We start from the raw sequence: 113,465 nt of genomic DNA, 5'->3' as shown, positions 1-113,465 counted from the left end.
GGTTTGTCAGATGTTTCTAAAAAGATTAGACTAATTTGTTACAGCAAATCCAGAGCCTCTCAATAGACCCTTCAGAAAAGACTTGTTTGAGATTGGAGTTAGGAAAGAGGCGTTACGCGTCAGTATACTGTAATCATGCCATGGTTAAAATCAACATTTCATTTTGACTGTACAATTTAAAAGGATTGCAAGGATATCAAGCACAAACATACATCTCCCACATTTCAGTCCCAAATGCAAGTATAACTTAAAGAGGTGGTGCCATAGTTTTGTACTTTCTCTGTTTTGTATGTGTCTATGGAGTTAACATTGCTCTAATAGACCTCCAGGTGGGGTTATAATGTGCAAATTTGTCTTCCCTGTGTATTTTTGGTTACTTCCTGAAAGCTGAAAGCCTCTAAGTCAAAAGTTCGAAAAACACTGATTCAATGACATCATAAACTCATCCCCTCCCCTTTTACCATACACCCAACACTGTGGGTGTGGTTAATTTCAGCTGGGTCACCACCCACCTGACAACCAGGCATACTTACTGAACTGGTGGGTGTGGCCAAATAAAAACATAATTTGAACACTTTCTTACACTTTTTTGGAAAAGATCTTCCTCCTAGTATAATCATGATAACTGATCATCATGTTTTGGGGGGGAATGGCACCCCATCTTTAAAGGACGACTTCGCCCATCTTCATATAATTGGACATCACTCCTCACTAATGCTCATTATAATATGGTACTATTTCTGTCTATTCGGTCTGTGTCTCAGAGAAGGGCTGTGGACAGTTCAGAAACCCGCCTACCAGTGACATCATTGATCAGAAGTCCAAGCTAATAGAAACTTCAGGCTTTCTATTCCTGTAAAGTTAGCATGCCATAATGGAAGCCATTGTTCTCGTGTTAATACAGGAAAAAAATGATGTCACTGGTAGGCGGGTTCCTGAAGTGTCCACAACCGTCCTGAGACATATCTTTTTCTTTTTATCCCATGATTTTGTAACCCATTTGTCACCCGGTGTCAATTATCTAATGTAATCCTGGGCGCTACACTCCCTCTTCTAACCAGGGGAGACAACAGACTGACCTCATGCTTCTTTCTATATGCGTGAGGAGTCCAAGCCGCTTCTTTTCACCTGACAGGGGGAGCTTCCCCGCTTGGACGTAGCGCGTGGAAGGAACTCGTTACTGCCAGTTCCTTTCCCCTCCATCAGGTGGCCAAGGGGAGGGTTAGGTTTTTGTGAGGGTACCTACCCTAGGAGACACAGGGAGAACATGCAAACTCCACACAGAAAGGCCCCTTTGCCAACCCCACCTAGGGTATGGGCACCGATGACGTGGAGGAGAGAACACGCCCACAGCGTCCCCGGCGGGAATCGAGCCCAGGACCTTCGAGCTGTGAGGCGACAGCACTACCGACTGCACCACCGTGCCCCCTTTAATACCATTTTATAATGAGCATTAGTGATCAGAGGACCAATTATATGAAGATACGTTGACAATGGGTGAAGTCGTCCTTTAACTACATGCAAAACTGAATGCTAAGACTCTGTTCTCTCCAAGCAGGGTCTTGATTTGGGGAAATGAGAAACATGACGGGAGCTTAGACTCGAGTGAGGGGAGCATCAGCATGAACAAAAGAACCCTGTGGGAGGGAAAGTGATAAGAGGCTTAATGTTGGCTAGGAGGCAGCACACACTTTACAGATAATTGCTGCCATATGAGAACTGGCAAAGAAAGATGTGGTGTTGTTTGATCTAGTTGAGTTGGGAATGGGAGGTCTAATTGTTTCCGTTAAAAGAAGGATCATGTATACTGTATAAAAACAAACGATCAGTACAATAAGGATTTCTGATATGTCTGATATTTATTAAAATGTTGATTTTTGCAAATGAGAAGAAAAAAAAATCCAGATGAGGAATGGATGAGGAAAGCAATAATAATCATTCTTAGAGACACAGCTGGCAAAAAGTTACACAAAAACATTCACCATCTTATTTTCAATCATTTGTGAATGACGACAGAAAAGAAGCACTTAGTTGGTTCATGATGAACCATGAACCAACCATGAACCAACTGATGAGCTCATGATGAGCTGCGACCATTTAAGTTTGGACAGACAGACTGACAGCCCGCCAACAGAGCTTACACCGTACTAAATTAGCTGGTTGCAGCTAATAATCCTGATATGAATATGAACAGTATCATAGTTTGAAGTAGTTTAGAGCTGAATATTGAAACATATTTCCTCCCCTGTCTGGATACCTATTAAGCCTAGGAAAAAAGGGTTCCCTTTGTAGAAGCTCAAATGAGAGCTGATACTTCAGAGAATGAAAAGCTTGAATGAAAAGAAAAGAAAATTGTTGATTTTCCAATCATTTCAAAGAGCGTGATTCCAATCAATCAAATCAAAATGATATATTTGCAGTTTTTATATCTTAAGTAAAGAGAGGGCTTCGTTTGAACTTATATCACAAACATTTGGAACAAATTACCACCAATAGTTAAATCAAAATGGGTGTTCTTTTCCAAACACAATACTGGCATGGATTTTAAAGAAACTTGTAAATCAGGTCAGATGCCCTGTTACCAAATGCACCAGATGGACTAGGGTATTGTGACTTTAATTTATTTTGATTTATAGCGCAAAGGGCGAAGGGGCATAACCCCCGCCCCCTAGGAGTTTTACTTGCATAGGGAGTCTTGTGTCTGCTTCTCGTACCAAACCGCATCATCACTCTGCCTGATTTTGAAGCAGGGAAGCAAACTAACCTTTTCTTCACCCAGTCACAATGACTAATGGATTTGAAAAGTAAGCAGCCACTTAAGCTGCAAACATATAGGCTTGTGAGAACTATGTGGTTATGTTACCTGCTGAAGTAGACAATATTCTGTGCCCATCCCCCATAAAATACAAAATACATTTTCAACAATAATACTATGTGTCTACAACTACATTATGAACAATGCTACTGTGTGTCTGCTGTGGTCAAGTCATATGACCTGAATTGTTTCTAACTAGGCCATGCAACCCCTAGAAATATTGCACTACCATTACGCTACCTGACTGGGAATAGTCTTTGTATTTGTATTATTTAGAATCATAGGCCTTTGTTTGCAGTAGAAATGAGCAAAAGGGGATTAAAGGCAACCTGGTGCCTGGGCCCTGCATGGGGTGAGAGACCCCAGAAATGAGAGATGAGGAAGCAGACACCATACCCAATTATTTTTCTCTTATCTTTGACTTACACAGCTTTGCAGATGGTCCACATGGAGCACATTAAGAATCAATGTAACATGGGCAGAGCCCATGACATGAGCCAGAAAGATATGGACTCATTCTGTAAAAGGTTGGTCCTGATTGCCATTGAAATTGAGACAGATTGACAACCCCTCGTCAGCCGGAACGCTCACCCTAAAACACACAGACTTTTGTCTGGCCTCTACTCTGAAACCTGCCCGGCATGGTAGGACCTGCCAGGGGTTGAACCCCCACCGCTATAGCTTTCAAGAGTCATTGAGACACACAAGCCTCTCCACCACGGCAAGGTACCAGCACAGGGAGAAGCATTTTAGTTTAGGCATAGTTTTACTGAGGTTACGTACACCAGGAATACCTGGTGACGAACATTCTGAGGTTGCTGGATTTGGCCTTGGGTGAGCGTGTTTTTGGGGCGAGTATTAATCCCGAGGTAACAACCTATGTCCTATGTCCTAAAATGGCCTGCTCCATTATCCATTATCCAACCTCATCATTCTTTGCGGTTAATGAAATGAACCCAGTGGGTTTATGGAGAGCCCTTTATGGGATGGATGTCTGTGGTTCTGCTGATATTACTGTATGCCATGCTGTTTCCATGAGAAGGCTAGGTGAGTCTAGCTTCATTAAATGGACTGCATTTATATAACACCTTTTATCCAAAGCACTTTATCCATGTCTTTTTACATCTGGAGGTCATGTTTTTGGTAATTAAATGGAAGAGAGATTCAGTATTAGGTTTTGTAACTACTAACACTGCTGTATCTTTATAGTAAAATGTTTTAATGCTGAGTGCACCAAATCTATTTTGCTCTTCTATCAAAGATACTTGATCCACCTTTTTTTCAGCCCACTGCTTTTGCTGACTTTCCCTGACAGACAATGGGAGAACATAGAGCTTTGGGGACCTCGGCCTGTCACTATCCTAATCCTTCATTCCCAAACAAGACCAAAGACAGATTTCACAGGCTTGTGCCTCACAATACCCAGACTGCAGAGGACACGGCTTTTTGTGTGGCCAATTTGTGGCACATTTTGTGTGTCTGACTCTGGATATGGATGTACCGTGTGGGTGTATCAGTCTACCCGAGAGTTCAAGGTCAAAATGGTACAGAGAATGAAAAAGAAATCTGCCCACCACACACACACACACACACACACACACACACACACACACACACACACACACACACACACACACACACACACACACAAACAGAGAGCGAGAGAGAGAGAGAGAGAGTTCCCATTCACCCCACAGCTGCTGAAATTCATGCTCTGTCAGACAGAGGCAGAGGTGAAAGAGCAATCATCACCTTGACAATGAGTCTTTCACACAGGCTGAACCATGGAATGCCATCACATGAACACTGTCAGCCATCCATGCCTAAACACTGCTGCACGGAATCGCACAGTACTCAGTAGCTTATTAGAGGCCTATTTGAATCTTTGACTAAAGTGCAGATAAAATATAATGCTTTTAACAAAGTACATAGTAACAGAATACTGCCAAAACTGGCAGTCAACAAACTTGTCTTTGCCTAAAGCATTCGTCACTCAATAACAATGTTTCAGACCAGAATATAACAAACATGGCAAAATGGGATAAGATTGCCACACAGCACAATTTAAGATAAAATCACAGGATGTTTAAACAGTGAGGGCACACAGAAAAATCCAGCGATAAGTCTCCAGGTTTATTGCTTCCCCACACCAAAGGAAAACAGGAGTAGCTTACACTTTCTGGCTAGCCTTGTACTCCACCTCCCTCATCTCCCCGTGCAGGTGGCCCCGTTTGCGACTTTAAGCGAGGCTGCAGGGACGCGAGATGAATTCACATGTAAATAGGCCACTTGCTCTCACTGCAGGAAGAAAAATGAATCCTGCAATGATAACCCTGCATATTAATCAGGCTGGGAGGGAGTATGCATATATTGCTACTTCTATCTTTATACACAACAGGGAAAATCTCAAAACAGCAGAATCACAGAGGCAGAGCTTCATGTAGCCTGACACAGATACTAACGCACCCTAGTCACACACATTTTACAGGCTCTAAATAGTTCTGTAAATAGGGTTGCTTGAGTTAAATTTATTTTGTATGCATAGGCTGTACAAGAATGATTCCAAATGTGTTTTATGATATCAAAGTTACACCTTCATGTTAATCCATATTGACAGAGAACATTCCCTTTCTGTCTGTTTCTGCTTTTCCTGGTCTTTCTATTATTCATATTATTTTATGATTCCATGATTCATGGGCAAGCATTGGCCTGGCTTGCCCATGGAGTCTATATGGCCCCCATTACATAAACATGATTTATATCTAGTGGCCTTACTGGCCTAAAACCAGAAACCACAAAGTAAGGGTTGTGGTTTTCACATTTTCACTGGCGGTAAACCTTTCAGGCCAAGCTGCGTTTCAGAGACAAAAAGACAGTTCAGTTTCATGGATTCTAATTCCAATTTAGCCCTACAACAAACATACAGAACTAATCTTAAAAATTGTGATAGTGTCCCTTTAAGAGCTACAGCCCTGGACCACAATGGATCAAGTACACAGCAGTAACTATAGCTAAAGTCAATGGGTTATACTATAGGAATGCTGTTGAACAGGGAATTTGTTTAACCTTATCCAACCTCCCCATTTCCCTGAGGGAAGTCAACAGCAGAAAGGGTTTTTTTTTTAAATCAGAACATAAAAGCTAAATTGTCTGTATGAGAGATGGTTTTATTATAGTGTAAATGTATGTGAAAAGGCAGAAGCAATGGCCAACAGTAATTCACATAAAGGGGTAGACCATGGGTCTTCAACAGGGGGTCCGGGACCCCTAGGGGGTCCTCAGAGTTACTACAGGGGGTCCTCCAAATCTTTGAGTGATAGAAAGTTTTTTTTTTCTCTTTTTTTATATTAACCACTTGAATCCTAGTGTCCATATTCTGAGAACTGCACAGTTCTGTGTAGATCACACACTGTACAAGAGCTAGGCTCACCCAAAAAACTGATTCAACCCCCCTATAAATGTGACACATATAAATTATGTTTGCTTTATTTAATTACTTCACTTCAAGGCATAAGCATATACATTTAATTGATATAACTCAAATATTATTAATAGTGCCAGATGTGATACATTTACATTATGTTGGCTTTATTTAAATGTATTTAATTATAATATATGCAAATGTATTGAATTGATGTAACTGAACAAATATTAATCGTGCTTACCTTAAATATATACATTTACAATATATGCATTTTTATTAAATTGTTCCAACTCAAATGTAATTAATAGTGCTTATACAAAATCTATTCATTTAACATTATGCATTTATATTACATTCATGTAACTCAAATCTTAGTAATGGAATTTAAAAACACATTGAAAATGAGTTCCAATGAAAACTCCCAGAGTCCCATAAACCACGCCTCTCACCAATTTTATTGAGTAGTTTTTAAGGCTGAAATCATTCTGAGAATATTGTTTGAATCCAACTCAATTTTATTAAGTACATTTTACAGATCTGAGAAGTGACTCCAGCCCTTTCCCTTGATTGGTCAAATAAGTTGGTCACATGTTATGCAAAGCATGCTGGGAACAGCATTTTTCTAGGTTTTCAGGGAAATGTTTAAGCTTTCGGGAGCTAAAAATGCTAAATGTATCATATCAATGTGTCTGCCTTGGCAAGATGACTGTCATATGTCAGAATTTGATTTGTCAGTATTTGAGCCTAAACCCTAACCCCAACTGCTAGGCTGCTAGTTTAAGCTTGAGCTCCCTCCCCATGCTAGGCTAAAAGAGAAGAACTCATGGTAACTTTGAGGTTATTGCGTTGGTTTTCTCTTAAATGTTCTGATTATTCAATAATCACTGCTATTGCATATATCCATTATGCATCTGTATGTTGATATTGTAAAACTTGAAACAAATCATCCAGAAGAAAACCTGAAACCGAACTCTTCTTATGTAAATGTAAAAGTATTTTATTTATCTTAGCTTAATTCCATAAAAATGAGTTGAACCAACACATTTACGTTAACATTTGTTTGAGTTGGACAAACGTAAATTAATTAAGTTCATATAATTAACTTGGCTTAAGTTAATGAAAATGAGTTGGAATAATTGAACAACATGCATTGCATTGAATGTAGATTTGACTTGGGACTACATATATCCCATATATAAATTTACTCATATAAAATGGGTGGAAAAGTTTCACACATTTAAAATGTGTTCAACTGAGAGATTATTTTTTTGGGTGCTGTTTTAATAGGTCAACAGCTGCTCTGTTGGTCTTACAGCTTCCAATTGTTTCAAAGGAATGGAAGAGCAACTGGCATCAACTCCCTGTCACAATAATGACAGTTGCGTTGGCTCACTTGTGAGCTTGTAGATCTGCTATTTTTGGCGCGTGACTCCATCATATACAACACAGTATAAGCAGTCCATTATCCCAAAATACCCAGGACACCCCAGCTCTAATCTCCTGCCTCAGCCTGTTGTACTAGGTCTACTCTGTTTGCCTCTCCTCTGACTGCCCTGACCACATTTCAATGCCACAAGGCAGACCTAGACCTGCCTGCTGTGACGATGGTTTTCTTCTTCCCTTTTTATAAAGGTGTTTAACCTGTCTCTTTAAAGACATTGTGCCGTGATTTTTTCTCCCTTACAAGATAATCCTCGGGTATTATTATACTCGGAGGAAGTGTTTTCAAAAAGTCTACAGAAAGTGTTAAAATTGTTTTTATGTGGCCACACGCACCTGTATGCCTGGTTTTCAGGTGGGTGGTGACCCAGCTAGCCACAGTGTTGTTGTATGGTAAAATGGGGAGGGAATGATTTTTATGTTGTTAAATCAGTGTATTTCAATTTAGAGGCTTTCAGCTTTCAGGAAGTAACCAAAAATACACAGGGAAGTCAAATGTGCATATTTATAACCAACCCTGGGGGTCTATTGGAGATATGTTAACTCCATAGACACATACAAAACAGGAAAAGTACAAAACTATGGCACCTCTTTAAGAATAAAGAGTAATTTTGATGTCTGTTCCTCTATATGCACGAATATATTAATTTATCCATGTACAAGGATAGAACAACTGTTTCGCCCCCTGTATGACCTGATTTAAGTACTTCCCAAGGCACTATATAACTGTCATGTTGTCTAAACACTTAATGAAGCGGAGAAAAGTAGTTAAATAATAATCATTCATAACCATCATCCAACACCCCACACTGTATATGTGTTTCCATACAAATGCATTTCAAACCATAATAGTCATTGTCCAAATTGATGTAAATAAAGCTTTATTTAGGAAAAGATTATGCATAATCCTCTAATAAGTGCCACCAAGGTTGGCCACCTACAGTATGTTGTTTTATTCAGGCTAGGCATAAACATTGAGTCCAACACAATAAACTCTATTGGAATACTGTAAACCCCATAAGAAAAGGTCAATCTTATTTTTTGTATTCTAAAGTGCTTTTAACAAACAGATGTCAAAGACAGTAGACTTAAATTCATGACAGCAATGAATGTGAACACTTTCACAATGAAAGTACAGTGTAAAAACAAACTACGGTACATAACAAACGCACAGGACGTTGTTTTGATAATAGATCTCCAAGATAAAGAGACAAAATGGTTGCTGTCTTTCACCAACACATCCCAACTCTGTATGGTATCAGAATACTCACTCATTGACAAGCTCATCCCCAAACTTTCAAATGCATCTTCATTAGTGTCAATCCTTTTTGGCAATATTTTGGAATAGCCATTGACTATTCAAGAAATATAATCAATCTCATCATACACAACGTATTTCTCCTCTCTGACCCCAACCTCCCCTCAGCCCTTTTTTTTTAAACCATAAGCTTTCCATTTAACTTCCAAACATTTCAAAATTCCTTCTTTGCATCATACTGGATTCCTTATATAGCACATCCTGATCAACAGTCTCACCAAAACACTATCTGAATCTGAACTCAAAGCTCAACATTTGGACTGATAAAACTCAGTATATTGAAGTTGGAGCCTTGCATTGGTATCAAAACACCTGTGTTCACTCAGGAAAACATCCTCCATAAATCCTTCACGTAAAAAAAACAATAAACGGCTCAAAATGACTCATTCATCTCTTTTTCTTCTGTTGCCGGAGCATCTTTCTCCTTTTCAGGATCATGTCGTGCAGTCTCCCTATGCCCTCCCTGAGCCCATCTCCTATGATGGCACAGGTAGGCTGCAGGTGCCAGGGTGTTGCCGGGCCCAGTTCTTTTAACGCGAGCGACTTCTCGATCTCACTCAGTCCCAAAGAGTGTCGCAGGTCCTGCTTATTGGCCACCACCAGCAAGGGCACCCCCTGATTCTCCGAGGTCTTGGCAATTTTGTGGAGCTCCGTCTTAGCTTCCTCCATGCGTTCTGCGTCCACAGAGTCCACCACAAATATGATACCGTCCGTGCAGCGCGTGTACGACTTCCACAGTGGACGCAGCTTCTCCTGGCCACCAACATCCCAGAAGTGGTAGGTTACAGTCCTGTGTCCGCCCAGCGACACTTTTACCTTTTCTGCATTGAACCCCTTGGTGGGCACGGTGTTGACAAACTCATTGAACTGCAGTCTGTACAAGACTGTGGTTTTCCCTGCAGAGTCCAGGCCGAGGATGGCAATGTGATAAGACTTGAAGAATGGGATCCTTGAGACCAAATTACGTTTTTCTGATAATCCATTCCCCATGTTTTCTCATGAGCAAGCATAGATGGTAGACATGTGATCCAACTGTAATTGTTTCTGCCCGGCTTATATTCCAGAAAGACAGCAGCATCCACCTGAAACCACACAGTTCAAAGGTTATTTTTTGTGGAGCACATTAGAGCAGTATCTGTGGCAGATATATGCTGATGTAGTATGTTATTGTTGCAATAAAACTACATTTTATAACAGAGTAGCTACTAAAATCTGGTTATTTTCTCAGACAGTACCGTGAGCTTTGTCTAGAATAGATGTTTTTAAAATAGTACACACACACACACACACACACACACACACACACACACACAGGGGAGGCCTTAGCTATGTTTCACCAGTTTCAATTGAAACGGGCCTCAGCCACCAGGGGGCCTCCAAGAGCTAGCCAGCAAGCCTTGTTCAACTTGCAACACACTTATAACTCGTTTTAATAATCATATATCCTTGTTAATATAACACCATTTAGGTCAATGCTATAACATTATGTAGTGATATAATAATAATATATAAATAGCAGGCAGTCATTGACTATAAGTCAACTTCTGTGTGCGATTGTTGAGCGGCTACTGTGGCCTCGGTGCGCTGGCAGCGGCGCGGGGGGGGGCCTCATCAATAGCTCTTGAAACGGGCCTCCAGATTACTAAGGCCGCCCCTGCACACACACACACACCAAAGCGGGGAGTTGGGGACTGCATGATGACATCTAAAATCAACATATCTGAGGGATTTCATTTGTGTACACACACACACACACACACACACACACACACACACACACACACACACACACACACACACAAACTGTTAAGACAGCTATTGCCTCTCGGAGTCTAACTCCAAGCAGATAGACTATGGAACATCGGCTCTAATCAGTATAGCCTACAATCCATTATCATTATCCCCGAGTCTGTAAGCTGGTGCATGCATATGCTATCAATATCATTTCATTAAAATGCCTACCAGTTGGAGCCGTCTGTGCGAATTTACAACCCCCTCTATTCAGCCTGAAGAACCAGTGCATGAATTCTAACCCGATTCTAACGTCGCTCTCTATCCAGTGCTGTTCATATTCCTCACAACCATGGTGGTGTATGTGCTCCTTCTTCCTCAAACGATTGGTTCAAATGGTTCATCATCACACGCGAATCGCGGTCACCTGTTGTTGCTCACGTCTCATTATATCGTTGTTTTGATTTTAACTTCCCGTCAGTAGGCTAACGATGTGTAGTGTGTAGGCATCAAGCCATGCTCTGCAAAAACTAAAGTGAATGCAAAGCAGCCCCGTCAAACACTGTATTATAACACTATACTTTCTACTTTTGGTACTTAGTAGCCTACATTTTGATAGCGATACTTTTGTACTTTTACTCAAGTAAATTTGAATTCCAGACTTTTCTGAGCTATTGCAGACAGATACATAGACTATAGGTTATTGATACTTTTACTTAATAGTAAAACATTTGAGTAGCCTACTTTTTCCACCACTGCCTAATATATATTATAGGCATATAGGCCTATTAATCGTCTTTAGTAGAGGTTAATAAATAGTAACTTACTTACTGTTAATTCAACACGGGTGGTCAGCTTGCTTTCCCTTTCAGAGTGTGCTTGTGACTGCGGCTTTCTCTCCCTAGGCTGTGACTGTCTGTTCAGCTGACACAGCACCGCCCCACACACACACACACACACACCCTTGTGTTTACGTTTGAAATGATTGGTCAACGGCCAGAGAAAAGCGGCATATGAAAGCTTGGTGACGCGAGTTTAGCGCCAAACACATTCTTCTGACATTGTTTGTCTCCACACCATTTAGGCCTAGGCTAGGCTGGTGGCACTGGTTATCAAACTTTTTCTTGTCAAGGACCCCCAAACAAATTGACAATTATTAGCCCGCGGACCACCATTTGAAAAGATAGGCCTATGCCAGGGACCCCTATAAATCAGTGATTCCCCCCCATTTTTTTTCAAGGACCCCCTTGACATGCATTAGGCTACAGACCCCCATTTAATGGCAGTCTATTTCTATCTGAGACCACTTTATATTGTAAAATCAATGTTGATTTAACACATGAGATAGGCCTACTAAAAATGGAACCAAATGGACACAGGTCCATTTGGTTCCATGACTGACTATCATTTAGCTGGGGACCCCCTAGAACTCCTTCAAGGTAAGGACCCCTGGGGGTCCACGGACCCCACTTTGAGAACCAATGTCCATAGGCTACTGATGTTGTGGAGATTAGGCTACATAGTCTGTTTAATTTAATAAGAGCATTCATTGATTGTATTTGTAGCCCAATGTGGATTCATTTTAATAGATGCAGATGGTGACAAACATGGCAGATTATGTTCAAGTTATATAGGCCTATATTTCTTTTAACGAGATTGAAACTGAGACAACCTTGGAAATTATAACAGGGACCAAAAAGGCGTTTAAGTCACAAATAATAAGAAACCACTCAACCAGGCTATGTATGACACAAGTAACAATCAAACAATTATTAATAATATAGGCTACGCTACGGTGTAACTAATAACGTATGCCTACATATAGGGCCACACAGTTTATATTTAGCCTATATCCAGTTGCAGTGTCAGTCAGGGCAGATGAATCACAAAACTGTACATGGGACTATGTCAGTTATGCTTAGAACATTTGTTGGCATCACATGGTTGAAATTCTCAGGGTAGGCTAATATGTGCAGCTGTCTGACTGTGGACCACTGGGAAAGTGGGGATCGCCAGAGCATATTCTATTTCCATAATCTACAAAGCTTCTCCTCCACCCTGTCCATGAATGCACTGTATGCTGCTCTCCTTCGCCTGTGTCTCTGTAAAATTAATTTATAATTATCAGGAATGTATCCAAGACAGCTGGGGTGACAAAATTAATATGTGATAAAGACAGGGGTCTTCAACGTTTTCAGGCCAAGGACCCCTTAGTTGAGAGAGAGATGAAGCAGGGACCGCGACCACCACAATCTGTTCATAGATTCCGTATAGTTTCATTGTTTGACAGCACAATCATCAGTGTATTTTGGATTCATGTCAATTTGTGTTTTGAGATATTTAACCACTTGAACCGTCAATACTTAATAAACTTGACCTTTCACTCAGTAGCCCACTTTGTCTGCCCCTCTACACCAAAGCTCTTTGCCGAAGATAGCCAATCTACAAGCTCACAAGGCCTCACAGCACGAGGCGTTGTGAGCTTGTAGATCTGCTATTTTTTGGCTAAAGTTATCAGAATATGGACAGTAGGGTTCAAGTAGTTATTATAAAAAAGGAGAAAGAAAAACGTTTCATCACTCAAAGATTTGGAGTAAAGTAACTCTGAGGACCCCTAGGGGTCCCGGACCCCCTGTTGAAGACCCCTGTATTAGACAACTATATATATAAGGGAACCAGCATCATTCACTCACTGTATAAGAAGCTGACTTTGGAGGCCAGGGTAGCTTTGGGAGTATGAGCCTAGCCTCCCATCTGGGTTCTGCTAGTTTGTAGGTGTCCATCCCCAACATGGTGTTTCTGGAAGTGAAGTCTATCTCAGATGCAGAAGTATGTACTGGAATAAAAAACGACAAGAATCACTGTGTCATGTGTCATTGTCAGCATGATTATTGATTAGCCAAAAGTTGGATGACTCTGGCACATAAAGCCCACAGAAAAGTTATCAATAATGACCCTGTTAGATCTCATGCCCCAACATTAATACCGGTAGGTTATTCACATTTCGGGACAAAGATGATGCATAAAGATGAAATAAATTTCTCCAGGTGCCATTTGGAGCATCCCTCATGGCTTATATGAGAAGACAAAATCAACAAATTACTTACTGATACTCAGGTGCTGTGATTTGAAGTAAAGGTTTCCGGCATCTTTGTCAGGTGTAGTTATTATCTTTGGTAGGCCTTCCTCCAGCTAATTGGTCAGAAAAGGTCAGAAATATTGTGATATTTTTATCACCATCTTTTACAAACTGTACACAGAAATAGAACAGAAGGATACAAAAAGCTATACTGTAATTATTGCATGCCTTCTTATGCAATCTTTGTATTTAGCATCCATCTTGTGTCCTACCTTGCCAAGAGTAGGCTAAATGCTAAAGTAAAATATTTACAGAATAATATTTAGTTCCTTACCGGTCTGAAGTTGTGCGGTTTGGGATTCTTGAAGGGCCCAGAAGGATATTTCCCAGTTTTTACAAATATCAGCTTGGACTCTAAAGTATCAGGTGGTCTGTATGGTGTAATGAATGTAGGAGGTTCTATCTTTTTGTTAGCAATTTCAGTTATTAAACCCTCTTCAATAACTTTTCCAATTTTCCTGTGTGTTTCACTGGGCTGAGCAACAGCCTGATGTGTAGTTCTGCTCTTCCTTTGAGGTATTTTCGCAGACTGGTACAGTTTATAAGAGAAATCTGGTGCCTTGATGCTCCACACATCCGCCTTGTCATTGCTTTCAGGAAGCAGAAAACATTTGCTTCTTGTGGTGGCCAAATCCTGGCTTGCAGAGAACAGCATTTTTCTGTCAAAACTGACTGATGATATCAGCTGACGCCTTGAAATCATCTTTATTTAAAACATTTTTTAGGGTAAGGAACAATGGTTTGGCCTAAATAAAAATTGTTCTAGAAACTGATTAGCTAATCTTCCTGTGGAGTAGCCTACACTGGTGGACAAACAATAATATGTGCTTACCTTGAATTTCAAGGTAATCCTTCACTGCTTAGCCAATCTTTTCCAGGCACTTTCCAAATCTCAGGAAGTTCAGTTTAACAAACGAGTCCTCTTTCAGTGGCACAGCAGTAGCATGGAGAGAAAAGGCCAATGCAATAAAATGGTTGCTTAGTGACCAGTATCACTTTACACTTTATAAAGAATAAGCAAGTGCACAATAGGCTTCTCCACAGGACCTAGCAACAGAGGAACAATGTTCCCCTCTGAATGCCAGTATTACACTGGGCTATTTACCAAGCTTGTTGAGAACATGACATTAAATACATTCATTCGTGATTGTATGTGTGTTTGTGTGATTAGCCTACTCTGCAGGGACAAAAAACGAAACAAACCAGCCAACAAACAAACAACCATGTGTGAAGGTAATTGTTTATAAATATATATTTTCTCTTGGGAAAGAGGTTACAGCAATTGATTTTGAACACAAACCATGGCCACTTGATAGCATGTTGCCAAACAGGGAATTAACTATTCTTTTTACTATAGTGAGTGGGTACGTTTATCTTAATCTTTCTTTTTTATGATGGGAGAACGTTGTACGATAACCTTCGTGTTTTCTTTATGTGAAAACTTTAAACTAGGTTAAATAAAATATAAATAGACACTGATAAATGCTCACAGGAGTATTATGTAGTATAATATACTAGTCTGTACTAGGCTGGGGGTGATATATTCACATTGGAGTGGCAGGTTGGCCGTGACTTAGTGAGGCTAGCTGATGTTGCTGGTTAGAGCTGTGGAGGGTGTATTCCAGATGTAAACTGGGGACTGGAGGGTGGCTTTTACTACAGTACATTTACAGTGCATACAGTACATTAACTCTAGTGCAGTGATGGGGTTGGGGTCCTCATCTACAAAGTTGTTTATACATTTACTTATTGTCATAAATTGCACAAATCTTTAAATAAACAAGCAATAGCATTCCACACTTAATATGCATCAGTCAGATAAGCATCGACTGCCTGCACAAAGCCACTTACATTTATAAGAGGATTTGTTCCTGGAGGCCGGAGACGTACATTGCTCTATTTAGAGATTTTTTATTTTGTCCAGGCAATATGTATGGATGACTATGTTAATACAATACTTATACAATTGGGTGATTGTTTTTGGTCTCCCTGCTCTTCTATTGAGACATTTCGATCCTGCGTCTATAGTTAGACACAAACTTTAACATTATGATGTTTTTGGTTTGACACAAATTTTGACCTGAAGGTCAAAATAAACTTTCTCCCCAGAGAAAGCAGGTACAGTATAGGCTCTATTAGGTCAGTGGTAAAGACGTCAACACTCGTGCTGGAGTAGTCAACAAGGTAGAACATGAACGTGTAGGAAAGGTGCAGATATAAGGTTATAGTGCAGCTAGCAGGGGCAGGGAACAGCATGTCATCTAGCAGTAGTAGTAGCCTGCCCTACAACAATGACACAGACACGTGGAGAATTGTGGGGAAGACCTCTGCTGCATGGCGACTCATTGTCTCCACCAGCCGAAGGCATGGGGGAGAGTATGTTTTCCCCTCCGTCCGTCCGTGCGTGCGTCCGTCCGTCCGTGCGTCCTCGCAGTTTGTGAGCACCTAATCTCAGTCGCCGTTGGCACGGTCGCTGCCAAAGTGAGCACACACATTCCCTGGATGCTAATCTAGAACCTCTGCCCTAAATTTTTCAAATGGGCCTTTTCTAGCGCCACCTAGTGGCCGATGTTCGCAAAACACATTTCTGTGCACTATTACAGATTTTGTCCAAAAATCCTACAAATCGGTAGGCAGTATCTCGACAGTCATGTGATCGACATAGATCTGTCCGATTTTGCATATTCCATCCTGATTGGCTAAGATTGGCTTCCAAAGTTTGTAGGATTGAGCCGTTTTGAACAAAATGCCTCAAATCACAAACGCAAAGTGCAATTATCATGAAATCGCGCACACACGTTCCCACTAGGCCGAGGAAGAAATGCCACTTATTTTTTTTTTAATCAGCCTCATGGTGGCGCTATAACAGGCCGATTCGTGGTTTTACCTATAACTCCACCGATCAGTTTCAAACTTTGTAAGCGCACTCCCTAGAGGCTAAGGATAAACCTTTGCCCTGCATTTTTCACATCAGCCTTTTATAGCGCCACCTTTGGGCCGACATATGTAAAACACATTTTTGGATATTACTCCTTGAGATTTTATGCAAAAATCACGCAAATCGGTACACAGTATCTCTATAGTCATGTGATCAAGTCCGATCAGTCTGATATTTCATATTCCATCCTGATTGGCTAATTAGCTTCCAAAGTTTGCAGGATTGCTCCGCTTTTGAACAAAATGCCTCAAGTCATCAACGCAGCTTGCGATTACCGTGAAATTTGCCACACATATTCCCACTAGGTCAAGGAACAAATGCTACCTTTTTCACATTGGCCTGTTATAGCTCCACCATTAGGTAGACTTTAGCAAAACACATTTTTGGAACACAATGCTTCAAATCATGCATGCAGCGTCCGATTGCCATGAAAGATCTAAGGTGAAGAACATATGCCACCCTTTTTACATTGGCCTATTATACAGTAGCACCACCAGGACGCACGGCCTGGTGGAGACCTGTGCTCGGAAGAGCACTGCTTCTAGTTTAGCTGTGTGTCTCTCAGGCTGAGGATGGATGAACATCTACAGTCTATGATGAACATGCACAGGAGGAGTGGAAAGAGCACAGAGGACAGAAGGCAGCATCAGCAGCCACAGAGTCCCCCTGCACAAACTGTAACAGAAACTGTCACTTGGACTGTTCAGCTGCAACAGTACGCTGCCTGCAACACAAGAACACACTAATCTCTGGTGCATACTCAGTGGGGGACACAAAGAACTCAACTCAAGGCCTACTTGAGTCAAAGTAACTAGCCTGAAAAACTCCACAAGGCAATTTCCCATAGAAAGGTGGTGTCATTCACTGCCAACGTTTTTCCCTTTTGTACATTTAGTGTTTTGTATTTGTTGATGACATGTATTATTGTGTTATTCTTTTATGCTATGTTGATGGATTGAATACATACCCGTAGGACCACAATGGAAAGTCCCTGGGATGTTTTTGTGTTATCCTTGGCTTTTATCCTTTACATTTCTGAGGTATAGTCAATCAAAAGCTTTAACTCAAATTAACTGTTGTCCTTCTTGATTATACCTTATCACATAGTTTGTAGCCTAATATTACTAAGTACAAAGAGCACTGTACAAAGACTGATAAGATAAGAATTATGATACATAATTCACTGTTTGTGTATGAGGCTCATATGACCATATAATGATTTAAAGATTATTATATTCCATATGAATAGACAGTTTCCCCCAAAATGATTGAATTCACTCCCACACAATAAATGAGACCACACAGTGTAAGTCTGGTTTTTCTCTTACTGTATTCTGTGCCAATGACTGCTTATGACGGTTTTTGGAGCTGTGTGAAACACAGGCTCCCTATACGTGGCTGTGTGGGTCTGTGTGTGTGTGTGTCTGTCTGTCTGTCTGTGTGTATGTAGCCTGAACTTCCTAAACTTCGGCACGCCACTAGTCCCACAGTTTTGCCACCACACACTCGCGCCATATGTCAAATCGACCGGCTTACTCGGGAATCGTGGGCTATTACTTTTCTAAGAGAAAGGTTCTATAGTTTAATTGATATTAATTTATTAGTGAATTAATTTTCCCCATTGACTTATAATGGGAATCGCAAAAACTCACATTCAATTATTTGTCTCTCGCAAACCATAGGGGCTAGAGTTTCAAGACTTGGAGAGGAGGTTCATAATGATTTCAAGGATTAAATAAAAAATAATTGTGTCATTTGGCCGCATGGTGGCGCCATAACACCCCACTTTACGTTTTGGCCTGTAACTCTTGAACCGTAGGTCGGAAAATTAAAAATATTTTTTCCCTGGATTCCTTGGGCCATGACGCATCTCCCCATATAGGCCACGCCCATTTGCGCCATGATAGATTTTCCGCCATCTTGAATTTTCTCCAAAACACACTTTTTGCTCCTTTTCCTACATATTTTCTTCAAATGTCACAAAAAACGGTACACATGATCCACACACACACACACACACACACACACACACACACACACACACACACACACACACACACACACACACAGCTCCACTTCACATGGGTGTGATTTTTTTCCAATAGCCCTGTGTGCCAATGACGGCTTATGACGGTTTTTGTGTTTTTTACATAGAAAAAAAAAAAAAAAAAAAAAAATCATTTTTTTTTTTTTTTTTTTTTAAAGATGTCAAAATGACCTGAGATCAGAGAGATGCTTTTCTCTGTTTGTGTGTTCGCTCCCTCGTTTAGCTGATTGAGAAAATGTGTGTTCATGTGTGTCCATTCTAGTGGATGGACACTTTTTGGAGCTGTGTGCAGCTCCCTATACGTGGCTGTGTGGGTCTGTCTGTGTGTCTGTCTGTGTGTCTGTCTGTCTGTGTGTGTGTATGTAGCCTGACTTCCTAAACTTCGGCACGCCACTAGTCCCACAGTTTTGCCACCACACACTCGCGCCATATGTCAAATCGACCGGCTTACTCGGGAATCGTGGGCTATTACTTTTATAAGAGAAAGGTTCTATAGTTTAATTGATATTAATTTATTAGTGAATTAATTTTCCCCATTGACTTATAATGGGAATTGCAAAAACTCACATTCAATTATTTGTCTCTCGCAAACCATAGGGGCTAGAGTTTCAAGACTTGGAGAGGAGGTTCATAATGATTTCAAGGATTAAATAAAAAATAATTGTGTCATTTGGCCGCATGGTGGCGCCATAACACCCCACTTTACGTTTTGGCCTGTAACTCTTGAACCGTAGGTCGGAAAATTAAAATTATTTTTTCCCTGGATTCCTTGGGTCATGACGCATCTCCCCATATAGGCCACGCCCATTTGCGCCATGATAGATTTTCCGCCATCTTGAATTTTCTCCAAAACACACTTTTTGCTCCTTTTCCTACATATTCTCTTCAAATGTCACAAAAATCGGTACACATGATCCACACACACACACACACACACACACACACACACACACACACACACACACAGCTCCACTTCACACGGGTGTGATTTTTTTCATTGCATAGTAAAGAAAAACATACAAAATCTCGGCACAGCTATACCTTGGAGCCATTTTGGCATCTGGCACAGAAGGAGTTAAATCAATGAGCATACAAAACAGATGTCCAGTACAGTACAATAAACATGTGTCTCTTTTCTTTCTCAATCTGAATCTGAATACAATGTAACATCAGTTCACAAATATACTTCAGTAGGTACAGGGAAAATAGATTTGTCAAGCATTCATTGGACAGTTAAACATAACAAGATATCAGATGTTTTCCTTGTAGCAGAAGGACAAGGCCAGATTGGCATTATCCAATTCGTTATCCTGTCCTGGGCATTATGACCTGATTGACATCCTGCAGTGGAGACATTCTCATCTCGTGCATTATTATCAGATCACAACAAAATAACCTTGTCACTTGTAACACTGAAGTTGGTGTTTTAAATATAATAGATGTTAAAATGTTTTAACCCAACAATTCCGCCCTAAAACAACAGCTGAAGGAGTTAAAGTGTCGACCCTAGAACCCCAAACAAATGCTGCCAAAGGGACAGAGAACTTATGGTTCACTATCAGCCAAATATTTAATTAAACTCTTTTCGATAGCAGAGTCAAAGAACTGTATATTTCCAAAGGTATTTAAATCAGAACATCTAATAATTGAATCACAATAGGTACAAATATTTTGATAACTTTTAAAAGTAGCGCTAAAAGAAAAATATAGCATAAGATACAGGACTGTATTTTCTTAATTATATCTTAATTATTAATTATTATTATTATATATTATTATTATTATTTTTATATAATTTTCTTTACAAAGGTTCAATGTCCCAAGGTTTGTTGAAAAATTCCCCATGCCATCAGGCGAGTCAAAACACATCAACACGTTCCCAAGTCATAATTATAATTTAGGGCCGATTACAGTCAAAACAAGACGAACTTGACTCTTCATCATTTGTTTACTTTAGCAAGACAAAATAATTTGGGTTAAAGGAGACAGCACCCTGTTTCACCCAGGGCCAGCTGTGGGGGCCATAATTCCCATCCATCCCCGATTACCTTATGTAAGGTGTACGTACCGGTAGGTTGTCCCTCTAGACATTTTGGGGTGTCAGAAACCGGAACCCTCCTTAAGCCAACCGTCCCTTCCTTTTTACCCTCAAGGTTAGTTATTGTCTGCTTTTGTCCGAGTCAATTTCTGTAAGAAAACACTTTACAGCGGGAAAAACGTGTGTAATGTCTTTTGATACTCACGAAATACCATATAGAATTTCAACTTCCTTTTGACATTTCTCCTTTGGACAGACAATGAGGGTGTCTGTCAAATCATTCTCAATTATCATCGAAATATCTTATCTGTAAGACAAAGGAAAAGAAAAGACAGGAAACAATCAATCAATACTGTAAGTAGTAGGTTGTGGGTAATGAGTCAAAATACTTTACGAAATACTTTAGACCGTATCAAACATTAAATAAGGGAATGTTGTTATTAACTGAAAGAGAGCAGGTCTAAATAATCTCTCACACACAGACCATCTGTCCTTGAAGGCTACAAATGTCTTCTAGCCACACATACGCACACGTACGCACACACCTGGCAGCCCTTTTGTGAAACCCGAGTGGCGGTCAAACTGAGTGGTGAACTGATGGACGAAATCAGAGATGTCCTCCCCCTGCCTCATCTTAATGTTAGTGATTAAGGAAAAGTCCACGTTACCCCTAACTAGGGCCTTAGCCTGATTAATCATAACTTGTACTGCGGCTTCATGTGGGGCGTTCCTGACCTCACCTGCAGGGTTATTACCTTGGGCCGGCACGGGCCGCATACACTGGTATGGGTGACCGTCTGCCTGTAGCCAATCTAATCCCACAGAAATCTGATAAGGAAAAGTTTTAGGTGTGCAACACATAGTAAAACTTCCCGGGTGTCTAGTCTTAGCTCCACAATTTCTGCCTTTACAGATTTTTCCCACTCATCAGGGTTGCTGTGGATATCGGGTAAACGTTCAGCCGTGTCTCGAGCATCCACTGGGTACCAATTACGGTACACAAATGTAATTTTGCCATCCTCTGGGTACGCCAAAAGAGAATCGTTAATTTGACTGGGTGTGGGTGTGTGAACCTGTTCCCGACGCTCACCTGTGTAAACCTTTTCCTTAGTGAGTGTATGGCCATTCTTAGTGGGTGTTGGTTTTGGTGGTTTGCGTGGAACGCCGGGGAGGGGCGGATTCGTGTGGTCAGCGGGATCTCCCAGCTCGACCTGATTACAAGGAGGAGAAAAAACAACTGAGTTATTTAAATCATTGTCACATCTTTCTCCTTCATGTTGCCTCCCCCCTCTCTCTACCCCCTTCCTATCAGATAGAAGTGTATTTTGTTTTCATTTCATGCCATTTAAATATATTTCATTTTGTGAAGTTGATTCCAATCCTCAACAGGGTTAATCTGTTTCCCCTAACAGAACAAACTGACACAACTTGTGTCCTCTTTTGGTGATGTATCTAAACATTTCAATTTAATTTCTATATATAAATACCTTATTGCCTTACAGTATGGATTGATTTGTCCCTGTCTTTTCCCTTGTCTTACAGATAAAGATATTTTGAGATGATAATTGAGAATGAGTTGACAGACACATACTTCACTGCATGTCTGTCCAAAGTGGAAATGTCAAAAAGGATGATTGAAAAGTCCATATGTATTTCGTGAGTATGAAACTGCATCACACACGTTTTCCCGCTGTAAAGTGTTTTCTTTCAGACCTTGACTCGGACAAAAGCCAGTAAAAGAAAAAATCAGTTGTAAGGAGGAATAGACAGTTGGCTTTAAGGGGGCTCCGGTTTGACACCTCCCTAATCCCTATAATGACAATTAAGACCACTCATTACCTAAAGGTAACCTCGGAGGTGTACGAATTATGACCGCCAAACGGCTGATCTTCGGATGCTGTCTAAATACATTTTGAATGCTTTTGTCTTTAACCTAAATTATGGTAAAGAGTCAAGTTCGTCTTGTTTTGACTAAAATCGGCCCCAAATTGTAATAACCACCCGGGAGCGTGATGTTGATGTGTTTTTATCTTGCTTGACATGGAGTATTTCAAATCAATCTTGGACACATTGAACCTTTGTAAAATACATATACAGGTATATAATAATTAATAATTAAGACAATAAAAATCTTTTACCTCTACTTAAAAAAAAACAAAAGTTCAATTATGATATTCTGATTTAAATACCTTTGGAAATATACAGTTCTTTTGACTCTCCTCTTTAAAACTTAAAGCTATCGAAATGTTTTTGACTTAAATTGTTCAATTATTATGTTCTGTTTCAAATACCTTTAAAAAGTTTAACCCATGTTTTCTTCCCTTGTTTATGTTCCTTTGACCCTTTAACACTTCAAATGCTATCTCACGGGGGATTGATAAGATTAAAATGTTTAATATGGTATAGATATCATTTTCAGTGTTAAAAGTCAATGCCATGATGTTTTGAACAAATATCTAACGGCCGTGACGAGTTGTTGTTACTACAGGAGAATGACGCTGAGAGATGCCAATCAGGTCATAATGGTCAGGACACTGGATAACAAAATGATATTACCAAGCCATGATATCTGGCCTTGCTACTGGGACCAACAACACGAAAACATCTGATGCCCACTGTTATGCTTAATTGTCCAATCATAATGTGACTAATGTATTTTATGCTGTACACTCACTTATATATGTAAAATCATTATGCCTTGTACTCAGAGATACTATGGGTGAAAAAATGCTCTACTGTACTTGCTGTACAGTACTTTGAACTCTGACTATATTTTCAATATAACTTATCAAAAAACGCATATTCCCCGGTGTGGTCTCCCTTTATTGTGTCTTCAAATCAATATGGGATATTCATTGACTCTGACAAACTGTGGTTTTACTCTGTGGGTGGAAACGTCTTCTGGAGAAGGAATATACAAATATGGGAATTAAACCTAAATCCCATCAAACCTTACAGTATAGAGACCACATTTTGGTCGGATACTGTAGGTTCAGGCTAAATAGATTGCAGGTCATAGTAACTTTGGTTGCCCCGACTGTAATCATGATATACTGTATAAGTCACTAGTGGAAAACTTTCTTCCTGTTACTTCCTTGTTATGATATGGGAACGAATCAATATGTCCCACGATTCTTACTGTCATAAACTGTAGTCTTTATATACTGTTCTCCTCCATCTTGGAGAGAGAGAGATTTAGAAAGCTGCCACTAGGATGGTATGCTCACTGTCTGTCTTCCTTGTCTGCTCTCTTAAAATACAGCAATCTAAGAATATAGTCCTTTGGTCTCTGTGTTTTATTTCAAATGGATTTATAGATCCATATTTATCTTTAATAATTTATCTAATAAAGACATCATGTCAGTGGTTCTCAACCTTTAAACCATATTTGAACAGGGGTTGAACACTGAGTTGGGGCATTACATTTTGTCTAACACGGTTCTATATAGCAGATCTACATGCTCACAACGCCTCGCGTTTGCGAGGCGTTGTGAGCAAGCATGTAGATTGGCTATTTTCACAATTTCTGCCTCTAATATTTGACAGCTTTGGCCAATGTTTAATTTGTCATTTTAGATGTATTAAAAAGTCCTTAAATTGTCACTTTAGAAATGTGCATAAACCCTCTATAAACTTAAACTTTATGTTGGTTTTGAGAAAACAATATTGCACATTAAGCTAATCATCTGGGGACCCCCCAAAATAAGTTGGGAACCACCCTGGGGGTAGTATAGGTCACATACAATACACAGGGGTCTAGAAAGATGTTTGAGAACATCCAAACCTCTGCACCTGTCAGTCAAATCATATCTCTTGTGTTTCTATGTTTATCTTGTAGACCTATATTCATCCCTTAAGCCTACCCTTATTATAATCATACTAAAGCTAATGTTAATGTTTCGTGACCTAGGGGGGAATAGTATAGGCTAGTATAAAGGGTCAAAATCTAAACGTGTATTAGTAGCCAGATACAGTATAGCAGGATAGCATGGAGGCCAGTGTCAAGATGGGAACTGCACCGCCACCTTCTGTTCACATAATGCCATGGATGATGGGTCAGGGTACTAAAGTATCGTTAGATTTTCAATAGGAATTCAATTTTAAAAAATCATTTTTCTCTCAATTTTCTAATTTTCTAGCTCCCCATAAAATCAAATATTGGTTCATTTTTCCAATTTTCTAGCTTGCAAAAAAATCAGGAAAATGCTTCAATTTTTTAAATGTGTGATTCATATTTGTCATTATTTGATTTGGAACCGACAAAGGAAAAACATCTTTAAAAAAGTTATTTTTCATTTTTTTACCACATTACAACAATCAAAAAATGGGCCCATTTTTCCAATTTTCTAGCCCACAAAAAAATCAGGAAAATGCTTAAAATTTGCTCAATTTTTTGAATGTGTGATTCATATTTTGGCATTATTTGATTTGGAACCGACAAACAAAAAATAGGCCCATTATTCAATTTTCAAGTCCAGGAAAGAAATCGTCATCATGAATGTCACGTGACCACGTGTCAAGTCACATGGTACACAACTTCAAAATAAAAGCTGTAGGCTAGTCTAACATCCAACAAGTAATAGGATCAACATGCAGGCAGGCAGGGGGTCCATGAGGGGTTTACAAGGGGGTCCATGGCTGGTTCCCAAAGTGTGGTTTGGGGACCCCCAGGGTTTCTATGGCTGGTTCACAACAGCCTGGTACACGTACAGCCATGGCTGGTTCCCAAAGTGTGGTTCGGGGACCTCTGGAGGTCCATGACGGATTTCCAAGGGGGTCCATGGCTGGTTCTCAAAGTGTGGTTCGGGGACCTCTGGGGGTCCCTGAGGGGTTTCCAAGGGGGTCCATGGCTGGTTAGCAATAAGTGTGTTTAATTGCGACCGTAGTAGGTCGCAGTTACTTTTACACTCTCTACTATCCAAACCTCCACCAGCCGTCAGCCTGTCCTTCCCTCCGTCACGTCACTCGTCACACGTCACACTTTCCCCCTACTCATATCTCCGCCACCATTGCCCCGATCCATGCCAAAATTTCCATACAAACTCCTTGCCTGCCAAACTACAACCTCGAAGGACCCCCGGAGCTCCAGGGACCCCCAGGTCCCTGGGGGACCCCCAGGTGTAAAAAATGACCAAATGTGCAAAAAAGACCACCCCAACGGGGCTGCTCACGGGGAATTCCCGGGGACCACCGACTCCTGGTGCTCCAGAACGGATGCAAAAGTGGTGGCGCCCCCAGTGGAGGACCCCCTCCACTGCAGCTCACATAAAATGCCTTAACTCGGGCTAGGAGCGACCGGGAGAGCCGGGGCCAGTACCTATTCGTCCGCCTCGGCGGCGCGGAGACCCCACCTCTCATTTCTCATATGGCCCTCTTCTAGCGCCACCATGAGGCCGATTCTGCAAAACACATTTTTGGACACTGCTCCTAAAATTTTTGCCCTAAAATCACACAAATCGGTACACAGTATGTCTACACTCATGTCATCAACTTGGATCTGTCCCATATAGCGCCACCTTCAGGCCGATTTTTTAAAACACATTTTTGGACACTGCTCCTACAATCTTTGCCCTAAAATCACGCAAATCGCTACACAGTATGTCTACACTCATCTCATCAACATGGATCTGTCCCATATAGCGCCACCTTCAGGCCGATTTTTTAAAACACATTTTTGGACACTGCTCCTACAGATTTTGCCCTAAAATCACGCAAATCGCTACACAGAGACACTGCTCCTACATATTTTGCCCTAAAATCACGCAAATCGGTACACAGTATGTCTACACTCATCTCATCAACATGGATCTGTCCCATTTAGCGCCACCTTCAGGCCGATTTTTTTAAACACATTTTTGGACACTGCTCCTACAGATTTTGCCCTAAAATCACACAAATCGCACAGTCATGTAATCAAAACGCATCTGTCCCATCCAGCGCCACCATCAGGACAATTTTGGTAAAACAAACTTTTGGCCTTTTTGTGGAGATAAGCGACCAACGGTCGCTTATCTCCCGATTAGGGAGTCTTACTGGTAGTGTAATAGGTGAAATAGTGTAATAGTGCATTCTTATCAAAACCTCCACCAGCTGTCAGTCTGTCAGTCAGTCTGTCAGTCAGACTTTCAGTCACACTTTTGCCCTTCTCATAGTGGTTTTGGCTGCCAAACCACTACCCCATTTCTCCCTCTTCTAGCGCCACCATGAGGCCGCTTCTTGCAAAACACAATTTTTTGGACACTGCTCCTACAAATTCTGCCCTAAAATCACGTAAAGCGGTACACATTATGTCTACACTCATGTCATCAGCATGGATCTGTCCGAGATAGCGCCACCATCAGGGCATCCTAAAATCACGCTTTGCAGAGTCCAAAAATGTGTTTGAAAAATCGCCCTGATGGTGGCGCTATCTTGGACAGTGTAGACATACTGTGTACCGCTTTGCGTGATTTTAGGGCAAAATTTGTAGGAGCAGTATCCAAAAATTTGTTTTGCAAGAAGCGGCCTCATGGTGGCGCTAGAAGAGGGAGAAATGGGGGTAGTGGTTTGGCAGCCAAAATCACTATGAGAAGAGAAAAAGTGTGACTGAAAGTCTGACTGACAGACTGACTGACAGACTGACAGCTGGTGGAGGTTTTGATAGTAACTGCGACCTGACGGTCGCAATTACACTATTACACTATTATATTATTACACTTATTACAATATTACACTATTACCCTTATTGCGCTATTACACTACCAGTAAGACTCCCTAATAGGGTGATTTTAGGGCAGTGTCCAAAAATGTGTTTTCAAAAATCGGCCTGAAGGTGGCGCTATATGGGACAGATCCATGTTGATGACATGAGTGTAGACATACTGTGTACCGATTTGCGTGATTTTAGGACAAAAAATTTAGGAGCTGTGTCCAAAAATTTGTTTTGCAAGAATCGGCCTCATGGTGGCGCTAGAAGAGGGTCATGTGTGAATTGATGGGTGGAGGTTGTGGTTTGGCAGGCAAGGAGTATGTGTGCAAAATTTGGCATGGATCTGGGCAACGGTTGCGGAGATATGAGCAGGGCAAAAGTGTGACGTGAGACAGACAGACAGACAGACAGACTGACTGACTGACGGACGGACAGACGGACGGACGGACGGACGGACGGACGGACGGACGGACTCACAGCTGGTCGAGGTTTTGATAGTAACTGCGACCTAACGGTCGCAATAACATTTATGCTATTTCAATATTACAAGTAATGCACTATTACACTATTTCACCTATTACACTACCAGTAAGACTCCCTAATCGGGAGATAAGCGACCGTAGGTCACATGTATACACAAAGAGGGCTGTAACTGCCATTGGTTCCTAGTTGTGTGGGCAATGTGTAGACATACTGTGTACCGATGTGCGTGATTTTAGGGCAAAATCTGTAGGAGCAGTGTCCAAAAATGTGTTTTGCAAGAATCAGCCTCATGGTGGCGCTAGAAGAGGGCCATGTGAGAAATGAGGGGTGGGGTCTCCGCGTTGCCTTGGCGGACGAATAGGTACCGGCCCCGGCTCTCCCGGACGCTCCTAGCCCGAGTTACGGCATTTTATGTGAGCTGCAGTGGAGGGGGTCCTCCACTGGGGGCGCCACCACTTTGGCATCCGTTCTGGAGCAGCAGGAGTCGGTGGTCCCCGGGAATTCCCCGTGAGCAGCCCCGTTGGGGTGGTCATTTGGTCATTTTTGCATATTTGGTCATTTTTTACATCTGGGGGTCCCCCAGGGACCCGGAGATATGAGCAGGGCAATAGTGTGACGTGTGAGGTGTGACAGACAGAGGGACAGACAGACAGACAGACGGACAGTTTGTGCAGGCTGTGATAGTAAGTAGCGACCTACGGTCGCAATTACACTTATTGCTAACCAGCCATGGACCCCTTTGGAAACCCCTCAGGGACCCCCAGAGGTCCCCGAACCACATTTATTGCTAACCAGCCATGGACCCCCTTGGAAATCCGTCATGGACCTCAAGAGGTCCCCGAACCACACTTTGGGAACCAGCCATGGCTGTACGTGTACCAGGCTGTTGTGAACCAGCCATAGAAACCCTGGGGGTCCGCAAACCACACTTTGGGAACCAGCCATGGACCCCCTTGTAAACCCCTCATGGACCCCCTGCCTGCCTGCATGTTGATCCTATTACTTGGATGTTAGACTAGCCTACAGCTTTTATTTTGAAGTTGTGTACCATGTGACTTGACACGTGGTCACGTGACATTCATGATGACGATTTCTTTCCTGGACTTGAAAATTGAATAATGGGCCTATTTTTTGTTTGTCGGTTCCAAATCAAATAATGTCAAAATATGAATCACACATTCAAAAAATTGAGCAAATTTTAAGCATTTTCCTGATTTTTTTGTGGGCTAGAAAATTGGAAAAATGGGCCCATTTTTTGATTGTTGTAATGGGGTAAGAAATTAAGAAATACCTTTTTCAAGATGTTTTTCCTTTGTCGGTTCCAAATCAAATAATGACAAAGACGAATCACACATTTAAAAAATTTAAGCATTTTCCTGATTTTTTTGCAAGCTAGAAAATTGGAAAAATTGGTCCATTTTTTGATATTCGTAATGCGGTAAAAAAATGAAAAATACCTTTTTTAAAGATGTTTTTCCTTTGTCGGTTCCAAATCAAATAATGACAAATATGAATCACACATTTAAAAAATTGAAGCATTTTCCTGATTTTTTTGCAAGCTAGAAAATTGGAAAAATGAACCAATATTTGATTTTATGGGGAGCTAGAAAATTTGAAAATTGAGAGAAAAATGATTTTTTTAAATTGAATTCCTATTGAAAATCTAACGATACTTTAGTACCCTGACCATGATGGCTCTGTCTGGACTCGGAAGTCTGAAGCATCGCTGCCTGTGCTTGTTGTCATGGAGACGCGTGTTGTTTACATTCCCCAAAGTGCAGGTTTGCTCGATCGCTGACTTTTATCTTCACATTTCCAACCGGTCCGGCATTCAAGTAAGAATTCTTCTACACTATTCATTATTTGAATATTGATGTCATAATACAAAATAGGCGAAAGCGACTCGTTGTTAGCCTACAATTACAGGCCTAAATATCAGCAATCGTGATCGTGCCTGCCTGGTTAAACTAGCGTTAACCTAGGCGACTGTGCAGTCAGCATAGTGTAGATTATCTAATACAGTGGTTCTCAAAGTGGGGTCCGGGGACCCCCAGGGGTCCTTTAGGAAGTTCCAGGGGCTCCCCACAGTCCCCATGCAGCTAAATGATAGTGATAGGAACCGGATGCGATGGGCTCTTATGGGTCTGTAACTCAGAGTCTCAGAGAGTAACAGATCCATTTGGTTCCATTTGTACACTCTCAAGAGTTAAATTACCACTGATTTTACATCGGGGTCCCAGAGATAGAAATGCCATTAAATGGGGTCTGTATAGCCTAATGCATGTCAAACGTGGGGGTCCTTGAAATTAAAATGGTTGAGAATCACTACTAGAGCTGTCTTCTCTTATGGGGGTCCATGGTGTATCTTTTCAAATGGGGGTCCGCAACTCGCGGGCTATTCAATTTGGGGGTCCTTGACATGAAAAAGTTGTTTGAGAACCACAGATCTAATATGACACAGCGACTCAAATGCAGAGCCAAAATAATGTCATCCTTGATTAGTTTATGATTGTATTCTGTTCATTCTGTACACCTACACAACATCAGTAGGCTCCTACCCAATCTGCCTATGGAGAGGTTAGAGGGCGATGTGATTGACTTCTCGGCGCTGGAGAGAGAGCTGTCCTCGGCGGTGGAGGCTGACCGGAGATATCGCAGAGAGAACGATGCCAAACTCCGAGCCGTGGGCCAGAAAGTGGGATCCTATGAAGAGTTCAGGTGAATAAATACAAAATAAGCACTATAGCCTAGTGCTTAAAGTGAATGGCAAATCGAGCGGCAAAGTTAGTGTCAATGTGAGTTTAACGTTGTTTAACATCGTTTAATGCAATCAGATAGGACTTTTCTTTTTGGATGTATGGGCTGTCAAGGCCAGAAAGTAGTTTTTTCCCCACTCAGTAAGCGTTCCTGCATAATTTCCGGGTATGATGATGATGTCACGCGCATACCCTCTATTTCAACATTTTCAAAAGTAGGCCTACTAGCCTAACAACACATAACATAAGGCTAATAACGACAATGAAAGAAGTCAAGAAGACGTCAAATAATGCAATATATGCAAAATAACAGAAAGCTGACTTAAGTTGTAAAAGTTCCTGTAAGGCTGGATAAATGATCATATATCAAATATGTGGCCTAAACATTTTTCTTTCTTAAAAAGGTATTTTTATATGACACATTTTCATATGCCTACCATCATTACCTCATTATCATACTGGCTTGAGTACTTCAGTGACTTTTGTCATAGTCTAGTTCTTTCTCTAAAATGAATTATAGTTTTGTTCAGGCTCAGGGACATGGTTATTTTCTGTCCTCTCTTTATAATGCAGGCTACATCTATTCCCTGTCTGTCTGTCTGTCTGTCTGTCTGTCTGTCTGTCTGTCTGTCTGTCTGTCTGTCTGTCTGTCTGTCTGTCTGTCTAACAGGGACATCGTTTTGGCCTGCCACTTGAAGCCTCTGGCAAAGTCGGATAAGAATGGAACTTCTCGCAAACAGCCCTGGAACCCCCTGGTCTCCTCCAGCAACACACACAAACCAGTGGTCTCCCCTAATGTCACACATGATCCAGCCTTCTCCAACAACCCATGCTAGCAGCAGAGCAAGGTTAGTTGATGGACTGTGATAAACTTGAGATAACCAGACCCTAACCCACAGCCACACACACAGCCACAGCCACACACACACACAGACTCATGTGAGACTCATTTTGTTTGTTTTCCCATCTCCAGTGGCACAAGGAAGATTCAACTGCTCTGATGGGATTCACCCAGGAAATGACAAGAAGTGTGTGATATACTGTTAACTGTGTATGTGTGCGTGTGCGTGTGTGTATTTGTGTTTCACATGTAAAGGGAAATCAAATGCAAAAGAAAAACAGTAAAAATTATGTAACAATTCGATCTGATGCACCTGTTTTATTCTCCAAATGGTCCTAAACCTCAACCATCGTTTGACCTAAACAGGTTAACATAGTCATTCATTTGTTTTCCTATAAATGCACATATTGAAGAGGCAACAGTTAGATACAAGCAAGGACTACTAGTTGTGTTGTGTACTGAGTGAGGTGAAAGTATTGCCTCGTAGGATAGTAGGATTTAAATTCTCCAAATTTGGTCACTGTTTCAGCATGCGGGTATATCAGATTTTGGCATTGTTTATTATCAGTGATGTCAGTCATGAAGTCATCTCCAAATGTGGGCACTGTTTAGTATCAGTCATCTCCAAATGTGGGCTGACTGATGTCAGTCATCTCCACAACCACTGAATGACTACAAATGCTATACTATCCTCAACAGCCTGCAGGGAGCTTGGGTGAGGAAAGGAATTACATACAGTTTGACATCTGATAGTTTGACATCCTATATAATAATACAAAGAGAGACTATGTATGTATATTATGATTTATTTGCAGTCTGTAGTGTGTGCAAGGCTCTTTTACCTTTCAGTGTGAACAACACATGCACATGTACACCATAGCTACACAAGAGCAGAACAAAGATAATGCCACTAGATGGCAGCAAATATCTGAACAGTGAATGACTATCAGCCTATATTTGGTTCTTATAGTCTACAGGTAAAACTGCACATGTTGTACATGAAGTAGAATTCAACACTTCGGACCACATCTCTGTCACAAAAAGGAGAAAAATAGAAGCAGGATATGCACATTCAGCCTTTATCTATTCAAGATTATTACTTGTGATTTATTTAAATATTGCTTGTTTTCAGCCCATACTCTGCTGCTTCACATTCAGACAAATGCATTAACACATACTTGTAGGAACCCTCAAGAGACAGACCACGGCTTGGCATGCAGAGATGATACATCTTCCAGATTTCGAGCTGCAGTCATGCTTGACCTGACAGCTGCTCAATGTCTACTGTAGCTAGTATAAGGACGCTTTTACAGACTAAACCTCCCAGATAACCCTTACAGATGGTCTGGACAGGAACACCATAAAGAGTAGATCTCTTTTTACCAACACCCCAGGCAATATTATGGATTAAAATGGGCTCAGTATAAATTATGATAGTTTATTGTTATAATTAATGAATACTTAACTTAAGTAAAAAATTGTTCATTTTTGGGGGGATTGAACCTTAATTTATACTAAGTTGTACACAGTGTCACTCGCCAAAAACAACTGATTTTAAATAAAAAGAGGTATTGCTGCATGCCTGCTTTCGTACAGTATGTCAAATGTGCGTGTGGTGTCAGGTTGGCCGCAGACAGTGGAGTCAGCGATCACAGCTGTGATTTACAAGGGCCCGCTGCTAAACAGAGGGGATCCAGCTTTATACAAACATGCAAGAGAGATTATCCAAATAGTTGTCACAGTGGGCATTTAGTTTGTGCTTGCCAGGACAGCTGACACATGCTGTCACAAACAAACAAGGGAGGATAAGACAACAAGAAACCTGAGCTGAGGCCAAAGACTCTCAGTGAAGGAGATGACCTCTTTGCCCCTATAAAGTTGAGAGCCTCCATAGAGGTTAACCTTTGGCCTCTCAGCTGTGTGTTTGAAAATGGCTCACCATTGTATCAAGTGACATTTATAGCTGCCATGCAATCAGCATGCCCTAACCAATTATGGGGACATTTTGTCAAACCTGAAAACCTGAAATGCTACTTTTGACCCAGTCTCGCGTGACCAGACTGTTGACTCCTGCGATTTGCAAATGCTCCCGTCATACAGTCTGGGGTAATGTAAGAAGAATGATGAGTACCCGGTTAAAGTGGAAGTGAAGTCTCCTCACTTCCGTTTCCGTTTAACATCGCGCACATTTATCCTAATATAAATAAAAATCATCTAAGCATGTTTAGCTTGCTGCTTAGCAGAAATGACATTTTAAAATATATTATCATGAACGGAAATGCCAGCTTCCATGACTCGCCGTTCAGGAGCTGTAGTTCCAGTCTCTAAATAGCATTCGGAGATTGTGGAATAGTTGTCAGCTACGCAAGACTACTTTTGACCCAATGTTGGCTACTTAAGGAATCACCACCCCTGGGCAATGGTAGAAGGTCAATAAAAACGGCACCTAATTGAGTTTTACCTGAACACAGAGAAATCGTGTTGTGACAGAATTTAAACACAAAGCAGAAAGAGGCGGTTTCTGGAGAAGCAAGGCTGCTGCTGTACTGTTGCCCTTGTGTTTCCCCCCAGGTCATTTTGCACCCCCCACCCTCCATGCCCTCTTTCTGTCTGTCTGCGAGGCCACAGGCCACGTCTGACAGTGTTCCAAGACCCGACATCTGCTTTTACCATTGTTTGAGCAAATCCAAAGCCACATGAGTGAGTGATAGTGTGTGTGTGTGTGTGTGTGTGTGTGTGTGTGTGTGTATGTGTGTGTGTGTGTGTGTGTGTGTGTGTGTGTGTGTGTGTGTGTGTGTGTGTGTGTGTGTGTGTGTGTGTGTGTGTGTGTGTGTGTGTGTTTGTGTGTGTTCTTTTTTGCCACCCATGTCCTAAAATCAAGACAACCTTCTCTTTTCAATACACCTTCGTCATGGTCGCCCATGGCTGAAGACATGGTGTAAATCAAAGCAAATATAGACATAATATTTCTATACTTGTATACTCCACACCTTTCTGTTTGGAGTTTGCATGTTCTCCCCGTGTCTCCTACTGTAGGGTAGTTACCCTGATAAAAACATGCAGTAATCCTCTATGCCTCCCCCTGACCAGCCGGGGTGCCTGATGGAGGGGAAAGGAACTGGTTGGAATAACGTGTTCCTCCCCAGGTTGGCAGAGGAAGCGCAGTGCACAGGATTACAGCTTAGCAATTGGCAATGGGTGAAATGGGTTACAAAATCCAGCTGTCTCTCACAAAATCTTTAAAAATATATATAATGAAGATGTTGATGATGCTGACAATGATTAAGAACATCCTTATGCAAATATAATTCTCCATATGGACCAAGGAAGGTCAACAGCGTGTACAGATTATGCACTTTGACCCTTCGTTTATAGAGTGCAGCCTCAGGTGGCTTGTAAATCAGGGTGTTGTCTATTGAGAATGGCACCTGAATGACAGGGCATGATGCAGGCTCTGCAAAAGACTCATACAGGTGCTGAACACTGGAAAGTTATGCTTGATTTATATTTGGCTGCATGCCGTGTCTCGCACAGAAAATAGCTGATCTACAAGCTTACAATGCACCGCGCTAATTTGGAACCGGCGCATACACAAATCACCCTTTAGGTTTACCCAAATGGTCATGTAAGCCTGATAGCGAAAATAACCAGTCTACAAGCTTAGAACATGTTGTATCGATCAGTTATTTTCGCTATTTTATAAAAATGTAAAAACATTTAAAGAATGTTTGATATTTCTTTATGCTTTGAAATGTTTTAGCCTACGTTTTTATATGACATGCCCAAAATAGAGACACCTTGTTGAAAGTCATTAAATGTCAAATCTCTGAATCAGAAGAGGAAGGGAGTGTGGCGAATGGAGCCAAACTGCAGCCGTGAACAATTAAAAGTGGGATTTTGATGAAACTGTAAATTGATTGATTGCTGTCATGTACCTTTACAAAGCTACATCTGTAGTGTTAATTTAACCTCATGGGCCAATTACGATTACTGTGTAGATTCTGTGTTCATATGGACATGTAGCATCAAGTATAAAAATATGACACTTATCTATATAATGTGTATAATGGTGCTTTTTGTGTGTGTGACCTGTTTATGTTTTCCACGTTTTAACAATCTAGTATTTCCTTGATGTATTCTGAAAACCTTCATTTGTGTAATCTGGCATCCATGGTGAAGATTCATTCAGTTTACTTTGCCTGCTTAATTTACCTGATGTCAAATTTCCCTGGGGATAAATGTGCCGCTATTTTCTCATTGTGCCATGTGTTCATACTGATTGTAATGGGAGAAAATTACACAAAATGAGGAACTCTGCTGAGATTAAACTACTGGGGCAATTATACCTCTGTCTGTTAAGTTTATTTAACTTGGAAAAAGTAATGGGTTATTATGTATAAATGACTATACATAGATGATAATTGTGTTCACTGATTAGAGTGTTTTTGATCTATAGCAGTGGTTCTCAACCTGTGGGTCGGGACCCAAATTATTTTCGGGGGTCCCCAGATGATTAACTTAAATGTGCAACATTGTTTTCTCTCTCAACAGTAAACAAACTGACATATCATTTCTAAAGTGACAATTGAAGGACTTTTTAATACGTCTTAAATGATTAATTAAACATTGGACAAATTGTCAAATATTAGAGGCAGAAATTGTGAAAATAGCCGATCTACATGCTCACAGCGCCTCGCATTGTTGTGAGGCGTTGTGAGCATAGATCTGCATGTAGATATGTAGATGTGCATGTAGATCTGCTATTTTCACAATAGAACCTTAGTGCTCGTCAGAATGGGGTGGGTCCCCAGTTCAATATGATTAGTTTGGGGGTCGCAACGTGAAAAGGTTGAGAACCACTGATCTATATAGGACTAATTACAGGTTGTGTGGAACAGAAAGCACGAGGAGGGAGGGGTAAAGAAAGTGGGTTAGATTGTTGTACCTGATAGCTATTCCAGGCTCTCATCAGGTTGATGGTTCAGGAGATTTATGAGGGAGGTGTTGTTCTCTTTTCTGCCTGGGAGTCAAACCCAGGCCTGAAGAAGACAGTCGGGCACCGTCCAGCTAGTAGCTACACAGAGAGACAAGCCCTATAGTTCTCCCAAGGTGCTCCAGTCCTAAATGGAACATTATATGACCTGAACAGCTTTCAACCTCCCATACACTGCATTTGTTGACATTGGCGGCATATTTAGGTGACTGGAACTTTGTATGGCCTGAGAAAATGGTTTGATTGAGTACAACTAGAACATTGTGCATGCTGAAATAGTTAAAACTCATAACATAAACACTGGAATTAATAATTATTAATAAATTGTATTATATGATGATGATTATATTGCTACCTTTTTTACTGCCTTTTTTCCCTTCACCTTCATACTATAAGTATGAATTGTAATGAAATGTCACATTGGTAGAAGGAGGTCAATTTCAAGTACTGACAAATCAATTGTCACACTATACCTACTATTGTATAATGTCTCCAATTCCAACAATGAAATTATATCTCAGGGCTGTACTGGGCACTTAAAGCGTGAGAATGGAAACGTGTTTCACAGAGACCTCAATGTGATATCTGGTTTATCCAAAATCCCACTCTTTGGCTAAGTCAATTTCCCTGAAAAATGTGGTGTCACATCTGTTTTAGTGGTTTATAGTAGGCCTAGGCCTAGGCCCGGTGACTAATGAAATATTGCATGCATGGCAGTGAACAGACATCATTATCATCTGTCTTTTCCCACCGCTAGTAACAGAGAAAAGTGATATTTGCCTTGAACCTGTGTTGAACTTAGCTGCATTCAGTTCACAATGTGAAATTCAATTGTAGCTTATTAAAATTGTTTGAATTAACAACACCAAATATTATCTAATATTACTTTAGCAGGGGAAAAAAATAATATTTAAAAGTAGTTAAAAGTTGTTTGGTTCCCCCTGATGATGATGATGATGAGAGATGTGTTAGACCATGTGTGTGTGTGTGTGTGTGTGTGTGTGTGTGTGTGTGTGTGTGTGTGTGTGTGTGTGTGTGTGTGTGCGCTTGCAAAGCTATCTTTGTGGGGACCTCATGTCCCCACAAAGATAGTACAATCCAGGGAAAAAACCATGTGGGGACAAATTAATACGTCCCAACAAGGTCTTTAGGGGTTAGGTTAAGGGTTGAGTTTAGGGTTAGGGTTAAAATGAATGGAATGTCCCCACAAAGATAGTAGACTATGTTTAATGTCCCCACAAAGTAGCAATTGCAAACCTGTGTGTGTGTGTGTGTGTGTGTGTGTGTGTGTGTGTGTGTGTGTGTGTGTGTGTGTGTGTGTGTGTGTGTGTGTGTGTGTGTGTGTGTGTGTGTGTGTGTGTGTGTGTCGTGTGTTACACGTTTAGGCTACTCACTGTGTTTTTACGTAATTAGTAAATCATACTAGATGAATTGTTTTCGAAGTAATGTGACAGGAGTTGCAGGATTGGGTCCAGAAGGTGTACAATACAGCTGATCTGGACTGCATGGTCGCTCCTCCTAATGTGTGATGCTGTTGTTGCCTCGCATGCGGAGTTGGAAGCAGCGCCGCTGTAGTCCGGCGTCCCGGACAACTCCACCACCAAACCCATGTGGCAACGAACGATCAAGAGCTTCTTTGGACCAATCTGGAATATATAGACCTGTTTGAGTCAGGACTGGAAACGATCCGATTGTAGCCTATCATAAAAACTGTTTTAGTGGCCATTGTTCTCGCTGGTTGCCAGACAATGAGATTTACACTTGTTTTGAAACTTCTTCCGTACGCTGTGTTTTTACTTTCCAATGCAACGCATCCTCAAACAGGTAAGTGGCAGTGGGCTAGAAGCCTACAGTGAATGGTGCATTTGGATTTGGAACCCAATTTACAGTTATTTTAATTTGGACAGTTTTCCATTTTCATTTTGGAAGACTTTTATAGCTAAAACGAAACGAAGTTGGAATAACTTGTTGAAAATGATAGATCAGGATTGATTGAATACTTTATTTGAAGTTTGCATAGGAAAAGGTACAGGGAACAGGACAGTAGGCAAGTGGATATTCTCTTGTGTGTGTGTGTGTGTGTGTGTGTGTGTGTGTGTGTGTGTGTGTGTGTAGCCTAGCCTATATGCATGTGTAGTCTAGATTTACATCTTGATTTTCTACAAATCTACAAAATGTAATGTACAAAATATCTTGTGTGTGTGTGTGTGTGTGTGTGTGTGTGTGTGTGTGTGGCATTCTTAAGAAGTCAATAGCCAATAGCTTCCCATTCATCATAGTGCTGTCATCCAAGGGCACATACCTCCTTGTCCAGTGGTTCTCAACCAGTGGTCCGGGGACCACCAGTGGTGTACCAGGTGGTCCCCAGCAATATGAGAGTTGGTAACCAAATGGACTCTTATAGGTCTTCAACTCATGATAGTGTAAAAATCTTACACTTTCAAGAGTTAAATCATTGTAAAACATCTACATTACAGGTACTTAAGTTAATATATTCTAAGTTTTGGGTCTTGAGAGGCTAAAACAAAGGTGGTCCGTGGCTCAAATGCCGAATAAATAATGGACATAATGGATATGAAAAAGGTTGAAAACCACTGTCCTAGTCTCACGGTCACTGTAATCTATTGTGCTGTCAGGGGAAGCATGTATTCTCACTCACCCACATGGGCCTTTTGACTCCTGGGGCCCGGGGCCAAGCCACGGTGCCGGTGAGAAGAGCTGCCCTAAACAGGAGAGACGGCGGCATTGAGGGCTGTTTGAGGGCTGTTTCCCTCGGGACGTTGTCTTGTCTGTGAAAGTCCCCGTCCATTTACCAGTGAGAAGAAGGAGTGAAGTGACCAGGTGCTGCTGCTGAGAATGGATGTCTGGACAGCTCTGACAACTCCTGTCATCTCCTGCAGCAGCATGTCTGCTTGACGCCAATATGTCATAGTTAGCCGGGCTATCACTTTTCAATTGGCTGCTCTGGTCTATGGCCCAAACTCCGTCTTTAGTGGCACACTAGCAGAAGCCATGTTATGCACCCCAATTGAATTACTTTGGTATGGTCCTAACAAACAAATGGTCCTAACAAATAGTTGTTTAAAATGTACATTTCACTTAAGTACTCTTGGCTATCTTTGATGCTAATCATATAACAAAAAAGAAAAGAAAAAAGATGATGTCTCCAACTGTGATTTTTAAAGCCCTTTGAATTGCAAGTGCCTCACATTTACTTCTTCTTTTAGAATACCTCTTATGTTAACCCACATCTTAACATGGACCATATGGACATTTGGAGTCATGTCCTGCCAGCACTGAAATGATTCTGTTCAACTTTGAACCACTTTAATCATAATGATGTTTGGTTTGGATACAGCATGGTTTTTTTAATCATTATTAAGGAAGCCATATTCTGAAACTGATACTTTCACGCTGGGCACTTCCAGTTTCCAGACAAGGTCCAGCTGGGGTCATTTCATTATAAGGATCCATTCATAACTAGTATAAAGGAATACTTGTCAGTTGCAATAAACACCTGCACACTATTCTCTCCGCTAGAGAAGGCGTACCATACATAAAATACCATAAAACCTTTCATCTTTCAATGTGTTTAAAATATAATGGTCATCCTCTGTAAACATGTTGTCATCAAAGGCATAAGTTACCTACCCTGTTGAGATGCAAACGGAGACTTGTAACTAATTTTGTCTTCAAAGACGATGGGGTTTTCATACAGAGACTAGCTTTGTTTTTCAGAGGCTCCGATGACCTCCGGGGATTATAATGCTTATTCTGACAGTTATATGAACTATGTCAAAGTTAATTTTACTCTGAGGGTTAACCATATGTTTGCACATTTAGCCCAGTTCTGAACAAAATGCGTTTGATATTCTTCACTCTCCTGTTTGTGTGTGAGAAGTGTCAATACATACAAAAGAAAAATAGCATTAAACCCCATACGTTGTCGAGCAGAGTCCCTCGGGGCTCTGTACTAGTGCCTTTTCAGATTTTCGCTCTACATCAGGGGTAGGCAACTTTAGGCACGGGTGCCAACATTGGCACAGAGGAGGGTGATCACTGGCACACTGGTAGACGTTTTTTAAATGTGCTCAATTAAATGAAGTCACCTAATTTACTGCAAATTAAATCCTGCACATAATTATACATTCATTAAAACTCAGAGCTCTGACTGGGGAGGGCGTCTGAGAGATAGCAGGTAGATTATTTCTCTGAGTCCAATGATTGTTATAACAATGTCCTGCCAATCAAAGTAATTACGTCAGAATGTTTGATGGTGTGTCATTAAAATGTATGTTGACATGGCACAATGACTATCTAGAAATTAATAAAAACATGGCACTCCATTTCAAAAAGTTTGCTGTTGCGATAAGCTCACACGCTGTGAGCCTGTGGTTTCCCAGAATACCAGTGCTGGGGTTTAAGTGGTTAAGACTGTGTTCATCCACATTGCTCATTTGATATTGACACCACTCTTTGGTGTTTATCCAGTACTACTGTTCTAGGGATGGGACCATTTGAACATTTCATGTCACGATTATAGTGACCAAAGAAATTGCGATTTACGATATTGCGATAATCAAAATATCCCCAACGTCCATTATCCTGTGGCGAAACCAGGGACGTGCTGGCCATTGGGAAAGCAGGACAACTCCCGAACGGCCAGTTCATTCCCGGCAGGTCCAGGCCGGCCATTAGGAAAAAAAAAAAAAATTGGGGGCTGGGCGGCCAACAAAGTAAATCACCACTGTCGGGCAGAAACCTTGTATCTCCAAGTTTCAAATGTATACATTTTTTTCGCAAAGCAAAGCCCTGCTTCATCATACAAGGCCGTTGCACAAAAGTAGTGAAAACGGCAGATCTACAAGCACACAACGCCTCACGGTGCGAGGCGCTTGTAGATCAGCTAGCTGTTTTCACTAGTTTAAATGATTTTTAAAATGATAAATACAAAACAAACGGTTTTGGACATACAAGGTTTCCACCCGACAACGACGAAATATAACTCACATACAGTAATTGGCCCACTGGCTTGTCACTTGTCATGATCTGAAATGCAAATCTTTGAGTATCAGCAGCGCTGTAGAGAGATCTCTCTCTATAGTGCGCAATGAGGGCCTCTACAACTCTTTTTCCCGGGCTAAATCAGGGGCCCAGCATGTCCCTGGGCGAAACATTTGCCAAAGAATAGCCGTTGCGACATGTTGTGAGCTTGTAGATCGGCTATTTTTTTGGGAAGATAGTGAAAAAAAGACTGTATCAAGTACAATTTCCGGGTCCGTTATACCCATTATAGAGGGTTTAAATGGTACCAGATATGCAGCTCGGCAAATAAAAGGTGAATTCATCCCATCAGTGCATGACGGAGGCTAATTTCACGATAAATAACAAATTCCACAATACGATTATTGTGAGTAATGTTTATCACGATAAACGATAATAAGGATTATCGTCCCGTCCAGTACTTATACTGACCCTCTCACTGCTTCTCTCCAGTGCGCCCCCCTGAATGTGTTCCAGGAGGCCACGCTCTGCTCCAGAACCCCTACCGCAGCACCACCTTCAGCTCCAGCTGGCTGCAGCAGTCAGCCCTGCAGGACTTCATCTGTGACCACACTCTAACACCAGGATGGTACCAGTTTCAGATATTTGACAAGCCTGCCAGCATGCCCACTCAGTGTGTTGAGGTAAATAACGTCTTCTTGTCGATAGCTAACATTGTGACAAAGGCACAGGACCCATGATGACATGGCTGGAAGGAAGGCAGTATACAGTATGTCTTAAGAGTAGACGCACACATGCACGCACGCACGCACGCACGCACACACACATGCACACACACACACACACACACACACACACACACACACACACACACACACACACACACACACACACACACACACACACACACACACACACACAGCTTCAGAGTGGCTGTAATTCGGACACATTAGAGCAGTATAGGCTAGTTCAGTGCCTTGCTTATGGGCACCTCAGTAACTGCAGTAGTAACACAGTAGAAGCCACACTCGCTAGTAGATTTGGGCGGTATCTGTTTCTTCTTCTGAGACCACATGAGACTGTCACAATATGTGCATATATGGGCATTCCCAGATATGGGCTTAATATTGATGACATCCATATATGGTCATAAAAGGGACAACAAGGACAGCCATATATGGAGCATGACATGGGCTTAATTGATGACATCAGAGATCTCCATATATGGGTATAAAAGGGACAAATATGGAGCGGGCGTGATGACTGACTGACTGACATGAGGCGGAGAAGGGGTTTTGATACTAACTGCTCCCTACGGTCGCAATTACAGTATTTTGAGGGGGTCCTTATACAAATGAACAAAGCATACAATACACAAACAAATTCACCCCCAAAACCATATATGGAGACATACTGTACAAAACTATATGAACACAAAAATAACCATAAAAAAGTATGAACCAGTACAAATACCGGTATGCACATGCAGCGCATATGCAGTGAAAATAGATTCTTTAAACACATAAAGGGAGGTGATAGCGATAATTGAACTTGGTAGATTATTCCAATCAGATGGGGCTTTAAATTTGAATGCACGTCGACCAATTTCTTTTGAAATTCTGGGGGCAATAAAGATGCTCAGTATGCCAGGTTATATGTTAGATGTGTAGGGATTTAGAAATTGTTTCAAGTAATGAGGGTTGAAAACAAATTGCAGCCAGTGAAAATGTCTTCTTTGTATATTTAGGCGTAACCAAAGAGACTCATACATACAGTAGAGCAGTGGTGGGCTCTATAAGGGCACCTCAGGATAAATCTACAGGGACTAATATCTGCATAATCTATATTGATATAATATCTGCATAATCTAGTATTGGTAGTAATAACTGTGAAATGGACTGACAATACACTACTGTGTGAACTGTGACAGACATCATTTTATGAAATGAGTGTGCAAGACATCAGGTGGCCTTAGTTGAACTTGAAGTATAGAGTTTCCCCTTCATGGTTCTTATCTTACACAGTGAATTAGTTATGGTGATGCGGGTTGCATTCCTGCCATTTGAATTTTTTGGGACATATGTTGTGTTTTAGCAGGTCAACTATGAGATGTACAAAGGCGTAGGTGTGTTTGATTGATGTGCGTGATGCATGCGATGCAGTATGTGCCTGCGATTTGTGTGTGCAGATGGTGTCTGTCTGGTCATTTGTACTACTGTATGTACGTCTTATGTTTATGAAGACAGAGCGTGTGGGCTGGAATGTTGCTCATTTCCTCTGGGGAGCCTGCTGTCAGCAGCGTCTCTCTGGATTCCTCCCTCCCTGGTAGATGATTGTCCACAGGAGTGTGTTCAAGAAGGCAGTTGCTCATGATGATCATGTGTTATGTCAGGTTCTCAACCTTTTCAGGCCACAACCCACACAATAATCATTATTTTAACTGGGGACCCCCCCCCCCCCCCCCCCACCCTGACGAGCACTAAGAGTTAAAGGGATATTCCACTTTCAAAAAACTCTGCCTTGCATGGGTCTGCCTCCCCAGGCTCAGGGCCTCTCCACATACACACCCATTGTAACTTCAAACTCCATTTTAACCATGATAGATTCATTAAAAACACACATTATTTTTTCTTGACTCATAAAACCCTCCTAATACGTGAGCAAGCCATGTTTTTTAGATAACATTTTTCATTTATTTTTAATAATTTTGTTTTGTATTAATTTTTTCTCATTTTCCCAAAGATTTATTAAAAATAAATGAAAAAGGTTATTGAGAAAACACAGCCTGCTCACGTATTAGGAGGGTAATATGAGTCACCAGAAAAAAATAATGGGTGCTTTTAATGAATCTATCATGGTTAAAATGCAGTTTGAAGTTACAATGGGTGTGTATGTGGAGAGCCCTGAGCCTGGGGGGGAAGTTAACATTTACACAAATATCTAAATATTGAATGAAGTAAATTAAAAACTGTTCAGGGTGGCGGGCGGCATAGCTTAGGGGTAGAGAAACTGGTATTAGAGCACGAAGGGTATAAATCCCGTAGGGTTCCCAGTTCGAATCCGGGCTCCCCCTGAGTTAATGTCGAAGGGTCCTTGGGCAAGACTCTGAACCCCTAATTGCCTCCGGTGAGTAGGTTGGTGCCTTGCATGGTTTCCTCCGCCACCGGTGTATGAATGTGTGTGTGAATGGGTGAATGTAATGCACAATCTATGTAAAGCGCTTTGGATTAAAAGCGCTATATAAATGCACCATTTACCATTTACCAGGGTGTTCATAAAAGCCTGATTAGATGATAAAGTGACCAAAAGCTTTTTTGAAAGTGGAATATCCCTTTAATGAATTACATTTTGTGAAACACGGTTCTGTTGTGAAAATAGCAGATCTACATGCTCATACTGGGAGCATGTAGATCGACTATTTTCACAATTTCTTCCTCTAATATTTAACAATTTGGCGGCCAATGTTTAATTTGTCATTTTAGAGTCCTAAAAAGTCCTTAATTGTCACTTTAGAAATGTGCAGATATCCTCTATACACTTAAACGCTATGTTGGTTTGTTTGCTGTTGAGTGAGAAAACAATGTTGCACATTAAGTTAATCATCTGGGGGCCCCCCCAAACTATTTGGAGACCCCCCTGGGGGTCCCGACCCACAGGTTGAGAACCACTTTGTTATGTTATCATAAGCCTTTGTCTTTGGGATGATTAGGTGAAAGTCTATTCAACATATTAATACTTTGTTTCATCGGGGACTGCCCATAAATCCGACATCTCATTAGTCCTACATTGGTTATAGGGTTAGGGTTAGGGTTAGGGTGTATATTATGTATATGCCGGTCTGAATACATATTCTTGAACAGTTTGACTTGTGAATATAAAATAACTGTGTTGGAACACAACAATTATGTTTTATTCAAATACCGTATAATATGTTATATATGATTTTTATCACACACCCAGCCTTTATTTTCCCTTGGTGAAGGGAGTGATTAACAGGCCGAGAGAGTGAGGATCTTGCGCTAAGTGGTCAGCTATCTTCCCTACGGTTGTGCGTCAGCTGTCCAATTATTGAAGCTAAAGTTCCACCACACAGAAATCAGGACTCAGGAGGCATACTTCCTTTTTGTGCCCTCAGTCTTGCAAGAACCACCTTAGACCCACGCTACCTGCCTCTGATTGCATGGCTTTCTGGCAGAAAGGGCCCTGCCCCCTTCCCACCAGAAAGGGGGCAGTGCCAGATTCAAAACATCCAAAACCATGATGGAACAGTGAGTTGATAGATCAGTGAGTGTCTGATGGTTCATGTTCCCAAGACTAAGGATTCAACACCTACCACAGGTGTACTTTTTTCCCCCACTCCAAAGCATTTAGGCACAGTTTTAGTGAGGTTAATGTTAGGGTGAAGGTTAGGTTTAGGCATTGTTTTTGTGATGTTGAGGTTAGGGTTATGCATAGTAGTTAGCCACTCTTGGCTGGGTCTTGCCAGATCGAGGGCACAAAAAAGACACTGCTGAAAAGGTTGCGTTTTTGAGCCGGCCCTCTCGAAAGGTTAATCTACTAAATTTATGCTTTGATCAAAATGCTCTTTTCTTGTTTTTGTCTTTTTCAATAAATAAGACTATGGGAATGTGATAAACAAATGATCACACAGCGCTCATCGTCGCCCACCGTTGGATAAGCTTGGTAATGACTAATACCTCTTCTTACCTCTTCCTCCACTCTCTCCCTGTTTTCTGCTTGTCTGTCCATTTCCCTCTGTCTCTCTCCATAATCACCTAGGTAAACCACTGTGGTACTCAAGCCCCAGTCTGGCTCTCCCTGGGTGAGGGGGAGTCCCTGCCTGGGCCCCTGGAGGTCAGACAGCTCACAGCCTGTGCTGCCTGGCAGTTCTTCCCAAGCGGCAGCAAAGACTGTTGCCTGTTCCGCATCCCTGTTACTGTTCGCAACTGTGGGGATTTCTATGTCTACCTGCTCCAGCCCACCCAGGGATGCATGGGCTACTGTGCCCAAGGTACCGACCGTACTGTGTGTAGGTTCAGTCAAACACACAGTCCCATAATGATGACTCCCACAGAGCAGGACTTTCCTTAACTGTGCAAAAGACTGTGTGCATAAATATACAGTGTGTTCAATATAAAGTGAAGACGGAAACTATTATTTGATGTCCTTGAGGCCAAGCATTCATATTGTCCTATTGTATACATTCACGTGCAATTAGATAAGCATTGACTGAACTATGCATCCAATTAAATACAGCTGGCCACCATATTGCTTGTTAAGTGAAAGTTCACCCCCAAAATGACTCTTTTCTATCGATTACAGTCCTCACCCCATGGAGACTTGAATTCATGGATATTTTTTAGTTTTTGTTGCATTCCTAAGCCAATCATTTGAGGAGACTCTTTGTGTCTCCATTAGGGAACAAAGCAGTCTCTCTGTGTCTCCATAGGGAACCACTGCTGGACATTATTAAGTATTGGCTTAGGAATGCGAAAAAAAGGAAAAAAGAGAAGAAGAAAAACATGAATTCAAGTCTCCATGGAGTGAGTAATCGATTAAAAAAAGTAATTTGGGGGGGTGAATTATCTCTTTAACAGCTAAGCCACAACCCTGTTGTATACTGTATACGTTTTTAAGTTAATGAAACCTCAACTCTAGACTTGTCATTGATTTGTGTATAACTGTCCAGTGCTGTGTATTGATCTCCTGCCTTATCTACAGCATCAGAGACATCAGATGTCTCCTCTCCTACGGCGGCGGCTCCCTGTGGTGCTGATGAGGCAGACGGGGGCGGATCATGTAAAAGTGAGGATGCCGCTGCTGTACACATATGGTTGGCTAGCCGCTACCCCGTCTCTCTTGTTAGGATCCCACTGCTGTACATATGGCCCTCCGCCCGTCTCCTCGTGTTAGGGCGAATACCAAACAATCACAGGTCAGACAGTTGCCATGTGGCAAGGAATGCACCGCTGGCCCCCTCCCTGCTGCTCTTAATGAGCTGAGCATGTGTACTGTCGTCCACAGAGCTTTGTTTCCATAGTAACAGGCCTCAGCCAGGTCATGAATTATCCCACATTAGATTTCTTTTTTTATTTTGGGGGGGTGGAATTAGGGGTGGGCGATATGGTGATAATTATCGTTGAGACGATACAATGTCTCCACAATATGCCTTTTCAGAGGTAGTATATATCGTGATACAATTGAGGGAGCCTTGTAAGAAATCCTGTTTAATCGTTAATACAGAGATTTGTTGCAGAATTCAATTTAAACCTGCATTTTGGTCTAAATCAGTAGTTCTCAAACTTTAAAATGTCAAGGTCTCCACTTAAAACCAAATGGACCCTTACGGGTCCATTTGGTTTCATTTGTATACTGTCAGAGTTACATACTTGTAAAGTTCATTTTAGACCTCCCAAAAGGAACCCAGAGAGTCTAGTTTTTGTCAAGTAACTTGAAAAATAACCATAAAAACCAATGTGAAAAAGAATCGTGATAAAATCGTGTATCGTGATACAGCTTGGGAAAATATCGTGATATTGTATTTTTCCATATCGCCCACCCCTAGTAGTCCAGGCGTTTCGGGCAGTATTTTGATGTAATCGTGCACTTCATGAAAGAAGCATGAAATTTGGCACACAGTTAGAACATGCCATATGGAACATTTTTGGCTATAGGGGCATCGCAGATTTGTCTTGGGAAACTTGTGGGAGCCAATTAAAGTTGGGCTCTCATAGACTTTACTTTAGAGTAAAATAATACAAAAAATACATATGCTTTAAGTAGCATGTATGTAAGGGGTCAAACTAGGTGTTTTTGGGGATTCTGAATCCAATGCAAACATTTGTTTTGCAGGAAAAACATTCCTTGGGCTAAAAACGGACCCCATAAAACTATGGTATAGTGATGAGTCATCACTTTTCAAAGTTTTGTGGCGGTTTCTTGGAAAGGAATGTTTATCGTGATAAACAAATGCTTGCATTGGATTCAGAATCCCGAATAACACCTAGTTTGACCCCTCACATGCTACTTAAAGCATATTTATTTTTTGTATTATTTGACTCTATAGTAAAGTCTATGAGAGCAACTTTGATTGGCTCCCACAAGTTTCCCAAGACAAATCTGCGATGCCCCTATAGCCAAAAATGTTCCATATGGCATGTTCTAACTGTGTGTCAAATTTCATGCTTCTTTCATAAAGTGCACAATGTTTGCCTGAAACGCTCGGACTATAGGTGGAATGAAGGTGATTAATTAGGGATAGATGGCACATCGCTATACTTAGTCAATTTGTATATTTTAACCACTTACGGTAGACCTTCTATACTCAGTAAAACAGACCTGAGTTGCACTGTACTTGGTGCGCTCTTTTCCCTCTACTACACTGAATCTCTTTGCCAAAAATAGCCGACCTAACAAGCGCACAATGTGACGCAGCGTGACGCGCTGTGAGCCTGTAGATCTGCTATTTTCTCTGAACGTTTACCTCCAGAATAGGAATACTGGGGACCATTCAAGTGGTTGTAAGGATGTTGCTGTGGGTATGTACCTGTGTTTATTGAGCTATTGTCTCTTTACTTACTTTACTTACACTACGATGAAGTAAGTATGTTAGGGTTTCATTTAAGACTTTGAAAGCCGGTACTCGCCATTGTGAAGAATAAATTAGGTTTTTCTCCAGATCACCCCAGATGTTACAACACACAAAACACAATGTGAAAACGTTCCCACATTGACTGGAACAGAAGACATCAGTCTAATGCAGGGGTCTTCAACAGGGGGTCCGGGACCCCTTGGGGGTCCTCAGAGTTACTACAGGGGGTCCTCCAAATCTTTGTGTGATAGGATCATGTTCTGTACATTAACCACTTGACCAATAGCATCCCTATTCTGAGTGGAACATTAGACAAAAATAGCAGATCTACAAGCTTACAACGCCTCGCGCTGCGAGGGGTTGTAAGCTTGTAGATCGGCTATTTTTGGCAAAGAGGTTTGTAGAGGGAAAGGAAGAGCAGACTAAGTTAAGGTTAAATGGTTAAATGTGGTTAAATGTTTGAAAATACACAGTGCTGTCAAACAAAGTCTAAGCTGTCTAAGAAATCTGTGAACATTTTTAATCTGCAACACAATTTTATACAATATGTAGTGGGGGTCCCTGCTTCATCTCTCTCTCAGCTAAGGGGTCCTTAGCCTGAAAACGTTGAAGACCCCTGGTCTAATGCCCTGCAGAAACACCAGCACCATGCAGAGAGAAATACAAACAAGTCCTTCCATGTTATCCCAGCCCTCATCTCTCCTTCCCCCATCCAGCTGAGCAGCCGCGCGCTCCGTCCGTCCCGGTGATCACGTCGGAGCTCTCCGGCAGCACCACCCTCCTCAAGTGCACTTTTGAGGGTCCCACCAGCAACAGTTCCCTGGGTTATGTGGTGGCCTGGTCCCGCCTGTCCCCTGAAGGCAGGAAGGAGGAACTCAAACAGGAGACCACCATGCAGACCTTCGCATTCATTGAGTTGGATGGCTTCAACCTCCGCCTGGGGGACAAGGTCTGATGAGATGTGGATTGTTTTATATAAGACGTTTGGAATTACGGGTGTTTACCAGTAGGGGTGTAACGATTCATTTAATAGCGATACGATACGCATCACGATACGTCTTTAAGGGAAAAATGTATTATTATGGAAATAAATAAGTAAAGTAAGTAAACACTGTGACTCTCTAGCAAATACATGGACATTATATTTCAACCTTGACATGAAGACAGAGATTACACACATTTATCGATAGACCAAGCGTAGCTATATGGGATGGAAAAGTAATTAGACCCCTCTTTTAACATTTTCTTCTTAAAATGACTAAATACAAGGCGCAAGTACTTCATATTCGTATCCATAGAGACGATATTTGCATTGCAAAACGATTCCATACCGATTATTTGCATTGTAAAACGATACGATACAAATGCAAACAGTACGATATTTTGCTGTTTGCTTATCGATATAGTAGACTGTTGCAAATTAAAATACATTTTTCGATTCAGTTACTATATCATTACACCCCTATTTATCAGTCATTCCATGCATATTATGTTGACAGGTGTGGGCTACTTTCAAACGTGTAACATTGTAAGCCTACCAGAGCAGAGGTATATCGATAAGCTCCATAAGTTTTGGTACAACAGCAGTATATTGTGTTTAGTTTGGCTGATTACTATGCAGTTGTTTCAAAAATATCGTCGTCTGAAAGCCATACATACTGTATCTTTGTTCTCTTTTCAGACTTCCCACCGTTTCGATATTTTATTATTTCTCTCAGGCAAAGGACCAATGGCTTTTGACTACAGACCATTGTTGACAATGAACATAAAATGTGGTTTTAAATATTTAAATAAAACAGAATACCTTAACTTAACCCATTTAGGACTCAGGACGATTCTAGGAACGCCATCTAAATCCTGACCTAAGTTTTCTGAAAAACTTCAAATATACTACAAAATAATTGTGTTGCCATATACTGTAGGCCTACATAACAACAAGAACCCCAAAAGGGGTTCCCATCTTAAATGCCAAACTTCAGCTTCAGACTGTTGCCTTTTTCAAACTGTGCTCTCTCTTTATCTTACCCTTTCCCCCACTCTGTCTCTCTCTCTCTCTCTCTCTCTCTCCCTGTGTCTCTCTCCGTTCTCCCTGTTAGATATACTGCATCACTTCCAGTTTCTTTTTGGACTCTCCAGACGTACAGGGAGCTCCAGTAGAGAGCCAGGAGTTCTTTGCTGGGATCAGGGTATATCAAATGGATGTAAAATATTTAAGGGATGTGTTTGTGTGTGCGTGTGCGTGTGCACGTACATTTGAATGGGTCAAATGTACGTATGCGCGTGTGTGTGCAATGCATGCCTGTGTGTAACAGTGACTGCATAAAGTAAACAGTATATATAGTATACTGTATAAATACAGTAAAAAAAAACTATATATATATATATATATATATATATATATATATATATATATATACACAGTATAGTATAGGGTTTTCATAGCTATAACTGCATGTTGAGGAATTACAGGATTTATTGTTCTGAGCTATATTTGTCTAGCCTGAGTGCCAGCCTGCTCGCTACGTTCCGTGGATTGGTTTTGTCACTCCACTTCTCAGTCTGGCTAAGAGCCCATCTCCAAGGGAGGCGGGACATAGAACACAGTGGAAACCAACCGTGGCTTCTTACAAGTAAGGTGCCTCCACACTGAAAATACTACAGGAGACTCATTCTAACTGTTCACAGACTGCAAAGAACTGCAAAAAACTAAGCAAAACTTTTTCCAGACGACTGCACCCCGACTGTAGTTACTGTACGCAGTTGTGCGCAGTTGTTGCCAGGTCTGCTCGTTATAAGCGACTTTGATCCTGTTTTCTTATAATGTTGCTAGTTGTGGGTTACTTTTGTTTGGGCTTGTTTCTGAAGTGTAGTTGCTTATTTGGCCTTGCTTTCAACATTCTTTTTGAAAATAGCTAATGTAATAGAGCCCAATAGGTGAAACTGGTTGTTTTCTTTTGGGCTTGTTTTCATAGACCTGGTCGCTTGTTTCACTCACAGAATCTGGCAACCGGACGGGGGAAGTGGAGATTTTACTCTGTGTGGTGTTTTTTCCTGCTCTTACCAACACAACACACATCACTATTACTAGCGTTGCTTTGGAGTTGATTAGTATAGGAAATTGAGAGTTGAGATTGTGAATATGCATATGCTATTTAGTAAAAATGTGCGACGGGAAAATGTCTCTGGCTTATTTTGGCTTGGTTTTGCAGCAGTAGCAAACTAATGGTCCATTCTACAACTCCCTCAATACCGACGGCCAGGGGCGACTCAACAAAACTGAACAAGTCCAGTATTCCAGTTTTCCGTCGATACTAGTCGATAGCGTTCCCGACCCGCTGCCGAAAACCTGCCGATGAGCTCCCTGTCGGCAACCGGCGCTTTCCGCCTTCTTCCGCCTTCTTCGTGGCCGAATTGGTTTGGTTAAAAGTGCACTTTATTCGTCTGTGGTGCACGGCAGGACAAATACATCAGTGTGTATTGGCTGGTAGAGGACGTAGCTACCCTAACCCTACTCTGATTCGTTGGAACAACATCCAATCAGCAACGCTTGGAAATACGAGTCAACTGAATCATGGCCAGACTGAGACAAAACAAATCCACGGAATGTAGCGTAGCAGGCTGGCACGCAGGCTAATATTTGTCATGACATGTGATGTTTATCATATACTGTACCTTTAAATATGTGTTGCAGTTGAGGCCCACAGTGAGCACAGTGGCTGAGGATGGGAGGCAGTATGAGCTGGTTGTGGAGAGCACCGTTGCTATCCCCTGTCTGGGAGATACCTCCACCTCTACAGAGCAGTGCACTCTCACTTTACAGCTTAGCACAAGCAATCAAGGTAAATGCTTCATATGTAACTCATTTGAGTACACTACTTTTCGTTATTAGCTGACGGTAGGCAAACCTGAATGGAGAACTACTCAGGTTGACGCTTGTTTATCCGTATGTCATCTGGAAGGTGACTTTTTATGGTGATCTGAAAACTGGAGAAAGCCTCCGATTCACAGCTGTGTCGCATCACTGAAAAGATTACACCTTCCATATTTCATGACATATATATATATCAGGGGTCTTCAACGTTTTCAGGCCAAGGACCCCTTAGTTGAGAGAGAGATGAAGCAGGGACCCCCACAACCTTTGTAGATCTGCTATTTTTGGCTACAGTTCTCAGAATATGGACGCTAGGGTTCAAGTGGTTAACATAAAAAGGATTGGAACATTTGGAGGACCCCCTATAGCAACTCTGAGGACCCCCTGTTGAAGACCCCTGACATACTGTATATCATCAAAGCAGTTAAAGCTGGACCTGCACACAAATATCATTTAAGTATTGCATGTTTGCTCCTCTGTACAGTAAGTGAAGGGAGGCTGGGTCCAGACCTGTCTTTGTCCTCCTGTGTGGTGGACCTGGCCAGCGCCCCCTGCAGGAACGGGGTGTGCAGTACAGCTCTGATCCACTTCAGCCCTGTGGTTGACTTTGTCAAGGATAGGGACAGGACCGCCCAGATCTCTGTCCAACCTATTGTCACAGACAACTTCCTCTGGAATGGATACTCACCAGAGCCTGTTCAGGTATGGATACTCACCAGAGCCTGTTCAGGTACAAATACTCACCAGAGCCTGTTCAGGTACGGATACTCACCAGAGCCTGTTCAGGTACAGGCAGACAGGGAGAATGACTTAATTTCCTTGTTAAAGGAGTAATTCACCCCCAAAATGGCTTTTTTTAATTGTTTACTCACGCCATGGAGACTTGAGTTCAACATTTTTAAATGTATTTGTCGCATTCCTAAGACAAAAATGTCATTATAGTGAATGTCCCCGCATTGATTCCGGATGGCATTTGGGTCGCCATCCGGAATCAATGGGGGTAAATCTATTGTAATCAAATTATTGTCTTAAGAATGTGACAAAAACCTGGTCTCTAAACTCCTCTCTAAACTGCCTCCCCCTGGCCAGCCGGGGCGCCTGATGGAGGGGAAAGGAACTGGTTGGAATAATGTGTTCCTTCAACGCGCTACGTCCAGCCAGGGAATCTCTCCCCTGTCAGGTGAAAAGAAGCGGCTTGGATTACTCAAGCATAGAAGGAAGCATGAGGTCTGTCCGTTGCTCCTCAGGGAGTGTAGTGCCCAGGATTACATTAGGATTAGATCATTGGCAAATGTATTTATTTTAAGAATGCAACAACAAACAAAAAAATATTATTGAACTCAAGTCTCCATGGCGTGAGTAATCAATAGAAAAAAGCCACTTAACTCCCTAGGCCACACAATGCACAAGCCAAGGCTATACCTTGTTTCACACTCATATTCATTAACCCACAACTTAGAGTAAGCCCTGGGTTAAAGATTCACACTTCAATTTGTCTTTAGAATGCTCACAGTAGACAGTACACAACTGAACTATTCAACTCGAATATATATATTTGATTGGACCGCATTTCACTGTAGTGAATTTAACCTCAGAGTTTTGCGGGCCAACCTCAGAACACAGGATAATAGGATATTAGGAAGGCCTGGGCTAGGTTTTGGGGATATATGGGATAAGTGTGAAACAAGTATTAGCCAAGGGCCAACAGAGTTGTCAGCTCTGGGTTAACAGGACTTAGACTTTTCCTTTTAGCCGTAATGTCTGACTGTACCACATGCTGCCAGCTGGTAAAGTATTCCAAAAAGAAAAGAAAAGAAAAAAAAGAAAGAGGGCTAAGCATTGTGTGAAAAGGCATAGTAGTTTCAGAATTTAAATCTGAGCACATTATTGATGATGAATTAAACAAATGTTGAGTTTTCTCTTCTTTTTCTTTCTTGTATTCAGATAGTTGTGAAGGATGTACCCTCTGCGTATTGCTACGCTTTCACTGACCCTCACCTCATCACATTTGATGGCAGGTACTTAAGTCTCCTGTTGAGCATGGCAGGATATTCCTTTTTAGGGGTCATCAATATATCTGTACACGGACAAATGTGTCCGTGGCAAAGATTTGTCCATTATCATTTTATTTTGATCATAACACCCAATTACTGAATGGGTCTCCGGGTTTTCTTCAGAATATGACACTGATAACTGACAATATTATCACGACACTATGGTGTATTAGGAGTCCGACTTAGCCTGGCTCCAGCCCATAGACCCGCCCACTCTCTGAGCGGGCTGCTTCTCTGGTCTGGAGTTATGTTCAGAATCTGCAGTTTATACCGTCCGAAATGGCAGTTCCTCCAATGAGCGCAGGGGGTGTGGGTGGGACTAACGAATAACCAATCCGCGCCAAGCAGTTGAGCACACACATGCACACACACACACACACACACACACACACACACACACACACACACACACTGATTTCACCGAGCAGATTACATGTTTCTGATTGCAGTTCTGTGTGGAAGCAGTCGCTCACACAGACAGACAGACTGACACGCGTGCGATCATCGTGATGCTCGCACACACACACACACACACACATGTTGCCATTGTGTGTTCTAATGGCCAGCGGATGAAGGAGATGTGACAAGCACCGTGTGGGATGAAAAAGTAGGCGGATCCGTGCTGATCTAATGATTGGTTATGGGGAAGTTAAAGTCCCTCCCCCCATAAATCGCTCAGACAGGGGCCAATGTCTGACTCAAGCTTCAGCTGAGTCTGAAATCAGGCTAAGTCTGAATAGTACTAGTGGTTCTCAAATGTTTTATTATGGACCCCCTTAACTCTGAGAGTGTACAAATGGAACCAAAAGCAAATGTTGGTTCCATTTGAACACTCTCAGAATCTCTCTCTTGTGTTTCTGGTAATAGTATTGTCTGTCCACAAATGTTGTATGTCCGTAGCAAAAAATATAATTTTGACAAAAATGTCCACCACATGGCGATGACTGCTGGGGGAAATGCATATTATATTTCAAACATACAGTATAAACTAATAATCCCTTGTTTTTTGCTTATTCCAGGCACTATGATAACTACCAAATAGGCACTTTTGTTCTGTACAAGAGCAATGTGTGGCCATTTGAGGTCCACGTCCGGCAGTGGGAGTGTGGCAGTGTGGTGCACGCCGCCTCATGTGTGTGTGGCTTTGTGGCGAGGGATGGGGGCGATGTCATTTCCTTTGACATGTGCAACGGGGAAATGGGTGAGACAAAACCACACTTGTCCGTCAAGAACAGAGACCTGGGCAAGAGCGGCATTCGAATCACTGAGTCTTACCGGGGACGTAAAGTCACTGTGAGTGGGTACATCCACAATGTGCATAAATACAAGTAGCTAGTCATGTTTATGTAACACTATTACTTTTACATAGCATAGAACTAGGTAATGTGACCAAACATATTTTAATTTATACAAACAAAACATGAACTGAAACAAGGTTGCATTTTCAGTCCCCAAATATAATGGATTATCAAAATGTTGACAAAATAATTAAGCGAAAATTAAAACAAATTCTACTTTCAGCTGAAAGAGTATGACAAAAACAGATCCCTGCTTGTTGTGCAACTCTGCAATACTGTGCCTACATTATGATCTGACATGTTTGTGAAATCTGCAGGTGACTCTCTCGTCTGGAGCATTCATACGTGCTGATGTGTCTGACTGGGGGATGAGTCTCACACTGCGAGCTCCCGGTTCAGACTGGGACCACACTGAAGGGCTTTGTGGGACGTATGATGGACAGCCGGACAATGACTTCCACTCAGCAGGTGGCAACACGTTGGAGGATGTACATGGTTTCCTTGCTGAATGGAGGTTAGAATAACTAGTAGCCTAATTCAGGTCAACAATTTAAAGTCCTCAGAGGGAGATTCAGAAGTACCATATGTACTTGGTCATTACCATACTTTTTTTTTTACGTGCAAATGTAATCTACTGAAAGTAATGTTACTATTTTAGGTAAAGAAGAGAAAGAAAAGAAAGTTCCAGTTCCATGGAAGTGTCTACATATTGTTCTGTGCAGATGGATAGAATGCATACTGTAGTTAGTTAGAGCTTGGCATCAAGTCATTCCTGTCATTCCTGTTTCCCCCTGCCAGGCTTTCCCCAGGTACCAGTCTGTTTGACACAATTCCGTCCTATCAGAGCGCCCCAGCCTCCCGCAAGTACTGTAGCTGTCATTCAGAACCGCACCTCTCGACCCCCAGGACCCCATCTCAGCCCCTCTCCTCCTCTGACTCCACCTGCTCTCAGCGTAGTAACGTAAGACTCCCTAGCATCATCCCCACATTAGATGTCACGGCTGAATACATTAAATCAGTGGAACTGTTCAGAGGGCAAGAAACGCCGGGATTCTCTGACGGCCACAAGGATGGAAGGCCTGCCGCACGGCCACGTGGAAGAGCCTCCAGGACTGGAGCATCGACCGCAGTCCGGCCAGGGCATCAGGCCAGGGCCAGACGACAGTCCTACCAGTACATCTCCCACCCAGCACACCAGAGCCTCAGCCAGTCTGACCTAGAGGGCTTTTCCTACTTCTTCCCAGAGGACCATGAACCAGTGGGACTCCCCGAGGCCTTCTCTCCCCCAACGTGGCCCACTCCCTCTGGGCTAACCCACCGGGAAGCCAGGTCCCACTGCCAGCGAGCGGTCGCCAACTCCAGCATAACGATAGCGTGCGGACGCCTACTAGGAAAGGCTTTGGTCGGCCGCGTCGTGGCCATGTGTGTCAGTGACCTGCAGCTGAAGGATGACGAGGCGTGGGCCAACGCAACGTTACCACTGCTGGAGAATGAATGTGAGAGGAGGCTGTTGGAGGAGAGGAGGGGAGAGGGGGAGTACCAGGACGTGCTGTCCGTCCTCAAGTGTCCTAATCTGTGTAGCGGGAACGGCCAGTGTTCTGAGTGGGGCTGTGTGTGCTTCCCAGGGTTTGGATCCTATGACTGCAGCCTGCTGTCTGGTAAGAAGTGTTACCGTACTGTAGGGATGGGAACAATATGAAAATGTCATGTCACGGTTATTGTGACCAAATAATTGCAATTTCCGATAATATTGCGATAATAGAAATATCCCCAACATCCGTTATTCTGGGGTGGAATGTTTGCCAAAATAGCAGATCTACAAGCTCACAACGTGTCGCGTTGTGAGCTTGCAGATCTGCTATTTTTGGCAAAAAGATTTGCTAGAGACTGAAAAAAATTCAATGACAGCGGAGTTGTACAATACGCCAGTACATTTTTTTCATTCGGTGTCAATAAACAGTGAAACAAACATGCACGCATGCCATGCACGCATGCACACGCATACACACATACCATTTGTGATGTATACAGTGTGTAAAATAATTATGAGTGTGTTATCAGTGTGGTGCCTCGACCCTGCAGCCTGTCACATCTGTCTTATCATCTTCTCTGTTGCTGCCTGCAGTTCCGATATCGTCATCTACACAAAAAGGACAACATAGCATGCACATGTGTTACTTTGTGGCTGTAATATGATGCTGACGCAATGTCTATGCTATTGCTGTAACGTCTTGTATGAGCCACATTGGTCGTAGCTGTAACTGGTAGGCACAGCAATTGTCATATCAATTCATGTGGGCTACAGATAAGACTTTGTTCAGGATTCGGGATAATATGGGTCTGTACCGAATTTGTCAGGATGTCTGGGCACCCTAGTTAGGCTACTTCTCTAATATTATGTTATGTTTGTTAGTCTATAGTCTGACTTTACATGTAGTTCAGATTTGTCCCCTTTGACTCAAAGCTTCTTTAGCTTGCGGTGGCAGTATTGTATTTTTCTAGGCATTGAGTGACTAAACTATATAGTGTATCTTGACAACATTGTCTGTGTTTTTGTTGTTGTTGATGTGGTGAAGACCAGATCCCAGAAATCACTGAGTTGGAGAAGGATGGTCTGTGTGACATTCGACAGGGAGACTGTTCCACCATCCACATCTATGGCCAGGGTTTTAAGGATTCCTATGAGCTCAAGTGTGAGTTTGTTAAAGAAAAGGTACTTTGGTTTTATAAGCTTCTGTGATGAGTTTTGTACTATTTAATGATGATGCCAATGCGCCTCATACTTTACTCTATGTTAAAGCTGCATAGTATCAGGTGGGTAACCAATTTCATCCAATCAGGAGAGAGAACCCATTTATCAGCTTCAAATTTATAGTGTTCCAATTCCAGTTATTTATTTGGGTCTTTTTATGCCTTTATTGATAAGTATACAGTAGGTTGACAGGAAATGAGGAGATAGATGGGGGGGGGGTCACACGTAGCAAAATTCATTGGAACAGGGCTCAAACCCACAACACGCTGCTAGGCCGTATTACCAGCCTAGGTGCCTGGACCACTACACCAGTGGCCTAGGCCTCTAACTCTAATTATGTCTGACATCTCTCTTGATTGGATGAGATTGGTAACCAGACCTGAAATACAGTATAGCCTATCTTCTGTATTTAGTTAAGAGCTGGAGAGGCGGTTAGACCCTTTAACACTTTTTTTTTTTCTTTTAAAGCCAGTTTTTGCATTTGTATTTGTTTTAATAATTTTTGTATATGATAGAGCCAGATGAAGTTGATGAATTGTGTCAAATGAAAGCGTAAGTGTTCCATTTATATTTAGGTTGTTCAACACTTTTTATTTTCTACCTTCTTTCTTTGTATTCATGGGTTGCATTTGTAGTCCTACACCAGCCATGTTGAGGACCAACCCAGGTGTTCTGATTGGCATAGAACATTAGTTCTGTGCCAATCAGACAAATAGAAACACCTGTGTTGTCCTCAACATGGCCATTTAGGACTTCAAATGCAACCCATGAATAGCTTGGACATGAATGGCTCACAGTGGTGACAATATTCATTACAATTAATAATTCAATACATGTATAAAAGGTATACATTTAATCTCTCTCTCAATCCTCAATCTCTCTTTCTCCTCCCTGGTCATCTCTACTGTCCTTCCTTCCACCCTCTTCCCCCATGTGTTTGCCAGTTTGTGGAAGGGGAATGGGTGCTGGATGATCCCCAGTTTGCCCTGGCCACTTTCCTGGATGTGACTGCTCTGGAATGCCAGCTCCCCCTGGAGGACAGACAAGCTCCTGCAGGCCAGGACCAGCAGATGGCCCCAGACAGACCTCTGGCCCGCTGGCAGATCAAAGTCAGTCACAAACTGTAGCAGCATCTCTCTTCACTGATTCATGCTTCTTTGTTTACACAGCCGTGTCGCTCAACAAAAATATCATAACATCATCGTTGTTGAGCACAAAATGTATGAATTAGCTGTTAAGCCTCGCAACGTTTTCGACGTTTTTCACTTGACCTCCTTTCTCCTCCAGTTCTCCTCCTCCCTTGGTCTCTCCCACTTCCTCTGTGACTATACTAATTTTCTTTTCCTTCCCCCACTTTCTCTCCATCTCAAAACAACTGCTGGCAGCTGGCAAGTTTAAGATCAAGTATAGCTCTTAATAGAGATCTGTGCTGAAAATGTTAGTCAGAGATGATTATATTACTTACTTATAGTATTACTTACTGTACTTATTAGCTAGCTGCTACTATGGAACAGAGGCTTTCTTCAGTGTTCAGAATTGTATTCAACAGTGAGAAACAATTGGAGAAAGGTCAGTGTACCCAAGTGCCATGTGGCTGCAAGATGGCAACCAACCTCTGTGCATGCTTTCTCACAGCAATCAGCTCATGTGAACGGAGAACATTTAATACCAATTCAGCCGTCACACCTTCACAGCAATAGCATTCTCAGAGCATATACTGAATAGGCATGCATCCTGGGCATGTCATAATAACAAGTGATAATAGACAAACATGAAACATTAATTAAGTGAACATTCTGCAAATAACACTCAATAAAAATAGACAAACTAAATAGATAGAAACTCTACTGAATAGTTGAACAGAAGATCTATCGTACATGCATATGGGTTATTTTCACTATTTGACATATAAAACAAAGTATTTAAAGGGTAGCTGGTCTCAAAAAGTCAAGTAAAGAAAAAGTCAAATGCAAACTCACAGAAGAAACCATTTGACTATTTGAATGGTGGCCATTATTACTTTCCCGTGGTACGTTTTTAAAGTGAACTTATATTTATTATGAAGTATTTAGGAGTCCCCTTTCCCACCATATGACATTACTCAATCCTTACTGTTGGCAGGTGTCCAATGATGGCTATGGCTACAGCAATGCCAAGATTCTCACACTGTATGACGGAGCCTGTCAGATCTGTAGTCTCAACACTGAAGTACTCTGTACACTGAGGGTGAGTATAGTAGTGGGAACTAATTCCAGATATGCTGTTGAATTGTAACACATGGCATTAGGACTATTTGTCAAACACTATGTGGGAATGTGATCTTCTGCACCAAAGGTTGTTTGTGAGAATGTCATGTGTGAAACAATTTTGAGCTGTTTAATTACGTAGAGCAGCACATGTCGGCCTATGTCGCACGATATACAACAGACATGTAGTCTAGTAAAACTGTGTGTGGAAACAGGTCAATTTGCATCTATGCAACCACAGACCATGACTTTTGGTCAGCAATGGTCTTCAGTATTCAAATTTTTACTCTGCAATACAATTTAAAGAGTTTCAATTTCGCAAAATTAATACATATCTTTTTTAACAATCCACAGAGAGTTTAATGTCATGCCTGCAAGCTTGTATTGTCCGTATTACAGTATGTACAGTTGTTGCATAATTCCTTTTGGAATGAAACTGATTAAAAGAAGCTACATTGTTTTCTGCAAGAGCTAGAGCATTTAACATGCAACTAAAATGGGGTTCTGTTGATCAGAAAAGATCTGTTAGTAATTTCGCGTAGGAAGTAAATACTACCCACCTGGGTTGAACGTTTAGAGGGTGAATGTTTGGCATTCACCCTGTTAGGTTTTTCTTACTACTGGATCTCTGTCACAATTTAGTTGTTTGCATGGAAAACAGAAACAGCTTTGTTCTCCTTCTGGCTGAGAGCAGTGTTGTGTTCTTACTTCAATGTGTACTTTCACTGCTCGGACTAGGAGTTCCATTCCTACAGGAGTCAATTATTATTGAGATTAGTATTGATTAAGGCACTTCAGATTAAAGTGTTCAAGAAATGGCAAGTATTAGCCAGTTTGTTTAAAATAAACACTCAATTTGATTTAATTTCAGACTCATTTAAATGTGCTGCCTTTATTTCCTAGGAGAAAACTTGCAACATTGATGGTCTGTGCTATGCTGACGGGGACCACAATCCCAGCAGCCCTTGCCTGATATGCCGACCAGAATCCTCCAAACGCACTTGGTCTATTGTAGACAGTATGTATAACAAGATATCAATCTTTTTACATTTAAAAAAAGTAATATATTATATGGCTGTATAATGCTCATATCTTTATGGAATTATACATGATTATGCTGCTTTCTCTTTAGACACCTAGGGTAGAATTAAATATCTCATTCCATTTACATCTACATTGCTAGTAGTTGCTACAGTACATGTCTTCAGTTACGCGAGTGTACCTGAAATTATGAGAAGAAATTGACAGTTGTAATTATACCATCTTTTTTTATTTTATTATATTTTAGTATTCTTCAAAATGTAGGATGTACACAAAATAGATGACAGTTGATATATTATTTCATTGTGTTCCCCTTACTTATAAAGTAATATGATCATATTGATGCGATCCACCAAATAAGCCACAACATACTTTGTAAACAGTGTGTGGAGTACATACAGTATGTGCTTTCTCTTCTAATAAGGTCTTCAATCAATTCTTTAACTCATTATTTACTAATTATTTACGAATACATTTATCCACTTAATTGTTCACTGCACCAGAGAATGCTCCACCAGAGCTTCAGCCTCTCCCGTCTGGCATCCAGGCCTTCCAGGGGGAAAACTTTGTCTACCAGCTACAGTCCCGGGACCCCGAGGGCTCATCGGTGTTCTTCACCATGGAGTCCGGTCCCGTAGACGCATCCCTGTCTCCTGCTGGTCTCCTGACATGGAAGGCCTCCACCCAAACCTCTGGTACACACACCTTCCAGTTCATCCTGACAGATGACTGTAATGCTGAGACCAGGGCCTCTGTGCAGGTATTGGTGGGAGTTGATGTGCATGTGATTTCTTTGTAACAATTGAGTATATCAGTGGTTCTCAAAGTAGATTCCAGGGACTTTATGGGGACAGAGTACAAACAAGGGACAGAGTACAAACGAATACAAACGACAGAGTACAAACGGAACCAAATGAAGTTCGTACACTGTCAGAGTTAAGGGGAGACCTTGAAATTTGAACCACTGATCTATATCAATATAGGCATAGGAAATCACTGAGAACCATTTTGAAACACTGGCAATCTCGAATTCAAAAGGTTTGTCTGGTCCTTTATGTCACAGACAGTAGTTAGTTACCCACTAGGGGGAGCTCAGTGTGTGCAGTCTGAATGTAAAGACTACTAATGTAAGAAGTGCGTCACAAACGTTTAAATGACCAAGACAACGTTCACTTGCGGAGTCTAGCTGGACAATCTGATAAACCACATCTGCAAAGAACGTTTTGCCTCTTGTTAGGAGCCGGCTGTGAACATGTCAGACTGGATTCTAAAATATGAATGAGTCTAAAGCTGCACAAACAACTAAGGCTCCGTTTTTGTACTCCATTCCTCCCAGGTGTCCGTGCTCTCCTGTGACTGCCTGAACGGAGGTTCTTGCGTGACCAACATCAACTTTCCCACCGGCAGCGGGGAGTACCTATGTGTTTGTCTGGAAGGATTTAAAGGGGACAGGTGTGAGGTGAACATTGATGACTGTAAACCCAACCCCTGCAGACTGGGTCGCTGTATAGACGGCCCAAACTCCTTCTCCTGTATCTGTCCCCCTGGAATGACAGGTAGCCATTTGCATAAAAGATTAATCTGAATCGCTTTGACTGTCAAGATAAATGAAGTTACTGGATTCTATCTTCCTGGCATTGGCTCAAGACAAAACGAATAAAGTAAAATAAACAAGCTGACACAGAACAAATAGGAACTCAGAGATGATGCAAGGCGACAAAGCAAGCCAATAGACAATACAATAGCAGACAAATTAATACAACATCACAAAACTTTTGCTGTAAGTTAATTAAATGTTGTAATGTTTTGCCACGTGATGTTTTGCATGTTTTCAGGTCATACGTGTAGAGAGGACATTGACGAGTGTGTTTCCCAGCCATGCTTCCCTGGAGTGGGCTGTAACAACACGCAGGGCTCTTTTGTCTGTGGTGCCTGTCCACAGGGCTACAGCGGTGATGGAAAGAGCTGTGCACGTAAGTCCAGACCCCCCTCCCTGTTTCATCTCATATACTATAATACAGGGATCTTCAACGATTTCAGGCCAAGGATCCCTTAGTTGATTCCATATACACTAGGTAGTTTAATCACGTCAATTTGTGTTTTCAGATATTTAACCACTTGAACCGTCAACACTTAATTAACTTGACCTTTCACCCTGTATTTAGTCTGCTTCTTCCCCTCTACACCAAACCTCTTTGCCAAAAATAGCTTGTGTGCGTTGTGAGCTTGTAGATCTGCTATCTTTGGCTAAAATTCTCAGATTATGGACGCTAGGGTTCAAGTGGTTCATATAAAAAAGGAGAAAAAAAGGTTTCTATCACACAAAGATTTGGAGGACCCCCTGTAGTAACTCTGAGGACCCCCTAGGGATCCCGGACCACCTGTTGAAGACCCTTGGCTTTCTATAATACATTTTAGACATTTTAGATTGACTTGAATCTGGATGACGGCAGTGGCAGTCTACATCCCCGGACCAAACAGTAGCGGTTGGCCGTGTTACAAACATGGGTTGAATTGGCAAACTAATTGGAGAGAGAAGAAAAGAAAAGAAAAACCCCAGGCCTAGCCTCTTTCTGTTTTCTCAAGGTAACACAGAGTCCCTTGGCAAGGCTGTGGTCACACCAGCGAGAGTCCCCCAGGCTTCAGGCAAAACCAAATCCTCTGGACAGTCTCCCTGCTCTAGAAGGCCATGTCACCCTGGTGTTCAGTGCTTTGAGAGCACCCATGTCTCAACAGGGTTCATCTGTGGACCCTGTCCACTTGGCCTACAAGGGAACGGACAGACATGCAAGAGCTCCACTATAGGTGAGAATGACACAATTATTGTAGCGTATCATTGATAATAATAATACTACAACAACGGCAGGTCTGCACTGTCAGAGATGACATTCCCATAAGCTTGACCCTCCTGTGATTTTAAATGGATAGAAAGATATTTGAAGAAATAAATTGATAGATTGAAGTTTTATAATATATATACATATTTGCTTAGCTCAATGGACCTGGTAGGAATAAGTAGTTGTGCAGGAGTGGCTCAGGAGGTAGAGTGTTCGTCTTGGAATAGGAAGGTTCCTGGTTCGATCCCCGGCTCCTCCTGGCTGCGCTGCTCAGCAGGTTGGTGCCATTCATGGTTTCCTCTGCTGTGAATGTGAAATACATTGTAAAGCGCTTTGGATGAAGGCGCTATATGCAGTCCATTGGCCAACTCATGCTAATTCCCCAGGAAATAGTTTTACGTCTTCTTTTGTTTTTGTCTCGTTCTTGCTCAAGGTGATGTTTCTGTAAATGTTCAAGCCCTATCCTCTAACTTCCAGTGTTTTTCAGGGCAGAGAATAGTCACCAGCAGAGCAAATGGAAGATTTCAAGTCACAGAACCAGATTCCAGCAAAGAGATCCCTGCCATCTCATCTTCATCCTCACCCGCTCTACCCAGAAGACCCCTTGACAGAAGGACAAAAACAGAAACATACATTGTTCCTACAAAGAGGGTGTCATCTGTAGACAGGAAGACGAAAACCAGCCCAGTGAACCAAACGGTCACTGTTGTGTCCTCCCCCACTGTCCACAGTGTGGAGGAACATAGAGTTACCTGTGCTGACTCTCCTTGTTTCTCCGGTGTGCAGTGTGAGCCCACGACCACAGGATCCTTCAGGTGTGGCCACTGCCCCTCTGGTTACACTGGGGATGGAATCACATGTAAAGGTATAGCTTTCAGTATCTTCTTGAGCGTGCTCACTGAACTGCAATAGATTCACAAGAATTACTTTGACGACAGTGATTCAGAACCATAATTGATCGAAACATTCAATGATAGTGTATTGCGACCGTAGGTCGCAGTTAACTATGAAAACCGGAATATCTTGTTCGTATCTGAGTCAGTGAGTAAGTAAACGCCTCAATGTCTACTGTATAGTCTATAGATAGACACCCTATAGAGCTACGAAGTCTGACGTCATTTACACATCCTACATGGTTCCTGTCTTTTTTCCCCCCATTCTGAATTCCCATAGACTTTTTTCATATCACGTCATATAAGAACTGTGTTCCAAACATAAACAAATGATCTCAGTGGTTTGACTCATATGGATATGAAGAATCAGCTGATGGTGAGAAAACGCTAATGTTACTGTCGCCGAATTAGTTACATTTTCACCAGAAACAGACTGTATCAAATATTAGTGACTGACTATCATAAACCATACAGAGCCACCTCCCCGACAATATCGCGAAGACCGTTTGTTTATTTTTGGACCTCAATGCTTATATGAGACGATTTTAAGATGACCCAATGTTATTCTCCATAGAGAAATTACTTCCGCGAACCTGGGGATGAGTGAGTGACGTCATGACGTTCTCTATATTATTGACAGTCTATTGTGACATCAAATTGTTGTTACTACACATTGTTGAGATTGTGACATCACATTGTTGTGACATCACCTCATCAAAGTTCAAACCCTGGATATTCAAACATGGAGATGACAGGATCATCACCTAGATCTCCATATATGGAGCTGACCTCTACATCTGATTCCCAGATGATGCCCTGTTAGGGCAACCACACAACCTTGATTTTCGCCCTTAGGCATCTTACTGGTTATATCCTCTGATTGTTTATCTATAACAGTATGTATTCATTCATTATCGTGTTAAGGAGAAGTAATGCCATAATGGATCGACGCCTATAGAAACAGTTTGCTTTTGTTTTTCAGCTGTTTGCCGGTATCAATGTGGAAAGAAGATGGAATGTACTCTTCCCAACACATGCACTTGCAAGGAAGGTTACACTGGATACAACTGCCATATAGGTGAGAAAGAGAAAGAGAGAGGGAGGGGGGGGACTGAGAAAGAGAGAGAAAGAGAGAGAGAGAGAGAGAGAGAGAGAGAGAGAGAGAGCATACGCTGGTGAAACAATCTACGTACATGTACTACCTCTGACATATTCCTTTTCTTCCCAGCGGTCTGCCGGCCAGACTGTAAGAATCAAGGGAAGTGTGTGAGACCTAACGTCTGTGATTGTCCTGTGGGCTACAGTGGGAACACCTGTGATGAAGGTAAATAGCTTTATCCTCTAACTTCCAGTATAAATAATAATAATACTGAAGATAGTGTTTATCACTGCCCTGCTGTGTAACAAAAACATACCACTAGGGTGTCATTGCCTAATGACAGCTTTGTCATTTTAGAACGGCCCTGTTTCTGGAACTAGTCTACTAAAACTAGACCAGGTCAACCTGGTTGTGCCAGACCCCCTGTCTGTCATCATCATTTATGCCTTTTGTAGGCATGTCATCATCATGTCATCATCATATATACCCTTTATATAGAAAACCCGGACCGACATTTGCTTATGTAGGCCTACCCATTTCATGGGTCTGGCAAACATAGTTGTAGGACATGCATGCTTCACAACACAAATATTTAAATGCTTAATATATTGAATACAAGTAGGACTTCTTCCTGTGTGTTTCTTGCTTTGTAGCTAGCTGTGAGCCACCCTGTCAACACAGCGGGACCTGTCTGGCCAGAAATCACTGCTCCTGCCCCTACGGTTATGTAGGGCCCAGATGTGAAATCAGTGAGAAATCATTCAATTACTCTGATTTGATATAGCAATGTTGTCTTATCTTTTATAAAGATTGTAGCAATACGAGATTGGTGGGTTTTACTGCAGTAGGACAGGTCACAGAAAAATGTACTACATTATAACTGACCTTAAAATGATTACCTGGCCATTATTTTTGGCCCTCGATGCATTGCACCCTGCAGCAAACTCCACCCATCTTGAACATTATAAGAAGTCTAAAATAATGTAGAAAATGTAGATCACCCAGGTTTGTTTATCTCTGACTATGAGATAAAAGTGTGGATACTAATAGTTTTTCTCCCTACTTAGTGGTGTGTAATCGACACTGTGAAAATGGTGGTGAGTGTATTTCCCCTGATGTCTGCAAATGCAAGCCCGGCTGGTATGGACCTACATGTAATTCAGGTAATTCAGATGACACAGAAAGGGGCTCAGAACACATCGGTTATATCTTTAACAAGTTTAGGTGTTTGATTTGAGTGTACTTCTCTTCCATAGCTGTCTGCAGTCCTGTCTGTTTGAATGGAGGAACATGCATTAAGCCTAATATCTGTGCCTGTCCCAGTGGCTTCTATGGCTCCCAGTGTCAGATTGGTAAGTTATTGTGCCCAGAGATGGTATAGTAGTTAAGGCCCCTGAATCCATATCCACATGTATACTTGCTGGCCTTGGATCAAATCCTTCTATTATCCCTCCTTCTCTTCATTCCTCATGTTGATTCCATCTGATCCTTCCTTCTGTTAGTCTCAAAAAATAATTATAATAGCAGACAGCAGTCTAGTCCCTTAATAAATATGTAAATATGATTAATAGAGGAAGTTTTTTCAGATGCTGGATTTGAGAGTCACTCAGTTGTACAATATTAAATTAAATATGGATAAGACCCCTTTAAATTCATATTCAAGTCTACAGTAAAACAAAAGTTCCAAACTGTAAATGATGAGAAAAGAAAAAGTTATGTTCTGTACACTTTACAATTATTATACCAGCAAGTAACAAATTGCAGAATGTTTAAAATATTATATCTACTGATTCATTATGCATGTTATGTCTTTCAGCGGTGTGCAGTCCCCCTTGTAAGAACGGTGGTCAGTGTATGAGAAACAATGTGTGTTCTTGTCCTGACGGCTACACGGGAAAGAGATGCCAAAAAAGTATGTCTTGTTTAGCTTTATCTGAATGAAAGTTTGCTGCTATAGGACATCTCATAATAACATATTATAAATACTGTATATACGTGTTCCAGGTGTCTGTGAGCCCATGTGTATGAACAAGGGGAAGTGTGTGGGTGCCAACACATGTTCCTGTACATCTGGGTGGAAGGGAAAGCGCTGTAACATACGTGAGTGACACCCTATATTATCTAAACAAATCATGCCTGTTTCAGCTCAAATTTAAGCCCCAAACTATTCTCTGGGACTCATATTTAAAAATACTATATCCATCGTTTTATAGCTGAACCTGGTTTTGAAATCATGCCTGTATTGTAGGCTATCTCATCCAAACTGATGAGCAAGGAATCCGAAGGAAGCCTCTTGTTAGCTAAAATTATACAAACATATTGATTGAATAGCAGTGTCCAACTCAGCCTAACCACAGACAATGTAGATCTGGTGTTAAAAGGATGCTGTATGTATTTCACGTTTTCATACATTAATCTGTTTACTATGTAGCTACGTGTCTGCAAAAGTGCAAGAATGGTGGCGAATGTGTGGGACCAAACACCTGCCATTGTCCAGTTGGTTGGGAGGGCCTTCAGTGTCACACCCGTGAGTCTTTTGATCCCTTGGGGATACTGTTGAATGGAGGGAAAAACACCAATTTATTTTGCATTAATTGTGTATCTACGGTATTAGTGGGAGAAATATGTGAAAAAGGTGTTCACTTCCGGCAGAAAGCGTGAAAGTTTGCACCTAGGGGTATTTTTGTGCGCTGAATTCAAAAATTGACGGTCCCAAGCACTTTTCTCAAATTCACTTTTCTCTCATTCACTTACCATAGGGTTAGGGTTAGGAAAAAAAGACCCCCCAAAAATCTTCTTTAAGTAGCATGTGAGGGGTCTATCTATGGGGTTTTCATGATTCTGAATCCATTCCAAGCATTTGTTTTGCACAAAAAACATTCCTTGGGGAAGAAATGGACCCCACAAACTATGGTTTAGTGATGAGTCATCACTTTTCAAAGTTTTGTTTTGTCCATTTCTCGGAAAGGAATGTTTTCTGTGCAAAACAAATGCTTGCAATGGATTCAGAATCCCAAAAAACACCTAGTTTGACCCCTCACATGCTACTTGAAGAAGATTTTTTGGGGGGTCTTTTTTCCTTAGTATGGTAAGTGAATGAGAGCCACCAGATCCCATGGGAAAAGTGCTTGGGACCTTCAATTTTTGAATTCAGCGCACAAAAATACCCCTAGGTGCAAATTTTCACGCTTTCTGCCGGAAGTGAACACATTTGCCTTTTTTTGTTACATATTTCTTCCACTATATAGGGAAAAACATGACCCTATTTATGTTATTACATGAGTCTGTGTCTGTATCTATAGTAAGAAATGTTTCCCCCTTTTATTTTTATCTTCAACTAAAATCTTAATTCACAAGCTCTGATATTTTCTCTGAATGTTTGCCCCAGGATAGTGATGCTACGGTTCATGTGGTTAATATCGGATACGTTGTCCAATATTTATTTCACATTTAGCGATCTGTAAACAGCGATGTTTGAACGGTGGGAGGTGTGTCCTTCCGGATTTCTGCCACTGTCGTAAAGGCTACAAGGGACTCACCTGTGGAGTAAAGGTCAGCGCCTTCTCATGATTATACTGTTGCCATGTAGTATTTATTGTTCAATACAAACATCTTTTTGTATTATGTTCATCTTTGTATATTTACAGGCACCACATGCATGATGGAAATGAAACGCTGCAATGAAAGTAAAGTGCCTACGAAATGCACAAAGCAAGAAAAGCACCACAGCGTTGTATGTGTGACACTGTGTGTGCATGTGTGTGTGCGTGCGCGCGCGTGTCTGTGTGAAAAGGCCTGTGTGCTTGTGTTTGTGTGCATATTTAAACAATAGCAGTGGGACTTGATATATTGCACTTGTGGTATGGTCCCTGTATATCACTACCTCATGACTCGGAGTCGCACATCTGTTGCCTGCATAAGGCTACGAAGCAGTTCTTATGCAGATATGTTATACAGAAGCTAAGTGTTACTGCACAATAGTATGTAAAAGAAGCAAAAGACTAATGAATGAGATGGCAATGTGCGATGATTCATTGATAAATGCGAGATTGTTTCTAGATGATTATGCTTTTAGTTCCTACATGTTGTATTGTGTAGTTTGCTGTGTAATAGTCAAGTATTGCTTGATCTGTCAACAATGTGCACTGTTTCTCTGAAATCCTCTAGCTTTGTTTCGCTGATAATGATTAATGTCCATTTCACACATTCTATTGTTTTATTATGAACATATCAATATATAACGAGACTGCATTGTTTTTTTTGTGATTTAATATTGTTTGGTTAGATCTGTCTACATTTTGATGTAGACAGATCTACTGTTATTCCACTGAAGACGTATTTATCAAAATGATGACCTGTTGGTGTTCTACAGGATGCAGTTGTTTGTATTGTTTATTGTTAAAAAATGACATCTTAACAAACTTATTTTGTGTTGTACATTAAAATAAAAAATATATCTATACTATTTCTCTTATGCCTTCTTTGACAGAGGTATTTTGCTCAAATCGACTGCATATACCTAGTCACAATGACATACACATTTCACAAACATTCATTTAATGTCACAAAATACAGTACAGTACATAGTGTGTTCATTCAAAGATCATTTTAAAACAGGTTCAATGGTTTACATTAACATTACACATGGTAAAACAATAAAACTACCATAGCACCAGTTCAACACATGTAGTAATATTCCACATGAGTTTAAAGGCATTAATTGGTCCTCATTGACCCCTTAAGCCTGAGTTATACTTAGTGTATAAGTTGCGTGTGGGTGTGGTGTGCTGAAAATAGCAGATCTACAAGCTCACAAGGCACTGCAACGTGTTGTGGCCAGACTGTTGACTCCCACAAATTTCAAATGCTTCCATCATACAGTCTGGAGAATGGATGCTCTGATCACAAGCAAGCGATAAAGCCTCTTCTTGTGAAGCCTCTTCCACACTTCTGTTTCGCCTTTACAGTCGCACAGATTTATCCTAATATAAATCAAAATAATCTAAGCATAGCTTGCTGCTTAGCAGAAATGGAAATAAAAATAATAACGTAAAGATATTTTAAAACATATTTTCGAGAACAGAAATTCCAGCTTCCTCTTGGATTTTCGGGAGGTGTACAAGTATTTCCAGACTCTATAGCATACAGAGATTGTGGAATAGTTGTCTGGCTACCCGAGACTATAAGCTTGTAGATCTGCTATTATTGCACAAGTATAAAACAGGCATACCGGCAGTAAGTATAGGCATACAGGGCAAACTAGTGAAACTTTTTCCTTTCCCCACAGCGAGGGCCAGAGTAAGGAGGGCGACAGCGGCAAGTCTCGGGAGAAATACACTTCCCTCCGTTTAGGCAGGGCCGACTGCATACAGCTACAACAGAGAGAGACAGGGAAAACAATCAGGAAAGAATTTAGTCGATGGTGCACTGTAAAATCGTCTGTGTTAAACCTGGGTCCCCTGCACAAGTGCTGATGTTTTTACCAATGACCTAATGGAGCACACTTGACAACCACTAGTGGTCCTACATCTAAATGTCTCAATACAAGAGCAGGGAGACCAACTACAACCACCGCAGTTGTGTTAGATGTTTCAACATACTCTACGATACAGATCAGTCCAAATAACATTTTATTCACTATTAAAAGGTTACATAGTGGAAATGTAATTGAACTCTGAGACTGTAAAGAATGGGATTAGGATTAAATTAAGTGAGATTTTAAGGATGACAGTTTTCACTGAGGAAAGAAGCATAAGAAACAAGGAGATAACAAAACAGTTAAGAACCTTTAAACCTAATCGTACAAAGCCCAGTGCACTCTACAGAGATGAGGACAGTTTGCCTTATGGTAGGTGGCAGATTTATAATTCAGTGCAAAAGCATTAACCATTCTGCCTCATCTTAACTTGTTGACAGGCTGATTACTGCAGTTATTAATTATTTAGCACAATTTAAACAAAAGCGTGTGTGTGTGTGTGTGTGTGTGTGTGTGTGTGTGTGTGTGTGTGTGTGTGTGTGTGTGTGTGTGTGTGTGTGTGTGTGTGTGTGAGAGAGAGAGAGAGAGAGAGAGAGAGAGAGAGAGAGAGAGACAGACAGACAGACAGACAGACAGACAGACAGACAGACAGACAGACAGACAGAAAAGGCTAAAAAGACAGACAGAGACAGAGACTGACCAGTATGGCAGGCTCCACCAAGCCACCCTTCTGGACAGCTGCAGATTCCTGGGGCAACACAGGTTCCTCCATTCCTACACCCTTGGGGACAGATAGCTGGGGAACAGACCACAGTAACACATTCTCAACATACCAGCTAATACCTCACCAAATAATTCACAAGAATAAAGTCTATAGGAGTATAGCCATTAACCAATAAAAAGTGATATCCCATTTATGATAACTGGATTGACTGTGGCAGACGATACTCTGCATGGTAGTAACTTTAGAAAAGGAATTGGAAAGGCAATAGTCTTCAGCTCTGTTAGATAAGGGAAAGCCTTTAAAGACTTGAGCTTGAATGATACTTTGTTGTACGATGGTGTCACAAGGGGAAGATAGCCACTCTACAAGCTCACAATGCATCACATCACATTGTGAGGTTTAAGATCTGCTATATAATGACATGCCCAAAATAGGGAAGCCCAGTTGAAAGTGGTCAAAGTCAGCAAGCCAACTTTTGATGCATAGCTCCAGCTGATACATCAGCCAGTCACATTTGGGGACTTTGACCTTTGGTGCTAATAGGGTACTTAAGGCTATTAACAGACCTTCTTGACACTTGGAGCCAGACCAGCTTGATAGACAGATGCACTTGGCCACTCCGTTGACAGCAATGCATTCCCCTCCATTCCAGCATCCACCAGCACACGTCACTGACAAGTACAAATGATTTGATTGATCAAACGAACGAACGATTGATCATTGATTGTGTCAACATTGGAAATTGGGGAAAATAATCTATGTACTTGTCTTGAACAAAAAAACAGAAACACAATAGCATACACGCTTTGCACTTTTAGACTATTGTCTTTTAAAAAATGACTACAATACATACGCCATTATAAAGTGCATTTCTTAACTCCTATTGGTTGGTGGTCAGTTTATTCAAACACTCCATACCAGTTGCAAACACAACACCTACCTTTATGGCAATATTTCCCCCCAAATCCATGGTGACATCTGCATTTCCCTGGACGAAGACACTCTCCTCCATTCTTACATTTGGGATAACAATTAGCTGCATTCAACACAAGAAGAACATTCAATTCCATTCAACACATACATATAATTTTGGGTCTGTGTATCAATTATCACTTCTAAAGCTGCCATAAAAATAAAATAAAAAATCACACTGACAGATATCTGCATGCATGGCTATTAGCTTATTCTATAAAAGTTTTTCTCAATGTGGGGCCCCAGCAACCTGGGGTCCTTGAGGGGATTTTAGGGCTTATCCAGTTGAATGATTGATAGAATCTTCATCTTTACTACATGTACGAGAAAACACAATTTAACAATAATTTATTTGAGTTTCTACTTTGTAGAGTTGATCATTATTACAAAACATAAGCCCATGCACATTAACTCACTTCAGTCCTATTCGAAAATAGCTGATCTACAAGCTCACAATGCATCAAGATGCGCCACACTGTGAGCTTGTAGATCTGCTATTTTCAAAAGTTTTTTTTTTAATAGGCCTACATTTTATACATTTGAAAACTTGTGAAATGGGATATCAATAGGCCTACTTTGTACTTTTCTCAAGTAAATTAAAACGGGGGTCCTAGTAATGAAAAAGCTTGTAACATCACCATACTGGCAGGTATCTCCTTCATAACCCCTGGTGCAGAAGCAGGTGTTGTTGCGGATGCACACTCCTGCGTGTTTGCACGGTGGATCGCACTTTGCCGCGGGATCGAACACGAAACCCACCGCCACTCCTCGAGGTGCGTCGGAGCCGCGCGCTGCGCACAAGCCCACCAACACCACCGCCAGCAGGAGCAGCAGCTGCGAGAGCCGCCTCGTCCAAGAAGGAAATGAAAGAGCCATTATTAAAGTACTAATTAAATCAGGCTTTTCGCGACTTTTTTTCCAACTCTGGATTCTGGAAGAAGATGGAAGTAGAAGAAGAAGAAGCGACGTGCAGAAAGTCTCCAAACAAGCACCTCTCCTCCCCCTCGCCCCTGTCTGTCTGTGTCTGGCTGCTACTAGAACAGATAGAATCTACAAACAAGGTTAGTGGAGGCGATGTCAGCTCAGCAGGGGATGGACTGGCCTCACTGGGTGGGGTGGGGTGGTCTGCTTACTTCTGGGGGCTGGCCTGAAGATACCCTACTGTTGTTACTGCTGCTTTGCTTACCAAAAAGAACATATCCAAGCCTTGTTAAAGTGTTTTTATGTAGTGATGCTAGCAGCAGTGTATACTGTATAGCTGTGCTAATAGTGCAAAATCTGTAAGTTTATGCAGTGATCAAGCTTTTTAATTTCAACTATGCAATATGGCCATCATGCCATGGCCATTTATGGATGCCCATTTGATTCAATTTGTAGTTTGTCTGGGAACCCAATCTATAGACCCATTTAACAGAACGACCAAATTGAGGTCCATTTGGTTTCTTAAGGACCCATAATTTGGTTCCTAACTAATCATTTAGCTGGGGACCCCCTGGAACCTCCCAGGACCATAGGCTTCCCCGGACCCTATGCCTACATTTGAATTCCAATTCCAAACTGCTTATTCTGAAAGGGATGTCCATTCATTGTTTATAGTCTAGGATAGGGTTACCCCGGGTTACCCAACCCTTCTATTTCCAGTATGACCTGGAAACCAAGAGACAGAGCCTGTGGTGTGTGTGGGCGCGTTATGGAGGTGGAATAGCCACAATTTGTCTCTCCACAGAGAGAGCCTGCATGCTGCGGACCACGCGGTCATGGAGGGGATTGAGGACCGGCTGGTCCTTGCTGCCTACCTGACCTTGAGAATGGACCACTCCCTTCTGGCGAGCAAAGAATGCATCAGCATGACCATGATCTTTGATTTGGACATGCGTGCCTTCTTGGGTGAAGTTGTGGTCTTCCACTGCAGGCTCTGTCTCCTGGTTTCCGGGTCCTACTGGAAGGCTTAGTGTTGACCCTAGCCCTAACCCTATCCCAACTTGACCAGACATTTCAAATTGATTCTTTGCTCCATGTTTGTGCCAGCTCCATGGCGTGACCGTAACAGCAGTGTAGCACTACTGCATAGTGGTGAGATGATGTGTGACATACTGACATACTCAAGTGGTTACTCAATTAGTTGTCATGAGCATGACTGCTACAGTTCTGTTACTTTTCTTACACACCTCATATTTACTTCCAAGAGGAATCAGTAATGCAATAATATCTACCTACGTTCATGTAAGTAATAAGTATTGGCTAAAGTATGGTGAGCCAATCTCTGGAGTTGACATGATTCCCTTTATGATGGAGGTCCATATAGAGTAGTAGGCTACATCTGGAAAAGCCATTTCCTTATGCCTGGAGAGAGGAAACTGACAGAGTCTATATGATCTATGGGCTAAAGGGAAGGTCCTCTGTAACAATCTAGGATGCTGCTCTCATCTTGACCTCTTGTCAACAATTGAAATAATAGTTAGCTAATTGTTTGCCTTTTGTACAGTAGATACGTTTAGATATTTTCATTAGACCAAGATTATTTATGGTCATATCAAGTACATTACACACTATTTTTTGTCCTTTGGAAATTACCCAGTGTGAAGTGGGCCAATTGGCTACTTATGAAGGCACAGTCAATTGCCAAACAAGAACTAAGGATAAATGCAGAATCCTGTCTTTGGCTGGCTACCGGCTCAGAAACCACTTCCTCACTCAGCTCTTTTCGAGGACACACGGGGCGTGGGATGTGGGAGAAATAAATGCATCCACACGCTACACACTAACATTAACCCTCCTCTGTACCAAAACAGTGACATTCTATCTACCATAGAAATTGAGAATTGAATTAGTGCAGTATTTGTGGTCCTCCTGCATTTTGTCTGCAGTGCACCTGGTAAATCGGACTGGATAGGCTCCAAAGCCCCTGACCTGAATCCTACAAAGGAAGTGAAGTTGTGTTCTTAATGAGTACAACAGATGTGAACATACCGGTACTCACTGGAGACCTGTGTTTCTAGCAGTAGACTAGAGTGCCTGGTCTGACTGGAAGCCAACAGAGTACAGTGTCAGTGACATACATCCAGCACTGTCTAGCTATCTAGCAGACTGATGAGCTCATGAAGGACAAAGTAAATTATATTTTTTCAAACAAATATAAATAGATATGCCTATACATTTAAGTTGTACAAAGAACAATATACACTATGTACTGTTAGAACTTAGGCTACACTTAAGAGGTGTTCGTGTTGAATGATTGCATTGATAGTGGTAATGCTATCTTGTGTAAAAGCTTTGTTAAAAAGTTAAAGCTCTATATTCTAATACCGTAGAAAGCTTTGATATGATCATAGACATGTATCTGCCTTTCCCTAAAGCTCTTTAGTAAACAGAAAATGCAATTGTAGTTCCATTTCATCACTTTCCATTATCACTTGTTTATCCTACTGTATGTCCTGTATAAGCCATCTCTTCTGATTGGTTAAAATTGTTATCCCAACCTGAAAATGTATTGTTTACTAAAGAGCTGGAGAGACCTGTTACTGAACAATATAGAGCTCGGATTATATAGAGCTTTGCATCTCTTTAAGGGTCAACATTTGATGGAAATGCTTTGATTATGGCTTTAGCTTAACCACACATACTGTATAAGCCAACATTTGTGTGTGTGTGTGTGTGTGTGTGTGTGTGTGTGTGTGTGTGTGTGTCACACACACACACACACACACACACACACACACACACACACACACACACTATACAAACTGGTGTAAAGTAATTTCTTGACAACCCAGCACCACCCAGTGTGTGCAACCTGTAGTGCAGCCTGTCATGCAATTAACTCAACAAGACACAAATGTCAAAATCAGATGTGATTTTATTTGTAGCTTTTTGCATGAAAACCACACCACTGTGTAGATGATTGGCAGTGATGTACAGTATTCACATTTACATGAACAAAATAATGTCACGGATTTGATAAGAGGAAAGCAGGCTTCTGCATGGTTACTGTGGAGAAATGGTCTTTGCCGTTACAAATACAAGCAGAAGGGCACTTTGTAATTTTCAGTGTCATGTTTCAGTCTTTACTCATTCCCATTTATGCTGCAGTATTGGTCGCTGCCAAACTGTGAAGGGGAACTTTGCACCTCCTCCAATACATATGAAGTCACCACTTCTATTCTTACAGTGAGGAGTTTCACCACAGGACAGACAGGTTCACATTATCTCCCCAAGATCTTCTCCTTCTGAACTGACATCCTTTCCTGACCATCCTGCAGGGATCCCTAATGCAGTCAGTGACAACTTAGGATATGATTGCTCAGCCTTTCTTTTTATGAAGTCATACAAACTGTCCATGGGCAATGGTTTATCGTCACACATTTGATGTACAGATCTGTATAGCACTGGTTCTCAAGCATGTCAAGGACCCCCCTTTGAGAAAGACTGCTGTACAGAACATACATGTAAAAATTATATAGTGCATGAATACTTATCACACTGCATTATAGTCAAGAAACAAAAGTAATCGTTTTTTAAAGATTAGAGGGTACCCATCTATACCGGTACATGATACAGTAAAGGTTATTTTGAATTAAAACAATATTACAATGACACAACATCCCACAAAAAACTAAATTAAAAAAAATCTCAAGAACTGTTGCAACAAAGATCTGTGTTGCAACATGAGCTACTGCAAGATACTTTGCTGTAAGCTAGGAAGACAATGCAAGACACACTATTAGTAATATGGATTTACATACAGCAACCACACTCCCATGTTTTCAACACAAGAAATTAACTCCCTTTTATACTTAACCTTGTTTTTCCTAAAATTATGAAAGCAGAAAATCTATTAAACATCAAAAAGGTGCTCATGTGGGTCACCCTGGTAGCGCACAGACCTTGTGAAGGCTAGTCTCTGACAGACTGAAAGCACGTAGGGATGTATGATTAATTCATTGTTCATCATATCGATATCGGACGATATATACTATGCAATATCGGTAAAATTGGTATCGATAAAATAATCCAGATATTTTTAGACAGTATTTTAAGTGAAGTTTAAAAGGCCTTCGTTCGTAGAACAAATGAAGCAAAGAATTAGAAAAAAGTATAAATACGTTGTTTGAACTAATATGTGCATCAATAGGACTAATAAATGAGGTAATAAGAATAAGACATCTGCATTCAGTATAACAGATGCTGTATGGTAAACCCTACTGGTAACTTATATTGCAATTTTCTGACCATGCATTTAATTGGTATTCAATATCGGTCAAAATCGTGCATCCCTAGTCAAAACCTGTTGACGCGTCTTTCCAAGCTTGGTTCTATTTTGAAACATTGATGCACAGCACAACCCAAAGCAGAAAACATAAAACAAATAAGAACATCTTTTTAAAAAAGTGCACATGTAATTCTAGCATTCACAGTAGTCTTCTGTATGATATGGAAACCCAAAATAGGTTGAATATAGATTACAGAACTCTGAACTAATTAAATACATAAAACTAGATTTCCCTAGACACAATGAAGAAATGTCTTTCTAGGAAACAGTGTAAAGCAGAGTTTGGGTAGGAAGGATTGGGAAAAGGTAATAAAGTGATTAGGAACTCATCAGTGTTTTTATTAATTTGGTCAAAGGGGTTCTGTGCATCTAGGATGGCATGTTCCCTTAAAAGGGATAAAAGTGGTCTATGGTCAGTGGCATAAAGTACATGCCACCTACAGTACCGGGTACGTACTGAATCAACATTCTTTCCTTTTTGATAATCACATTTACATTCCCAAGATAAAGTGCATCACTGAAAATTGTGTTTATAATAACAATTAAGGAGTGTAATTTTATTAATGGCTATTAGTAAAAGAATTCGTCTTAATTATTATTGATGCCAGGATACTGGTACTAATCTCCGACCTAACAAATGCTGAACCAATCAAAAAACAACAACAACAATTTGGCTATTCAATTCTTGAAACGTCCTGAAATCCACAAGCAGCTGTACTTCATGGAAGAAAGTACATTTTCTACACTGGTTGGCACTTTATTACACTGCAGTAGGTCCCTACAAAACTCTCACTCAAAGCCTTTAAGCATTAGGCTGCAACTAGCCTTTTTAGTACACCTTCACATGGCCATGCAGTGACGTTGTGTTTCCCCCACAATCCACATACTGGTACATCTCCTGTGAAACCTGCTCAGCATGGCCGAAGTAAGATGTCGTCACCGTCACCCTGTGAAACAATAAACATCTCAGCACTGTAACAAGGCTGAAGACATCTTTTTGTAGGCCAACCCCGAAGGTACCCCTGTGAAGAGTTCCCACCGCAGATTTCCCATACATCTTTTGCATGATAGGGTTTAACTTTGGCACAAGTTGTTGAAAATAGGCTCTGCTGCAAACAAAGGCTTACACAGTATATAATTCACACGTTTTGTTCAACAAGATAATCTTCACAAATAACTCCACAATTTAATTTAGTCATTGCCAATTACCCCCATGTGTACAATCTTCCTTTCACCTGATAGTGAGGAGTTTCGCCTGGAGAACACGTGCGGAGGGGAGCACACACCGGCCGCAGACATTTTTCACCGCACGACAACGCCTGGGAATAGAACAGTGGGGTATCGGAGTGGCGGGCGGGGTGTGAACGCGCGCCTGCAGGTGATGGGTATGTTCATTGAAAATAATGGGGGCGGCTGTTTTGCCGCACTCCGTCCGCAACTGGTGTGTGTCTCCCTTAACACACTCCCTCCCAGTTATGCTCAGGCACTCAGACCAACCTGTATGAGTTGCTAGTGCACCAACATAGATCACTCTCCCATGCTGACTTCCCAGTAACCACCCACAAACAAAGCCAATTGAGTTCACTTGAGCGCCCGGCCTGGTGAGCAGGAACTACACCTCTGTGCCACCCTGATGCCCCTATAAATAAATATCTGCCTAACATAAATATGAAGCCATACTTACTGCATCATGACCACAATGTTGTGCACTTTAATGGACTGCAGGGTACAGTAGTCACTGCAAGGCAAGAAGAGGTAGTTTAAGATTTCCAACACTATGATTAAGGCATAATGCCAGTTTTATTGTGTTGTTGTATTAATACAATTGACCTGTTTTTATTATGCATCTTATTATGAGATACAGTACTTACAACATGTAGCTCATCTCATCAGCAATTGTAGTTGGAACCATGTAATCAACCTGGAAAATAGATATGACAAGGCATACATGACTAGGTCAACAACAGTATTTTTCTGTAATGCTGTGTTGATTCATTTGTTGAACATTGATGCTCCCGTAAGTGCTTGTCTTGACTCAACTCAAAGGGCAACACAGCTGAAGTTATTAACATTAAGTGTGTGAGTGTGTTTCATTTACGTTGTACTTTGCCAGCATGGATAACCAGATTAACCACTGTACAGTTCAAACACACACACAATTAATGTCATTATGTTCAGATGTGTTGATCAGTCAAAATGGCAGCCGTGCCTGAAAAGGGTACATTAGGGTGGTGTTTTATGATTGACTCTAGGACAATAGGCCTTATCAGTGACTTCTTTGATTTTCAATTAAATATGTTTTGTTGGTCACATGGAAATTCTGAGTACTTGTTTCCTACCCACTATTTTCTGTTTGGAAGAAACCATGTACTTGGAACTTTAAACAGTTATTTTAGTGTAACTCATCTAACATACATGTGTCTGTACAAAGAAGTCTGTCAGGACTCAGGAGGACCCACCTGTTGTTTATCCAGAGGTACAATCAACGTAACATTGTTATTCTTGGCCTTGCCAATCACCGTCTTGGAGAACTGGACTTGCGCAGTGACGTTGGTCACCGATATGGCATAGTAGTTGTTATTGGTGATGTTCAGGGTGTTCTACCGGAAAGAAGAAAGACTGTTAGACACTAGACGCTAGAATCCTGGGTTGACACACTGTGGGGGGATGACCATGAAGTCTCACCGTAATGTTAAGGTAGACAATCCGCCTGCTTTGGTCGTAGGAGACGAAGGCCGACTTCACCCCCACATAGGAGACGTCAATAGAACGAGGGAAAAGGAAGAAAACAGCCAGGCCAGACAGCAGCAGGCAGAGGCCAACTGATATCGAGACATACAGCTTTCTGTGGTATGAAGAAAAACAGAAGTGTGAGACACGCAAACCACTTTAGTTTAGGGAAGTACTATGGGCTAATTTCGACTCAATATCGGGGAGTATCGTCCTCTAGGAAAAACAGTGCCACATCCACTTATAGAACCATTTTCAGCACAAAATAATAAATCATACAAATTTGATTATGTTTTATTATGCTATTATGCTGAGACTTACGTTCTACTTGGCCTAAGCCTCTGGTCACTGTATGGAATGAGAGCAACAAGCTGGTTCTCTTGACCTGTTGGAACAACAACAAACACAGAACGAGGCTTATTGACATGTACACACCAAAAAGGAAATAGTGTGTTCCAATGTGCATTATTGTGCAGATCGCATTTTGAACAGAATTTTAGAAAGGTTGTTTTTTGGAATGTTGCACTTAGTAATCAGTAGCTACGTGGCAAAATTAATGTGTCATTAAACTCAGGATTTTGCAGTGTTGATAGTGGTAGTAGTAGTAGTAGTCACAGGTGAAGTAATTAGGTATTATTATTAGCACCTCTTGGGATTCTGCCTGTGCCTTGGCATGTAGGACATGTTACGCTGTCCCTTCCGGTGAACTCCACATAGGGGAACTGAGAGACGTCTCCGTGCTTATCTTCCTCGCTCTGTGCATCCGTTCCATCCTCAGCAGTTGTCAGACCGTCCTGGTCCTTCTGCTTGGCCAGCAGGGAGTGTGACTTGCCCATAGCGAGAGCTGTCTGCTGGACAAACAGTAACGATAGCTTAACGCAGTGGTTCTCAACCTTTTCAGCCCGCGACCCCCAGAATAATCATAATTTATATGATTACCGGTATATGATATTTCCTTGCAACAAAACTGTTGCATGCAACTACTTGCATTGTCCCCAATGGCTTTTGCAAGGAGTTGCATTGGGTGTGACATGGCCTTAAAACTGTTTTGTTGCAAGAGTTGGGACTATTTGCAAGGCATTGTGTTGGTGTGGTGACAGTCTAGGACTAGGTGCAATAACTGCAATACAGCGGTTGAGTAATGCATAATATGTTTTGGGGGAGATACCGCCATACCTTCGGTAAACAGTGACTTATTAACGTCCATACCGTCCCAGCCCTACTGGGGACCCCCCAAAAGAACACCCTGGACACCCTGGGGGTCCCGACCCACAGGTTGAGAACCACTGGCTTAATGGGTGCAGTCCAACATGCTGATCTGGACAGCAATTTAGTCATTTGAATGTGAAATTAATTGCAATAGTATAGATGCCTGCTGGAATACTCGGCCTTAAAGGACAACTTTAGTTTTTTACAACAAGGGTTCATATTTTAGATTGTAATTAAAGAATATAAAAGATTAGTGTTAAAATTATTTCATTTACTTCTATTTACTTTCTATTGTTTTAGAGATTCTTATTTCAGTGGTTGGGGGCATGCGTACAAGTGGCTAAATATGTAATTTTACACAGAATAAGCCCATTCCCAAGATACAACGCAAACTTTCATGGTTGGATGTGATTTATAGGGGCTAGAAGTGTTACTGTAAATAGCAATAAAGAAACTGCTGGCCTACTGTGTCTAATAAGACATATTTAGCCACTTGTACGCATGCCCCCATGCGTACACATGCCCCACATTTTAACACGGTAAACGCGATAAAACAATAGAACGAAGCACTTTTTCTTTTCTCTAATTACAATCTAAAATATGAACCCTTGTTGTAAAAAAACAAAGTTGTCCTTTAAAGAATATGCTGCTGTTTGTGTATGAATTCATTTATGTGAGCCTCCAATCCAAAGTTGGACGGTTTCATTAAAAAATATAACAAACATATTCACTAAATTCAGAAATGTCATGATGCCTCAACAATATGGACACAGAAGGAAAATGTATGTTGTTGTTACATTTTAAAACTATAGTTTGATGACAATTTGACAATTTAGCAAAAACAGGAAGATATAATTCAAGCTTGATGGCCTATTTAAAGATCGTTGTGATTATACAACTTAGAAGAACCTGACCACAGCATTGTTCTTTAAACCCCTGCTCTGTCAGCATAAATAATGTTTACGTTTTCGCTCAGTCTATACTATACTAGACATGACATGACATGGATCAATCCGCTTAGCAGGTTGCAGATCCGGTCTACAGCGGATATGGAAACGGTTACGTGTGGATGCATTTCATTTGAGAGTACAACATTGCCGGATACAGTAGGTGGCCTGTAGGCCGGATCAGAGCACTGAGAGGTAAATAGGAACCACGCCTGGTGATGGCGAGGTTAATTTATTACCCAGACGTTTTAGCTCCTCAAGAGCAAGACCCAATCGAGAAATTAAACGTTTGCCCGAGTCCCAAACTAGTGAAAACAGTGGCTATTTTTCACTACTTCTTAAACATTTGTTTTATTATTTATGGAATTTCTTAGATTTTCCTTTTATTTATTCATGAAATTTACTCTAGAAAAATCATTGCATTTTATTGTAATGTTTTTTGAAAATATTTTGAAATAATAATAAAAAAATAATAAAAAAAGGAAACAAGAAATTAAGGGACGCATAAAAATGTGTCCGCGACCAACAAATGGGTCCCTACCCAGTGTTTGGGAGACAGTGATGTATACATTGAACTTGTGGCTGTCTGCCTTGCTGGCCGCCATACTCAGACAAGTACACCGTGTACCTCGCGAAAAGAAAACCCTCAATCGGTCTAGATTTCGCTGCTAACCGCAATATTACGCACATATTACGCGTTGTACAACGTGTACCGACATTGCTTTGCTTTAACGTCGTCACAATATTCTGCTAGTAAGCAAGCAAACAAGTACTGTGCGTGATAGCATTGCATTTAATAGTACAATGATGCTCGACCACGATGAACTCACTCTGCATTGTGCACAGTCTCACGCGTGTGCCACTGCCACCGCCCTCTGCAAATGAACAAAATATTTTAATCTGTTGCTTACCCTCTTGGATGTTTATTCACGATCGCTTGTCATTCGCGTCTAGATGTTGTTTACTATTTGAGAGGACACACAACAGTAGCAGCTGTTAACTTAAAGCAGGACGCCCCTCCGATCTCCTCATTGGACAGACCAACACCATGCCGACCGGCTGGAGACTGTCTGGATCCTAGAGCCCGTAGGGACGCTCGGTTCGCACTGTGATTGGCTACTAGTTGGTTGTCAGGCAACTGTCACAACCCAGACAGCACCATAGCTCGTCGCGAGGTCGCTTATATGAAGCTTCGTAGCGTTAGGGTTGCTGCCTTGGCAGGTTCATAGCTTTTGGGTCGTTTTGAGCTGTTTCAGAGCGCGCCATTGTCCTTCCGTGAAGTTCCGTCGCCCCTCAGTTGCCGCTATGTAGCTAGAGCTACTGTAATCTGGGTTCCCAGAAGCTTTTCATTTCTTTCGCCACTAGGGGGTGCGGGAGAGCTACTGCCACCGCATGAGACCATGGCATACAGCTGTGCCTGCGTCACATTACCACGCATCTCAGCTGAGCTAAAGACAACAACCCCGGCTAGCAGCACTGACTCTCTTCATTTCATGTTTCAAACAGGTTTGTATATGTAAAACATCAGTTATGCACTAGAACTAGTTAGGCTATTTTCTAAACTTCATAATGTCATTGATGACATGTCAAATATGTTTTTATATTTAATGTTATATTGAGCTGAAAAAACACCCGTCCCTAACTGCTAGTTTACGGACATGCTAGCTAGCTAGTAGCTATTGTTTACATGTCATTTACTTATGCTGCTAGCCATGCCATGCTAAGTTACGTCAACATGTCAGCTTTAGCAACGTTGGCAAGGGAGGATTTATTACTCCAAAAGGACAAATGAGTTGAAACCCTAGTTTTTGCTGTTTGCTGTCCCCGACATGTTGACGTAACTTAGCATGGCATGTCTAGCACAGGGGTTCCCAAACTTTTTTGTCTCAGGGCACCCCAGGGCAACCCATGTATTTATTGAAGACTTTATTAGAAGTTTACTTCGGAAAAGGTACAGTTTCATGACGGTACTGCACTGGTACAAGGTCTACTAAAAGGAGATCAATTTTATCTATAAAATGTACTAAACTAGTGAAAAAAGCAGATCTACAAGCACACAACGCCTCGCTTGTAGATCGGCTGTTTTCACTAGTTTTGTGGACAGTCTTGTATATGAATTATGATGATTATGTTGCGAGGAAAATGTTGATATAATAGCCATTTTGGTTAGAACAAAAATAACTTTGTACTTCAAGTTTAAAATGATACTAAATCTTTTTTCAAGTGTCCAAATAAATTCCAAATATTATCAAATCATCTCGCGGCACCCCTTGACTGCCGTCGCGGGTGCCCCTGGTCTAGCAGCATCAGTAAATGACAACATGTAAACAGAGAGGTAACTGCTTTTTCACCCTTTAGTTAATGAGAGAGTGTACTGTACACATAATATTTTCCTGTTAACTGAACAGAGGTGTGGGTTAGGGTTAGGGTTACCCTAACCCTAACATGATATATTGGAGATTGTTGAACAAATTGGATGATAAACAAATGGTTATTAAAAGATGGATTGGTAAAGGTACAGATAAGAAACACAGAAAAGATATACTGTAGTACTCCCTGTTCATTTAATCTGTTAAAACTGTTATTGGGTGTCATGCATTGTGCCTTAGATTTTTGGCTGATGGCTGTGGAGTGTGGACTGATTCTGTGACCCATGAACTACAAACAAGAGTCATGACCAGACCAGACAAGACCACGGTCAGCAACAGGTGACTTCAGGGCATGAGGGATCCAGGTTGAAAAAGTATGCTGTAAAGGTGTTATATTCAAAGTGACTGCATTTCTCTTGCCAACCCTCTTGGGACCTCCAGACCCCCGCTTAGGTGGTGTGGTCAGTGCATGCAATCATACAGAGATATTCACTTATAATTGTAATACAAGTAATGGATGGTTATTATTAAATATAGATGGGTCTGACATTGCGCCTACTTTTAGCATTTTAATGGCTGAAATTGTACTGTATCATTCCAATGCTATTAAAGCAAGCTTGATAAAGAGAAGAGGAGGGTGATATTTTGGCTTGTACCTTCCCAGGAAGCAGGCTTATGCCCCTACGGGTAAAGAGACCGTTGGATAGGTTCTGTCTTTATTCGTGTAGTGTCTGTGTCATACAAGTGGTCGGTGAAGCCGTTTAAAGATAACAATTCTCCAGTAATATGTGCAGTCTATATTGATATAAATCCTTCTCAGGTGTTTGACTGTAAACCATAAATTCTGTCCACAAGCTAGGTCTACAAGGGCTGACAACAACGTGAAGCTTGTATATCTGCTATTTTTGGTGAAGATCCTGTAGGCTGAAAATGAATGCACCAAGTACAATGCAACGCAGGTTCATTTTACTTCAGTAACTATAAGTGGTTAAACTGAAGCGATATTGATAAATTCCAAATATTGTAAAAGTATTCAGGTGGCAACCCTATACTTGCGTCGGGACCGTACCTATGTTCCCCAGCTTCTATGTTCCCCACTTTCTTACCACCTAACCTACCCCTAACGCTAACCTCACTAAAACTAATGCTGTGAGGAGGGGAACATAGAACCTGGGGAACATAGAGAGGACCCCCTTGCGTCACGTCACCCTAAGTTGCCATGGCACACACTTTGAGAAAACCTGCCCTAAATTTACTGTATTTTCTGCATAACGATTTGTCGTCTATTCAGATCGTGGACTTGGATCCAATCTTCAACCTGGACAGTCCTCTACCAGGCAACTGTACCGGTGAGGACAACCGGCCATACTACTACCTGTATGTCAACATGGCTGTGCCGAATCACCTGTGGAGGTATATATTCACCCACTATTATTAATACCATTCAGGCGTTGACACTGAGGTCTCGGAAGCACTTGCCCGTTGGGCAAGTCCAGGTCATGTTCTACTTGCCCAAAGGTCATGCCCACCTGCCCGGAAAGTAAAACGTCCTTTATAAAATGATAGGTAAGATTTGAATTACTGTTCAATTTAACACTTCTTTTGTTTTTACTATTTGGGGCTAATGTGAAGAAGAAGAAAAAAATACAGTACCTACATTTTTATCCAAATACCTACATAGCAACAGTAAAAAGTGCTTTTATTTTACATTCCACGGGCCAGAAAACATAGTGCTCTGGCCACGTTCAGGTGTTTAGACAGATAGCTCCTCTTTTGTTTATAGACAGTTGCGTCCCCTCTAAAACGAGCACTTGCCCGGTTGGGCAACCTGAAAGCAAACTTCACCTGCCCGAAAGTTTTATTTACCTGCCGGGGGCAGATGGGCATTGGGCAAGCCTTATACCATGGCTACATGGAGCTGGATATTTCATATATCCCGGTTTTTCAGATATCCACATAGAAAAATATCTAGGTCCACAGCACAGAGCTGGATATTTCATATATCCCGGTTTTTCAGTTATCCACATAGAAAGATATCTAGGTCCACATGACAAAGATATCTAGGACTAACAAGCACACACACAGTAAAGTCTTCAGAGATATCCGGGTTCCCTGTCTACACAGATCCAGTGAATCGGATATTTTTCAATCTCTCCACTTATTTTTCCGGTTTAAAAAATATCCAGCTTCGCGTCCGAAATATCCAGCTTCATGTGGCTACAAGCCCCAACAGCACAAAAAAATTCTAGATTCAGAAATATCCAGCTCCGTGTAGCCATGGCCATAGTGTCAATGCCTGCCATTATTATTTTATAGATATCTTAGGTGGATATGATAAGCATTTACTTTGTAAAACAGCAATTTGTGTGTAAGAAAATCATTAGCAAGTGTGGAATAGAATCCGGCTCGGCTGAGCATAATTGGCCTGTGTTCAGGGAAGGAAAACTGGGTGTGGAGGGTGATCTTTGTCACTGCAAATACTCTTACGGGCTACAGTGACACCTGTCAGTGGGGGGTTGTTGAATTGGAAGAATACCACAGAGGCAGTTACAATACGTCCTTCTGATTTGGGCTCACTGGCAGGTGAGCCAGTAGAGTACAACGGCAGTGCCAACCGTGGGAAGGAATGAATTGGTATGACTAAATTAACAAAGGCTTGTCACAGAATGTTTAGAGATCGGTCACTAGTGGTTATGACAAATGCAGCACATGCTGATACGTGAACATTTGCTCTTTGTGTTTTTTTTTTGAGGAGGACTTCAGAACCCATGGTATGCAACAAAAAACAATTATATTATCATTATCATTATACACAAAGACATGTTCCACTCAAGGCGCTCTTGTTTTATTTCACTGCTGTCTCTCACAGTGTCTGATAAGAAATGGACGGAGCTGGATGCAGCGCAGCACAGAGCCCATGCCATGCGGCTGGAGGTGATCGCCAGGGAGAGGAGGCTAAAGGTGGCCAGGGCCATCCTCTACATGGCTCAGGGTAAAGCCAAATCTCCCACTCACTAAGGCTTGATTTATCCTTAAAGCGTTGAGTTTTAAGGATTTGAGTTCCCTATTGACCAATATCCTGTCATTAAATTATTGCGCCAAACATCTCTATGAATTCAAGGCTTCATGGGGTTGTAATTGATAAAAAACAAGTCATGTTTTGGGGTGAACGGCTCTGTTAATTTGTGCACCTGCCTCGCATGCTTTGATGACATGTCGTCAGGCTGTTTTCAGTGCTCATCGCCACCTTGTCCTCTGGAATTACAGTCCCTGATAAAGCAAGACAACCTGGACGCGTTCAACGAGAAAGACCCTTACAAGGCCGACGACCCCCCGCGAGGATGAAGATGACAACAATGACAACTCCATAGAGGCAGAGCCATTCCCCCTGGAGAGGGACGAGGTCTGTCAGAGAGGGTGTCCTTCCCCAAGGGGCTGCCCTGGGCTCCTAAAGTCAGGTGATTAAAACGGAAATTCACAGACAGCTGGCGTAGCCGTCTGGGCACCTAGGCTGTTTCAGCAGAGAGCTCCTTGCAATTTAATAATTAAAGCAATAATAATATATAAGAGGCCATGGCATTCAAGACATAGTTTTGGGTGTGATTGAAACGACACGAGCAAAGTACTCCTTAGTATTAATTCAACAAATTATTGTTATAACTTAAATCCTTCATTGCTCAAAGATCTGAATATGTAAACACAAACTTGGCTGGACCTTTCTTTTAATTTCTTCTAAATGCCTATTGTAGTTTTAACCTTTTCATGTCAAGGATCCCCACAATTATATGTATTTTGCCGCTGACCCCCATCTCAAAATATGTTGTGCAGGGACCCCCAGATATGAGCTTGTAGATCTGCTATTTTTGAATACCAGTAGCCAAAAAATAATGGTTAAAGTGGTGACACAGTCTTTTATGGATTTAACCTATTATGGATGGCAACACATTGTTGTGTAGTACATGTACTGTCCAGTATGTAGCAACATTTGTTTTTGTAATTTTTAATACTATTTGAAGTTTCAGAAAACTTAGGTCAGGCTTTAGAAGGTGTTTTAGAATCAGCCTCAAGCCTAAATGGTTGTTAATGTGTCTGTTGATAATGTGATGCACTCACAATCCCAGTGAAACTGTAGAACTTATGGGAACATGTATTTGTGGCTGCAGAACCACAATGTGCAGAGCATGAAACTCTGTGTTGATGTCAATCGCCACAAAGAGATCATCGTGAAGGCCATCTCTGCCATCCTGCTGCAGCTGCTGCTTCTCAAATACTTCAAACTCAACCACATCTATCAGGTACACACACACACACACACACACACACACACACACACAAACACACACACATGCTGCTAAGTCCATCAATGCTCTCTGTATTAATGCCTATCACTATCACAATATAGAGCCATTTAACTCTTTATTTTATCCAGATAATTAAATATCGCTGTTCTCTCTGTGTGTGTGCATCTGTGGGTGAGTGTGTGTGCGTGTGTGGCGTTTGCGTTCCCCCAGACATTCATCAGCCTGCACACGGTCTGCACCCGTGTGCAGCTGGCCCTCAGCCCCTGGTTCTGTGACGGCTCGCGTTCTCGGTAAGATCCAGCTTGTGCGCCCCATCAACACATGGACGACTACCGCAGCATGCAGTGCTGCAAGCCCCCCTGCAGTCTTCCAGGGCCGAGCTCTGGCCCGCCATGGCTAACAAGCTGTGTATGACCGGAGACACAGACTGTGCTGGCTTTGTGTATACCGTATAGTTGTATATGATTTAGCAGGAACATTATTTAAATCCACAAATGACAGTCAAGAATTTACCCTCATAATGATGGGCTCACAGAAGGCTATATGTTGTAATTAACCAGCAACTGAACCCAGGCAGTGCTTGGGTAAATAAATAATTTAAATAAGGGAGGACATAGAATACTCAAGGTAATTTGTGTGTCTATTATAGACATTATAGATATTTGATCATTTCATTTAGAACAGGCTGTATTCTTTGTGTGAATATCGTAAGGTGACATGCAGTGGTCCTGGAGGGGTTGCCAAGCGGCCCACAGCAAAATGAGGAACTGTTTAAACAAACATTTTAAACACCTAATGAGCTACTGCTAGTACACAATATATGCATAATTTTTCAGTTAATTTAATAATGTTACGACTACTAGGCCTGTTATAATAATAATAATAATAATAACTTGCATTTATATAGCGCCTTTCATAAACCCAAGGTGCATGTTATGTCTTACTGACTGATGTTCTATTCTGCTCTGTGGGTTTTTTGGGGGATCGATTAGTCAGTCATATCGTTCTCATGTTGCTGCTGCTTGCTAAGTAAATTCATTGGGAAACTGTGATGGCCTGATCATTTCACCAACATAAGGCCTACTTTTTCAGTGAATGTTTTTACTCTCAGTGAAGAGTTCTTGGTCCATTCAAATTTGGTTGTAAATGGTCAAGTGCATTATATATAATTATGGTATATAGCCTACATTTGTTCTGGTACATAAATGTTTGAATACTGAGTTTTTGCCAGACCCATGAAATGGGTAGGCCTACATAAGCAAATGTCGGTCTGTCCGGGTTTTCTATATAAAGGGTATATATGATGATGACATGATGATGACATGCCTACAAATTTAATGGTGGCTGTTGCCACCATTAAATTTATAGGCCCAGAGGGTTGGCAGAACCGGGGTCTGGCACAACCAGGTTGACCTGGTCTAGTTAACTTATATCAGGGGTCTTCAACAGGGGGTCCTCAGATTTACTACCGGGGGTCCTTCAAATTTTTGTGAACTTATATCAGGGGTCTTCAACAGGGGGTCCTCAGATTTACTACCGGGGGTCCTTCAATTTTTTGTGTGATAGGAACTTTAATAGGGCAATTTTAAATGTAGGCCTATCTGTTTTCTATTAATTGCTTGAAGGTTTATTGCTGCATATACAATAACAGTTAAATAAATATGAAATATTTAATACTGCATCATGTCTCACTGTTATGTTTAGATCCTCAGTTTGATGTGTGCTTCTGTTGACTAGCTTTGCCTGCCCTGTTGTGATGCTCTGGGATTGATTGATGTACGTTTTCACACTGCTGTTGTTGGTGCTGCTCTGCACTTGGAGTTAAGTAAAGTTTATTAGGAAGTACGTGATGGTCTGATTTTTCACAGACACAACAATGCCCCTTTTTATTAGGGTTTTTATGGTTGCGTTTTAACTGAACATAGGAAAGTCTTCCATTACCAGGTGCAGCAGCCAGTAAGGACAGCAGTTAGCAGGTAAGAATACAAACCATAGTAACATCATTTGCAAGTGTAGAATGGATGGGGTGAGAAGGGAGCGTGAGGGGAGGGGAGAAGGGGTGACGGGAGGGAGAAGAGAGGGGGGAGGGAGAATAAGCGTCCAACCGTAGGCATTAATATCGCGCAGAGAGCGTAGATATGTCGTTGCCGCATCGCCAGCGACGTAGCAAATGCATCTTCCCAATGAGCATCACACAGCGCTGCTGTACAGCGCGGACGTAGCGGACGTAGCGAGGTCCAATGAGGCCAATGCGTCCAAGTCGCGCTGTCCGCCGAAGCTAAATAGGCGCGACGCCGCTGTGCTGTCTGGGAAGTGTCTAGTATGATTACTACGCGACTAGAGCAGGGGTCTTCAACCTTTTCAGGTCAAGGACCCCTGTTTGCATAGGAAAAGGTACAGTTTCATGACAGTACAGTTCACTGGTGCCATGTCAACTAAAAGGAAACTCAGGTAAGCCGAGGCTTGTTTCCATTAAGATCCTTCTATTTAACAACTCATATAACATTGAATGACAGACAGACGGATAGAACACAGTACTATGCAGTTAGATATCATCAGAAAAACAGTTGTAAACAAAAACAAAGACTGAGATGAAGCAGGGACCTATAGCCTGGCTCCAGTCCTGCCCATAGACCCGTCCACTCTCTGAGTGGACTGCTAAGCTTCAGCTGAGTGAGTCTGACTCTGAAATCAGGCTAGCAGGGACCCCCACTCTGAAATCAGGCTAGCAGGGACCCCCACTATACATACTGTCTGTGTAGCTTTGTGTTACCGATTAAACCTTTTCATAGATTTCATAGATAGCTCTAGCCGCAAATTGCAACACTAGATTTTTTTATAATCGGTTGAATCTAGGGTTGCAATACCTCCCATGGGCAGCCAATGCATCAAAACGTTATTTTGCTATCTGATTGTGTTAAACGACATCAAACTCACCAATATTGCGGCTCTATGGAAAGCTTGGAATTTACTCTTTCTATCTGCAAAGTGTTTGTTTCAGAAAAGTCCACAGTAGACATGTTATGAGTTACTTTCGATCCAAGAAATGTTGTTCAGGTGATAATTGTTTCAAAGTCCTGGAGTTTGGAAGCGCTCGTGGAAATTCCCTCAACGGTCCTGTGACCACCTGGTTCTAAATGTCACATTATGCAGGAGGCAGCGGGACATGGCGTTATAGAAGACGAGCGCTTCCGAAGTTCAACACTTAGAAAATAAACCATGTCTGCTCGGATTTCTTGACAGAAAATAAATCATAACAATTCTACGGTGGATTTTTCAGAAACAAACACTTTGCAGATAGCAAGAGTTAATTCCAAGCTTTCCATAGAGCCACAATATTGGTGAGTTTGAAGTCGTTTAATACAATCAGATAGCAAAAAACTGTTTATTGTCATACCTCCAGACAAGGTCCCCCTATGGGATAACCAGCGCCATCTGGCGCTGCAACAGAGTAAAACTCATAAGCTCCCGTACGAGAAATATCATTTGTCGGTAGGGCTGTCAATCACAAACGAGGGCACCGCCCCCGAGTGTATAAAAGCCCTGCGGGCTATCATAACTTCCTCTTCCGCACCTCTGCTTACCTGCAACTAGAGTGTCGCGAACTCAGCCATATAAGTATATTTTCTGTAAAGTTTAGCCTAAGCGTTGACTAGGAAGTCGGCCACTGGCCTTTATAGATTATTCTCCTGTACGTTTCTACTTCTATTCTTCCTAACAGTTCGGTCTTTTTCTTCACTTTCGCTTTGAGTCTTTACTTCTTCTCTGTACGTTCTGCCACGTGTCTCCCTGCCTTAGCTTAGCTTCGCTTAGCTTCGGTTAGCTCACGATGGCAGCTCGTCGACCTACAGTTAGCAGCCTGCTAGCTAGGGTACCGAAGAAGTGCGGCCTTCCCAGCTGCAAAGGCCTCATCGCCAATGAAGATACTCATCCGTTCTGCATTGTCTGCATGGGGGTAGGACACGCCTTGGCCTCTCTGTCCCCTCCGGCCCCGGCCACGGGGGTGAACTGTGCTGAATGCCTCCAGTACGATGTTCCAGCCCTCGAGGCACGATGTGAGATCGCTGCCGCAGGCTACGGCCTTCACACCACGGTCTCCGCCGGAACCCTCCCAGACACCTCTCCTCGTGTGCCGGACAGCGCTGTACGCCACAGCGCTGCTTCTCGCCACGTGGTTAGGCCTCCAGCGGCCTCGCCCTCAGCTAGCTTCGGTAGCCCCGTTGCTAGCGGGTCTGCGGCCCCTGTTTCCACTGCTGTTTCTCCGACGGGCTCGACTGGTGCCGTGCCCAAGAAGAGAACATGCAAGACCGCCCACGTTGTTTCTCCGCCAGCTGCAACATGGACCGTCCCCCCCAAGGAATTCCACCCTCTAGTCGTCGGTGACATTCCTCTCTCCTTCTCCGTCCCCCAGCTACGGGCTATGCGGCCACCTAGCCCCGTCTCCTGGCATGCTAGCGACGGAGACGAACCGGAGCTAGAGGACTGCGACATGGAGGAGTTGGACACGGAGGGTGAGTACTCGGAGGAGGACGAGTCCTCTTTCCCCTCCGGACAGGGCGGAGGCGCGGCCAGGGTGGTTCCTCATGCCGAGGCTTCCATCTCCGCCGCGTCCTCCCAAGCCCCTTCTGCCTCTCTCCCCCCTTCCATGCCGGCTGGGGCGAGAGGGGCAGCGGCACAAGACCCAGACTCCATCCCCATGGACGAGCTCTCGGTGCTGGAACGTGCCACCATCCGTTGTGGCCTGGAGCTGCCACTCGGAGACGCGCCACTCGGACCACGGGCTAGGATTCCCCTCCTTGGCCAGGATGTGGATTCCTCTCCCCCGCTTCGGATGGAAAAGCTCCCACTGGTCCCAGGCTTTGCAGAGGCCCTGCATTCAACCTGGACTACACACAAGGACCCCCCCAAGCTCCCCTTCCTGGTCGATTGCCGCGACGCAGAGAAGGCGGGAATCCCCTTGTGCCCTCCCATGGACAAGCTGATGGCCCAGTCCCTGGTAGGGAGCCTCAAGCCTAGTCATGAGCGGACCGGTCCTGGAGGCCGTCCTCCCCTCAATCTGGCCGTGGGTAAGAAGCCTCCTGGGTTTGCCATCCCCTTTGACGACAAGCAGTCTTCAAGGGTGAGGAACTCTTACAGATCGTCCGCGCTGGCAGCCAGGACGATGAACGCCACCCAGCTGCTGCTTTTCTCCACCAGGCGCCTCCTCAGCGAGATGCGGGAGGTGCCTGACGTGTTGGTGGAGGAAATGGACAAGTCGCTGCGCATGCTGATGGACCTGAATGTCCACGCAATCGAGTGGCTTGGACACGGCATGGATTATTGCATCCAGGCGGAACGTGCCAGGTGGCTGGACAAGGTAAAGTGTCCTGGCAGTTCCGGAGAGGAGACCGAGAAGGTCCTGCAAGACCTCCCCGGCCACCCTTCCTCCCTCATGGGCGGTGGACTGGAGCTTCTCCGCCAGGAGGTGGCGGATAAGAAGATCACTCTGGAGCTCCTGGGAGCCACGACGGACCCCCAGGTACCCAGAAAGGAAAAGAGACAGGGACGGAGCAAGGCCCCTGGTCAGGCTGACAGGGGGCGCTCTTCCTCCAAACAGGGGAAACAGAACAATCCCCCTAGGACCCCCTCTTCTTCCTCCGCGGGACCCCCTCACACTGCAGCGGGGGCTCAGGCCCGCTCTCAATCCCGCCACCCTCCCAGGCACGGGATACCGGCCAGCTCCCACAAAGCCCGTGGGAAGCCGCCGCGAAAGTGACACTGGACTCTGGCGGGGTCCCCCTGAAATTTCAGGGGACCCCCCCTTGCAAGCGCAGACGTTTGGACAATACGAACAATTTTTCTTATGCCAAGAAATTAATGTTTATTCCTCCTCTGTGCTCTCCTCCAGTGCCTGTAATAAAAAGTGTGTTGATAAAACAATGCCTGTTTATTTCAAACCCACCTGCTTTACTACAGACGACCCCATTTTGCATGAATTTAACCAGTGTAGAGAAGTCCAGGCTGGAATTTCTTTCCACTCAGAAAATATCGCTTCCTCCAGTCATGCAGACAGGTTACAAGCAGAATATTTCTCTTTGCAAAATGTTCCCAGACAAGCTAATTCCTATTCACAATGGTATGGTCTCACTAGTGTGCAATACCCCTCTGTCTCCACCGAGCGGCACTGTTATGCCGACTCTAGTTCAGGACAGGAGTTTGGTCTTAGCGTCAGGGAAGAAGCCAACACATATCACCCAGGGTCGGCCTCGTCTTCCCGCAAGGAAGCATATAAAGGCCTTAGCACAGGTTATAAACGTAAATACAATTCCCCGAGCCGGGGATTATGTTACTTATGCGATGAACCCTGTCCCCCGGGCTCCACGTTGTGTGTCGCCTGTATTATTAACAAGCGAGGCTTCTTGGAGGTCACGTGTTCGTCTCCCACCGGATACGGAAATAAGCGTACCGGAAACGGAAACGCTCTTTCCGCCGGTGACTCCGCGCCTTCCGGCCCGGCGTCTAGCGGATACGGATACGTGCCCGGATACGGAACCTCTCCCTCCCGGCCCAGTAGTTCCGCTCAGGCGGTACAACCCCAAGGCTTCTCCGTTGCTCAGCAACACGCTAGCACAGTGTGCAGAGCAATGGAAACGTTGCAATCCGAATCACTGGGTGTTTCGGACGGTGACACGGGGTTACAGACTACAGTTCGCGAAAAAACCCTCCCTATCCAGCAAGGTTATTTATACTCGAGCCCGCGGCTTGAAGGCGGATGCCTTGAGGGAGGAGATAAGCTCACTATTGCGCAAGGGCGCTATAGTGGAGTTATCACGCGACCAGAGCCGTTTAGGCTTCTGGAGCCGTTATTTTCTGGTTCAGAAAAAAGGAGGGGGGCTGCGTCCGATTATGGACTTACGTGCTCTGAACAAGCACTTGAAAAAGTTCAAATTCAGGATGCTGACGTCAGAGTCACTGATGAAATCAGTGAGACAGGGGGATTTCCACTGTTCAGTGGATCTGAAGGACGCTTATCAGCACATCCTCATTTATCCCCCACACAGGAAGTTCCTGCGGTTCGCCTTCGAGGGGCGCCTGTACGAGTACACAGTCCTCCCTTTCGGTCTTTCTCTGAGCCCTCGGGTTTTCGTGAAAGTGACCGAGGCAGCCATTGCTCCACTGAGGCATCAGGGAGTCAGGCTGGCGAACTACATAGACGATTGGATGATTTCCGCCGCCTCCTGCTCAGAAGCGGCGCGCCATACCAATCTGGTGTTGTCACACCTGAAGGCCTTGGGTTTCAACGTCAATTTTGGCAAAAGCATGTTGTTACCCTCCCAGCAGATTTCCTTTATAGGAATATCTCTGGACTCGGCCACCATGTCCGCTCGCCTCTCCCCGGAGAGGGTGGACAGGTTTCTGACTTGTCTTGGTTCCTTCCGACTGAACCAGGTGGTCAGGTACAAGGAGTGCATGAAGTTGACTGGGCTGATGGCTTCAGCAGTGCAACTTCTGCGTCTGGGCAGGTTTCATATGAGACCTTTCCAGCGGTGGTCACTGGCGCTCAGGATTCCTTCCCTGCAAGGGTACAGGAAGGTGACAGTCAGCCAGGTCTGCATGGACGCTCTGGTCCCATGGAGGGACCAGGCGTTGTTGACAAGTGGGGTCTCCATGGGCGAAGTGGTGTCACGCAAGGTGATCACCACAGACGCCAGCCGCTCAGGGTGGGGCGCCACCCACGAGGGGCGCTCAGCCAGGGGTCTTTGGACCCAGGCCATGTTGGAGTACCACATCAACTATCTGGAGTTAATGGCGATCTACTTGGCGCTCAAGCATTTCGAACCATTTCTCCGGGGTTGCCATGTCCTGGTCAGGACGGACAACACGGCGGCCCTGTATTATCTCAACAAACAGGGCGGCCTCTCCTCGCGTACGCTGGATCAGCTGGCGCACGAGATGACCCTCTGGTGCTCGCCTCGGTTGAGGTCCATCAGAGCCTCCCATGTCCCGGGCCTTCAGAACAGCGGCGCCGATCTGTTGTCCAGGGGGGAGCCTCGTTACGAGGATTGGTCTCTCCACCCTGCGGTGGTGAGGCAGATTTTCTCCAGGTTCGGTCGACCGCGAGTCGATCTCTTTGCCTCCCAGGAGAACGCGAAGTGTCCCCTTTACTTTTCAGTGAGGGGACCTTCTCCTCTGGGGATGGACGCGTTTGCTTACGAATGGCCACAAGGTCTTCTCTACGCGTTTACACCCCTGGAACTGATTCTTCCCACTCTGGAGAGGATCAGATGTTCCAACCAGGAGGTTCTTCTGGTGACACCATCCAGGGGAGTGTGGAGGTCTCTGATCACCCCACTGCTCTCTCGACCCCCTTGGCGGCTTCCCTTGCTCAGGGATCTGCTGCGCCAGGCAGGGGACGAGGTCTTCCATCCAGACCCACGGGGCCTAGACCTGTGGGTTTGGCCCGTGAGAGGGAGAACCTGCTTGCAGCAGGCTTCTCACCGACGGTTGTAGCCACTATTCAGAGTGCTAGAGCCCCCTCTACCAGGGCTGTGTATGATGGAAGGTGGAATGCCTTTTTGGACTGGTGTGAGCTACAGGAGCCACCTGTGGTGGCTCATATAGCTTCGGCCCAGAGGGTGTTAGATTTCCTGCAGGACCGCCTGGACCTTGGCCTGGCGTTCTCTACACTGAGGGGTTATTTAGCGGCTATTGATGCCTGCCACCTGGGGGTGGCAGGTAAAGGCCTTTCTAAAATCCCTGAGGTGGTCCAGTTCATGCATGGTGTGGACCATTTGAGACCTGTGACCAGAGCCTTGTTTCCTGTTTGGGATCTACAAGTGGTTCTTGAGGGCCTTTGCAAGGCACCCTTTGAACCGATTGGGAGGACCTCTTTGAAACATTTAAGTTTCAAAACAGCTCTTTTGCTTGCCTTGTCTACGGCTAAGCGTGTGAGCGACCTTCGTGCGCTCTCTGTGAGCCCTGATTGTATGAGGTTTCTCAATAATGACTCCAAGGTTCTTCTCAAACCTCATTTGAGTTTTATTCCTAAGAACCGGGTGGTCCCGAAGGAACCTGTTGTTTTGACGGCTTTCCATCCTCCTCCGTTTGCATCAGAGGAGGATAGGCGTCTTCATTGTCTTTGTCCAGTTAGGGCCCTGAAGGCCTACTGTGATAGGACGGTGGACAGCAGGTCTACTTCTCAGCTTTTCGTGGTCATGAATGCCCGTCAACGGAAAGCGGTGTCCAAGCCCACTCTGTCGAGATGGCTTGTGGATGCTATTAGGTTGGCTTACACCCGGTCTGGGTCTGAAGTGCCGGAAGCACTTAAGGCCCACAGTACTAGGGGTGTGTCTACCTCTTGGGCTTTGTCCAAAGGTGTCTCCATTGAGGAGATTTGTGCAGCGGCGAATTGGTCTTCGCCGTCCACCTTTGCGACCTACTATCACCTGGACGTTGCGCCTTCTGCTATGGCGCATACGGTTCTGGGTGCTGCTGCCTTTCCTACTACGTAGGGGGGCGGCTCTCTCTCCCCTTCCGGAGATAGCATGCTGCTGTCTCTAGGATACGTGGGGGGGGACCCTGAGTTTTTCCCTTATTTTATTGCAATTTTATAAGGTGGACCTGTGTCTGCCCTTAGTGCATAAGGCGGGCCTCGGTCTGTCAGGGTCTCTTTTTCTGTCTGAACACGCCCAGGCCCTGTGGGTCTGGGTCGGATCAGTCCTGAAAGGGGTCACGTCGGTTGACAGGACCTCCTTTCCGGGTGTGGTCGGTGTGCACGACAGTCTTGTCGGTTCATGACTTCTCGGGGAGTATATGAGTCCCATAGGGGGACCTTGTCTGGAGGTATGACAATAAACGTATAGGTTCCGGACGGAACCATGTTTATTTAATACCGGAGGACAAGGTCCCCCGAATAAAGCCCCTCGGTTCGCTAGTTGCGGGCGCAGAGGTGCGGCTTTAGAGGAAGTTATGATAGCCCGCAGGGCTTTTATACACTCGGGGGCGGTGCCCTCGTTTGTGATTGACAGCCCTACCGACAAATGATATTTCTCGTACGGGAGCTTATGAGTTTTACTCTGTTGCAGCGCCAGATGGCGCTGGTTATCCCATAGGGGGACCTTGTCCTCCGGTATTAAATAAACATGGTTCCGTCCGGAACCTATACGTTTTTATGCATTGGATCCCTATGGGAGGTATTGCAACCCTAGATTCAACCGATTATAATAAAATCTAGTGTTGCAATTTGCGGCTAAGATAGCTCTATAGACTAGTTTGACCGCACTGCATCTGTATGTTGGATTTGTGTTAATGTGTATTTTCAGACATTTAACCACTTGAAACTTGACCTTTCACTCTGCACTTGGTCTGCTCCTTTTTACCCCTCTACACCACCAACTGTATTACTCTGAGGACCCCCTATTGGTCCTGGACCCTCTGTTGAAGACCCTTAAACTAGAGGAGCCCCTATTGGTCCTGGACCCACTGTTGAAGACCCTTAAACTAGAGGGACAGCAAGGCTCTGCTGTCTGTCTGTCTGTCTGTCTGTCTGTCTGTCTGTCTGTCTGTCTGTCTGTAGATATTAAGTACAATTTAAAGTATTTTTTTTTTTTACTTTAGGCCTACTTTGAGATTATTCCCAAAGCGTCACATCTACCAGCTGCAATATTAAAGTGATAAACATTATAAGGTGCATAACTAATTACAACGTAGGCCTGCCATCGTGCAGCTACCTTTTGCACCTTATGTCTAACCTCATGTACGTACCTGCTGCTATGTGGACTGGACCTACCGATGTGTTGCAAGTCTTTGCACCTTATGCCCAACGTCATGTACATACTTGCTGTTTATTGTGCCATATGTATACACGTAGATATCTTCCATTTAGATTTTTCTCCTTGAAAACAAAATGATGGAGCTTGCACAACAACACATTTTACTCAAGTACAATTTTGAATGCAGGATTTATTTCTGACTACATATTTCACAAATTGACACTTTGTCTGGTACATTCTCCCTTAAGGTGTGTGATAATATGTTTTGGCCCAGTCTGCCACAGTCAGTTCTTCTCTTGTTTTGCTAACCTGTGTCAGTGTATTGCTAAAATTCACAAGTAAAGTGGCTGTGTCTTTTGTCTTGAGAAAGAAGAATGTTGTAATTGTACAGAGACTTTACAGTACTTTAATTTAGTAGTCCATTGTAATCATTGTAATGAACCTCTCTTACCACCAGTAACTTTCTCAACCACATGATGGCAGTGTATTGCCAGATATACATTTTAGGTACCAATAATTGGATGTAGAACTCTAATAAAGTGTCAGAGAGCAAACAACAATACCCTACAATAGATTTATACAAGTTTTAATCCCTTAATAGGCAAACAAAAGGAGAAAATTGCACATATAAAATGTCTAATAAAATGCTTTTGCCCCAACTGTGCTTTGACCTGGGTCAAACCTGGGTAGTAGGCAATTCTTTTAATATGTCACAGCATTGATTTTATTCCGTTAGATGGCATTTACTAGTGGCATTGTGAGATATGTTGTGAGTCACTGGATTGTTGTAAATACTAGTTTGTTTCATTCAGTTGTGTGCTGCTTGCTCACAAAACAGACCAATGACAATGCATGTCATCATCACTGATGACATGAAGACGTTAACTCTAACTCTAAATGTCACTCATTATACATCGGAACTGTCTTCATTTTATATTAAAAAATATCTTTATTTGCACCCTCAGCATTAGATTAGATATACTATATCAATGGTTTACGAATGAACAAAAAAAATTATGACTTAATACTATATAACAGTGACATGTTTTTTTCTAGGGCGAAGAGGATATTAAGACTTCAAATTCAATCTATCAGATAGCTGAAGTGGCAGCTACAACTTTGGCCTGGGAGTAATGCTAACACTTTCTTAACAGAATATAAACAGTAATATCCACAGTGCTAATTTAACTAAAGGATTTGACAGTGTAATTACCCCAATGAAACCACATGCATATTAGATATTAGATTTGACTGTGGTTGGTAAAGTTGTCTGATAACAGCTGCTTGAGCACGAACAGATAGGCAACAATAAGGAGGTCCTACTCTATTTGCACTAGTTATTTTGGCGGTAAGGTGACTCAGTGTTTGGAAACATTACCTCACAGCAAGAAGGTCCTGAGTTTAAAAAAACGGACTGGGGCCTTTGTGTGTGAAGTTCACATGTTTTTCCTGTGTGTTCCCCATGTTACTGTACCTGTACCCTCATGCCACAGCTCTTGACCAAAGGGCACAGGCAGAGCTGGAGCCATTGCTGGAGTCATTGCCTGTCGCAAAGTGGTGTCACTCACCAAAAATATTATATTTCAATCTAACAATGCATCACATTGCGTTATCTTGCATCGGGCAACATCACAAATTAGGCTCTAGCCTCCAGTCCTTCTCGAGTTAGTCTGCTAGCTAGTCCCTAGCTATAATATTAAAACGTCCTCCCTATTACCATAACCCACAGTAGCAACACAATCATGTTGTGCACAGAGAGGCCATATATAATTTGAATTACTGTGCGGCATCTGAAAATGCTGCAGCACCTGTCGGAGGAGGCAGGTTAAAAGTGGCTGCATGGGCCAGTCCAGCCTGCAGTGTGAAGAGACTGCCTGTTTGTCCCTGATAAGACCAGGGGGAGCAAGCAGCAAGGACACATCCACCTACTTAAGGTGTCAGCACATCACACTAGCAGCATAGCTTCAGAGGGTCTATGTAAAACTCCATATTGCAGAGGTGAAGTGGAGGATATTTTGAACCTGTAATATTTGATGTCTGTGTCATCTTGTTCTTAACCTAAAAGAGGGAAACATGAAGCTTTGGAATGGTGAGACCGTGGGATTTCAGCGGCATGTGGCAGTCTTTCTGACACAGCATTCCTCCCCAGATGTAGCACAAATAAACCACAGTTTTCAGACTAAACCGATGTGCCTCTCTGCACATATTTAAGTATGTGCAGCCAGTAACACAATGTTAGTTAACTTACTGGAACAAATACTACAGGCATCTTTGAGAGGTGCACATCAACCCCACTTATAAGCCAATTTAAAGAGCAATTTGAGAACTGAAGGTGTAAATGAATCACAAAGGCTGAGTCTGTAATTGGTCTGCATTATATATAGCATTTATTTCCAAAGCGCTTCACAATGTATGAGTTATATGCAGACACTGGCAATGGAAGTAGCCGTAGCCATACAAGGCTGCTTCAGCGTCTTTCTCAATAATCAAACATGGGGGAATTAAACATTGTCTGAACTTTTGATAAAAAATCCATATCGAACATTTAGACAACCATAATTCCACCCCTAGGAGTAACATCCATCTCAGTCATTTGGCAACAATTTGCTTTTAATCAGTTCATAACTACTTAAAAAATAAGACCATTATTTTTTTAAATGTCATGTGCTCTGCATCAATGTGTTGGAACCATCAATTTGCAATAGCTTACAAAAGACTTGACTTCTATGCCCCCAGGCTCTGATACAGTAATTGTTTGGTTTCGAGTTGTTTGGGGGTCTTTAGTTGTCTAGATAAAGTGTGAAAATTTAAGCAGGATACTTTCTCCAACTGACGTCCGAGCAGGGGCAGATTAAGACTGGGTCCCTGAGACAATCTTGCGTGTGGACTACCAAGGGTCCCTGTAGTCTAAGTGCCCATCGGCACTGGCCCTATGGCCTTGTCAATGAACTGTCAATTGCGTCCAAATTGTTTGTTCGTAGGGCAATAACTACAGCAGTGCCTGTCAGAACAAAGTTTGAGCATTCTTGTACCTCCATGATGTTATAACTTGCGATTGGTCAGACTTTCAAGGTGGGTGTGATATATATAATTTACCATAGTTTTGTTACTGCATTCTTCCCAAGGGAGAGTGTTTTCTGCTGGTGATTCAGTCCGAGTGTATCAAAGGGTGCGTTCGGAAATGCGTACCGGGTGTGGTTAGGGTTAGGGGTTAGGTTTAGGTTTAGGCATAGTTTTACTGAGGTTAAGGTTACGGTTAGGGTTAGGCATAGTTTTACTGATGTTAGGGTTAGGATTAGGGTTAGGTTTAGGCACTCACTACACTGAGCACACACCCGGTGCGCATTTCTGAACACACCCTTTTATACACTCGGACTGAAACACCAGCAGAAAACACTCTCCCTTCTTCCCAAGGCTTCATCCTGCTAGCAGCAAAAGCAGTTCTAGGTTTGAAGAGACGTTGACTTAGGAGGTACTAGTCTCATGAGCCACTTGCGTCACAACAACCACACTGGTTATCGTGAGACTGACAAAGTATGTCCATATATTGGCATTCCCAGATATGGGCTTAGGCAGGTTTGCGCAGAGCAGTTTTTGTGGCGGTGAGGTCGGCTGCGAGGTCAGGGTTGAACTTTTTGCGGCAGGTTTGTCCATATCTGGGGTCCGTGAGGTCAGATGTAGAGGTATTGGCCAGCTCCATATATGGACATGAGGCGTGACGCACACACATGATCTACAGGTTTTTATACTAAATGCGACCTATGGTCGCAATAAAAAATATCACTTACAGCATTATTATGATTATTGATGTTTATTATTATTATTATTATTACTTTTGTATGATTATTGAAGCGAACAGACTTATAAATGATTGTTGGCCATATACCATTGCTGGTGGAGTGGAGAGATTTACCAGCCAGTTGAAATTACCCAGCAATAGGCTAGGGACTGGTGATGATTTGTTCCCAACCTGCTCATAAAGTGTGCCACTTATGTGCATCATGCTGCACTTTAAATTACGCTTGTTGGATCCAGAGACATCCGACCCATAAAGAGATGTAAGCAGCCATTTGAGGCCCCAGAACGGGAACGGGGCCCCAACCATAGATATAAATACAGACACTTCATTGGCCACTGGGCCACATGTCAACGCAGCCCCTTAAGCAGGGCAGTTTATGCCATAACGTATATATATACAGTATATACGTCGTATTTACTGTAAATACTTGAGACTAAATGTTTTTTTCTGTATCTACATGAGATACAGCATTTTTGTATGAGAACCCGCCTTTTTATTTAGCAAAGTATCCTGTATCATAACATTACATGTTATGATACACATAGACATACTGTACTTGGGGTAGACATGCATTAGGAGGTAGGGCTTGCCATTCATAATAGGGTGGCTTACTTGCGTGGCCGTGGATGCATCATGGCTCCAGTGAATAGCAGCAGCCAATGCAGTTTCTACATGTATATGGCTCTGTCTGACAGCTCTGACCACAGGAGATGGTATTCTGTGATAGATCCTCAACGAGCTAGCGAATAACTTTCTTCACAGGAACCATTACATAATAAATAGGTGTGTACTGTTACTTCCTTCACAGGTGTTATCAATGTTACTAATTAAGGCTCTCTTCCGTTAAGCGTTTAGTGTAGGAGAAGCAGAGCCTAGAGTGAGCCAACATGCACAATAACATGACTTTTGGACCTGAATGGAACAAAATGTTAATTATAATAATTGGTAAGGACATGGCTCAATCGTTATCATACCACATTTACTGGGATCGAATATGTAAAAAAACAAAGTTTGCGTCTGGGGGATAAGTAGAGAGGAGGAAGTCAGAATAAAAGTTTCGCTTATATCTTAAGGTTTTTGTTCTTTTTAGATAACAAATTTGTGTTTGCATATGTGTAAGCCAACTATAGGTGACAATTGCTAGGTCGCTGCAGAGTTTATAGTGATGATATCCACCTCTTTCCGCGGGAATTTACTGGAGATTCTTTTGCACCACACTTCCGGTTAACAGCAGACATACAAGCTCACGTCGCGTCGCAGATGCAACCGTTGTGAGCTTGTAGATCACACTCGGCTGCGGCGCCGGAAGCTCTGTGCAACTTCTGCGCAATGCACGATAGGATGTTGGAAAGTTGTGGATAGACATGCATCTTTTTTCTGACAGATCAGCTGATGGATATAATCGACTCGCATACTGTGTCACATACTGTAAAATCAATGTGAACGAATGCAGCCTTGGAAATGGGCATAAGTTATTCTAAGTGCATTGATGACTTTTCTTTACCATCTCAGGGCCCCTACTGAAGCATTCGGATTGACCACACCAACATATGGATGATCAAGAAGCTATTGTTGGTAAGCATAATGAAAATGTAAACAAGCAATTGAATACTACTAAAATCTAGAATTTCTAGGTATATCATTTTATTCCATGCTCTATATTACTGTAATTCCATAGACCCTGGGGCAACTGAGGCTGAGGATACAACGGCATCGTGTGCACTGATGTAAGATGCTGCTGACTTTGCTGGTAGGTGTTGGGCAATTTACATACTGTATATATATCTTCTTCTTGTTATTGTGGTTGTCTGCACAGAGGGCCCACTTAGAATTATTTTTTGCTTTGGGCCCCCAAAAGTCCTGTGCACCCAAGTCAGAGTATCTATATGTTAAATAATCATAAGCCATTATAAGAACTCACAGACATTTGGACATCGTTGATTGTCCTGTGAAGTGTTATTGTACTTTGTTTTGTGGTGTAGTCCAATGTCACATGTGACACCTGAAAACAATGTGGTATCATAAGAGCACAGACAAAAACCTGTATGCCTAATTAGTACCCCGCCATACAACGTTGTGCCATGCTGATAATAACAAACTCAACGTGTCACATCATCGCAATGAGTTGTGGTTTAAAGAATTTGGCGCAGGATAGTCTACCGTCATACAACTAAAGTATTATCGCCATACTTACCCTGTTTCTGGTCGAAACATGTTGGCTTTTAAAACGTTTTCAGATTTTTCACCCTCTCCTCCGTTATTTTTTGAGTGCACGTGCTTTGTCTTTCAAGTATTAATCAGGCTTTATTGCACAGGGGGAGCTCCCCCTCTCACCATTCAACCATATCAGTCTGATTTGCAGCTCTGATGAGTTATTATCAGGAACAATCAACTGTTCTCAAAGACTGCTTCAGAAAAGGGACTATAGTGAGTGGATCATAGTGGCAGCAGACTGTCTTAAAAGAAAGAAAAAACCTAGCAAACCTGATTACAGATTTACATGTTGTATTCTGTACTCACCAGTTGGAAGAGACATTGAAGAGGTTTTAAAGAAACATTGATATATTTTAGATACAGGCAGGCTCTTAATTGAAATGATGTTAACAAATAACCCTTGCTGAATTACAAGACCACAAAATCTTCACAATATGCTGATGAGAGTAGACCTGTCCGCCTCAAGGCTATTAAAAGCCTATGCAGAGGAGGTGAGATTGATCCTGAAGAGAAAAAATATTTTGGATATACTGGGAACTCCCACCTTACAGAGGATTAAGCCGGTTGTCCTCCACCAGCTGTCAGTCAGTCAGTCCCTCCGTCAGTCAGTCTGTCTGTCTGTCCATCACGTCACGTCACACTTTTGGCCCTACTCTTAACTCCGGCACCGTTGTCCCTATCCATGCCAAACTTTGCACAGACACTCCTTGGCTGGCAAACCACAACCTCCGCCCCTGATTCCTCACATGCCCCTCTTCTAGCGCCACCATGAGGTTGCTTATCTCATGATTAGGGAATCTTACTGGTTATTGTGATGTTGATTTGGAAATGGCAACACTGGACTTGGCAAGACTGTCTGGACTTTATCATAATGATGATGTTTGATTTTATGCATATGATCAGATCATTATGGTTATGTTTCTTTTTTTCATGTTGTCCTATGGTTGTTTGGGCTGCTTTTGTTTATAAATGATAGCCATTCACCATGATCTGTCTACTTGGTTGACTCCAAAATGTAATGTTGTTCCCCTGATCTATGGATATCCTGTGGGATGCATCCTGTTTCTGAATGTTTTAGGGACATCATACTTTGTATATAGTCATTCAAATAACTCGCAAATAGATTGAGTCCAATAATGGCTTGAGAACATTTTTATCTATAAAAAGTAAATACAAGTGTGAATATTGTTTGATCCTGACGTTCAGGCTCTGCTATACATTATTCCCTGTTCAGCACATTAGCAGACAACCTTTTACGAGCAGGGAAATATACGTCTATTAACAAACCCCCAGGGGAAAACCGAAGTCTTTGGGAAAGCAGAGTGTACTGGTGGTGCTGGGAGCAAACAAAGCACATACACATACAACATCAGTGGCAGCACTGACAGCAAGAGAAAGGGCAATGAATCAGGTGAGTTTAAGTAGAAGGCCAATTTAGTCAGCTGCTTGACACGAATATACAGTACATCTCCCACAGTGCTGCACATGCGTGTTAAACCTCTTGAACCTCTGCTTGAACTAGCTTGCAGGCTGTGCATCAAATTTCTCTACCTACTGTAGATAATGAAGGTATGATGGCTATTAGCCTGATATTATTATTTTGTGCTGTGTTATCAATCAACACATTGGAGGTGCGTAAGTTGCAGTGGGGAGGATGAGGAGGAATTTTGGATACTTTCCTGATGAACTCCTCTTATCCAGGGGTGTCGCACCAAATTCTGGGCCCTGGGTACTTGAACTAACTAGCAGATATACAAGCTCAGCGCGGCACCGAGTGCAGCGCTGCGAGCTTGTAGATCTGCTTTTTTTGAAAAATCTTGAAAATGTGTGCAAGTCTTTGAATATTTCAAGTCCTTCTAAGGCTTTTTGAAAAACCTATGTTTCTATGTCAGTGGTGCTCAAACCTTTTCATGTGAAGGACCCCCAAAATGATATGTATTTGACCCCCATCTCAAAATAGTTCCAGGGACCCCCCCCCCCCCCCCCAGAAGCTAAATTTGAGTTACAAATGTTCGCTTAGAAAAACACATATTTTCAAACATTTGCACACATTTTCATGACTTTTCAAAAATAGCTGAAGTATAAAAGGCCCCTCCACCTTGGGCCCTAGTAACTCAGTCCCACTTTCCCTCTCCCCTTGTGACACCCCTGCCTGCTCTTATCCCCTCTATGATGTGCTCGTGGGGATGAAGAGCACATTCAGTTGTAGCCACAGACTCATCCTCCCCTGGCATCCTCACCACAAAACGACTTGGACAGTCCTTTGTGCCAGTAGCCTCCATATTCGGTTCTGTTATTGGGATTACTAATACAGTACCTGCATGGACACACTTGCACATGTACTACTGGGATATACACAACTGGCCCATGCCTGTTGAGGATAAGTGTTGTGAGACTCAATTACATTCACACACACACACACACACACACACACACACACACACACACACACACACACACACACACACACACACACACACACACACACACACACACACACACACATTCATTGTTAGTTTGCTGTATTAATTCTATTCACTATTAATATATTTATTTATATTTACAAATATATTTACATATATTTGCCTATAATTACCCTCTGTTGAAGACTGGCGACACTGTATCCACCTGTTTCCGCCAGAATTTACTGTAGAATTATGTGTCGGACACATCCGGAGAACAGCAGACATACAAGCTCACGTTGCGACGCAGATGCAACCGTTGTGAGCTTGTAGATCACACTCGGCTGCGACGCCGGAACTGCCACACACCTTCTGCGCAATGCAGGATGGGACGTTGGAAAATTGTGGATATGTCTCATATTAACTGTTGATTGTCTGTCCATACATCGAGTTATACAATGATTGGAGAGATGTGTACTGTACATGTACATTCATGCATATTATGCTGATCTACAAGCTTTTATTTAGACAGGACAGTGTAGAAAGACAGGAGTTATTCTTTTTTTATTATTTTTACATTTCTTTTTGTTATTTGGCAGATAAACAAGATAAAAGGTTAATTATATAACGTTACATATCTGCTTTTCTTTCCAATAAAGAAGAACAAAAGCGAAAGAAAAAGAACAGCCATACAAACACATTCATCCAAAGTGGGGGAGAGGGTAGGAGGGGGGAGGGGGTCTCTCTGCTCTTATAGCCTAGATGGAAAGGTCATCGACTATGGTCAGGGTGCCAATGTGGTTATAGAAGGACTCCAATGAGCCACCAAGCGAGGCTCTGAGCCTCTCCAATTTTATTCAATACAAAATTTCTTGGATACACCTGTTGTGAAGGAGTTCTTTTTTAAATATTATTTGTATTTAAGGTTTGAGTGTGGGAAGGGCATGCAACACAGCAATCAAACTGGGGATGTTCTGATTATGTGGTCAACAGCTACCACCATGCCCCTGTTGCTGGCTTAGTTGCCTTGATTGAACTGTATTGTGGAATTGTTTCCATCACAGGTCCAGGGTCAATTGCTTAGCTGATTATCTGTAGGGCAGTACATTTCTTAGAACCTCAGTCCTTGAATTTGATTAGAATGCTTGTCGCTCATAGCTGCATGTTGGTCCATGTTTGTTCACACTGTGGGAGGAGGACTAGTAGATTTACTTTTTGGGCTCTATCTTGCCGATTAGGCCCTACTTCCCGCAGTAATTAATTCAATGAAATGTCGGCTTGATGCTCTGCTGTCTCCATAAATGTATCCAAAATAACAGATGTATAAGCTGTCAACACGCCATGATGTTGTGAGTTGATAGCTTGTATGTTTTTTTTGGAGTGGCGCATGCCGCGCATCGCGCATCTTGTACTAGGAAGCAAAGAAAAACACAGCAGATTGATTCTGTTATTACTCTATCAATTATTAAGCATTTTTTAAAATTCCACTAAAGGTCCACTGCCATGACCAATGAATAATTGTGTCCCTATTAAATTTGTAAATATTTAAACGTTGGCTATTTGAAAATAGCCGATCTACAAGCTCGCCAGCTGATCTGCGCCATTTACCACCTTGATTCTAAAAGCTCAAGCTGTGCTTTAATTGGCTTTATATAAAACCATATTTGAAAGTTATACCTATCATCTACACTTACTGATTATAGAGAATGTTATATAATTGTAATCAGGTCTTTATATCCTGCGCAATGAAGTAATCAAACTGACAGAGCGAATGGCATTACGCACATGCACATCCAGAGTGTTCATGTATTTTGTACATGACAGCAATAGCATACACTCGAAGTGGCAAACAAACAAAGTGGCATAGTGGGAGGTTTTAGGATCCTAAATAACATGCCCACAGCCACACCTCCATGTGCAAATAAAGGAGTTGGCATAATGGTTAGCGGGTATAGCGTCCCCAAAATACCATTTAGGGAAATAGCAAGTTTCCTTACCCGCATTTCGTGGGTATAGGGTGAAGGTATAGCAATTAGGGTGGCATAGAATAGACACCTTTATCTGTTCAGCATTTATAGATTCCACTCACCTCTATAATGACTGAATAACGAATGTTGCTGGCCCACAATAACCTACCTGACCTGGCAGAGAGCTGTGCTCCGAGGAGCACTTTTTCTAGTATTATTTTATTCTGTCCACAGTCCACATCTAATGTGGGGTTGTTCACATTTGTAAGTACATAATGTCAAAATGTTACTTAACACTTTGCCGTCCGAAATAGAATGGTGGTTGGTAGATTAGCTGTGAAATTTCTATTATTGTATTGTGATCTGAGACATAATATTATGTTTATAAACATGAGCCCGCCGCCCCTCCTTCTTGGACAGCGCCGTTGTTTTTTTTTTTTTTTTTTTCCCAGGTCATTAGAGAGACAGCCGCTGGCCGCCGCGTCCACGTCCATGGACGCGACCGTGGACGCGTCCATGGACGCGGCCGCGAAAAAAACGTCCGTGGACGCGAGGCCGCGTCCACGGACGCAAACGGCCGGCCGTCCCGGCCGTGGACGCGACCGTGGACGCGGCCGTGGACGCAGACGGCCGGGGACGCGGCCGTGGACGCGGCCGTGGACGAGGCCGCGGCCGTGGACGCAAACGGCCGGCCGTGGACGCAAACGGCCGGCCGTGGACGGGTCCATGGACGAGGTCGCGAAAAAAAGGCAGCGAAAAAGAAAAAAAAAGGTGTCTATTGTATGTATTTTTTGATGGAGATTTCAAATATGACCTTCTTTTTTGCATAGGACAACTCTAACCTGCATCAATTGGTATTTTATAATTGCCAATTGTACCCTATCCATCTAAAAAACAAATTGGATGTCTATTGTATGTATTTTTTGATGGAGAATTCAAATATTACCTTCTTTTTGGGATAGGACAACTCTAACCTGCATCAATTGGTATTTTATAAT

At 42.4% G+C, this 113,465-nt stretch overlaps 6 protein-coding genes across 10 annotated transcripts; 2 read left to right on the top strand and 4 right to left on the bottom strand.

Moving 5' to 3' along the window:
- Nucleotides 1-8,566: 8,566 nt before the first annotated feature.
- Nucleotides 8,567-11,626, bottom strand: arl4aa (ADP-ribosylation factor-like 4aa). Of its 3 annotated transcripts, none has more exons than XM_080737070.1 (2): nucleotides 11,560-11,626; nucleotides 8,567-10,079 (listed from the first exon to the last, which is right to left on the bottom strand). In XM_080737070.1, the coding sequence occupies exon 2, from the start codon at nucleotides 9,985-9,987 to the stop codon at nucleotides 9,385-9,387; it is 603 nt and encodes a 200-aa protein (XP_080593196.1). In that variant the 5' UTR covers nucleotides 9,988-10,079; nucleotides 11,560-11,626; the 3' UTR covers nucleotides 8,567-9,384. The 3 variants fall into 3 exon arrangements, with proteins under 3 accessions (XP_080593196.1, XP_080593197.1, XP_080593198.1); XM_080737071.1 differs by having other exon boundaries at nucleotides 11,556-11,590; XM_080737072.1 differs by lacking the exon at nucleotides 11,560-11,626 and adding an exon at nucleotides 10,960-11,144.
- Nucleotides 11,627-12,752: 1,126 nt separating this feature from the next.
- cUnh7orf78 (chromosome Un C7orf78 homolog) lies at nucleotides 12,753-21,523 on the bottom strand (the record flags this gene model as incomplete). Its single annotated transcript, XM_080741861.1, has 5 exons — nucleotides 12,753-12,830; nucleotides 13,422-13,564; nucleotides 13,966-13,978; nucleotides 14,142-14,266; nucleotides 21,436-21,523. The coding sequence occupies 5 exons, from the start codon at nucleotides 21,521-21,523 to the stop codon at nucleotides 12,753-12,755; spliced, it is 447 nt and encodes a 148-aa protein (XP_080597987.1).
- Nucleotides 21,524-30,630: 9,107 nt separating this feature from the next.
- Nucleotides 30,631-70,907, top strand: vwde (von Willebrand factor D and EGF domains; the record flags this gene model as incomplete). Its single annotated transcript, XM_080741851.1, has 31 exons — nucleotides 30,631-30,756; nucleotides 31,791-31,845; nucleotides 42,148-42,338; nucleotides 46,435-46,666; nucleotides 47,345-47,488; nucleotides 49,963-50,195; nucleotides 51,343-51,432; nucleotides 52,938-53,085; nucleotides 53,602-53,819; nucleotides 55,062-55,135; nucleotides 56,191-56,464; nucleotides 56,787-56,983; nucleotides 57,268-58,127; nucleotides 59,046-59,182; nucleotides 60,166-60,330; nucleotides 61,343-61,447; nucleotides 62,371-62,485; nucleotides 63,012-63,268; nucleotides 63,845-64,064; nucleotides 64,344-64,481; nucleotides 65,095-65,313; nucleotides 65,779-66,210; nucleotides 67,221-67,316; nucleotides 67,467-67,562; nucleotides 67,991-68,086; nucleotides 68,405-68,500; nucleotides 68,594-68,689; nucleotides 69,154-69,249; nucleotides 69,342-69,437; nucleotides 69,769-69,864; nucleotides 70,792-70,907. The coding sequence occupies 31 exons, from the start codon at nucleotides 30,631-30,633 to the stop codon at nucleotides 70,905-70,907; spliced, it is 5,514 nt and encodes a 1,837-aa protein (XP_080597977.1).
- Nucleotides 70,908-72,596: 1,689 nt separating this feature from the next.
- seraf (Schwann cell-specific EGF-like repeat autocrine factor) lies at nucleotides 72,597-75,385 on the bottom strand (the record flags this gene model as incomplete). Its single annotated transcript, XM_080741841.1, has 5 exons — nucleotides 72,597-72,709; nucleotides 73,514-73,609; nucleotides 74,104-74,208; nucleotides 74,478-74,573; nucleotides 75,148-75,385. The coding sequence occupies 5 exons, from the start codon at nucleotides 75,383-75,385 to the stop codon at nucleotides 72,597-72,599; spliced, it is 648 nt and encodes a 215-aa protein (XP_080597967.1).
- Nucleotides 75,386-78,380: 2,995 nt separating this feature from the next.
- Nucleotides 78,381-85,705, bottom strand: tmem106ba (transmembrane protein 106Ba). 2 transcript variants are annotated; one of them, XM_080737456.1, is made up of 8 exons: nucleotides 85,576-85,705; nucleotides 83,155-83,356; nucleotides 82,830-82,893; nucleotides 82,464-82,623; nucleotides 82,238-82,378; nucleotides 81,650-81,699; nucleotides 81,463-81,516; nucleotides 78,381-80,725 (listed from the first exon to the last, which is right to left on the bottom strand). In XM_080737456.1, exons 2-8 carry the CDS (start codon nucleotides 83,342-83,344, stop codon nucleotides 80,608-80,610), a joined length of 777 nt encoding a protein of 258 aa, XP_080593582.1. In that variant the 5' UTR covers nucleotides 83,345-83,356; nucleotides 85,576-85,705; the 3' UTR covers nucleotides 78,381-80,607. The 2 variants fall into 2 exon arrangements, with proteins under 2 accessions (XP_080593582.1, XP_080593583.1); XM_080737457.1 differs by having other exon boundaries at nucleotides 83,155-83,359; nucleotides 85,576-85,629.
- A 308-nt stretch (nucleotides 85,706-86,013) lies between these two features.
- On the top strand, nucleotides 86,014-93,013 carry LOC308295776 (uncharacterized protein). Of its 2 annotated transcripts, none has more exons than XR_013962584.1 (6): nucleotides 86,014-86,170; nucleotides 87,274-87,407; nucleotides 88,325-88,446; nucleotides 89,903-90,025; nucleotides 90,301-90,491; nucleotides 91,197-93,013. XR_013962584.1 is itself a non-coding variant. In XM_080738823.1 (6 exons), exons 2-5 carry the CDS (start codon nucleotides 87,338-87,340, stop codon nucleotides 90,402-90,404), a joined length of 384 nt encoding a protein of 127 aa, XP_080594949.1. In that variant the 5' UTR covers nucleotides 86,071-86,170; nucleotides 87,274-87,337; the 3' UTR covers nucleotides 90,405-90,491; nucleotides 91,197-93,013. The 2 variants fall into 2 exon arrangements, 1 of the variants encoding a protein (XP_080594949.1); XM_080738823.1 differs by having other exon boundaries at nucleotides 86,071-86,170; nucleotides 87,274-87,372.
- Nucleotides 93,014-113,465: the final 20,452 nt, after the last annotated feature.

Source organism: Nannobrachium achirus (assembly GCF_963921795.1).
Source record: "Nannobrachium achirus genome assembly, chromosome: 2".
NCBI classification, from domain to species: Eukaryota; Metazoa; Chordata; class Actinopteri; order Myctophiformes; family Myctophidae; genus Nannobrachium; species Nannobrachium achirus.
This window is presented reverse-complemented; position numbering and strand designations above follow the sequence as displayed.

Excerpts from the sequence above, each read along its gene's own strand:
- arl4aa (XM_080737070.1), bottom strand. The coding sequence starts at position 9,987 with ATGGGGAATGGATTATCAGAAAAACGTAATTTGGTCTCAAGGATCCCA.
- LOC308295776 (XM_080738823.1), top strand. The coding sequence starts at position 87,338 with ATGACCAGACCAGACAAGACCACGGTCAGCAACAG. Across the intron at positions 87,373-88,324 it reads AAGACCACGGTCAGCAACAG|ATCGTGGACTTGGATCCAAT; the intron begins GTGACTTCAGGG and ends TCGTCTATTCAG. Across the intron at positions 88,447-89,902 it reads GTGCCGAATCACCTGTGGAG|TGTCTGATAAGAAATGGACG; the intron begins GTATATATTCAC and ends TGTCTCTCACAG.
- tmem106ba (XM_080737456.1), bottom strand. The coding sequence starts at position 83,344 with ATGGGCAAGTCACACTCCCTGCTGGCCAAGCAGAAGGACCAGGACGGT. Across the intron at positions 82,624-82,829 it reads AGGCTTAGGCCAAGTAGAAC|AAAGCTGTATGTCTCGATAT; the intron begins GTAAGTCTCAGC and ends TTCATACCACAG. Across the intron at positions 82,379-82,463 it reads TTGTCTACCTTAACATTACG|AACACCCTGAACATCACCAA; the intron begins GTGAGACTTCAT and ends TCTTTCCGGTAG.